Here is a 118,667-nt window from a genome sequence, read left to right as displayed (position 1 = left end):
GGGGGCGCTGGGTGCGGTGGATGCGGTGGGTGCCCTGGGTGCAGTGGATGCGCTGGATGCTGCCGGGCCCCGCCCCGCTGCTCCGCAGCCCGATCACCCCGCCCCGCAGCTCCTGCATCCTGCTGGCTCAGTCGCTTGGGCAGATGTGCATGATTAATGGATTATTTACCTTTTGCTGCCTGATTATTATTTTTCTGCCTTCTAACCTTTTCACTTTTACAAATATATTTTGACTTTGAAATTCTGGGGATTCCACTTATAACCTTTATGTTTATTGGTGAAGTAGCTATTATTAGACTGTTTTTCCTGTTCTTTCTAATTCTGGGGTTTAATTATATTTTTCCTTCTGCCTTTTCATACAGGTGCAGTAATTAAATGGCATTAAATCTGTTTCATGATCATTAAGTAGGCTCGTTATTGTCCTTTTTGTATATAAAGTTGTAAATAAGTCAACTTTCTAGTGAATCTGCTTGGTATAATAACTTTGTCATCTCACTGAGACGGTGATGCTGTGGTTGTGCACAAATATCATGAGTCAGGTATGGTCTCTGTCCCTTCCCAGCCACCAGCACAGAGAGGTCAGGGTGACAGGAGGATCACTGTGTTTGAGAGTGCAGCCCAAGGCTTGCAGATGGGATGAGCCAAGGGGAGCAGAGGAGACAAAGAGGGGAGAGATTTTATTTGGCTGTTTGGACCACCATTCTCCATGCCCTGGTGCCATATGTGTGTGCCTCCAGCCCTGAAGGTAGTCCCAAAAGCTGAGTGGGCACTGAGGGAACCTTATTTTTCCCCTGCATTTTCTTTCTCTTGCTCTGTTGTGGCTGTTCTCCTCTATTCTCTTTTTTAAAAACATCCTGAATTGTGCTGAACCTTAAATAATAAATGTAACTACTTAAAGCACTGACAACTGCTCAGGTACAAGTTAATTTTTAAACTCAGGCTTGTAAGCTCAGGGCACTTGGATGAGACCCCTGACATTTTCTGTGGGCATGGAGTTTTTTCAGAGTTACTAAACTACTGTTGATGGGAGAATGTAGTGTGACCTTTTTCTAAAACACTGTCTAAGGGGTGAAACACTGTATTGTTGCAGTGTGCATAATTTCAGAAAGGCTGAATTAATCAGCTTTGTGTGTTGGCTGTGCGGGAATGGAACTTGCATTATTACAAGACCACACACTTTAAAATATGGTTGTGGAGACAGCAAATGGAATAGCAATGCCCAAAAGGTGACTAGGGTAAGGAGCAGGGAGCAAGAAGAGGGACTTCTTGCCAGCTTAACTCCACAGTGTTAGAGCTCTTTTCCAGCTAAGGCTGGAAATTTATTTTCCATGATTATATGAGAGGAAAAATGTACTCATCTTTTGGGGCATGTATTCAGGTTTTAAAATTTTCTGGTATGAATCGACAGAGAGTGACAAGCATGACCTGAATAAACATTGTCTCTGCATGGTACTTGGTTCCTTATGCTGTGAAAGATAAAGCTGCCAATCTTTTTTATTGTGTGGATTTGTTTGGGGACTTTCACTGGTGCTATCAGCACATGCTGCTTCTAAGGCCAGGTTGGGTCATTTGATGGAGGAAGAGCTCAAGTGCAAGAGTAGTTGTCTGGGGCATCACCAAGTCAGCTGAATGCTGTGAGTCCATCTTTCTCTTTTTTTATAATATTGTTATTTTTCCGCTGTAGGGTGTGTGGCAATAAAGTTGGTACCCATCTTTGATGCATCTCTTTGCCCCTGCACTTCAGGAAGAGCAGTGTGGGTACTGTAGATGTCTCCTTCTGGCTGCCCAGCCTCCCACCTGCTGCTGGGCCTGGCTCAAAAAAAGCCTCCATCAGAAAAGGATGAGTAAAGGACAGCCTTGGAACCAGCTGGTTTTGCTGCACAGCTTGGCATGTTTGCCTCTGACTTTTGTGCCCACCACAGTGCTGGAGCTGCTTCTCTCCCTCCACAACACCCAGCATCTGCTGGGAGCAAAGTTATGCTGGAGAAGACTGGTTATAATGGCCGGGGCTGGTTATACTGGTGAGAACTCCCACTTGTGCTGGTGCTGCCTGCTCTCTTTACATTGTGGTTATATCACCTACTGGAAAGTACAATCAGTGAGAGCACAGTTCTAGAACCACCACTATCACTTCACAGGTAAGGCATGACAGTATTCAAGGAGAAATGAGGTCATTTTCTACCTTGGGTACAGTTTTCTCCCCCTTAAATGTTACAAAGAGCAGGAAAAATCTTTGTATGTCAGAGCATTCCCAGTGCTCTGAAGCAGGAGGACAGTTGTGTAAAACTATAGCAGGCAGTGATGCATAAAATAAGCATATCAAAGCTGCTAGGTTTTTCATGATTTTCATTGCTGAGACTACCTGAACAAGGCATTTTATGAGTTTTCTGGGATGGATCTGACCTGATGCTGCAGGTAGCACACAACACTTAGGTGCTGGGTTATGCAGCACTCGAATACCTGGACAAGACATGAAGAATAAATATGGACAGGGCTCATCCTTTCCTCCACGTCCCCCAGCCTACCCCCACCAGATTGTGTGATGCAAGTCCACAGGCAGCAGGGCTGTCCCCTTGGCTTCCACAGACCTCTGCAGAGCTGGACAGAATGTGACAGGACTCTTTTTGGCATTAAAACAGCAAGTCAATGTATGAAAGTGTATGAAAACATTTAACACAAAAAGATATTGCTACCAAGTTAACAGACCATGAATTGTTTTAGAGCACAGCTTTGCTTTTATTTAATGCAACATTGTTTAATAAAGTCAGGAATCTCTGTTTAGTTTTCCCTCATTTTTATCTTCTAGCATTTGACTAAAGCCTAATATCAAAGTGTGTGAAGTTGATACAAGACTGGAGGGAAGAGTCATTGAGCCCAGGCAGAGGGAGTGCCCCAGGCAGGGCCCAGCCTGCACTGCCCCAGGAGCCACACAGCTCTGCAGCAGGGAGGACATGGAACAACAAGGTGTAGCCAAGCAAGGGAAGGTGGCCAGGGACCCACAGAAGCCTGGGGACAGAGCAGCCTGGCAGCCCCTGAGAGCTGGAGGAGTGTGGTCCATTCCAAGGCAGAGAAGGGGCTGGGTAGAAGGAGCTCTGCAGCTTAGGAAGTCATTGATGTTTGTTCTGCTTTGACAGAAGTCAAAACCTGACTTGACAAGACAAAAGGTGGGGAATTTGTTTGCAAACCTCTAAAACTTTCTCCTTGCTCAACTCCTGAGCTTTTTCCATTTGAAAATGGTTCTGGTTCATGATTTCATGAGGCCTGGCTTTTGCAGTCAGAGCCCACTTGGTGCTTTTAAGGGCATTTGCTTTGAAGAAAGGCCCTGTCAGGTCTTCTCTTTGGCTGCCTTCAAATCTTGCCATGGCATGGCTTCAATCAAGAAAATCTTCCCCTTTTCCTGTCCACAGGGAGGAAAGTTATCAGCAGAAGTGATTATTTGTATGAAACACTGCACACTCTTGTGATTTGATATCAGGCAGATGGGAAAAGCAAAAGTGTAGGGTATTGAGGCATTGATAATTAACAGCAGCTTAACAAGAGACTCCTCCCTCCTCTGGGATTGAGATTTCTTTGGTTTGTAGTTTTTAGTTTTGACCATCTGTGCTGGTTTTGGATGGGATAGAGCTGATTTTCTTCACAGTGGCTGGTTTGGGGCTGTGTTTTGGGTTTGTGTTGAACACAGGGTTGGCAATATAGAGATGTTTTTGTTATTGGTGAGCAGGGCTTACATAGGGCTGTGTGGGGCTTGGCTGCTGGTTGGGGTTAAACCATGACACCAGCACAGCTGTAAGGCCATTCACATTACAGAACCAGCAACTGTGAGGAGAAGTACTCCTGACACACTGACTGGAGTATCTGGAGGGGATGTACTGAGTGGCTGCTACCCAGAACAAGAGATTTCAGGAAGGTTTTGAAGCAGGAACACTAAAACTTCTGCTTGACAAATCAGCATGTCACAAAAGGCCACAGAGATGCTTTGAAATGAGATATGACAAGTTAAAACCTAAAGATGGATCAAAAAAGGACAGGAATGAAAACCTTCTTTTGCTTTGCAAATACAAATCCCCAGTGAATGACATCTTTTAAAAAAGCAGATACAAATCCATGCTGTACTCCTCCCTCCCCATCTTCAACTGCTTGTGATTCAAGTAGAAAAACCCCTACTTCTGTCACACTCTGGGAGCTTTCTGGCATGACACTGCAGAGTAACCTTGTATGTTAGAGGGACTAAAAGGATTGAAACATCTTTGCATGCCGTCTGTGACTTTCAAACAGATATAAAGAACTTGCGTTTTATTTGAATATACTTCTCCAGGTTAGAGAGGCACAAAGTACATAATCTTGAAGCTGTCACCAGTAACTTGCTAATTTTCAGAAATCCCCTGCTTATTTAGTCTTTCTGTAATATTTGCAAAAAACAACAGAAAAACCAAAACAAACAAAAAAGAAAACAAACAAAAAACCAACCAACCAACCAACCAAAAAACCCAAAAAACCAAACCACAAAACAAACTAAACTATTTATTCAAGACAAATGTACCCTTTTGTCACCTTGGTTTTTTAAGATTTTCTAAGCCTTTTGATGTTGACATTCTTGTAGTGAGCTTTCTCACACACTTGCTGTAAATAACTCATTGTTTTGCACTCCTTTACGGAGGAGGAGTTGATAGACTGTTGGTTTGACCAGTGTCATTGGAGAGGTGTCACTGTCACCCTCCAATCCGCTGTCACTTTTGTAAAACTATAAATACTGGAGTCAGAAATAAAACTTCCCTTTTTTCCTTCACCTTGAGAACAGTGTTGTGTTTGTGTTCTTTCGTGTCCTATAGCGACACCCTTTAGCCTTTTACCTTTCTTTAACAAAGAGTATTTTGGGTGTTTAAACAATACATGCCTCTGGCAAAGACATGCCAAGACACTTGGACCCCTGCCAATCTGGTTTCAAGCTTGCCAGCACTGGTTTAAAACAAGACAAGTAACCTGACACAATATGACCCTGCATCAAGTTGGGCTTGGACAACACCATCTCCAAAGAACCCAACCAGCCTAGATTTTTCTAGAATTTAACTTGCACTGGGAGGGTCAGGCCCCAGTCAATGCAAATAACATGTTGACAAGGTGGTCATGGGACAATATCTTCAGGGGATTATTGGCAATTATAGGCATTGGTAATGATGCTCATGACTGCTATTGGATTTTGAGACACTGCAATCAGCCTTGTTATCTACTGAAAACCTGCCATGTGTTCAGCCATCAGCCCTCTTCTGGCAGCCCTGGCCTCTGACCCCATGCTGTCCTGTACCTACAGTTGTTGCAGTGAACTGGACCTTTGGGACTCATTTCTGCCTAAATTCAGCTATACTCTATTGATTACTTGTCTTGGAAGGGGTTGCCATCTGGATGATTAGCATGAACCATTTTCTAACCACTGTGTAGAGGCAAAACTAGCTGAAATCCCACAGGGCTGGAGTCACAACTGGGTTTGGGGCTTAATGCTTTCTGAGTTACCTTTCTATGGATGGATGGATGGATGGATGGATGGATGGATGGATGGGGCATTGCAAACCAGGGCTCTCCAGAGTGTATTTCCTGCTGGCTGAGCTAATAAAATCATGCTTGTTGTGTTAGTTGTTCATTCCTTCCAGCATCATGCTACACTCAATATTTGTATCCCTAACACCCTCTGTAAGAGCACCCTGAGCACCCACCAACGTTCCCACAGCCTTCACTTCAGCCAAAGGAACAAACTTTACCTGATAGGGCTGTAGAAACCTTGCCAAGGGATCACAGACCTGAACTTCAAAACAAGAGCCCTTCCCTGAAACTCTGACTGTTGGATTTTAGCCCCTCTGGATCCCCAGTTAAGCTGTGCACACAACCTGCCCTCAGCATCCAGGGGATGCCTGCAGCCTTGCCAGTGCCTGCACTGCCTGGCAGAGTGGGGCTGGAGAGCAGCTGAACTAGGTCACACCTGCATGCCCCTGAACACTCCTTTTCTGCACTTCTCCTTTGCATTCCTCTCTCAGTCCCCTTAGAGATCATACCAGCTTCCTTGGCTTACCACAGACTCTTTACCAGCCCTCACCACCCATCCTTTCCTGGGGCTTCCTTGTCCTACAGTGCCACTGTGGTGGCGCTGGGCAGCAGCTGGTCCTTTGGGCCTGAAGCCAGGGCCATTAGTCCTGAGCAGGGAGGAGGAAGATGAGGAACACCAATACCTCTGCCTTCTGCAGAGTATGTAAGCACCAGCCTCACTTCCATGTGTCAGGGATCTGGCCCCTCCGTCAGTGACCCTGATGAATCCTCTATTCATCAATAGATAATCTCCCTTCACGTGGACACTCACATTCCAGGGTTTATGTATCTATGAATCCGTGACAAATGTAATTAAAAGATTTTATTTTATTAAAAATTGACATATTTATACATTTGTACATTCCACATACTGCTGTGTATGTTCACCAATATAACCACTAAGTCCAAAAGCCTTAATGGTACAAACTTCCATCTGAACAAATTTACTGCAGGGGAACTTCAATTTAGAAATCAATCATACATTACAGAATGTTATTAACTTTTCTTCTTTTTCCTTACAAAGTAGCAGCACATTTAACTACCAGTGTTCACAAGGCATAAGCCCCAAAGTGTTGTACAGCAAGAGAAAAATTAATTAGCTAATACAGGCAATAGGAAGAGAGCTCACAATGAAAATGTATTAGCTGCTGCCTGTTATGAACAGCAGGATGTTAATAAAACACTTAGAGCCATGCTGAATAGAGACTGCAGCAAACCAGGAAGAGTTATAAAATAAAAAATTACTTCTTGATAGAACTGTATAAAACAAAATATTTTTAATGTCATTCAGGATGGGAGTCCTGTGAAGAACTGATGTCGTTATAAAGACTCAGCAGTCAGGATAATGCTTGTGTGTTTAAACAAGTAATAAAGTTCTCAGAAAACATACTCACACTCAATCCCTACCACCACCTTTCCACAGCTCACATCAGTAGGGCTTCATGTGGCTGAGTAATGAAGTGACATTTTACTGAAGACAGATCTGCTCAGGAGTCCCCCAGACCTCTCAAGATTTGTACCCATGTCAGTTAAGTGCTACAAGAGTGACATTAATCAGGTAACAAAGGCTGGAAAGTTTCTGGAGACTGGGAGCAAGGGGAGCAAAGAGAGAAATTCTCACTGCAACATGGACTCCTGTGCAACCTGAGCCACCTCGGGATGGGCTGCCTGAACAAGTCAGCTCATAGGTATCTCTGGTGTGCCCTGTGTAACAAACCCCAAAGGCTCCTTTTCCCCTGCCTTTGACAATATTACAAGAATACTGATCTCAATGTGACAACTTATCCACTAACACAAAAAAAATGAAGATGTAACTGAAGTCTCTCATGAATATACAGGCATGAATATAATTTTGAGCAGAATGCCAGATTCTGAGCAATTTTTTTTATTAGGATTTTTCCTCTTATTGACTGAAAGAGAGAAAAACTGCATATGATGACATACACACATCATAGGTAATTTTTACATGAGGAAGTGTGGAGATATGAAAGTGTAGAGGAAAGTTTAACAAGTGCTTTCTGTATGTACCATCGTCTGCAGCAGTGAATGCCCGAAAAAAAGGTCAGAGCTGCAATATTTCAGTAACTGGAGGTTCCATGTTAGACCAACATGTCTTGATATCTGCAGAGGCATCAGTGTGAGAGACTAATCTCATTTATTATGTCCTGAATCACAGACACAATGTCACATTAAAAAAAATCTGCACTACTGTTTTGGTTTTGACACGAAGTTGGAGGAGACTCATTGGAAAAAGTGAGGGAGATGAATTTCAAATAATTTAGCAACAGCTAAATTAAGGATAAATATTCTGGCAGAATCTCCACTCTCCAAGGGCAGGTCTTAGACTCCACATTCCCTAGTTGGAGATAAAAAGATCACATCAAGCCTTGTTTCTAAACTAGAAGAATGGTCAGAGAAATATTCCTCTTTCCTGCCTCTCCTCCTCCACATATGCATTCAGCAACTAATACCCAAATCTGGTTCCTTCCCTACTCACTCCCTCTGTGCTGCTGCAGCCATAACTTACCAGAGTAGCAATGCTGGCCCAGCATTTCAGGTACGTAAACCAAGAATCACCAAACCAACAGTGCCAAAACAAAAGAAGGATCGAACTCAGGTTCCTCAGGATGAAGCTCTCTTACCCAAGGGGTGTTCAGCTGTCCCACTTAATGAAATTTGAATGCAGAACTTTCATAAATTTCCTGGTGACAAAGCCCAGAGCACCACCCAGCACTCTGATGTGGGCTGACATCTCTTCTAGTTGGGAATATTCCCAGTTGCTCACGTGCTGGACACACACAGGAAGAGCACTGCCCACCTGCCCTGCTGAGCTCTTGCTCTACCTCAGCCTCCCACTGGCTTTCTTTGCTTTTTCCTTTAGTTATTGTGGGATTTCCACATTAATGCATTCAAATAAGTTCTAGTATAAAATTTAACAAAGCAACAGGGAACAATGTATCAATTTTTCCAGTCCACATTTTTGGGGGACCGGGTTTCAAAGAACTAGATGCCTCCAATTTAAGTATCAATCCCATTTTTGATTGCAGAAATGCTGGCTTCCATTATTCTGATTTCTGTATTTGTTCTGTATGTACAATTATTGGTTTTGCTGCATTTTAGCCAAAGTACATATCTGCAAAAAGATACTGACTATTAATAAAGGGTTATTTAATCTTGTATAGACATACTTTTTCTTGCAATAGCAACTGAGAACTTTCCTGAGGTCTGGAATGATATGATTTTTATTCCATTGCAGCAGTAGTTCATTACTAAGTGGGTAAAATTACTCTAAATCATGGAGAAGGGTCTGTTTTAGTACCTCCTTAATAAACAGAAAAAAAGAGCATACTCAGGATGCTGGAAGCAAAAGAAAGTATTTCTTTAGAAATGCATGCTAGTGTTCACAAAAGGGTCTTTGTAAAAATCACTTCCACTCTTATCAGCAAGTATTTTGAGGACAGGGGACTACAAACTTTTGTATAGCATTAGTGCCAGTTGTATACACAATGTTCAAAAGCCATGACTACAAGATAGAGACTCTGCTTGTACCAGTGCCACAGCAGAATCACTCATGCCAGAATTGAGTCAGAAATGCCCACACTTGACTTCTTTTGAAGTGCCTCTCACTAAATGTGACTTGCATGTCTTAGTACAAAGCACTACAAAATTCCTTACTCGGGCTTTCAAAAATAAATAAAATTCAGCACAACGGTTATACTTTCCTAATTTCAAAATTAGGAGAAGATTCAAAGGTTTTTTGCTTTAAAGCAAAGTACTCCACACCTCGAGTACAGCTCTGGGACCCACAATACAAGAAAGATGTTGAACTGTTGGAAGGAGTCAAGAGTAAGGCCTCAGTGATGATCACAGGGCTGGAGCATCTCTCCTATGAACACAGGCTGAGAGCTGGGGCTGTTCAGCCTGGAGAGAAGCTCTTGGAAGACCTTACAGCACCTTCCAGAACCTGAAGGGAGACACCAAGGGAGCTGAGGAGGGACTTTGTACAGATGCATGTAGTGATAGGGCAAAGGGGAATGGCCTTAAGCTGAAGGAGGGCAAATTTAGATCAGATATCAGGAAGAAATTCTTTACTGTGAGGGTGGCGGGGCTCAGGCACAGGCTGCTCAGGGAAGTTGTGGACAACCCATCCTTGGAAGTGTGCAAGGCCAGGCTGGATGAGGCTTTGAAGAACCTGGTCTAGTGGAAGGCATCCCTGCCTATGGAATAGACCTTTAAGGTCCCTTTCACCCCAAACTAGTGCCTGTTTCTGTGAGAAGAGATGGATATCTTCTTCCCCTGGGTGAGGTCTGGCTGCCCCTTCTTGGAGGCTGCACTGCACACAGAAAGCAGCTTCCTGAGCCAGCCTTTCTGTACAAGGAGGCTGCGTCAGGACAACACTGAGGCCCATGGTGTGACTCTGGGCATCCTGTGTGGGGCCAGGACCTAGACTCCATGATCCCATTGCATCCCTTCCAACTCAGCTTATTCTGTGATTCTAGAAAGAACCAAGCAGATGCTCCATTTTGCTGAAAGCCTCCACTGCTTTGGAATTCTGAAACAGGGAGCAGCCATTCCAACTCAGCTGCATGGGGGTCAGTAAGCCTGGTATTTATTAGAGCTTTACAGAATTCAAAGAAATGCTTTCAGTTTGCAGTACTTAAGTTTATTTAAAGTTGTCATTTTTTAACCTCTCTTGGGGGAAGCTACATCTCTTTAATCAAATTCTTTAAAATGGTTAAATAGCAATGTGAATACATATGAGGGCAGTTAAGTAAGGGGTTTGTGTTATTTGAAAAATTTTAGTTCACAGAATATTTAGTAGAATATAAAAAACCCAGTACCCCTGTAGTGCACTTTTGTAGATTTTTTACAATTTTATACCTTCTCTCTGTGGTTTTGATTGCACAAAGTCATCCATAAGCACTAAAACCTATTTTTGTGGAGTTCCAACCTGCCTAAGTTATGTTATAGCAAACACTTAGCACATCATCTGTACATTTATGTATCAGCTACATCTTAATCCTCCAAAGAAATGCTAGAATGATAAGATCAATTTATTCAACTGTATGTACAGCATATTTGCATATCAATAAATAAATCAGTATTAAAGTCAGGGCCTCTTTCCCCATATAAAAGTGACTACAGTCTGACCAGACAAACTTACTTTCTTTTTTCTTCCAAGCTCACCTGTGTGATTGAGGTTATTGGTTTCCACTCAGTACATTATAGTAACTGCAGGAGCAGAAACCTAACAGAACAGTGCTTACATTTAAATTCCATATAGAAGATGGATGGGAAGGAGGTACTAAAAAGTGCACCAAAAGCCAACATTTTGTAGAGCAAAAAAATTGAAGTTGAGAATGTGATCCTGTGGAAGATAATCCAGCCCAAAAGAAGACATGCTGCAGCAAGCACTAAAATCGATGCACATCTCCATCTTCATAGTAAGCTGCACGATGCCAATCTTGTCCCATCACTCTTCAAGAATTCCAACTCCAACAAATGCCATCTTCCCCTCCACAAATTTATCAACACCACAGTCTGTGTAAAGTGACAATTCTTAAAATGACTGTTTGCCTTCACTCAGTAACATTCATCCTCATTGTGAAGAAAAGGCTCCTTTTCTTTTAAGTGTTTACTCCTATTCACAGAAGAGCCCATATTTGCACCTCTCCATGTGTGGTAGTGAATTTTCTTTTCTATCTACATTCATTAGAAATCAAAAAGATAAGTAGCAGTATTTTATATTTACTGGAAGTCTTCCCATTAACCCAAAAACTAGCTGTCCACCTTGATTTATACTTAAAGTAGCTGCACTTTTTTCTTTCCAGCCCACTTTCAATGGGGTATAAGTCATGGGAACTGTAGGAATATTTCAAGTCTGATTGCTGGAGCTGGGAGAATGAGGAGTCACATTGGAATTGAGATGTCTGTTTGCAGCACAGTGCGTGTGGGCCATGCTCCCATTGGGGTATCTTACAAACACAGGCTCACAGAAAGGATTTTGGCACACCTGACAAACCTTTTTGTCTGAAAGAAGAATCGGGGCTCCTTTTTGTTTAACCTAAAAGAGAAGGGGGGAAAAATTCCAAATGTGAATGTAGCAAGAAAGGAAGGGAAATGATGGAGCATAATTGCAACTATACCAAATGGATAAAACAAAAACAATTTGAAGAATCTGCTATAAACTCTACACAACATTGTCCTAGCTAGAAGAAAGCTTCACAACTGAATTTACCATTAACAAAATCTATGAACAAGCTTCAATTAATACTAAGTGCTGGATAATTTTTTTAAACAAACTTTGACAGATGACACTGTAAAAAATTGAATTGGAAATTCTGACAATCCCTCCTAGTGAAAGAAATGTTAACTGACACTTGTTAAAGTTTCTGCAAGAACTTTGTTAATCTGCAAATCCCAGACTCACTTCATATTCATCCCAGAAGCTCACCAAGGTTATTCCTATTTCAAGGGCCCTAGTTACCTTTTTGTTTTACAGAGAAAACATACAATTAATTTTGAATCTAGTAGTCACGGCAAAAAAAAACCTGATAAATGCCAAAGACATGAAGACAGTTTTTGTATTAATTCTTCAAACTGATTTTGATTACTGTATATCAAAGGACTCAACTGTAAAGCTTCAAATGCATTTATTTAAAAACACCCCAGTAACCTACCTTCTCATGCTTGTAGATTAAGTTTTCAGCTTGTGCTAACCCAAGTGCCACCTGAGTCATTCTTTTTGTGTGAATGCTTTGTCTCACTGCTCCAGCCAGGAATGGAGAGAGGAGCTGCACTGACCAGCTGTCAGGCACCACCTGCAAAACCAGACCTGCATCGAATTCCGCAGCGTGGTTATTCAGGAGATCCACGGCGGCCATGACAAGCGCGCAGTCCGAGGTGCCCGGGGTTAAATACACGGACAGCAGCAGGTGGAACAGCCTCCGCCTGTACTGCGAGTCTCTGCTCTCAGAGTTCCACATGCAGTACTCTTCAGCAGCATGGAAGTCCTTTAACTCATGGACAAGGATATGCAAAGCCTTCTCGTGTTCTTCTAGTTTCCCATATAAAATTGCACTTTCCATATGAAGGTCTGTGCCCTGGATTTTGTCTGTTAAATGAGAAACAAGGCAATATTTGCTCAGTGGAGGAGACAACTGCTCCCTCTCCCAGCCAGTGCAACTGTAGAGAAGGCAGATGTTTGTAAGCACAGGAATGCTCAGATGTATGGAAACATCTCTAACAAAAGAACACCACAAAATATGGGACAAAGAAATTAATATATGATCAACCACAGTCATTGACACCTTTTCAATTCTAGCAGACACTACTGTAAGATGAAGCTGCAATATTTTTAACCTCTGCTTCTCCCACTATTATAGGAGGTCACAGAATAAACTCCATAAAAGACAATAAAAATCCAATAGTACTTCCCATTAAGAAAAGGACACTACAAACCCTTAATCCAGTTTAAAGTTGAAGTGTCAGCAATAGGCAGTAAGAATGGTTAGTTCATCTGGCATTTCAAAATAAAGTAGAAAATAATCTAATTATTGTAAAAGTGATAAAGATTTTTATTTAACATGAACCCCAGAGTGAGTTTCAGGGTTATGGGTAACAAGCCCTTGGCAATTAGATTCCTTAAAGTTTCACTTCCATTCACTAGAAGCAGACCTCTTAAAAAATAAATTTGCAGGTCTTTCATTTGCAAAAGGTTGTCATGTCAAGTCATGCAAAAGTTCCATGATCATTTATAAGAAGGTGACTATTAAGAAAATTGTATGCAGATATTTGTTCTGGCCAATTGGCATTTTGTCTCTGGTGCAGTGGCAAACATACCATTGGAGCTAGGAGACCAAGGACAACACCACACACATGCTTTCTAAATTAACCTGTGTTTGTTAGAAATACAGCCTATCAAACAAAAACACAGAGAAACTTTAGATCTTTTAATTTTCTAACCTTGAAAGGACTATTATTTTGTGTCCAGCTGGGAATCACAGACAGCATTTATAACAGATAACATGCAACCTACCTAAAATAAAGCGAATTCTATAAAGATCAGATTTCTGCAGCAGACTGCGAAGTTTCAACAGCAGCTCAGTTGTTTCTGTACAATTATCTGTGGTCACAGATTTTAGCTGAAGTATTGCCTCCAAGTACAAGACAGCTAGATGAGTATGGTACTTCTCTTTCTACAGATGAATAGAACAATGTTAGCTCAGTTTACAAATCTCTTGGCCCCAGCAATAACAGTGATGAATTACATACATACTTAATTACATACAAACGTGTTTTAACTTATTTAATTTGAATTAATCACAAAGGTTTTTGTCCATACAGACAGGTAACTTAATTCAGAGCAGCCTCACAAACTACACTGTAAATACAGGATTCCTCATATTCAGATATGTTCTTTGACCTTTTCTATTTATGCAATAAAATCTAACAAAGCCACCAGAGACAGAAAAGCACTCTGAAGGCACAGTGCTTTTTCTGTTATCCACAATCCAATATTCATCCAAATAAGATGATGATTTGATGGTTTTAAACATTCTCACTAAATCATTCATTCACAAATAATCTAGTAATTTTTAAAGACCAAACTGATTTATAATCCAGCATTTACTAGCAGGTAGATTTAATTGTAAAGTATTTTCACAAATATTTTACAAGGCACTATGTTTAACTCAAAAAGTTTGTTTGGAAATATCCATGACATCAGAGACAAGTACATTCATCAGTCATGGTGTAACAAACCTGCAACACCAATAAGGGAAAACCACTGATCTGATGCGCATTTAAAGAACGTGAATTAATGCACTGACCATCAGCTCTGCAGAGTTCACCTCCTTGCTTTATTTCCGGGTTAAAGAACCTCTCCTGTGCTTAAAATGTTTCATAGCCAAATACAACATTTGGCTGCTTTTGTATTGAGCTAAAGCTCCCAAAAGTGTAATACACTGTCACTTAGGACTTGTGAATGCATCTTTTGAGCACTCAAAATCAAGAGTGGTTTGGAATTCTAGTAAGGCGTGCATGGTTTATTTTGATGCTCAAAGCTCTCTAGAACAACAGAATAAAACATTCTCACTTGTAAAAACTGAATCAGCAATTTTAATATATTGCTGCCACAGTGCAGTAGGATCAACCTGTTGCTGATCATTTTCTATGATCTTACCAGAAGAAGATTTGAGCCCCATCAAGTGAGTGAAATAGGAAAGTATGCAATAACCAGACGTAACCCCTTAAGTCTGAGGGGACATAAGCAATTGTTTTGCTATCACAAGCACTGCAAAATTCAAAATAATGAAGGTATCCACTCCTCATCTTTTACTTTAATCTTAAAAACACTCCTACACTACTCTGAGTACACTTGAAAGACTTCATATTACACCTATTTCTTCCGGACATTGCCTATTTTCAGCCTTGTTGACCATAATCTGCAATCTGAATCCTATGCCTACTTTTACCATTCTCACAGAACTCACCTGTATTTTTCTTTCCAGTACTAGATGTTCTAGATATTTGACACGTGCTTTAGGATATTTGTTAAGGCAACTAATGATATCATCTGGATTAATGTTGTTTTTCTCCTGTTCTTCCAAAGGCCTTTTAGTGAAAATCTGTACACCAACCTAGAAAGAGTTTATTGCATTTAGGAACTCAATGGCAACTATTTTATTAAATAAATATTTAAAAGAAAAAAGGAATAGCACTATTGTTAATACATTATTCAGGAAGATAAACACAAAACCTTGCTCAGCACCACAGGATTACACTACCCTGTGTTTATCTTGACCTCACTCACTCCTATCTGCATATCTCAATTTGTAGTGTATACACAGTCCAGCCTATAAACCTTGGCTTGGGCACAACTTCCACAAAAACTACTGAATGGATTTGCACAACAGAACAAGAGACTTCAGCCTTTGCAGCAGGATAGCTCAAATTAGAGACCAGAATGTTCTAAGCCTTTTCACATGTGATGATATAGACAGAGCAAGAGACTTCAGTAATTACCAAACCAAAAGCTTAGAAATGTGCCACTGCACAAAATAGCTATGCTTAAATTAATATAAATCAGGGAGTGACAAGTTCCAACAGCACAGACTGTCTGATACAGCACCAAACATCACACTTTTTTTTTATTTTGGCAGATGAAGTTAATACTTCTAGCAATGAAATCTTGTCTTGAATGGAGGCTATTTATTCCATGTCCTGGTGTACTCAGATGCCATCCATCCTCTTTAAAATAAGAGGCAGCAGCAACAGCTAATCTGCCAGATGATTTATTTATTTTAAGATTCAAAAATTATCTTACTTAATATGAAGAAAATCAAAGACATGCTGTATTTTTCATGCCCTAAACTTTATTTTCAGAATAAAAAGAGGCAATTATCACTAGCACTTGCTAATAGAGGGACTTGGATGAATTGAGAAACTTGCACGTTTTCTTCTGATGATCACTGTTTCACTGGCATTAAACATTCTGCACAAGGTCCAATCAGCTATCAAGAAAAACCAACATTAAGGAAAACCCAAACACCACTGCAGGAAAATACTGATATTCTGTTAAAAGTGTATCAGTCACAAACCTCTTCATTTTTTTGTAAAATCCATTCAGAGTACTTCCACACTAGCTCTTGGTCTGAGCAGAATGTAAGGAAGTCTACTATGTAGTCATAGAGATCTGAACGTGTAGAATCTTGAATGTCTCCATCAACTATTTTCACCCATAACTGCAACAAAAACACACAGATTAAAGTGCTTAAAACATGCACCAGCTCTTCCGCTCAAAATTTATGTCAGCTATTAAAAGACTTAGTCCAAGACTTGTGGAATTAGAAAGAGTTGACAAGAACACCAATTGCAAGGAACATTGCTGGTCACTCACTTTCGCCATCACGCCCTTCTCTTGCATCTGGCACATTCACCCAACTCAGACCTCATATCATGTGGGCTCTCATTCTGAGAGTGACTAAAGGAGGTACACTAATCACAAAGAAAGCTTTTATCAAAAGTCCTTTTCTCCAACACATGGTATATTTCTCATGTGTTCTGCGTGTGCAAGATGAAAAGCAAATGATACAAACAATTTAGAAGAAAAACTGGTGTTCTGCTTTTCTTTTGTTTTGACTGAAGAACTACAAGTACCAGGTGATATTATTTTTATATACATTATAATTGGAATTAAATGTACTACACCTAGCAGACCAGTTTACCAATAAACCTTGTTTTTTGCAGCACCAAAATTCTTCCAAGATTTCTTGCACATGACAGATGTGTTTTTGTTGCCCTTACCCGTTTTCTTTTCAGGCCATTCTTATTATTTATATAACTGACCTGAATGCATTTGATTGGGTTACAGTGTTTAATGTGCTCAAAAAGCTGCACAATAAGGCAAACTTAATATACTGGATATTATCTGAGACACATCAAGTACATTCTAATTTCTCTAGATGGAGTTTTTCAGATAGGAAGAACAGAATTATTTAATCTGCAGTGTACAGGCCACAGATAGAAGGTCCTCAAAGGGATTACTAACCCATCTGAAATCCACAGATCTTGCAGAATGTGTTCACTCTTCCTCACCAGGTAAGCAAATAAACCCTCAGTTGCTGTCAGTGTCTGCCATGAGAATACAATGCTGTTTTGCTGCATGTATACAAATCAATCAGCACAGGGCATGCTGCTTGAGTCCCATAAATATATTTAAAAGTGATTGCTTGATTATTTTAGCACTTTTGTCCATCTTTTATGAGTATAAACATATGCTCTGGTATGTACAGTTTTGCTTTAACAAGACCATACAAGCATCTAAGTAGCTGTTAACTTCAGTAAGCTCTTCAGACTTTTCACATCTAGCATATTAATTTATTCAAGGAAGTCTTAGCATAAGTTTCAAGTTTCTTATAAACACACACCACAACTTTTCAAACAGATAAATTACGACCTTGGATTTTTATCTCAGAGATAAAACAGTATTTTGGAACGGTTTTCAGGTGACACTAAAAGCTTTATTCTAACCTGAAGTGCTGCAGCATCCTGACCATTGTAGTGATACAGGAGACCAAGTGCAAAATACCTGTAAAGAAAGAGAAGATAATATTAAAATTGCTAGAACATTATGGACTGATTAGCACAGAGTACCACAAATAATGGCTTACAATGACATGTACATGGCCTTGTCTACACTTCAACCAGTCTCTCTAGGCTGTTTATATGAATCAAAAGAGAGAAGTTCTGCCCTAAAACTGTCTCCATCACTCCTGTCCCCAAGACAGTTTGTAGTTACCAGATCCAACTTATATCAAGTATGTGCCCAATTAGAGATGCTTCCCATGCCGTTCTGTCAATTTTATGTACAGACATTACACACACCTCCAAGAACTATTCCTCCAATAGTTCATCAGCTGTCATTAAATCATATTTTATTATGTGTTTATTTAAAACTCTGTTTTACTGTCAGAAACAGTTTTCTTTACTGTGGTATGGAGTCAGGTCAGGCAAAGAAGAGCTTTGTACAATGCAAATTCATTCAATGAATAAATGAATGCATGAATTCATTCAATTGATACTTGCAAAGGTATGCCTTGCAAACAACACTTACCAAAAGGTTTTAACAAAACACCTGAAATAAATGAAATCACCCCAAATATAACCACAATTAAAGACTCTTCCTCACCACTATAGTTGCTACTACTGCACCAGACAGTTTAAAGCTAAAGAAATGAAAACCAAAATAGACATACTACATAAGGCTGGAGTTTGCATTATACACATTTACTATCTAACGTTTCCTGCTTAATGATTAATTCTCTGGCTGCTGGCATTTCTGGTTTGAAGTCATTTGCAGTCATCTTAAGGAACCTCTTTCTGGTCAATCAGTGAAACATAGAAAGTTTGCAATTCAGAAGTAAGAGCTCTTTCCCTGAACAAGCAACTACAATTTTAAAGCCACTAACTGGTTAAAAGCTTTTACCTGAGGTAGTGCATGCTTTAGGGCATCTTTTCATTCTGTCTGTGTACAACTACTGCAGCCATTCCACTCTTCCATTATCTCAAGGGCAAACATTTAACTTTTTTCTCCCAAACTTGTACCAGTTCTTTATTTTTGTGTTGGATACAGAAACTTTCACGTAGAATTCTGCATTTACCAGGGTAAGACAATGCATTTCCTTTACCTTAGACTGTCAAGTAATAGCTTTTCACCAACATTTTTAAATGCTAACAATGTTAATTCACACTGAGTTGTCTTTTGGACAAGTGTAAGCACAGGAACTACAAGTGCTTAAGCATATTGTTCATATTGTTCAATAAGCCAAGAGCATCTAAGGCAATTTTCCCTCTGGTCTAGAAGGTGCAATTATAAAAAAAATCCACTTACTTTTTGTGTTTTTCCAGCCAGGCAGCACTATCTGTTAAAAGACAGAAGTTCTCTGAAACTAGGAGATCCAGCAGGCTCTCATGATTTGCCTCTGCATACAGTTTGAGTAAAGCAGTGTCAATATCCTCCTTGTAGCCATTTGCAACCTCAGTGCTGCGGACTTCATTCAAGTAACTCATGAGGAATCGTTTGCATTTTGTCATCTTCTCCTGGTCCCCTTGGGTCAGCTGGTTCAGGTCGGCGTACTCGTGCAGAGGGGGATGAGACCGGATAAATGAAGAGGAAGTAGGCAACAGGAAGGGGTACAGAGAGATCAGCTCCCGGACATCAAGCTGGCCGCTTCTGCAATTACAGTGTCAAACTAGATGAAGCAAAAAGAAAGAAAAAGTATACATAGGCACAAAAAAAAAGTGTGCTCACATATGCTTAGTCAGGACACTAGCATGTAGGCAGTTTCTGGAATAGTGTGGGTTTGCTTTCTGGAGGGCCCCCCTTTGGAGGTTTTCTCCCAAATTTGCCCTAAACCAGGACAAAAATGCCCTAGGTTGACGTTATGAGGCTTGCATCCCCAGTTGTCTGTTCTGTTTATGCTATATATTATGTTCTGTGCCTTCAAGACTGGCTCTGAAAAGCAAAGTTTTGTTTTGCTATCAGCCTGCTCACTCCCCCACTGTCAGCGGGACACAGACAGCACAGTACATAGTGCTGCTTTTGCTTTTTGCTCTTGCTTTTGCTCCTGATTTAGCTTGTTAGTTAGTTTAGCTAGGCAGTCCGAATTTTCTTCTTCCTCCTCCAGACACTGAAAGCCCTGAGAATTCAGAGACTGGCCAGCCTTTTGCTTTTAAGCTTCCACAGCTGTTCTCTGGCACATACAAAATCAGCTGAACAGCCCTACAGAAGTCCTAGGACTACCCTAGACTTCATCCATACATTATGGGAGCTAGTCTTCTGTTGGCAAAAAAAAAAAAGCAAAAGTGAACCCTTTCAGGTAAGCCACAAAGACTTTGTCAGTGTAATTCTGGAGACAACAGCAGCTTCCTGTACAAAACTAAAGCTTTCAGAACATGTGTATGCATGATGAAAACATTTTCCCCAATCCTGAAAAGCACCAGATTCCCCACTTGGCTCTCTTCTTACAGAGGTTCTGTAAGCAAACCACAGATACTGATTATGCATCCATTTAACCAGTAAGTCTGTTGAACATAGAGAGGCCTTGGGTGGACATCTATGGGGGCTCCTCTGGAGTGGCTTTTCCACTTCAGGTGTGAAGGACACCCTATACTTCAATTCAGCAGCACGTTGTAACATAGATATGTCACACAAAACATTTTTCTTTCAGCCTAGATTGAAATTCCTCAAGCTTTTAAAGAATGCATGTTATGACAGAAGAATTTTTTTTCCCACACATGGCAAACAATCCCTAATTTTCACTGCTAGAGTGAACTCTCTTTCCAGGCCTTGCTTTAGAAGAACAGCAAGCAAATATCCTGATGTTTTAAAATAAAATATCCTGATATTATGAAATATCAGGATATTTTATAATATTTTATTTCACTGTCAAAGATTTTATTCAGAATTCACGTTTAAAAATTAGCATTACTGAAGTGCAGGAAATATTGTTGCTGGAAAAAAAAATCAAAATTAACTTGACAGTTCTCTAAAAGAAGTCCTGTTTAGTTATTTTGCTGCAAATAGAACTTTTTAAAAATAATTCTTATCTACCTGGTGATCAGCCAACTCAAAGACTTTCTCTTCACAACTTTGATTGGAATGAATTCCAAAAAGAAACAAATGATAACACAGAATTAGAAAAGCAGCAGATTTCTACAGGTAATAAAGTGTGAAAGGTCATCATAAATAGGCTCTTCCCTTCACTACAGGCATGCCCTGCATTGTTCACTTCTTGCCAGAGACACAATTCCAAAACCATCCAGGAAATATGAACTAGTAGGAGCCATCACCATGACAATCTCCATTTAGAACTTTGCTTTCAAGTTAATACAGTCCCTTGGCTACATAAATCCATACCAGAAGAAGGAAATTCTGGGAGAAAGCAGCAACAGCAAATTTAACAGCAGCATCCTCTCTTCTAGAACCTAGTGACTGCAAAGCACAGGAGTAGCAACACAGACAATAGAGAAGAACCACAACAGACAAAACTGGGGAGCTTTCCCTTGAAGAGAGGTTTGAACAGCAGGTTTTCCCAATTCCTATAGAGAACTCCTACTGCCTAAAGCCCACCTCCACACTAGAAAGACCCACCTTTAACAGAGGGTAAAGCATTCAGGTCTACTTCACAGATTTTTTCAGCTGAAATTTCTTTTAATCCTTCTTTTGGGATTTGGCTTTGAAATTCTTAGATCTACATTATGATAAGAGGCAGAATAACCCAGAAGTAGCAAGTTCTGTCAGTGGCATGACCTGATGGTTCCAAGAATACTTGAGTTTTCAGTAGGAACTTACCACAGTAACAAAACTGCAGTTTTAGCTACTGCAATTACTCTGAAATTTCAAGTCCTGAGATTAAATATATTATATGAGATTCATTACACTAGAAAATGAATCCTATTTGAAGAAAGAGATTTTTTTCCTCTCCAATCTAAATGAATCTTTCCCGATTTGTTTGAGAACAAAAGTCAACTCATAATTTGAATAACACCCACAGGCTGCTCAAAATTTGTGCAGAAAAAAAGGCGTCTTAAGAAATCTGGATAAAATCAAATACAAACATCGATTCCCTTTCTAGCTATGCTGTCAAATATTTGGAGATGGCCCTAAGCTTGAGTTGGAGACTATGACCATTGAAACAAATGATGTTAAAAAATGTTATATTTAATATGCCACTTTTAATAAGTTTCAAAAACATTTTCCAACTTCTACAGTACCTTCTGAGTCCTTTAATCTTACCACCCAAGTTTTCCTAGACAAGGAAGTAGTCATCTACCTTACCTCCGACTTCACAGATTCTGGCCTCAATGATGATCTGTTTCCAAAAGGAGAATCCACTTTAAACTTTAACTAGCCCAGAGCCTGGGCTGTGAATCACCTGTGGTTCTCTCAGCAGGTCTGACTCAAGTTTAGCTGTACAGTTTTGTTCTCCCCACAAGAGTGGCAAGCAGCAATCAAGCAGCCTCCTTAAAAGCACTACATTATCCACAAGCTTCTTCAGAAAAATACCAAATACTAAGCAATGACCCCACCTGCACAAATGGCTAACATTCAGCTCAAGGTTTATGGCCTCTGGGATTTGTGGATGTCTTGTGGATCTTTCCATCACATCTGGACAAAACTCTTTTAGAGCAATTAGAAAGGACCTCATCTCTTTCAAAAGACACATCTGAGCTTTCAGCTTCTAGCATTTCAGGCTGAGCAAAACATAGATCACACAGTAGAAAACAAACTCTTGAGACATCAGTGTTGTGAGGCACTTGCCTTTGAGCAATTCTGCATTAATTCTCTTTGGGCTTCATATATATAAACAATGCAATAGGAAGAATCTACAAGTTTTCAGGAAACTTGACCTAAATTCAGACCTTTATATCTACAGGTATCAGAGACGCCAAAGAAACCTACAGTGTTAACTGCTTTGCCTAAATCCCACTGGCTGTATTGGAAGCTTATATTCTTGAATCACATTTAAGATGCAAAACTCATATCATTCCTATTTTTTATTTTTCCAGGTACAAGTACCAGCAATTTTTTTAACCTTTTCAGTGTAGGAGAGACTTATACCTAAATTCTCTCTATAGGTTTTCCAAGGTGAGAAATACTGTGCAAAGAGTGAACATTTTTATTTGTTAGAAAGAGTAAAGTTTAGAAAAATTCCAGTATCCAGTGGGTCAGAGGGCAAGCAGTATCTAACCAGTAAACACTGAAGAGAACTGGTTTCCCTATGACAGCTACCAAACATGGTAGCTGTAAGGCATGGAAAATTCAGCAAATGACCTCCTATAAAGCACTGTTTGGTATAACCCTAATGACAGTAACACAAAATAGCATAACTATAAATCACAACTGCAAAACACAATCACAATTCTGTTATTGCTTTATAGCAGAATTTGTCAGACCAAAGAAGCCCTACTGTTACTTTTCACTCAGTTTTAAGGCTAATGAATCCAGCTGAAGAAAATTATCCTCCTTATGTTGAACTATTTGAGTTTCAATAAAGTTACCACATTCTTCCTTTTTGTCAACCTTCTTCAGTATTCAGAAGCATCAGCATTAACTAAGAAGAACGTGGCAAATTATTACTATTAGAAGTTCCAGTCTTTAAGAACTATGAATTTATGCATAAGATAGAACTGTTTCTTGACAAGGTTATCCAAGAAGGGCAATAATGCAAGAAAATGAAGATCTTTAATCCAATATAATTCCCCCTGCTAAACTGTAACTGTCAAATGTTTTCCAAGTAGTGAGACAATCTCACTTCATATTTAGCCAGAAGCAGGCCCACATATCACACCAAGATCTCTGAGGTACTGCTGCTACCCTGTTTCACTGCTTAACACCCTCTTTCCTCAGGTAGGTACCAAGTTTCCCTTTGACATTGAGACTGAAGTGATTTCTAAGACAAGGTTGAAACATTTGCAGAGTAACACACTGGGATGGGAGGAAGTGCTTGCATAGACTGCCACTATCTTTCCCATTTTGCTTGTGAGCATCAGTAAGTTTCAAATGAACAAGATTGATTGAGACTGTATCAGGGCATATGCAGCTGTTACTCTAACTCAGTGTACCCACCAGAGCTGAAAATCAAGGAAGCTGATTACCATAGCAAATGTTTTCAGAATCACCAAAATACTCTGCTTAGCTTATGTATGGCTGGACAGAAGAAAAGCACAGAAACTTTTACTGGCCTTCTTCCCTGAGCAGACATCAGCAATTCATTCATCAGCAAAACTGTTCTTCTCCTTTGGAGTTGCAGCTTTCAGAGGAAGGGAACACCCTGGGATGCTGCCTGAGCTGCACAATTTGTGGCTGGACAGCACATTTTCTCATGAAGCATGTTTGTTTCTACAGAGGAGCTCTCTCAATTCTATTCATTAAAGCTTATTTGTCAGATGGACTGATAGTTGGATGGAAGATGCATAAGCAATCCTGGCTCCTTCCACAAGGTGGTAGAACCCCCTGAAAGGATACATTTCTCTCTTTTCATTGCTCTTAAAATATTCTTAACTATGCACCACTTGTACTTCTGCTTCAGATACACAACCCAGAGGTCAGACATACAAATGTCTGAAAGATAAGGGTGGAGAAAGACTGCAGGTTTCTCACTAATGACAACAGTTACTAGGTGATAGAGGAAGTGGTTGTGGCCAGAACAAATTGTCTCTGAATGCTGTTCAGCCTTTCCTGTCATTCCCTCATCTTCACTCAGTGTACACTGTTCATCCAAGCCCAGTGTCTCTCATCATACTGGTGAGCAGGAAGTAAACTGGCAAAGTCCCTCACCAACAGCAACATTCCTCAAAGCATTTCCATAAATCCAAGGACAACTTTTTTCCTACACTGTAAATATGCTTACGGTATATTGAAAATTGTCTAACCTTAATCCTATTCCATAGACTCTAAACTGATTTAAAGTGAATTTCAGCAGATAACAAGGAGAGTTATTTTATGTGGTCAGCATGCATTCCACTAACTACAGACAGCGCTGCATCACAGAATGAGGCATGGCTAGCAGAAATGAAATTATCAGGTAGAATAAAGATAACAAGCAGCATTTTCTGAATGAAAGTGGAATATCAAGGTCAATTTATAAACAAGTGACTGCTGAAATGGCTAAATTGGCAAGGTTACTACAGACTTCAAGAACAAATCTGTCTTCTGGAAAAGGTCTAGCAGAACGAGTGCTAAAAAATTCACTACCAACATCCTCATAAAAAATAGTGCAATTGTGTCAATAATATTTAAATTGTAAGTAATGTTTAAGTTATACCTTTTGTTAAAAGTATTAAAAAAAAAAACAAAGCAATGTTCATGCTGTAAATCACAGCACAGACTCAGTGATAAAGCCTTGACCTTCATGGGCATAAAGTAAAAAAACTCCATACATACAAATATATATTCAAATATACTCCATACTCAAATTCGTAGTGCTACTGTGTGTTAGCATCCCAAAATAAATCAGTTGCATTAACTCTTCAGCTAAAAAGTTTTTTCAGTGTTACTCTGTTCCTAACCCCAACAAAACCATTTTATTACAGTGAACTCACGTCTACATCAAAAAACATTCAAGGAACTAAGTTTTTCAAACCAAGAACACTAACTCCTTATTTAAAGAAGGTAAATGAATAAATTTCTTGTCACACAATTACCTGAAGAGTTCTTTTGCTTCAAGGAACTGAAGCTGTGCAAACTGTATAAAACCTGCTTGCTGCAGGATTCTTTTGTACATTACCTATAAAAAAGAAGGAGGGGGAAAAAAAAGGTTTATTATATTTGTATTTATGTAGTGCTAGTTACTACTGCAATAGCTACCTGCCAAAAAACACCAAACAAATCATCTTCAGCCACATCTGACAAGTCACAAGCAAAATAAACCTTGATCCTCTACATTTTAAATTATGAACCTGAATATATAGAATCTGCTGCCCAGACTCATTTCTTACACAAATGTGTGTGAACACAACACTGCTCATGAGTACTTATTGAAAGCAAAGTCAAACAGCAAGTTTAAGTTTTCTTGTTCAAACAATGACTTATCTGACATCACATCGACTTGCTGCAAGTTTTTTGAGCTATTTGCAAACATAAAAGCCAATGGTTATCTTTGAAGTTCCCCACAATTCAGTAAGTGCAAAAAATAAAGATGGTCCCACTTGACCACACACTTCCTTCCTGTCTCATCTCTCTGCTGCAAAACAAAAAAACTACTTTAAATGATAGGTGGTTATTAAATCTGAATGGTCAACCAACTACCAATTATAAGGTTAAATGAAATCCTTGTGCTCAGAATATTTCCAACAGCAAAAGAGAAGTACTAAAAGCAAGGAACTTAAACTGTGCTGTGCAGAGCATTCCCATTCGTGACAACACTGGTACTTTGGCAAATACACCCAGCTACCTTCTCATGTCCTCAATTTTTCCCTTCAATTTGCTCATGAATACACAGCTTTCTAGTGTTTCACACTGTACATGAAGGCTGGTACTTATATCAGACTTAAAAAAATATTTTCAATAAAAATACCCAGAGAAACTACAATACAATGGGAATATATTCCAGGAAGGAATTGCTGAAGAGCACCAGGCCTCAAGTACAGTGGACTGATACTCTGACTGATGATTTTTCACCCTGATTAAAGGTTATGGATTTACCAACAAAAAAGCTTGGTTTCAGTCCACTTAGTTTGTGCATGCTTTACTTATGGTTTGTCTAATGGAAATATTTAATCTCTGTTGTTAGCAAGTCTCTAAAATGCTTTGTCAGGTTGTGGACCTTTTCTTGCCTCCCCAGTGCATAGGAGAAAAGGGGAAACAGAGTAATGTTATCAGGCACAGTTTTTCAGATAAATGTAACAATATAAAATTAAACAAACAATATTTCATGGCATCTTTATACTAACTAATGCTTTACATTCAATGTAATGATTAAAAATAGAGTTAACTAAAGCTAAAAGAGAATTCAATTAGCTACAAAGTAAAACTTCTTTAGGGGACTGACTCACAAAACACCCAGAATATTTTGGATTTCTGACAGTGTTATTACACCACTACACAGTAACCTGTGAATCAATGAATACCTACCTGGTCACCTTCCTAATGACACCACTGAAGGATTAAATTCTGCAAATATTTGCATCTCATGGCAGCAGAAAAACGTTAAAATCCATCCTGACTTTCCAGGGAAAGACTTCTCACCCCACTGACTAGTATCAAAAGTAGATAGGCTGCCGTTTTTCCCCCCACAAAGCCTGTTTTCAATTTTTGCAATAGAGCGATCACTAAAATTTACATATTTAGTTGATTATGATTTTGTAATAAAGTTTGAATTAATTTCACTGAAAGCACTGCTTGAATTGCAGAGCAATTCTGTACAGCATCTGTACAGCATCTTTTTGACAAAAAGTGGAAGAGTTCATTGATAGTGTAACTATAGGCTGAAGAAACCAGTTTTAAATTTGAACTGATAAAGTGGTATTCACTTTCATTTAAATGTTGACATAGCTTCAATTCTCCCTTAAAGACATGCAACAAAAAATTACAGAATATCTACCAATAGACACTTTCTGAACTTTTTTAAGATGCAATGATGAGATAGGCAGCATCCAGGTAGATTTTTAGCTGACAATATAAACACTAGATATTAAAATGTTCTAGGGTAAAGAATATGAAGGAAAACAGAGCAGATTATGGAAAATCCAATATTCCCTTTCTCACAGATTTTTAAAAATGGCCTAGACCCTACATGTCAAACACAAACAGTTAAATTCTGTTTATGACAGAAAAAAACCTTCAGTTCTTACAGATAATTTTGTCAGATCTGGAACAGGCTTCTTTTAAAAAGGTACTAAGCTACACCCAGTCAAAATTCAACACATTGTTTAGTCCTTTATAATTTCTGAAGAACCACCATAGGACTTGCAATTCTTTAGGCAAATTCTGCACTGTTGATTAAATTCACATAAAAAACAGGCTACAAAAACATTACAAGTTTTGTATTAATTCATATCTGAAAAAGCAACAGGAAAAAGAAAGATGACTGCTGAAGCCATGATTGCTGTAGTGAAGTCTTAATTCTCTCAACTGCTAAAAAAATCCTTTCTAAAATGGTCAGAATTACCAACTACATTGTCCAAAGGAATTTTTCTAGAAAGTCATTTTATCTTTTGGTCAGATTTGGGTGCAGCTAATATGTTTTTTAAACTAAAAAGAATTAGGAAGGGCAAAAAAAAAAAAAAAAAGAGAGAGATACCTATGCAAGATGTGTGTCAATCTAACCAAGGTCTTCACTACCATCAACCATGATTTCTGCAAACGTCAGCTGTCCTGAAAAATTAATAAGTAGTATTCAGTTATTTCATGGTAGCATGGTAGAAAGGCCTTTGTATTCTATCAAAAATTATATCCAGCAGAGATATACATCTCCTCGGAGCACTTTTGCTTAGCATTTTTTATCTAGCAGGAATTCCTGATGCTCAAAAACAAAGAAATTTTCATCTGTTATGGCAGAGCTAAATTCGCAGTCTGCGGGAACCACAAGTCAAATAACAGGTTAGAGCTTCTAAGAAGACCTGCTACTTTTCAATAACTAAATATTGACTGTACAAATCATTCTGAGAGTACAGGACTTCACTGCTGCTATTCCACCACCATTCTGCATTACCAGCATATATAGATATATGTTTATGCTGTTATACAGAGGGAGAGCATACCCATGTATGCATGCAGTGACAAAGTACTGAACTGCAGGGAAAAATCCCAATGGCCTCAAGATCTGCCTTACAGTGCCCTGGGTTCAAGTGACACATAAGATGGCAACAGCCATTGAAAACTGCATTATGTGACAAAGAGAACACCGTACTTCACAAACCACACAATAATAATCACTATCATGTATGGATAGATTGTAGTGGCTGAATCAAGTGCCTTAATGCCAACCCTATTCACTCCATCCTACTGCTCGTACAAAATGGCAAAATGAGGCCTCTGAAGGGTCAGCTGCTCAGGATTCAGTAATGCTTGCAAACAGATACCAGAAGATACCTATTAGAAAATACAAATTTTCTAATAGATATGATAGCTATCCGAGGATAGCTCTCAAAAAGCAGTTAGAAATGAGTGCTGTGTGGTCAGTTAAAGTATGTCAAAGAAATATTGCAAAAACGTATTTAAGGTGTGTAATTTGATTGAGGTCCATCAGATTTACATTACACAAGACTACAGCAAAGAAAGACTGATGTGCCTGTAACAAACCTGTAATGAAAATATCAGGTATAGAGTCCCCTTGGAAAGCAAACTCAACATGTTACATTTCCAGCTATAGACAAGCTCTGAAAAACTGAAGTAATGTCTCAACAACTAGGCCAAGCTGAGTCACTTTAGTAGGAGTCAGTGGGAAACTCCATGAATTCAAGAATTTGATAATTGGTTAATATCAATTTACCAATACAATCCAGAAATAGAACAGCTATTTTGCTGGCAAGAACTATGTTTTCTGGTTTTCAGCGGCAGCATTGAGTTAAAATAAGTGAATACCCTTAAAAGCCCACTAAGTTAGAAAGAACTTAAAATATTCTAGGAAACTAATTTCAGGAAGACCAACCCTGCACCCTTAAGATATATGTGAAAAGAAAGTAACATATTTTAAAAGCTGAAAAATTCTTAATGCAAGAAAACTGAGGAGGAATAAGATTCTACATTTTAGATAATGAACTGTAGTTCATCCAGTGGCAAAACACAGAAAGGCATTCCCACACTAAACATACATGAACTGTAAAGAAATAACTAGAAAATTATAGGTCATCGCACATCGAAGACTGATTAGATTATGTATCCTACCCTCACCGTGAGATTTTTGTTTGCTTCTTTAAACAGATTGGAAGGGAAAAGTAGGAAGTGAAGATGCAAAGCAAAACATGCTGGAAACTGAATTCTGTAGCTGCCTAAATACTTTTAAGCTTCAAGTACTTTCAGGTAGTTAGACCTTCACGAAAGGATGGGAACACTTCTCTCAACGAGCTTTTTAGTTCCAGTAGTCTCCCAACTACTCATTTAAGAGAGGAGTTAAGGATCAAAATGAAAGCTGATACAAGTTTCATTTAATGATTGCCTTTTGGGCCTTGACTGAAACTGAAATGAAAAGGAATTAGAAGCTTCTTGAAATTTAAAAAACAAAAAAGATCCTGACAGCCAGAATAGTTTTGAACCATTGCAATCCTGTATCTTCCAGAGTCATGTATACCTTTCTAAACAAACCAAAAGTAACACAACTGTTTTAAAGGCAACAAAATGCTCCAAAGTATATTAAAAAAAGAAAAACCACAGATTTTATACAGTTTACAGATCAAACTTTGCTTTTACAATAAGAAAGAAACTGAGTCAAACATTCATTCAGCTACACCATGAGTAGAGATGTCATGCTGCTTTTTACAAGTCTCTAAATAGGACAAAATACAGTAGAATATGTATGGCAATATAAATCAGGGGTAGAAGGGAATGAGTACAAATCTTTAATCAACACTGTAATCAAAGAGTTTAAGACACAAAAACCTTTAAATCTGAGTTACACAGCAGTACAAGCACTACTTGTAAGAGCTTGGAAGTAAGATGTATTTGCTTAAGATTTCCCATCACCTAACTTTGAAGTTAAGTGCTACTGTGGAGTTTAGTATATGGTGAGAATCTTCAATAAAAAAGTAAAATTTCAAAATTCTAATTTGAACTAAAGAATACATTTTTAAACAGCAATAGCAAATAATAACTGAATCTAGCATCAAAGAAGCATCCACTGGATTTTCTGCCACTAGATTTCTGGTTATGCTTATTTTTCAATTCTCTCAAGTTACAAAGTTGAAAAAATTCAACAAAATCCCAGAAGAACAACAGCATTCAACCCTGCCAGAGTCACAGCTTCTACAAGTACAAAACAATTTAGCAGAATACTTATTTCCTCAGGCTGAAATCATAAAAGGTGTTACAACTTCTCTACAATGTAAATTCCTCCCACACATTCTCCAATCACTTGACCAATGGAATACATGACCCCACTGTAAAATTTCTGTTATCATGAAAATTAAAGGAAGGACAAACCTGAAATTTCTCTTTTGGAATATTCCTTCGAGCTCCTTTGGCTAGAACAAGGGCTTCTTCCACCCTGTGGCTAGCTAAAAGATCCTGAATCTGTTTTTCCAAGGGTAGTGGCACCAAGATATATACACCCTTGTTAGTAGCAACAATCACCTTTCCTGGACAGAACAAACAGATATATTCAATTTACAGCCTCTACAGGAAAAAGCAATTTCAGAAATAAGCTTTAAAATAAACAGTTTAAGATATAAGAACTTAAACAGGGTTAAAGTCCCCAAAGGGACCTTTGCTGCTACCACATTTACTTGATAGTACAGTTTACCAATGAATTCCACCTCAGAATTAGAGAAGTATTGGTAAATTTATTTAGTTACAGCAGATATTGTTCCACTCAAAGGAAGAGAAATTGGCTAGAGTCATTCAAGATGAACTAAGCTGGTAAGGCCACTGAAATTATTGTCCAGATTACATAGAGTATGAACTTTTAACTAACAGGTATTTCCTCAGGCTTATGTTTGAAAATTTTAAGCCATACATCAAATCTAACAAGAAATATACAGTTCACAGTGCTAGAGTTTGTAGTTTTTCTGGAAAAAGAATTAGTAGCATAGTATATTCCACACTTAAGAGTTCTCAATTGAAGAACAGATCAACAGAAATTTTTGCATTTTTTCAGTTACCAATTCTATGTGAAATACCCAATTTTAAACCTCTTATACAGATATTTTAAAAGATATTTTTCTTTTGCATTCCTTTCTAATATGTAAGAATTTTGTCAGGATAGTCAATGGACAAATACCTGTAGATCACAATTACTGAGTTGTAGCATGAAATTAACATTGCTCCTTTGAAAGAAATAATCAAGTTAGAAGAAAAAGCTCTAACTCCATAGACTCCTACCCAACAATTAACTTGACAATTACAGCACATTTAATGAGCATACATTTTGTTAGAAGTGCAGAATTTTGAATTACTGAAGTCTGAAAGGAATCTAATGAGCATAGCACTTGCAACAAAAGTTTCAACAGTCAACACACTTGTTATATACTTTGTTTTAAAAACAAACCCAAGGGACTTCAGTGGTTGTTCCAGAATTACTGATGCAACAGTGTTCTTTTTAATACCTTCAAAGTCCTGTAGAATGTGACCTTCTTTAAAGGGCAGGGTTTGCTTTTGCTGCTGGTCCAGCATGCTGTGCACCGTAATGAACTCATCATCGAGAGCAACCACGTAAGGAAAGCACAGAGCTGCCCCAATCACGTTCTCTGACCAGTGCACTGGGGCGCGCTGTGAAATCCCATCTACAGTAGCAAACATGCCTAAAAAAGGGAAAAACAAAGCCTGAGGCTCATGCTAGTTGAGGATTGAAGACTGTTCTTCCCAACACAAAGCAGGGTACCAAGGTACAGCAATGGAAAGTCTCAGAGCAGGTGCAGTATCAAGGCAGCATGATGACAACACAACACACCTCCCTGGACCTGACAGAGATGTTGGTTAATTCAGTTCAATTTTTTTTTTATTCTTCTTCAGCACAGGAGGAGACAATGCCAAAAACAGATAAGAGATGAATACTGAAACAAACTAGCAAGAATTATTCAAGTTTAGTACATTTAAGAGCTTTCTTAAAGGAATTATGCCATGTAGTTTGAATTCATACTAGAACAGTAACATTTGTTGAGACTCAGCTTTCAAACAATCTTGCCTTAGTAGGAGCTGCAGACCTGCACCACCTGACCTATCTGGCAATGCAGATGTGTTTGTTCTTGTAGTGTCCAATGACTACAGAGCATTTTAACAATTTAAACAATACAGAGCATTTAAACAATTGTTTACTTACACTTTTTCACTTTTGCTACAGCCAACCTTTTCAGAGAACAAGGGCCCAGCTCCTTGGGGTGAGTCACTTCCTGTGAAGCATCTGCATTTTCAATCATTTGAAAAAATGCAGAGGCTGTGTATAAAGCAGCAGAGTAAAGACTTTCTGTTATTACAGTGATAACTCCTATGCTGTCTTCAGAATAACCAGATTAAAGCTTCAGTTAATTTGCAGGGTGTTTTTTCACAATGAAAAAACCTTTCCTCGTGTCTATTCTATCCTCCATTCTTCTCCTAGCTTAATAAACTTTTAAATTTTAAATTGCTTTAGGACCACATGCCACTGGTTCTATTCATATAGATATTTCCCAATTCTGAGACATTAACTGAAGAGAAATTTCAGTCACAATTTTCAGGCCTAGTTCCATAAATATTTACCAGCACAGTGTAAACTTCTGTTCTAAATACGAGTTCATATCCTTTAAACCAAGAATTCTCAGGCCATTAAAAAGACATGCCCATGAAAATTGATCTTTGGCAGCAGTGAGCCACTTGACAGCTGGCAGAATAAGTCTGAGCTCTAAAGAACAGAAGAGATTAAAAGATTATGTTATTCAATTTACAAAATCTCTTCCAAACAGAGGATAATGAGGCAAGGCGAGCTGGGTACAAGTACCTTCTTGGAATGAAAGAGAAAAAAAAAAAGTAAAACAGAGAAAACAAAACAGAAGAATGTAAACTTTTACAGAACTCCAGTATAGAGACCAAGCTTTTGGATCCCTTACAGTGGCTTTCAAATGATCAGCCCTTTCCCCTTGACTAAGGGTTCTTTTTCACTACAATGATCAGCTTTTCAACCAGAGCACCTTGCAGAAAATTTCTAAGTTGTAATATACAATTCCTAATTTACTCTACAGATCTTGATATTCTTAGGACTCAGCAGTAAAATTTTACGTCAGGCAAAATGTGCTGTCCAGTTTTAAAGGCTTTCAGTTGTTATTCCATTATATGATCCCACTTCAAAACATGGGAGAAAACCTGCTCTAAACATATGCTAACCAGTAGTAAACTTAGGGCTTACTATATTTGAAAGACTAATTCTTAGGCTTTTCTATTTCTGTGATGTTCTAACACAAATTAGAACTTTTTTTTTTAATGAGAAAGCTCTTTTTTAGGTAATTTTAAAAATCCTTGGTGGAAGTGAAAAGGTATGCATTCCAGTCAATGTCTCTCTATATCCCTCTGCCTTCAATAGCTAGAGCTTCTGTGGCAGAACTATGCGTTTTCTGTCTTCATCCAACTCTCACCTAAGGATAACAATAAACATAACTACAACCAGGAACCACAGCCTTTATAGTACAGGAATGCATCTGATGAAACTTGAGATGAGGCCAGCAGCCAATTCCATATTAAAAATTGCATAGGCTACCCACGGATTACAAGAGTTACCTGAAACAAAGCTACACTGTTTTCAGCACCAAGAGATACAGAAATATTTTGTATCATCTGCAAACTGTTGAAGGTGTGCCCTTCCCTACCAGTCATGTTGTTAAAATGATGTTAGTATTGATCTCACATTGGCCCCCTGGGCTACAAGACTAGTGGCTGGCCTCCACCTGCACTCTGCATTACTAACTACAAATCTTTCAGCTGTGCTTTCAATCCACCTCAGCTGTTTCTCCAGCTCATTCTTCATCTGTTTGTCTACAAAGGATGTCACGGGAGAGAGCATCAAAGCCTCGCTAAACTTCACAGGATCACAGCTCCCCTCATTCGCCAAGCCGGCCTCTAATCACAGAAGACAGTCTGGTAAAGCAATTTCCCCTTTTTAAATCCACATGGATTACTTCAAATCACATTCTTGCTCTTTGTATATTTGGAAACAGCTTCCAGGATTTTCTCAGATCGCCTTCCTGAGGGATCAGGGTAGGGCCGGCTGCACTTCCCTGGTTCCTTTCTCTTGATCACCTAAGGCAGGAGTGAAAACATTTGTTTTCTTCCAGTTCTGAGGAACATCCTCTGATGATCATGATCTTTCAAAGATAATAAATTGGCCTCAAAATGACATTGACCATCACCCTCAAGCATTCATGAGAACATCCCATCAGGTCCCACGGATTTGTCTGCTCAGTTTATTTACATGTTCCATAACCTGATCCCTCTCTGCTGAGGGCAGATTTTCCCATTGTTCCTAAGGGCTGATGATTCCTGAAAGAAGGTCATACCAGTAGACTGACATAAAGAAGGCATTAAGCACCTCAGTCTTTTCCATGCCCTTTAGCATCAGGCCCTCCACCTCATTTAACAGTGGGCTTCTACTAGCCTTCCTGTGCTGCTGATATGCCTGTAGAAGCTCCTTTTGTTGCCTTTCATGGTGTTCAGCACAGTCAATGCCAGATGGACATTGACCTCTGCCCTGGGTTTGCACAGAGTTAATTTTCTTCTTAGTAGCTGTTTTGGATTGAGATGTTTTGGTGTTTTGGATTGAGTAGAACAGTGCTGATAACACACTGATGTTCAACAGAGCACACCCCTTCATCATCTCCTTGGTCACTATCAGTGCACTCTGGAAAACTCCTGGCCTCCTTGTCTGCTGCTGTGCTGCCCCTTCAGAAGGTTAACTCCCATCTCAGCTGTTAAAACACAGCTGTGCTGATTTCCCAGAAAATGTGAGAGCTTCCACTACCATAATGTTCTGTAAAGACTTCTTTCTCTGCATATGCCTGAAGCAGAACTTCTTCAGCTCTGTTTGCTGCTTATGAAGTCTCTTATCACACCACCCTGCACTGATTTGTTTGCCAACACAGCCTACTACCATGCCTAACCTAAATCCAACTCACCATGTTCCTCAGTCAAGATGGCAAAACCACTTTTGCCTCACTTGACCTGGTGGATTCCATCTCTTCCTTATTTAAGGATCCATAGTCCTAAAAGACAAAACCCATCACCACAAACTGTACAATCCATTGGTGATTGGTACAATCCAGGTACTCCTCCTCAATCCTTCCTTACCAGCAGGATTGATGAGAAAACCCCCATCTCCAATATCAGTGAGCTTCCCACTATTATTATTTGCTAATTCCTCCTGGTGCTACTGCATTGTACAGGCTCAGATGATTTGTTGGACAGAACTTCCTGCTTTTCATCTGCTACTGTAAGCACTGAGCATATTATATGGATGTAGATCAGCAAGAAGAGAAAGAGAATTCTTCCCATTATCAGAAGTCATGAGTTTCCTGTGTCAGCCACCACAGAACAGCAGAGACCCAGCCTGTCCTTCCCCTCTGTACAGCTGGAGGTTGAAGCCTCAAGCCTGGGTCCTGGAGAAGATTCAATTTCCTTTTTGCCATCTCTGGTGCCATGCACTCTGCTGACCTCCAACTGCATCTCATTTACTCGGCAACAGAAATCCTCAACCAAGCACACATACAGGCAAGGCCAATATTTTTCCCTGGTCCAGTCTCAGCACGAGGCAGGAGGCCCTCTGCTCAGCTCAGGGTGTGAGGAGATGCACCCTCCACTGGGAGCTCAGCCTGAGTCAACACTTCAGACCTTCTGGGGCAGTTGCTCCAGCTGGTGCTGGGAAACATATCCTGTGCCAATATCAAGAAGTGTCTGCTGTAATTTTAAACACTTAAAGCCTCTGTACAGAAGGAAATCTGATTAAAAACATGCAACAAGAGCTTCACAAACTAAAAAACTTAATTTTAGTAAGCAGTTTCATACATATCAGAAAGGATTTCTTATTTTCAACTGTAAATTAACTAATTAGTGAAGAAGCACCAAAAATGAAGTTCCTCCTGCTTTTGAAAGAAAGAGCTAAATACTAACTGCAAGTAAAGACAACAAAGTGCCAAATGGCTAAGGATCTGCTATGAACAATTCTAACAATCAGTTTAAAACCCAGTGTACAGATAAAGAAAAAGGTTACACAGACAAACTCATAGATGTTTTACATTGATTATCATTTTAAGCACTTGTTTTTTGCCAATCTAAATTCCAGTCTTAACTCAAAAGAAAATTAATACAAATAAGTGTCACTTCAAGCACTCTAAAGCCAAATACATTAATGCAGAATATCTCCACCTCTGTAAAAGAGGTTGAAATTAGCACAGATGCTCTACCAACTGCCAAACCAGCATGCCTTGATCAATGAGACATATGAAAGCAAACAAAATTAGAACTGAAGATTTACATCAAACCTTTTCAAGTCCATGCATTCCACAGCACAGGCCCACCTGAGACACCAAGATACACAATGCTTATCTACTATAAAGGTGCCAAATCATCTTCATAACTTCAAAGAGACAAGTGTTAAATACACTAGGAATTGTACCAAGGAGGAACAGCAAGATGGATAATACTTAGTCAAAACATCACTGGGGAGGGAATAGAGAACAGGAAATAGAAAAAAGGTGAATTAACCAAAGAAAAACTATACAGTTGATAGCAAATAAGGTCTCTGAGGCAGTACAAGAAAGACCTTGCCCATATCATGAGGAAAAGAGTGGTTTATAGCATATTTACAGCAGCACAAGTGTACTTGCTTAAGATCTCCCATACCTGACATTCTACTTACACAAGGATGTTGTACTTTATAAGTAACCTCCTCTTCTTGTATCTCTCTTACAGTAGACATGTATCTCTCTTACACCAGAGACACGTATCTCTCTTACACCAGACAACAGCAAAAGTCAGACTAAATAAAATTCTGATTCCTAACTAAATACAATTATGTTTTTGAAATTATATTCTTAAAGACAAAAAAAGAGAAATTACTTGAACAGAATCTAGTTTGACATGTCTAAAAAATTCTTAAAAATTAAAGAAAGAAAGGAATCTTCTCAGAAAATCAGCTAATTGACAAATTTTAACTTCCCTAGCACTACTAAAACAGTTAATGTCCAAAAATGCAGGTCCATATTTAAAAGAACCAAGAGCTTTAATAGGAAGTGGGCAGCCAAATGACTTAGAAAAGCACTGTATCTGAAAAAAACCCCAAGTTCATCTGGGAACATCTTTAACTCACATAAACTCAAATTCTACTGAGAGTCTACTTCTTTAGAGAAAAACTGGTGAGTTGATGTACATCTTGCATTCTGGTCACAAAGCAAAATTTCAATATAAGCAATGATTTTCTTTGGAATTTATATGGTACATTTGATTTTCTTTGGAATTTATATTAAAAAACCAAAACCCAAATTAAGAACCTAAATGGCTGTGAAATTTGTGCCATGCTATTCCTAATGTTTCAGGGAAAATACATAAACAGTGTCTCCTGAAAGGAGAGTCATATGGCAAACAGCATGAAAGCATTCTGCCTGTGGTCTGTCAGCTCTGGGATCTTGCAGCTTTTCCAAAAAAAGCTCAAGATTACTGACTTCACAGCATATTGTCCATTTAGACAGATTACCATAGTCCTTACAGTCATCTCTTAGACAAGAGCATGATTTCACACGATTTAACTTTGGTTTTGCAAACTTAAACTATCATTTTCTGTTAACACAGAGCTGAAAAATACTACTAAAAATATTGAGCAAATGAGAGCATAAAAACTGGGTAGAATCTGATAACACCTACAGTTAGGACAGCATTTACTTTTATAGGAGGTAGGATGCAACTAACTTCCACTAAAATTTCTTACTAATAGTATAGCACAACATACCTTCTTGTGAATCTGTTAAAATCTATAAAATGGACTTCATATGAGCTCCTCTGAATAGCAAGTGAGGAAAAAATTAATTCACCTACACTAACTGAGCAATTTTGTAGCAACGTCCACAAACCCAGTCTCCCTCATTACTACACACTGTCTATCAATCTCTGAAATTTCACTTGATACCCAACAATTTTTTTTGCTAGGGGTTGCAAGGTACAATGAAACGAAGCTTTGATTGAAATAAAACACATAATGAGAATAAAAATAATCACAAAATCTTGTGCATTAACAAAAAAACACTTAGTGTGGTTTTTTACACGTATTATAGAGTTATAATAGTACTAAGAATCAAAAATTTACCATCCCCCTTTCTATCTCAGCATTCCAATAGAGACCTGTGAAGGAAATCATCATTATTATGCATAACACTTAATTTGTAAAGCTTTGCTTCAGAAATTCAGAGAAATAAAGAGAAGTTATAAAAATTGCAAAAAATTAAAATCCTTAGTCTCACCTAGGCCTCCAGGGCCAGCCAACAGAAACTCTTGTCTGCCTATTCTTTTCACAATTGGCCGTTTCTCATCACTGCAATAAGGAAATAGGTCCTGGGAGACGCCAGTATTGTAATTCAAAATTATATACTGTGTAGTAAGGGCAAGGCATAAGTAGTAACCATCTACAGCCACAGCACAGGGTTGTTCTGGAGTAAACACCTCCTTCACTATCTGGACTCTGTCTTCAAACACCATGAACATTTGAATGGTCCGGCGCTTGACCGAAATAATGCAAACTTCAACGCAGAAAGGATCCCCACTCACAGGGTTTTCATTCAGGGTGAATGTCACAGCTCCTTTGATCCTAGCACCAGTGGGGACAGGCTCCAAGTTGATCATGTTCACTAGTGTTATTGTGTTGTCACAGAGCACAAGCAGTCTTGTGAGGGCAGAGGCTGCTTTCAACTCGCTCACAGGCTTCTTCAAACCTAGGTATTTGTGTAGTTGCTTGGTGGCAGCAAAAGTTATTTTTCCAGCTGTGGATACCTTTTCATCCAACAGGAAGTGATAGATAAAGCAGTCATTGGTTCCAATATAGAGGTTCTTCCCACAACACTCAATGCACTCGATGTTGATGTAATTTTTGTCTCCCATTAACATCTCCCGCTCAACAGCAGAAACGAGCTTGAAAGCTTTAACGCTCATTGTGTCTTCTGGGTGATCTAATTAAAGAGAAAAAACCACTACTATTTACCTCTGCACATAGAATCAAATATCAGAGAAAGCAATTTAACATCCACTTATACAAAAACTTAACTACTGCATTTTTAATAGTCTATACTCTATTTCTAACCCAACTACACAAGCCAGAGCAAGCACATTAATAACAACAGAAATTAATCAAGTTGTATGCTTCCACTTCTAACCTATTCTTAAACAGATTCACAACAGCACCCAGCTATTCTGAAGTGATGCTTTGTCCACAAGTAACCAGCATGTTATTGGCTCTCTCAGGCATTGGCACTACAGGAGGTTATTGCCAGTACTTAGTTACTTACAAACCTGTCATAGACAGGTTTCTATCATCTGTACACGAAAACAGACAAGTTTCAGGTCTTAGATTTCCTGAGAGGCTGCAAGGCCTCTCAGGAAATTTAGTGCTACTATTTAACATGTCATGCTGCTTTACACTCCACTGTAGGCCTATTAATACACAGCCCCTTCACAAAATATCACAGGTATATTCCATTTTAACCCATATTTTACATTCCTTAGTCTCCAGCAATAGAAATACATACTTTCCAAGCCAGTTCAATAATAACTTACACAAGGTATCATACAACTCTTAATAAAAGTTGTTGGTTTGGGCCTGCAGCTTGTTGATTTTGTTAATACATGCAGAGTGCATGACCCATAAAGCCTTCATTAAGCTCAAGACTCAATATCACAGAAATTCAGAGGGTTTCTGTTCTCCACTACCATAATAATTCCAAAAGCTTGTCTTTAAGTGCTAAACAGCACTTCTAATATTTATTCTACAAACTATACCTACCCCTCTCCAATCAAGCATTGTCAAGGGACAGATGCAATTTATGAAGCAGATAATACTGTTTTAAAAACAATCCATGTGTCATTCCATCCTTTTCACTAAAATCCTTTCTTTAGGATTTTTTCCTTCTGGGAAGCTGAAGCCCCAGAAACAAGATGTAAACAATAGATTGTCTGCTGCTGTAGAATGCAGCAGGTGGGTCTGTGATTGGTCTCCTGTGGAAGTTTTAGTTCAGTGACCAGTCACAGCAGAGCTGGCTTGCAGAGTCTCTCAAGGCCAGCTTGTGCGTTATCATACTTTACTTTTCTTAGCTTAGCTTTAGCAGCTTCTGGAAACTCTCCCTTTCTTTTTCTTTTTAGTACAGTTTAAATAGATGTATATATCATAGAATAATAAATCAAGCCTTCTGATCATGAGTCAAAGATCTCGTCTCTTCCTTCATCCCAAACACCCTTGTGACCACCGTCACATCCATGCAATTTTATTATACTCCAGACTTGTGTTATTGTTGTAAGAAACCAGCAGACAACTGTGTTCAACACTCCAAAGAAGAGCAAATGAGAAACTGCTGGCTTTGTTTAATCACTTTTTAATTTGTCATGACTGGTCTGTAATGCTCACTGAGCCAACGAAGGCACAACACTAAACATCTCAAACGCACACAATTACTTCTGCTCCATATGTACAGTGGTGGTGCAAAACATCAAATGAAATCTCTGTGGACCAACAGAGAAACCAACATCAACAAACTAGTCCTGTAAACAAAATTGAAACTAAACAGAGACAAAACAAATTTAGTTTCCAATTACTACATCTAACAAAACCCTTTGTTTTTGCAAGAGAACACTAAAAACTATGGTCAAAAATTTCTGCAACTGAGTTAGAAAAGATAAGGTACACAACTTGCAAGTAATCATGAAATAAAATTATATAAAACTAAGATTATGGCTAAAAGCAAACCATACTCCCAAGATACAGTAGTAAGCGTTAGTGCCAAATCCTTCAGAGTTCATTTTTTGGGTTTTTATAAGAAGTTAAAAAGATTTTAGTTTGGGCTTCCATGACATTTTCAAGTTCTATCTTCAGCTGGTGTGCAAATTAGTGTTATGATCTTCAACAAAAAAACCAACCAAACAAACAACCAAACAAACCCAGGAAGCACTAGAGAAATAGCTGAGGGTAAAATGATAATGCAAGTCTGGCAACACAGCCACCCTATTCTCCAACATGATTAAAAGAAACACAGCATTTTAAGTTAGAGAGGACTGCCCAGAGGTTGACTGCCAAAACAACCCCAACAGTTCTTAAGAGCCTGTTTGTTGCCTGAAGTGATAAACTACCGTCTGCAGAGGTCAGGCAGCTTTCACACCTGAAGCTGCCAAGGGCTCAGCTAATGTTCCTGTAGCCCAAAGTAAAAATGTGAATATGTGCCACTGAGAAAAATGCAGAATTCTACTCCTGACCTAGATGTGTTAAAAAGTCCAAAAGAATTTCCTAAATCAAAGTTGATGCAAATTAAAAGTATGAAAGAAATCTTAACAGATATATGACTCTTGAACAGAAAGAACAAAAAATCCATAGTGCTACATAAGTCTGGTAACAAAGAAATGAAAACATCTGTTCTAGAATAAAAAAAGATGTGAGAAAAACCTTTTAGGAACAAACAGTGCCAACATGCATGACCTGGACATAACCTCTTTTTTAGCATTTCTTTTGTTCTCATTAATGAAACCTTAGGGGCCAGTGAGCACTGCAAAGGAACAGGTTCCACAGAACATGCTGTTCTTTTGAAGTGCAAGAGGCCACCCCATAGTTACAGATAGTATTTCTTATACTACATTTAGATGTAAGAAGCCCGGAAACAAGATAATGGGGATGTTTTCCTGTCAGAGAAAAATAAAGCAACAGTCAAGAAAACTATCAGTCTAGTAGGCACTGATTTTTAAGCGCAATAATAACCCCGCACGCACTCATTTCCTGCAAGAAGTGGGAAGCAGCTCTCCCCCGCTCCAGTTAAGCAATAACCTTGCATTACATTGTGCTCTCCCCGCCTCGGAGAGCAACACCCTGCCTCCCTCACCTCCGCTCCGCTCCCTCACCTGCGCGCACTCCTGCACCGTGCGCGGGCTCCGATTAACCTGTGGCTACAACTCCAGCAACCTCCAGACCACATTCCAAGCAATCAGATAATTATTGTTTTCATTTATTTTCTGAGGCTTCTCAGCTTCTTGGGAGAAAAAATCCTGGCAAAGGGATTTTTCAGAAAATATCATAGTAACAATGTTCTCGTAGCTACACTCCCTAAAGGGAAGAAAATAATCAAATAGGAAGGAGCATGTCTCAAAATGTAAGAATTTCATCCCAAATGCCTTGGTGCCAGTGACAGGACTCCCATGGTTTCAGAGGGCTGTGGATCAATACTAATGTGTGGGAAATGAAATGACTCAAACCGCTGTCTGCAAGTAGATGACAGAGGAGAAGAGGTGAAACAAATCTTCCCCTGTGAGGAGGGTATCTAGCAGAGTTGAGACCTCCCTGAGGAAACAGAGATAAACAAACTATAAAAATCCTCAGAGAGAAAATAAAAACAAGGAAAAAAAATGGAAAAAACCCCCTCAAAATTCCCTAGAGACTACTAAAATTAAACCAAAGCTGGTGACTACATGACTGAAGAAGAGAAACCAACAACAAAAGTCAAATACACTTCAGAGTTAATCAAATATAGTTATAGGAAATGTAATATCCAGATCACAAAGAGACACCTTACATGTCCTAGACTCAATGATCAAGGAACATCCCATAACTGTCCCAAAAGATCAACTTAGAAATCTCTTACACTAAGTACACAAACAATTCCCAAATACAGAGCCAAGGACTCTTTTCAATCCCTTTCTTTGAGACTCTGTGAATCTAAGATTATTTTATATATAAATAAATATATATATATATATGAATAAAACTCTCAATTATTAAATGTTAGCAAGATAAATTACTTATCGGTAGAATTGCCTTGTTAAAGTTTAGGGCTTGACATGCCTCAGTGACCTAGGAGGAGGTTAACACAGCTTGGCGAGAAGGGTGTGCTCCTGATAGTGGACACAAAGAATGCAGACTTTGTGGGCCACAAATACATCTGGCAGAATTCCCAAGATAAGGAAGAAACTAACAAAGCCTGCTTATCAACTCTGCTGGAATCAGCTCCGACTGGGTAAAAGGTAATTCCGGCAGGGGGAGAGCTACAATCACTGACTCACGGCCCAAGAAAGCCACCGGCTCAAGAGAAGAGGAAGACTGTGCAGGTTAATCAGCATGAGAAGCGAGGGAATAATTGACCAATAGAAGATTAATTAATAAAAGAGCTATGGAATTTGTAGCCAATGAACATTAATGCCTTTGTTTGCTAAAATATGTAAATGGTAAGTTTTGATGGTCATCATGCTGGCTTTGTGGGTTTGCTGCCCAGCACATCTTTCTGCACAGAACTGTAAATAATTTAAATTTCTCAATTCTCTGTGTGGATTGACCTCTTGCTCACTGAGTGAAAGAAGCTATTTTGGGACAACACATTCACCTAATGAACAAAGTAAAGAGCAAGGATCAGAACAGATGCAAAGCATTTTTTTTTCTAATTGTAAAATCTTAAAAAGAAAAATAATAGAAAATGGTACCTGGTATCATTTATTTAAAATTACCCTATTGCATTAACAAAAAAATACAAAAACTAACTCTACTATGAAATGCAATAGGATCACTCAACAAATCTATGAAGACAATATAGCGCATTAAAATTCTATTATTTTTACAGCAATTGGAAAACAAGCATTATATTTTTATCAGACTGTTTGCATTTCATCTCTTTCAGAACTTTATTGTGAGAGGACATGCTTTGGTTAGTCAAAGAGGAACTATAATTTTGGATACAAATGCCTACAAAGTAAATAGTAACTTAAGAAAATCACAGAGTAAAATTCTTGATCAGCACAATGAATTCAGTTAGCAAGGATATGTTTCTGTGAGGCAGAACTTACAAGTTCTTTAGGAAGAGGGAGATGATCCATGTAATTTACAAGAAAGTAATTTCATTCATTGAAATAAGCACCAAAATCCAGGCTGAACATTCACCCTAAAAGTTATATTCATTTACAAGATTACTTGAGTTCAGTTGATTTTGTGACATAATTGGCTGAAGTGAGAAATGAATGAGAAAATGAAAATAGAATAGTCTATAGCTGTGTGCCTGCTGGGCACAGAACTATGAAGTTGGGCTTTGGGCAGCCCTGGCACCCAGCCTGTGCTTCCCCTTGGATGCAGCTTCCCCGAAGAGAAAAAGCACAAGGGAACAAATTGTATATACTGCCAGAAGACACTTTTGAGGAAGCCATATGATATAATGTTACTATTTACTTGTACACTTAAATAATTTTTAAATATTGAAAATTTGAATTTATGCCTTTTGAAGTGCTGCATATATGAAGGCTCTAAAGCGACATACATAAACATGGTATCTTCAACTCCTTCCACGTGGATGTACTTTTATTGTGTTACATTGTTGTCTGTGCCTTGCAATTCTGTAAAATGCATCAAGTACTTCAAATTACCTTGTAATTTTATGTTGTAAAAACGACATGGTTATTTACACATGTAACCATTTGTAATTCTCTATTCTGCTTTTAAACATGCAAGCGGGTGACAAACTCCAATGGGCAGGCAGCTATTGTACTTCGGAATTGCCAAGCAGCTTTTGTTGTTGCCTATCAAGCAGCATTAACCAGTGGGTGTCACAACTATGGGCAGGACAGAGATCGTGTTTAACTCCATAGCAAAGATCCGGCGTTCATATTCTGGTATGCTGACAGAATGACAATAAAACAGATGTTCTCCCCGTTGGTTCCATGCTATCAGCTGGGTGGTGACCTCACCTTATCAGCAACACCTAACTCCCTCAAGGGCAGAGAGGCCTTGCAGAGAAACCCAGACAAATTGGAGCTGTGCAATCACCAGCTGTATGATGTTTAACAAGGGCGAGTGCTGGATTCTGCACCTGGGATGGGAGAACCCTGGATCTATGGAGAGCAAGTTGAACATGAGCCAGCAGTGCCAGCCAGGAGGGCCAACCCTGTCTGGGGGCCATCAGGGGTGCCAAAGCCAGCTGGGCAAGGGAGGGGATTGTCCTGCTCTGCTCTGAGCTGGGGCAGCCTCACCTCGAGGGCTGGGGCAGTTTTGGGTGTCACAGTATAAAAAAAGACATAAAGCTATTGGAAAGCATCCAAAGTAGGGCCACGAAGGTGAAGGGCCTTGAGGGGAAGCCGTGTGAGGAGCAGCTGAGGACACTTTGTTCAGCCTGGAGGAGACTGAGAAAAGACATTATCATGGTTCTACAGGCTCCTCATGAGGGGCAGGCACTGATCTCTTCTCTCTGGTGACCAGTGACAGGCCCCAAGGGAATGGCCTAAAGCCATACCAGGGGAAGCTTAAGTTGGATATCAGAAAAAGGTTCCTCACCAAAGGGTGGTCAGGCACTGAACACATTCCCCAGGGAAGTGGTCACAGCACTAAGCCTGACAGAGTTCAAGCATTTGGAAAACACTCTAAGACACGGGGCGTAATACTTGGGGCTGTCCTGCGTAGGGGCCGGAGCTGCACTTCGGTGATTCTTGTGGGCCTCTTCCAACTCAGGATATTCTGTGACCTGTATGTTTCCCCTGACCCGGCTGCCCCGCGGAGCGGTGCCGACCCGGCAGGGTGCACCCCCGGCTCCCGCTGGCCCTCCCCGCCACGCTCCGGCGCCGCTCCGGCCCCGCTCCGGCCGTGACGCCACCGCGGCGCGCGGCTGCTCCGGAGACGCGTTTCCCTCCGCGCGCGGGATTGTGGGAGTCCGGGAAGGGGCCGCGGGGGAAGAAGATGGCGGCGCAGGGAAGGGCCCGGGCGGGCGGCGGCGGTGGCGAGGAGGAGTGCGGGTCTGGGCGTTCGGAGTCGGAGCTGCTGTTGCTGCATCCGGAGCTGCTCTCGGAGGAATTCCTGCGGCTCACCCTGGAGCAGGTGCGTCCGGGGAGCCGGGCCGGGCGGAGCTGCGGCCCCTGAGGCGGGGGGAAGAGAGTCACGGCGCTCAGGGAAGAGCAGGCACCAAGTCGGTGCTCTGGACACCCTGAACTCGCAGAGAGGAGCCTCTGGCGCGGGAGATGTCTCCGTGTTTGCAAAGGGGCTGTGCTTGAACACCGAGGGTGCTAAAAAGCAATTTGCCCAAATCGAGACAGTGTTTGCATACAGTAAAAGTGGCTGTGGAAGGATGAGGTTTACACTGTTAAAGTTGCCACGTCCATACCCAGTGTGTCCTGCTCTAGGTGACCCTGCCTGGGCAGGTTGGTTGGACCAGATCATCTCCGGAGCGCCTTTCCAACCCTAACAGTCTGTGAGATAAAGAAATGCAGCCTGTGTAATCCATCAAGCTAATGCTTTAATGCGTAAATATTGATACTTGATAGTTGGAAAATAATTGAGTTTGAAAGTGGGTTATAAACAGTTTAGGACCATAAAAAGGTTTATTTGATGTTGTTTGGAATACTAGTTACTACCTCGGCTGAAAATTTCAGGTGCATGAAACAACAGTAATTAAAGTTTCAGGGTGTTGTATAAGCTGAAAGAATTTTCATATACTTTTGTCCATGCAGCCTATACAGGCAGGTTTCAGGCCAACATCAGAAGTCATGGAATGTGGCCAGAATCAGTAGTGGCAGAGGCTTGACCTGCTCTTGATGACCTCAATTTGTAGGATGTTAGTGGAGTCTTTTTCACACCCCATAAATTTAGCATGAGGTACCAAGAAATGTTCACAACCCAATACACAATTAGAAAGAAAACTGGTGTTCTAACTGGTGGTTCCTAGAATCACAGTTAGGGTTGGAAGGGACCTCTGGAGATCATCTTGTCCAAACCCTCTGCCAAGGAAGGGTCACCTAGAGCAGGTGACACAGGAACACATCCAGGTGGGTTTTGAATGTCTCCAGAGAGGGAGAGTACATGACCTCCCTGGGGAGCTTGTTCCAGTGCTCTGCCATCTTTAATCTAAGGAACTTCTTCCTCATGTTGGGATGAAACTTATCTCCATTATTCTTGGGGATTTGGGGAAAATAACACAGTTCTACATCCAAAAGTTCAACTTGCATTACATTCTAGTTGTCTGTTTTCTAGTCATGTGAAAAAGAGCTCTGGTATTGTAGTTGGATTCAGGGAAGCATGTTTAAGAGTGCATGAAAACATCAGCCATCAACAGTATGTCTATCATAACTTTTCCCTTTTTTGGCTGCTGTTTTCCTTGGGAAACCTTGCAGTATTTTGGGTAGAGAGAGGCTACAGGGTTGACCTGTGTGGGCAAAGGTGAATGACTGCCCAGTGTTGGTCACAGCTGGGTCCATGTCTCTCACACTGTTGAAGAAAGCAGCCCATCACACCCCTGAATTTGAAGCAGAGGAGCTCATGGCACCTGTGCTCAAATGCACTTAAGGAGCAACAGACACTGGGGGCAGGAAACTCTAAAGGACACACAGGAAGGGGCACATGAGGAGACATGTGAAAGAAATACACTGGCAGGTGGTGGAAAAAGAAACCACTGTGCACTGACCAAAACATCCTGTGTTTCCCATTGCCTCACTGAAGGGACAGGATGAGTGTAATCCACACAGAAAATGAAGGAAGCTGACAGTAGGAAGGGAGGAGACCAGGCTGTTCTTGGCACTGAGCAGTTCATGGCCCCTCCAAACTGATCATCCTAGCCACCCCTTTACTTCTGGAACCTTGGCCCAATACAATACAGTGGATTTTGAATTAAGAAATTATGCCACTCAGATGGCTGAATGTTGAATTTGTCATAAAAATAACAATTCTTTTTCTGTTCCCCACAGAAAAATATATTAGGTGAGAATGATGTAAAGATGGACAAAGATGGGCTCACTGATCTCTATATTCAGCATGCCATTCCCCTGCCTCAGCGTGACTTGCCAAAAAGTAGATGGGGGAGAATGATGGAAAAGAAAAGACAACAAAATGACTTGAAAAGTGAGAAGAAAAGGTAATTCAGCTTTATTGGGCTGGACTTGGACAATTTAGGACAATGCATTTTGTTTAATCTTTGCCTGATTAGGGAAGCTTGTACAGCTTTTGGATATTGTTACAGTTTACAGAGAATGCTGTGTTGGCTTGCCTGTGTCAGAAGTGTTAGATTCTACTACTGCAAAAATAGAAAAAAGGAGAAGATAATTTTTTTTCTTTTGTTATTTAAATGTTATTAATGCTATCTAGCTTATAGTGCTTCTTTTCACAGAATTGTCTCTTATACTTCCCCTTTAAGTCCTGAAAGGCTGCAATAAGGTCTTCCTGGAGCCTTCTCCAGGATGAGCAGCCTCTACTCTCTCAAACCTTTCCTTATGATCATTTTACAACCCTCCTCTGGAGCTGCTCCATGTCCTTCTTGCAGAAGCTCCAGATTCCTGGTGAGGTCTCACCTGAGCAGAGTAGGGGGTGCAGAATCACTTCCTTTGACCTGCTGGCCACGCTGCTTTGGACATGTTTGGCTTTCTGGGCTGTGAGCACACATTGCTGACTCGTGTCCAGCCTCTCATCCACCAGTATCCCCAAGTCCTTCTCAGGAGGGCTACTCTCAATCTCTTCACCCCCAGTCTGTATTGATCCAGAGAACTGGTATCATTCCTTCATCGCCCAGAGTGTGTTTATAATGAGTTATTGGTGCATTTCAAGGTACTTTATAATGAGGAGAAAGGAAATATTTTTTGTTTCACTGTATAATTGCTAATTAATAATTGTGTTTGCAGTGTTTAAGGAAAGTGCTGAAAGCATATTTAACCATGCTTTCTTCTGGACAGGGGGGGCCCACTCTGTCTAGAGTGAGGAGTGCATGCTGCAGCAATTTTGTGTGTCTGTTTCAAAAATAACATTTCCTTTCTGAAATAAATATTGTCTCATTTTAAAAATCTTTCTGTTTGTATTTGCTCAGAAACAAAATCTTCTTCAAAAGTTTGTTTTACTGAATCTTTTCTCTCAACCTTCCACCTGCCCAAGACTTTGACATGTGATATGCATGAGTGGTATTCTGATATGTTCAGCAGTAAATCTTGAGGAAAGGTGGATGGAAATTCCTGTAGTTTTTCTGTATTACAGCTTGTTAATGTCTTGAGTCTCTTTTAGCTTTGCTGAGGTTTCTAACTGTGAAGAGCTAAACAAATTCTGTCAAGTGATTTGGGGTTTTTTAGATGTTTTTTTCAGATTTTAGGTGTCTTTTAAAATTGTAGCAGTGGCTAAAACACTGAGCTGCCTTTTGTCCGGTTTATTTTCCATGTGCATAAGAGGTTAGAGTACCTCAGTTTGTTTACATCTGTGGACTTGAGGATGAAAGTGTGAGGTTAAGTGTTTGGGCAGGAAACTGTTAGTGTGCTGAAATAGATGCAAAAAAGTTTTTTTATCCAAACTGAAAATTGAAGTTTTTAAACATATGTCTTGATGGTGGTTTGGGTTTTTTATTTGTTAAATCTGCACTTTCCAAACACTTTCTCTTTGTCATTTTTGAGCATCGCATTTTTAAAACTCTGAATTCATATAGTGTGAGTTATGTTGACTTTGTACTTTATTTTTTTCTCAGTCAACATATTTTCTGATAATAGTGTTTTGATATGACCTTGATAATATTCCTTTTAATGAATCCGTGATTACTGAACTGGCCTGCTCTGACTACACATAGGTTCAAAGGCACAAACTATTAAAATAATTTCATTAAATCCACTTAAGGTTCCTATTCAAAGAAGACTTATTTTAAAAAGGTGTGGTTTTTTCCCTTAGTGTTTTTGTTTCTTAGCTAACAATCTTTTGGATTTACCTTAACATTATGATTTTGAATAAGAGTGGAAACAGGGAATTTTAGAAGTATCAGAATATGAGATGCTGTTCCTGCAGGTAAAGCAGCACACTGTTCCTTAAGTACTCATCTTTTGAAATACTTCACATCTATTATCTCTGTAGTTACTCTAGAGTAACTGCAGTGGTAGAAGCATGGTGACTTTGGTTGTACAGCTATAATTGTCTGCTTAGACAGTTCCTCACACAACCCTTCTTGCTGAGAAGCACTGCTCCTCACACAGCCCCTTTCACCTTTAATTTTTGGAAGTGATTTTTATTGCTTTTTATTTTTATTTCAGTATCTGTAAGTGTATATAAGTATATTTATTTAAGTTTGGAGTATCTCAGAGTTTAATATTAATATTTTGGGATGTATGTTTTCTTCAGGGAGGATAAAATTAATTTTCACTACTCATGTCATGGATATGCTATTTTTTGATCATCTAACCTACCTTTCTGTGAATTTTATGATTTGTATTTTCAGTGTTCAGACAGTGGAAGGTTTAAGGAAACGGCCATTGATTGTATTTGATGGCAATTCGACAAGTACAAGCATAAAGGTGAAAAAGACGGAGAACGGAGCTGCCGATCGCCTGAAGCCTCCTCCAGCTGGCAGCACTACCAACACAGTTAGGAGATTATCAGTTCCTTCCAATGCCTCCACATACCTTTCTGCCTCCAGTTTGTCAGAGGACGCTAAGCTGGGAATAAGGAATAAGGAGGCTCAGCAGAACAGTGTTTCAAAGACTGACAGCAATGTGTTGACTGGTCTGAAGGTTTACCCTTTGTCTCCAATAGCAGGAACTACTGTTGTGAAGTTAAAGAGGTCTGTTCCAAAAGAGGAATCTGATTTGCCGGTATGTTTGTGCGGTATCTCATTTTGCAGCTTTTTTTAAATTGAGATTTAAAGAATCTAAAGTTAGAACCTTGCAAGAGTTTTCAGGATGATTTTGTTTTGGAGTCATAGTAGAGTGTTGGCATCTTACTGCAGGGGTTCCATACTGTTGTCTCCTTATCACAAAAGTTTCATACCCTCTTGGTGTTTCTCATGGGCAGCTCCTCAGAGCACTGACTCTTTCTTCTTCACAAAGTAGCCAACTGGCTCCATGTCCCTTCTCAACCAACCAACCCACTCTTTTATAGCACTCTTCTTCTCATTGGTTATGGCTGTGGCCTGTTAAAGTCAGGCCTGTCCTAATCTTTGATAATTGGCCAAGCTGCAACTCCGTCCCTTACTCTCTACACTATCTTTGTTTTCTTATATTCTATCCCCCTCCAGTAGAGTATTTAGAAACAGTGAGTATTAGTAAAGTGTAGCTAGTTTGGGAAGTATCAGAATGAAGGAAGTTTGTACTTGTCAGTAGGAAGCTTCTGTGTAGGTAATGGTGCTGAGTGTAGCTGCCAGATGGGACAAAGAGCAGTGGTTAGTTTTGGCAATGGTGTGATTACAGGGCTTGTCAATGAGCAAGGAGCACTGGGCTATCTCTTAAAAACATGCCACAATACAGACATAGGTCTTAACACTTGTGTTGTATTCCTTCATGATACAAATGAAGGAGTTTTCACATTTCCACTGGAATGCGGAAATATCTGGAATAAATCTGGGCTTCAAAGGAAGAAATAGAAATATCTATTGAACTGCAGGGGGAGCTTTAGATATACAGTGTGCAGCTATGTTGATTAGAATTTTCCTAAGACATGATACTGAACTTTGTTTTCTCAATATTGCATCATGAGATGCAATAAAACATTCATATTGATAATAATATATGAAAATATTAATGTATTTTTTAAAAATCCTTTAATGAAAGAATGCAGGTAATATTCTGCTGCATGGATTGGTACATTTCATCAGACTTCTGTTAAACATGAGTACCAAAACAACATGGCTGTTGTGAAAGACAGCTTTAGCAGCTTTTAAAAGAATCATGGCTAAGGCTCTGAATGGAATTTATGCTTGAGAGGTGTGTTTCCTACTACCAGTATTACTAACTTCTTTCAGTATTTAGAACTCTTCCAAATATTGGTCAGATGTAAACCTACAGAGCTTTTGAAGCTTGTTTAGTATACACCTGACAGCTTCTTTGCATTTAATTTAAATGTGCTGTTGAATAGAAAGTGATGCTGTCAGGAAGAATCAGTCTACTTGGCAGATAGCTGTAAAGCCTGATCTATTTTTAGTGTAATGACAGTAAAGGCAACTGTGTCTCCAAGCAAGTGACTGTTCCTTGATGTTCAAGAAAAATTTAATGAATAGCACAGAACTGTCCCTATTATCTTTGGGTCTAATTCCCTTAAACCTTTCAATGGTTGCAGTCCACAGGATTCCTGTAAATAAACTAACACTGAAAGTATTTTAAAGAGAAGAGCGATTGATCTCCAGATTGTGCTTCCTGAACCAGTGTGTTGCAGTATGCTCTTGAAAACTCATATACCTGTATTTTCTCTGCTTATATGAACCTTTAAAGCTCTAATTTCTCAGATTTTTTTTTATTATTACCTTAGACGATGAAAGGGAATTATTTTACCACTTCATCTGCCATTTCTTTGCTTTGGGCTTTCCTGATTTTTACAGGTTTCTTTGGGCAGGGGGCCTTGAAAGATGAGTTCATCTGAGGCTTTGGCAATTATTTCTCTTCTTTTTATCCAGGTCATTACAAAGGAAGACCAGATTTTCTTTTTCTTCTTTTTAATGTTTTTTACTATTTGATGAAAGTAAATTGGTTTCCTAGTTGTGTATTTGGGGAATTTTCCCTATACAAATCCATTTCAAAAAGTATTTTAAGAAGACAACCTGAAATAACTTCAGAAGTATGTTTTGAGACTCCAGTATGTACCTGCTTCTAAGCTGCATAACTGAAAGAATTTTTTGAATATTTAAGAATATTTAATTGTAGGTTGCTGAAAACCAAAACACATGTATGATTTGCAGGTACTTAAATTCATTGGCTCTATTTTTATCTTCACCAGAGAAATTCTGTGATATTTAGCTTTCTCCACAAGATGGCAATAGAAAGCTGTTGTGGTAGCCTGTAGCTGAACACTGTAATAGTACCAGATTGAAATATGCCAGATTAATGACTGACTCCTGTTTGGACAGTATCTCTAAGAGTAATTATATATTTTCTTGTATTCCAGAATGACCTAAAGCCTTCAGAAGCAAAGAAGAAAATCCAGCATGTTACATGGCCATGAAGTAGCTAATGGTGCTCGAAACATGAATATTACTTCCATATTTTCAAATAGATAGGTCATATTTAAACAGTTGAAATAAAATTATTTTAAAATTTACAGACTTACAGAGATTCAGATTGCTGTGAAGTTTTAACAAGTTTAACAACTCCCTGTTGTAAAGCTGGAGTCGCTATCACCAGTCACCTTAAAAGTATCCACTCTTGTACACCAAGTAGTTAATTACTTCTTTAAAAGGTGGTGATATTACACTATACTAAGCCCTCCACTCTTAGTTTTCAGGATTATTATAGTTCATCTCCTCCATGTCACTGTGATTCACACATTGTTTCACTAAGATTCAGTTTTATTCCACATCTGATTAAATATTAAAATAGCTGTTGAAATTTAGAGTGATCCCTAGAGCCTTCTTGGCTTTAAAAAGGTAATTAATTTAGGTGATAAAACTGACCATTCTGCTGATAAGATAGTCTACAGACATTTTTTTTCCTTTTTGTTGCACAGGAGTGTAGAATTTGCAGTGCAAGTTAGATTGGTAATAAGAGATGAACTATTTTAACAGCATTACTTCAAATTGAAGTTTCTCTTGATATATGAAACAAGGAATGCACAGATGGAAATACATGACTAGACTGATATGAAACTTCGAGAGGAAGTAGTGAATGGATTAGTGCCACGTTCTCTTAAGTACACTGGCATAGTTTTTACATGCTAAATGTAAAAATGTGCTAGTGTAGGAAATTTGATTGTTTTCCTGGTTACAATCATGCTTATTGATAAAATATTGGGGAAAACCAATGGAATGCAGGCCAGTGCTTTCTCAGCCTACAGACAGTTGAAGAGAGATGTGGATAGGAAGACAGAAGTACCTTGAGAGCATTAACACATGTAATTGCACTTTAAAAAAAACCCCACAAACCTGTTTTCCCTTCCTGTGATAATTTAAGATGGATTTTGGTTTTCTGTGAAATTTGGTGTTTCATCTGGATTATTGGTAGTGCCTCACAGGGCAAAAATCCAATTAAGTTGGTGGAAACATTTTTATTAAAACTCAGTGGCTCAGGGTGAAGCCAATTTAGATCAGTTTTAGATATGGATAGTAAATAAGAATAATAAGAATGCTCCCAGATTTGGTAAAGCAAAAAAAGAATCAACTTCTGAATCCACTTAGTTAACCCAGTAAAAGAAGTTTGGTAGTGGTCTGAAAGCTTGTTTACATTTTTAACATTGTTTTATATTGAAACCAAAAACTGTAGCTTAGTTCTCTGCTTTACAGAAGTTCTTCATTCACTCTTACAATGTAAAAGGCACCTCTTGAATGCTGTACAATGGTAAGAATGTGTGTTTTGAAATGGTGTGCTCTCTCCCTTTTACTAAACACTTGTGCAGTTTTTGTACTTGAGTACAGCAAACTTTAACGTAATGTACATTTTTTTATGTAAAGACTTGTCTTTTAAGTAGCCTTATCCTATTTAAATAAATTAAATTAAAAGCAAACAAAATAGTGCTGCCTTGTTTTTGTGATGTAATTAAGCTTATTAATTTTATACAGTTATACTTCAGTGGACTTGATGTAATCAGCATTTTAAGGGTAAAAGGGTCAGTAGCTGCTTTGCAGCTGTAGCAGCAGTTAGTATCACATGAAGTGCTGGTTTTTGCACATGTGTAACAGTCTGATGGGAATTTTGTTTTGTGGCTGTTTTCCTGTCAGTGGTCTAGGATGTATTTTGTGTGGTCCCAGTTGCTAGGAGCATGTGTGTGTTGGTATGTGTTAAGGAGGGATATGCAGAACTGCGCTGGAATAATAGCATCATGCTGCTCTTGCATGGTAGCAGTCCTGTTTCCAGGCTGGGATGCTTTCCAGCCTTGCATGTTTCACCTACCTTTCCCCAAAGCTGGGGCCATTTTGCTACCTGTTGTAGCAGTTGGGAGGCAAGGTGCAAGCTGTGCTGCTCCTACTGCCTGAGAATCATCAGGGTTGGGAAAAACTTCCCAAGGTCATCAAGTCCAACCTTCAACTGAATTCCACGTGCACACTAACTGTATCACAAAGCACCATGTCTGTGTTTTTTGAACACTTCCAGGGATGGTGGGTGACTCCACCATTCCCTGGGAGTCTGTTCCACTGCTTTACCACATCCAGTCAAGAAAATTTTCCTAATATGTGGCCTGAACTTCCCTTGTCAAAATTGGAGGCTTTCTCCTTATCACAAGCTGCCTGAGAGAAGAGGCCAAGCCCCACCTTGGTATGATCTCCTTTCAGGCAGTTGTAGAGAGCAGTAAGGTCTCACCTCAGCCTTCTTTTCTCCAGGCTAAGCAACTCCCAGCTTCAGCACCTTCCATTGCCCTTCAGCTCCATTGCCCTTCTCTGGACACACTCCAGCACCTCTGTCCTGCTTGTAATGAGGGGCCTAAAACTGAGCACATGACTCAAGATGTGGGTTTTCATCAGTGCCAAGTACAGGGGCACTACCCCTTTAGCTCAAAGGAATCTTTCTTCTCTCTGCAAAGCACTAGAGCAGAGCTGCAGTGTGCTGGGGATTGGCAGACCCCTGAGGAGAGAGTGAGGAGTTTGCTCTCCTTTCAGAGGTGTGGATAAAGAGGGATTTTTGTGGCTATTGCTACAGCTTTCATCATAGAATGAAATCACCAAGGAATAGAATTTAATCATTCACTGAGTTCTGATTAGCACAGTGTGCACTTCAAAAATGTCAGCCAGCCAAGTTCTTCAAATGGTGTGCAATAAACTAAATCTGATCTGATACATCTATTTAGATGGTTGAATTAATGAGGGGAATGACCTGTGAGCACTTTGCACTTGGTACTAAGAGACAAACTCAAGGAGCAAACTTCCCCTACCCAGTAGCACACAGAGTAAGTATATTCCTAAATATTGATTTCACATCTGAAGATTCCTGTTGGAGGTGTGACATATTTCTTTGCTCCTTTTTCTGAACACAAATGAATTCCATCTGGAAGGTGTACTGGGACTGTGCATCACATAACATGGCCATATTTCTTGCAGTTTGCTTTGGGAAAGGGTTTATCTTCCTTTGTATTATTTCCTTTTGATGTTACTGTCTTGCTAGCACACTGTTGCTGACAGTTGCTGCTGTGGCAAACATAGCAGAAATTATGCTACAACAAAAAGTATTATGTATCCCAATAGAGAACAAAATTAAAGCATGCCCTACTATAGAAGTTAAACTTCTGACTTTTGCAAAGATAGATGGATGTCTTTTGAGTTGTCTTGACCTCCTTGCTTGCTGAGAAGAAAAATATCCTGGGCTTGAGTTTAGAGCCTATGAACACATTTTTATCAGCTGCAGTCAGTACAGTGTGTGTTTTCACACACTTGTTCATTTTTGCTGGTAGTTTTCCCACTGACTTCAATTAGTAAAAGACTATGTTGTACAGCAGGGCCCTTCTGAGAACTGTCTAAACTTCACACTCCCAAAAATTGGGTGCAAAAAGGGTTGTGTTTGTATGCATTGTGTTTCTTCAGAATGTGAAATCATTTTTGTAAATATTATGTAAATACAATTAAGCCACAATCACAGTTTTGTTTTAAACAGTTTTATTTTAAACAGTTTTATTTTGAAAAATACAATGTGCAGTGTAATGTCAACTAACTGTAATACTGACACTGTCAATCAGAACTTGTACTTCACATAATGATCGCCTAGACATGCAATAAAATATGTACCTGTCATGAAGCACTCCCACTTCCACTGTTTCATCATTATCTTTTTATGGCATGTCACAAATCCATGTACATTGAAACATGCTCTACTTTTGCAGTCTTTCTACAGACTTGACAGCACACTCTTGTCACATAGCTCAAGAACACCAGCCTTATTGGAATTGAATGGCCTTTGCCATTGATTTCAGCGGGCAGAAGGCTTCTGGATATCCACCTATTAATGTATTGTGTGTGGCCATTGTTATCCTTGAACTGTATCACTTGCTTGTAACAGGAATATTTTTAGGAAAAAATCTTAAAAATGGTACGTTATGTCAAAAACAGCCAACTAGTTTTACATCATGGGTTTTGCATTCGTTTTTGTTATTGGTAGAAATCTTAAACACCAACACTGCTATTAGAGATTCTCAAGATGTTTTCCCTCCAGATTTGGAGAGTATAAAGGAAAAGGTTAAGAAATGTTAATAGTACAGTGAGACACAGAGTGGCAAAGCTAGCTCTGAACATCCACGTGTTTCAGACTATATATTGCAAGCACAGCTTTCCTCCCTTCTTCCTCACCCCTTAGTTTGAGCTTTAAATATCCTTTCCACATTCAGGGCAAAGGATGTCATCCCTTTCTGTGAGGAAGCCACGACCCACCAATGAAAGGGAGCACTTCTTACAGTTAAAGCAATCATTATGCCACTGCCGTTCTTCAAAAGAGATGTACTTGGTTCCTCCGAGTCCTGTTTGAAAAGCAAAATCATTCTGTTACAAGAAAACAATGGCAGGTCAGCCATCAGGTCATGCAGACTGACATGGAGATCTGACACACAGCAGTGAAAAGATGCCATTGTGGCAATTCTGTTTGTCGCTGTGCTAATTTTGCCATCCTTATTCTGTAGTGACTAACATTTTCGTTCTCAAATACTTCTGTTTCTTTCAGCAAAGTTAATGAGCAAGGCTGTTATCCCTAGTGATAATGGCAGAAATTAACTTCCAAGGAATGGCCCTGCAACATGCAGCAGAAGAAAAGCAAAGCACCTGACTCTGAACAGAATTCTGGTAGTTTTTTACAGAATGTTTTATGGCACCTGAGTATGTTAATTTATGTCTTGTAGAGGTGCATTTTAGATAATTAAAAAAGAAGTCTGTCATGTGTCATGACTTGATTCATAGCTCTGAAGGAAATATGAGGTTAGTAAAAAAGCATTCCAGAATTTGAGGCTATGGCAGTTATCATCAGGTGTATTGAAGCTGTACAAAAGAAAAAAAAATGGGAAAAATGTCTCAGTAGTAATTGTCTTTTGCTTAACCTCAAAAATGGCTAGTTGGAGTTCCATGAAAAGATTTAGTTGGGAATCTCTCGTACCAGGTCAGACTTTTTGTTTAGTTTTGCCTTTAGTAGCAACTCAACACACACAACAGCCACAAAATGTAAAAGCACCAGCCACGAGAGACTTACCACTGATTGGGTTTGTGCATCCAGCACACTTTTTGGCGTAGAGGTTGCAGAAGCAGCTCAAGCAGTATGCAAACTCATCCCTGGAGGTGAAGCGCTGTCCAGACAGCTGCTTCTTGCACGCAGTACACACGAAACACTCCTTATGCCATGGTTGCTCCCGGTAGGTAACGCCTCCTGTGGTGATAGCCTGTTTTAGGAAAAAAACAAAGACAAGAAAGTGTTTTCTTAAGAGTGGCAAGTTTGTCTTTTGATTTGGTAAAGAGGAAGGTTGATGAGATTTTTGCAGGTGGGAGGAGGGGAAGGAGCCTTAGCAACAGCAAGATTACAATTTTGCTTGGAGTTGACCTTGAGAAAATCATGCAAGTGCTTTATTGTAATTCCTCATTTATAAAAAGAAACCCCATGCTAAAAGTACTTTATTCTGCATATATTGTAAAATCTCACTCTCAACTGGACTCTGTTTTTCAAGCTACTCTTTGTATGTTGCTTTTTGTATGCGTTTACCAGAGTTTGTCTCATCACTGTTCCTTCACCTGTCCCTTTCTTCATGGTGGAGGAATTACCTGATGTGTTTCAAATTCCTTCCTTTGGGAAAGACTGGTTTATTTCATATTTTAGATGAAGTATTTACTTTCTGCTTCTCCTGACTTTGTCACGGAGTTTTCTTTTACAAGTAAGTGGAACTGTAATGACATAATCTCTTAAAACCAGTTAATTCTTAATCTTTTCACACATACAAAAATGAGATATTCTGCCTACTTGGATATAAAATGGGATGGACTTCAATCCCTTAGGTTTCACATAAGCAAAATAAGAGCACTACCTTCTTGCACTGGACACATTGCATGGCAAACTGCATTTCATAGCAGGGTACACAAAAGTTTTGATTGTCCTTAGGGATGAAGCTCTTTGTCCCAATAGGCTGCTGGCAGCGGCAGCAGATAAAGCAGGTCTCATGCCAGCTGTTGCCCTTGTATTCCATCTTCCGAGTGCCTGTAATGAGAGCAGAGCACCAAGTGAACTTCTGGAAACCAGAGCAGTTTGTAGCTCTGGTTTGCCTGGCAGCTGTCTGTCAGTCCAGAAGCATTGCAGCTGTGAGCTAGAGGCTATTTAATGTTTCTACCAGCCTTGCATGACATTTGGTACCACTTTAGGTTTTCGGAGATCTCTTCTCCTGCAAAGAAGAGAAACATCTATTGCAAATAGCTACAGCCTAGAACAGCTTTTTGTGGTCTTATTAGGCAAATAATGAATTCCACTGCACAGGAAGATTCAAGAGAATTGGACAGACACCAATATAAGTTGCTGTTAGTGCTGAGTGGAGGTCAGGCCATTCCTCATTAAAGACTGACTTCATTCATTCCACATCTGTTTTGTGTCTTTCTCATATAGCAGCAAGGTGCCTGGTTAATTACAGACTCATAGAATGATTTGGGCTGAAATACACCTTAAAGATCATCTACTTTTAAACTCCCTGCCATGGACAGGGACACCTTTCACTAGACCAGGTTCTCAGGGCCTTATCCAACCTGGCTTTGAACACTGTCAACGATGGGGCATGCAATTCCTGTCAAGCACCTTGCCTCCCTTTCCCAATGAAATACAGGCTCTGTCTGAGACAAAGGATTATTTCATATCTGCTCAGGAGCCTTTTTCTTGTTCTCATTGAGATTGTATTATAAGTTTGCAATTGTTTCCAGCTCAACAGAAACTATCCTAAATGTTTTTCTGTCTCTTGAACCTTACAATAAGAAAAAAGCTTTCTCTCTGTTTTCAGTTGAATTGAAAATATGGTTGAAATGTGGAATTTAAACAATCCTTTTATTGAAAAGCAGAAAAGTGGTATGGTAGTTAGGAAATAAATGCACTTCTCTTGAACAAAGTTTTAGGGTTCAGATAGTGTTCTTTGCAGATTCAGTGCACTGTATGGCAGGTGGACTCTGAGCTATTCCAGGAAATTGGAGATGCCCTATTAGATAGATAAATTTATTCGCACACAGTGTGATTTCTATGTACCAGTTTGAGTCAGAATATTTGATACTGGCCAGAAGGGTAAACAACCAAATGCAGTTCCTGCAGTTCTGCATCACTCCTGGAGTCTGTAACAGCAAACATGAAGTCAAATACTTGGAAGACTGACAAGCTGATCGAGTTGGCTAACGATAAAGAACCACACTAATGCCTTTGATGCCAATTCTCTCTGCCTCTATTACTGCAGGCTGAAGTTTAACCATTTTCCCTTTCTCAAGCATTAATTCATCTTTGTTTACTAGTTACATATTTTTCTTCTTTTATGATCTCATTAAATTCTTCTGAGAGGCATACTTCAGGACTTATTTGGTGGATATTTTTGGTTTTTAAATTGACTTGCATCAGTAGTAAGTGAACTTTCTGCTACTTACATTCTTGAATATTTCTGTTCCTTTTTATTAACAGACACCTTCTAAAAATTATGCCCTCTCTATGCTGGTAACTTCCTATATCATGTCAAGGAGCAGATAAATCAGTCCTTGAAAGAATAATAATTTGGAGAAAGAAGATGTGGATTTTTTTTAATAGTCTAGAATTTTATTTTTACATTTGCAGCTGTGCTCTCTTCGGGATGGTGTTGTCATTGGAACTCAAAGAGGGGAGAGCACTGTTTTGTTAGCTACTAGACTGAAGTCAGTGTGAGTTGGGCTTGCAGAAGGACTGAAAGAACAAGCTTGTAATCATTTAAATGGACACCTCATGGTAAAGTTTCCATAGCTTGGACAGGAGCACTCTGTGCTGGGTTCAGAACTGGCTGGATGGCCAGGTCCAGAGAGTGATGGTGAACGGTGCTGCATCCAGCTGGTGGACAGTCACCAGTGGTGTCCCTCAGGGCTCTGTGCTGGGGCCAGTTCTGTTCAATATTTTTATTTATGACATGGATTATTGATGAGGGGATTGAGTCTTTTATTAGTAAATTTGCAGACAACACTAAGCTGGGATCATGTGTTGATCTGTTGGAAGGTAGGAGGGCTCTGCAGAGAGACTTGGAATGCTGGATGGATGGGCAGAGCCAAATAAGATGAAGTTTAATAAATCCAAGTCCCAAGTCCTGCATTGTGGCCACAATAACCCCCTGCAGCGTTACAGGCTGGGAAGGATGTGGCTGGACAGTGCCCAGGCAGAAAGGGACCTGGGGGTGCTGGTTGACAGCTGCTGAACATGAGCCAGCAGTGAGCCCTGGTGGCCAAGAAGGCCAAGGGCTCCTGGCCTAGAATAGTGTGACCAGCAGGAGCAGGGAGGTCATTCTCCCCCTGTACTGGGCACTGGTGAGGCCACAACCTGAGTGCTGTGTCCAGTTCTGGCCCCTCAGTTTGGGAAGGACATTGAGACACTTGGGTGTGTCCAGAGGAGGCAACAAGGCTGGTGAGGGGCTTGGAACACAAACCCTGTGAGGAACAACTGAGGGAGCTGGGGGTGTTTAGCCTGGAGAAAAGGAGACTCAGGGGTGACCTTACCACTCTCTACAGCTCCCTGAAAGGTGGCTGTAGTCAGGTGGGGGTTGGTCTCTTTCTCCAGGCAGCAGCTGACAGAACCAGAGTACACAGCCTTAAGCTTCGCCAAGGGAAATACAGGTTGGATATTAGGAAAAGTTTTTTACAGAAAGAGTGATAAAGTACTGGAATGGTCTGCCCAGGAAGGTGGTACAGTCATCATCCCAGGATGTGTTTAAAAGAAGACTGGATGTGGCACTCAGTGCCATGGTGTTAGGGCATGGGTTGGACTTGATTATCTTTAAGGTCTCTTCCAACCTAGTCATTCTGTGATTCTGTGATCTACATTTTGCTTTTAGTGGCTCAAAGCAAAGGGCAAGTTTAGCACTAACAGTCTCCACGAAAGATATCCAATCACATGCTGGTTCTTTCAAAATAAATTATGCTTTCACTGGTGACCATACTCCTCTGCTGTAGCTCCTGTGCTACGGCAGTGTGCTGTGTAAGCAGAAAAAGCATGGTGAGTGTACTGCTCTCCCAGTGTGGTGACATCTCAGCTATCTTGGGTAAGCATCTAGAGACCAGTGGGTAATTGCAAAGCTTACAAAAATTAATTTCTTCTCTTCTGGGTTATAAGAGAAGCAGTGATTCCGTGTCACTGAATCCAGCTTCCATTACTACGTATACATATACATATACATATACATATACATATACATATACATATACATATACATATACATATACATATACAATGTATAACTGGCACAATAGACAAAAAGTGATCCACCCAGTAAATCACTGATAATGGCAATGAATCTGATGAGCAGTACTAAAAGTATATACACATAACATTATAGAATCATAGATTTATAGAACAGTTTTGGTTGAAAGGATCATCTAGTCCAAGGCCCTGGCAGTAAGCCCAAGGCCCTTGCAGTAAGCAGGGCCATCTTCAACTCGATCAGGTTGCTCAGAACCCCATCCAAACTGACCTTGAATTTTTCCAGGCATGGAGCATCCACCACCTCTCTGGGCAACCTGTTTCAGTGTTTTACCTTATCCCCTCATTGTCGAAAACTTATTCCTTTTCCTTATCTAAATCAAGTTTTTTTAATTAAAAAAAAAGTTACACTTTGTTCTATTGCAACAGGCCCTGCTGAAAAGTTTGTCCCCATCTTTGTTACAGGTTTGTTACAGGTCCCCTTTCAGTACTGAAAGGCTGCCCCAGAGCCTTCTCCAGGCTGAACAATCCCAGCTCCCTCAGCTTGTCTTTATAAGCAAAGTGTTTCAGCTCTCTTTGTGGCCCTCTTTTGGACCTCCTCCAACTGTTCCATGTTCTTCTTATGCTGGGGCTCCCAGAGCTGGATGCAGCACTCCAGGTGGGATCTCTCAACAGCAAAGTTAAGGGGCAGAACCACCTCCCTTGCCCTGCTGCCCACAGTGCTTTAGGTGCAGCCCAGGATACAACTAGTATTCTGGGATGTGAATGGACTTCCTGTGTCATGGAGTTCCAGCTTTAAAACTGCACTGGCTATTCCCAAGCATGTCAATTTTTATTTCTGTGTCAGCAAAATGGGTGCACATGGAATAATAGATGTTTAAACTCTGAATAGATAGGGTAGTCTGCTTTTAAATATTGTCGATCTATTTTATCATCAAGCCTTCATTTTTACACCTGAGGAGCAAAGTGTTGTGGTTTCCTCTTTTTATCTGAGATGACCAATGTCAGAACCAGCTGACAAAGTAACTAGTAATCACTATGGAGTGTGTATGAGGATTCTTCAAACTGCCTTTTAATATTTTATTTCTGCACTGCTAGCACTTCAACATTAAGGCCTTCAAATCATCAAAGAATGCTATAGTATTGTTGTAAGAAGAACAGGTTTTAGCAATCTAATACTATAACCTCAAGTTTCATGTTAAAAAAAATAGCTCTTTCCTCTTCCTTCATATCTTTGTGCTCAAGAAAGACTTCAGAGGCACTTTGATCAATTTTCCATCTGTCTGAGAGAAGCTAAATTTTGAGTAATTAGACCAAATTTTCACATGAATAAAAGTTCTTCCATGAGCCATTATGGACATTACATGTTCTAGTCATGGAAGTGGACTAAAATGCACCATCACCAGTTTTTTACATAGTTCAGCATGACCTAGTAGAGATAGTCAAGGAGAAATATTTCTCACAAATATTGCTGAGTTTGGGCTTGATATTTAGTCCAAAAAGTGAACATCCTAACCTGGCATAATTGTCTTCTTGCACTCATTACATTTGGAAGAGTATTCATTGGAGTAGCAGTCAGTACAAAGTAGATGTTCCTCTTTTGCAGCAAAAGGTTTGTCCACCAAGGAATTCTTGCACTGGAAGCAGTGGAAGCAGGTTTCATGCCAGTGGCGGTCCTTATAAGACAGATCCTGTAGAAATCCAAAACCACAGAGTAAGTGGAATGAATAGTTTGCACAACTGGAAGCTCAGAGAATGCAAACACATCCAAATCTGAACTCCAGCCAGGAGCTGGGGCTGCTTTGAGGAAAACAAAATGTTCTGACAAAGGTGAACTTATTTTGCTGTGATAACAAAGAGCAGCTCATGACAACTATCAACCCTTTTTCAGTTCAAGGTACCCTTTTTGTTTGTGACAGAGGAGCAGCTAATTTCACTTAGGTATTTCCTTTGAGAATAAAGCCCAGCCTTTGAGTTAACTTGTTAACCTGACAAGTATGATAGACTTCCCCTATTTGCCTTATCTATTGCTGATTTCTAGTTCATTTCATGGATATTTACTCCTGAACAGAAATATTTTTTCCCAATTGCATTCTGGTTTTTTTTTTTGACAAGTTTACACCAAGAGTGGAATGAGTCTGATCTGTTTTGGGTTTTTTCCACTACAAAAAATTTTTACTGACTCTTGTGTTTTGGTTTACCTATATTTCAGATGTGGATTGTACTGAAAGGTACAAGACCACATTGTACCTGCATCCCGTGATCCAGAGTACTGGCCAAGGGATTAGTGTGGGCATGTTAGTATTTAAAATACTCTTCACAGTGGTTCCTTTGGTTACTTAAAAGAAACAGTCCTTCTCAAAATTGTGACCTAAAACAGTGGATTGTGCTTTTTAAAATTTAAGTTAAAGTGGCCTGTACATGTAACACTTGAACAGTGTCTTTGGACTTCAAACAAAATAGAGTTTGGATGATTACAAGAAGCGGTGTCTACCCCAAAATATGGAGGCTCTGGTTTGGGTTGGGAGTGTGAAAGGCTAGAATTGTCATGAATAGAGAGTATAAAAGTTCAGCTGAAATAAGTTCTCAGGTTCTAGCTCAAGATCTACTCTGTATTTATTGCAGGCACTAAACTAATCAGGGTAATTGAAGGAAAAGAGCGAGTGGTAGAATAATGAATTCCAATTTTGCAGTTGTGTGAAGCATCACAAAGGGTACGTACCTGATCTGGCATAAGCTGTACTATGTCAGTCAGTACAGTCACAGGTAACTCCAAATGTGCAATCTTAGGCCAGAGCAAGATACCACTGATTTCAGTTAACCTAAAATAACAGTTTGCCTTTGGGAGCCTTGTTCTCATAAACAGCTAGCTGGAAACACTGAAACAGTTTCATCTAGCTCAGCTGATATGTGGTAGCTTGTTAAACTTTAGTAATTTGTGTCAAAATTTGACTATGAAATTAAACCTTTCTGTTTGGACATCTGTGCCACTCAACTAATTTTTTTGAATCATGGTGAGTAACAGTTTTCATCTCTGAGATTGCACTCTGTGGTAGAATATCTTAGACTTCCACTTTACATCTTTCAGACAGTTGTTTATTCAGCTCATCTATTCATTTCAGCTAAATCCTTTTGAAACAACACAAATTTCTGACTGTAATATTTTAATATTTTCTAATAGCAAATGAAAACCAATCTTCTTTGGAAGTTACTTACATTTTTTTCTTCTCTTTGAGGGAAGTTTAATAGCCTAAATCTGGTCTCATATTATATTTTCAACAGAAAAAATACAATATGCAGTGTTTTCCAAAATAACTGAAATTTGTCTTTTAGAAAGTAGAACATCAGATCTGATTTTCTTGCTCTTGTAACGTGATGTATTCAATTATTTTTCCTCATTACCTGTCATTTCCTGGTTTTGCAATTTTCAGCAAGCTATTTTTTAATATCCAAAATTCATGTGGTGATGTATGCATATTTTATTAATTAAATGATACCCTGAAGATGGCACATGCCTTTTAGAAGAAGAGTAATGAAGACAAAGATTAGGTGTCAAAGATGAAAGATTTGATCCCTGAGTCAGTTATGATGGCAAGATTTTATAGGCAGTAGCTGGGTAGGTGACAGTAGCAGATATTTCATCATGATGAAGTCATGAAGCAAAACTAAACAAAAAGTACCCCAGATAAAAAGTGGATTGAATAATCTTTAGCTTCTCTGGATTACTATACATTGAATGTAGAGAGAGTCTAAATGTCTGACTTTGACAGTAGAATATTAGACTGATGAAATGGATATTGCTTTCTTTCTCTGAATCTGTCACATCTGAAAGCAAGCTAGTCCAAGGTACTGGTGAAACCATTTATGCATCATGAGTGTTCTTAGGTCACTAAAAAGGAGGTTTGGTCTATTGCAGCATGTTGTGTATTTTACTGGAGGCTTTGACTTGTTCATAAGCTATGGATGTATTGATCTGGAGCAAAATCTACACTGGAAAAGCATGTGCAAAAACTGACTGAAAGCATTCTGAATGTCAGGCTGCTCCTCTGTTAAGCTGAAAGAACATCAGATTTAGTCTAGGCATATGAATTCTAGTTTATGCTAGCTGATTGTAACCCAAATAAATCTGTTCCAGCAGAAGGTACAAGTGATACACAACTAATTCCTGTTGTGTTTTCCCTTATTTTCATTATGACACCCACCAAGAAAACTTTGACAAGATAACTGTTAACATTGGCAAGATCAAGTTTTACAGCTTCTCCACAGCTCTCTATAGTTTTGCTCCAGCATGGTTCATTTGGCCTCTAGGGTGGGACTACATGTGACTTAGAAAAGTGTGTTTAAAAAAAAAAAACCCAGAAAACGCCCTTAGACTAGGGTTAGCAGTTAACTGGGTTAAGCTTGGGCTCCTCATACCCTGCATTTTTATTGTCTTCTCCTCAGGCTTTTTAAGTCCAAGCAAACTGAAGCCATTATGCAGTACCATTTCTCTTGAACAACAGGGTTTGAAGTTCTGTGGGTTTCAATAGGGACCCAGTAGGAAGAAGGCGATTAGAGAGTTTATTACCAGAACAGTAACTGTATATGTTGTTCATGGCTTTTTTTACCACAATGGTCTTTTCAGAAGGTTTAATGTAGGAAATGGGCTACGCCAACTAAATGCTGTGCAGATTTTAGCTACACATACCCTGTAGCAAAACCCTTAAGTACGTTAGACTGGCACATACCTATAAAAGTATGTGGAGAAAAGGTAAAAACAAGTGATATTGTGCTGTACTCAGCCCCTTATATGTGTGAGAAATATTAAGGTAATCATCTCTTTTACCATTTCACTTCACAAAACTAGCCTGAGATTCAATAATGAGCTGAAAAAGTGTTGCATGTTGGGACAGGGTTTAAATATTAAAAATGAGAAAAATAATTATTTTTTCTCTTTCCTGATCCTCATTACTGGAGGTTTTATTTCTTGTTTAGTTTATGTGTGAGAATAACCCTTTTGATGTATTTTTGGCCTGCGTGCTGACACAGTAGCTGTATCTCACAATCCACTCATAATTTAATTTGCACATTTCACAGAGAGAGTTTTCACCCCCTTCTGCTTGGCAAAGCCAACTTGTGGACTGCATTAAACACAGGATTACTGAAGGTATTTCCAGTATTTGCAAGGTTTCCATATCATAGGATCTGCAAGGAAAGTATTAAAAAAGCCAAAGTCAACCAAAAGTAACCCTTCAGCAGTTAAGCAAATGTGTGCAAGATGTATGGATTTCCAGAAATAAGCATGAAACTGTAGGTGTGGTGAGCATTCACCAGGGACTTAGCCATTAAAATGACAATTTTTTTCTAGAAAAGTAAATTTCTCCTGTAACTTGTTGGCATATGGATAATGTGTAATAGGTATGAGAGAAATAACGTTGTATTTTCATACTGCCTGCTGGTGCCTCCTACCAGTCAGTATATGAAGCTTTTAATTTGTCTGTGAAAGTTTTGTAAGCATCAGCTAGAAGTGTTTACAGTTAATGAAATGGCTTATGCCCAAAGGTGTCATTCAGACATATGTTGTCATTCTGAGATCTTCTGGTGGCAAGACTTGTTCTTTTAAAACAAGGAACAAATTAGTTATTACTCAGTTAAGTTCACAGTTACCCATAAACTACCTGAAAAATTAGAAAGATAGTGAAGAAATTTCTCCCCTGACTTGAATTCACGGTAAGTTTCTCTACAGCATTGCTGCCTTGTGGGCTCTCTGTGCTATAGCTAATACACAGTGTGAAAATTCAGCATCAATTTCATCCTCTCAGAGTCCAGCGCTGTCAGAATTTGAGTATTACAAGTGTCCTCTTCTCAGCACCTGTGTTTTCACTTTGTTGTAACCCTGTCAGTTATAGGAGGTTTGATGTAATTGGGAGGGTGGGAAAGAAGGAAATTAAGAGTATCTGGTTCTTGTTGGTGAGGAAGGAACAGGGAAGTTTATAAATATGATTGTTTAGTGAAAGATTTTGAGAATATAGAAAAAGTAGACGAGATTGAAATGAAGGCAATTTTTGAGATTTCTTAGCTAATGAACAACGGGAAAACAATAGTGTAGCTGAGCAAGTAATCTCTTTCTTGATGAAACAATACTTTCTTTAAGTAAGCAAGTCTAAAAGTCAGAAGAAGACCTTGACTGCTTGGCAGGAGAGGTCTAAAGAGTAGTTTTTAGAGTTTAAAATGTAACACAATATAGTAATGTAGTGATTCTTATAAGCTGTATGTAAATGCTATAAGATTTGTATCTTGTATTAGATTAGTTAGTGAGAATCAGAATATTCAACACAGAAAATGATTTAATCTATTGTAACGAGAACTTCGCTCTCTTACTCTTCTCTTGTTTTTACTTGCTCACTCTTCTATGCTCTAAGCTTCTCTTACTCTTGCTTTCTTTTTTTTGCTCTTCTTCGCTTTCTTTCAGCTTTGCTCTGAGCTGCAGCTGGCAGCTCCCAGGAAAGCTCTGCACTCACGCCTTTGCAATAAATTGCATGTCTACGACAGCTTCAGAGATCTCTGTCTCCGTCCATCCCGACCGTGCAAGAGACCCCGACCCACTCCTACAGTTGTCTGTGTAGCTTTTCTTAGTGAAGAGAAATAATGGTGGCCAAGAAGGCACTTGTGAAGGAAAATCTGATGTGAGAACTTTGTGGGACTTTCCATGTTGTAATGTGGATGTAAGTGTGGACACTGCTGCCAGATGCAGAGGCCTGGATGTGACCTTTTCTCATGACACTGTCACTCCATTAAATTTTTTATTCCAAATGTTACAGTTTTGGGTTATGTCAAGCATACAAACAAATTGGAGTCAATTCCGTCTATACAATAAATACACTGGTTTCATTCCCAAATGTAGTACAATTTCTCTTCTTTGTTCAGATGAAAAAGTATGTGTAAAAAGATTTATGTAAAAATGCATATATATAGGTGTGTGTATATGTATTTCTTTTTTACTTATATACCTGCATATTCATACAGTTTAATGAGGAGAAGCCTGATTTTTTTTGTGACTGTTTGATGGCTGAATTATGCTCAGTCACAGTGTACACACTTCATCTGAAACTTATCTTGTGGCTGAGGCGCATGTAAGGGCTCTCTCAAATGTGTTCTCTAGTGTCTATTACTGTCATTGAAAAACTACTTCAGTTTTCTTCTCAATGAGAACATTCATAGGATCTCTTTTTCTACCCAAACACAGGTTTTTTTCAGAAAACTTGCAGGAATTTAAGTTTCAACTTTTATCCATTTATCAGAATTTACTAAAATTGATCAACAGCTTCAAAAACTACAGCATGAACAGGCACAAACAGCAGTCACAGAAACAACAAAAGGACATGTTTGTTTCTGGCACGCTTTTTAGATCTTTAAGAAATCTTTATTTACTATCTCTTAGTTGTGTTTTCCACATATAGTTCTGGTTTTTACATAGATAAAATATTCTTAGATTGCAGACAGTGGGGTTTTTTTCTTTTTTTTTTTTTTTTCAATCTGTTATTAGAGTGTGCTTCACTTGAAAGTAAAGAAAAGCAGTATATCGGATAACACCCACACTCCCTAAATACATAAATCTGGGTTGAAAAGTTCAGCCTGATTAATTCCTGAATACTTTGACCAAGATTTGTTGAAGCTGGTCCAAGTTTTTAAATTCTTGACTATCAACACATGGAAATATCTTCTCAGGGGATTAGAAAGAGACCTTAAAACAAAAGCACATTCTGGAACACGGCAGGAATATTTTGCTTTTTCAGGTCAGGCCAGGCCAGCTGTATCTCATCTCTAACCTGAATATTTATGAGCTGTAGGAAAGCTGGCAATTTTATACCTTCTTACAGATTATTGCCAGTTCCCTGTCTTGGTGGTGAAAAATTTTTTACCTTTTTAAGGCTTCTGAAAAGGACTTTCCTACTGATTTGCCAATAGGGTGTTGTAGATCAATTTGGAAGGTATGAGGCATTTATTTTTTCCAGTGTGAGTAAGCATATATTTTTTTATCTCTGAAATAGTGATTGGGTGGTAGTATCACTAATGGGAATTAGTTCATTTTTGTAGAGGAATGGATCAGCAATGGGAAATCAAAAATCAGATATCCTTGGGTTGTGAAGAATCCTATGGGCATGCAATACAAATTGCAGTTCTATTGCAATCTTGCTCTGTCAGTGAAAATCTTGCCCAACTTCGAACAGGCCAATTTTATGCAAGGAGGATGCATATCAGATGAAGTCTGTTGGTAGCTGTGTAACAGACACTTCACTGGATGGCTCCTCTGTCCTCATTCAGGCAGGCTGAAACTGGCATGAACTCCAGTTGTTTAAATTTATTTAAAAGAAATACAGGTGGTCACAACTATTCTGTTCCAGGCAGGTGTTTCCATGTCTTGTAGCAGTGCATAACTCAAGAAGGCAAGGCCTCTGCTCTGTCCATCCCATAGACTCCACTATCATCATTCTGTATTTAAAAGGTTAATTTTTCTATCTCTATCTGATTTGTTATTTGAGTCAGCATTAGCTGGATTTCTGTGAGCTCCAAGTTAGCACCTTTGCTTGAGTGTGTGTCTCTTGATGACCTCAGAAGTGTGGTCACTGCAAAGCCAGCAGTGGATTAGCTCCCTCTGACCCAAAAGCAGGCCCAACCAGCTTCAGTCACCCTTTCAGATCCCAGCTAGCCCTGAGGAAAGGCTCACCCAATGAATCAAAGAGAATTTCTTACATCAGAGCATCGGATCATTCTGCGCTTTACAGGAGTGCATTTCTATTACCATGCTGGGTAAAGAGGGGTTTGCCAAGTGAAACAATAGAAAACAGATACTGGGGTCCAGAAAACATGCTCTGCCATCAAAAGAAACCCCTGTGTAGTTGTTAGGCTGGATCCTTCCAGATCTCAGAGCTCTGTATCCAGGCTGCTCTCTCAAGATTTCTGTAACAAGACACAAATCCAACATACCTTGCAGTCAGCGCCAATAGGTTTTTTGCACTCCTCACAGGTGTTGGAATAAAGATTTTCATAACATTTCACACAGAAGGGGCTGTCCTCCTTCAGGATGTACTTCTTACCAAATAGAGACTCTTTGCAGTAGTGGCAATCAAAGCGTTCAGTCATGTTGGTGTCTGGAGCCCAGCTATCCTGCACACAAAGACAGGAACAAGCACATGTCAGACAGAGCTACGCTTGACCCAATCCCCCAAGAGATGTTTATTAATTGTTTTTCACATTGTACCTCAATTTTAATCCGACTTTCAGTCAAATAATTGAACACAATAGGAAAAATCTGGGCTATAAATTTTGCAGTGCAGCCCATCTAAATTAGCCATCTGTTGATCCATCTTTGGCCAGACCTAGTGCTAGAGATGAGAGGAAAGATTAAACCCTGAGTGTGAAGAATTCTTGTGGGATTTGTAAATGGAATTTGACCTATAGGTCTGCAACCAGAAGGTGTTTCTCTAGGGGATGGAGGGAGTCAAGTCCATTAAGAGGATGAGCCAGCTAATCTTCCTTCAGAAGCAACATCTCCTGGATAAGGCAAGAGAAAGGTTTACATTGCTAGTAAACTTGAGTCATGCACAGACTATCAGGCACCACAGTTATGTGCTTCTGCACCTTCCTTCTCTGCATTCTCAGTGGGCCAATGTCTGGCAATCATTTCTCCACAGGCAGACACCAGCCCTCCATCTCTGCTAGTGCATGGACTGTGGGGGCGGAAGGTGTAGGATTGGTGACTGTGTATCTGATTCTCCTCTGATGCACCTGAAGAAGTTGTCCAATAGCTGTAGTGTATTGGGACACAAATGGGACCTGGATCCTGGGTTTTCTGGCTCAGACAAATGTAAAAAAAATTACTAGGAAAGGGAAAAATCAAGTAGAAGAAACTGTATATAATGTTTCAGCTTGTCTGAATTAGGGGCAATTGATGTTTGCTCCTCAAGTCTTGTTACAGCTCTATCATTTTCTGGATGGACACGCAAGCAAAGATGACACAAATGTCTTTGATGAATATTTATTATTGCCTGGGACAATTTATTTTGGGTTTCATGACAGTCATCACCTTCTTTCTTAACCTGAGGCTTGCAGCATGTGTTGCACCTGAAATCTGGAGGGTACATCTGGAGGAGGGCATAGCTGCCTGCTTAGGAAAGGCAATTTCCCAAGTAGAAAGTACATGCCACCTGGACTGCATGATCTTAACTGCCTGCCAGGCTGCACCTCCTCTTTAAGGCACATCTGATCTATAAATCCTTAAATGTTTTGAGTACTAATAGCTTAAGTGGCTACCTCTGTCTTTCATGTGCAAGTGACATTTACAGCACCTGCAGTCCTTTTGCCAGCTTCAGCTCTCAGTTTTAAACAAAATGTTACTTGCTTAGTGCTCTTGGCACAGGTTGCTGATTTCTGGAGTTTGTCCTCTCCCTCTGGCAGTGGGAGCCACCCATAGGGCATTCTGAAATCCTGAGTTCTTCTCCAGGATTTCAGTATTTATTATTATCTTTCATTCTGTCTCGCTGGGATATGATTAAGGTTTTAGAGCTGTCTGAATGGACTAATTTTATTTTTAAATGGCCAATACACTGCTGAATTTTGTGGTGACTAGCCCAGACTGAGGGGTGAGTGCTTTTACTTATGTGAAGTAGGTAAGTGATGTCTCCAGTGCTGGAAAGTCTTACGAATCCTAAGTAACTACTAAAGAAGAGAGACAAACTAGCAAGCCCCAAAATATGCCTGGAAGGAAGCACAAATCCTGGCAGCTGGTCTTCTGTGCTTCTGACAACCCAGGACTAGCAGGGCAACTGCTTTGGCCTTCAAAATGGTCTAGGAACTAAGTAACTTTCTTATCCCAGAGGGGAACTGGGAGTATGTAGGGTGCTCTTTGTCCTTAAGGAGCAGAGAGGATCATAGGACTGATAAGAAGACAGAAAGTAAGAAGATGTGCTGGAGAGAGAAGTGCAATGACCACCCAAAGCTCCCCTGTAGCCCATTTCCAGCAGCAGCAGCTAGCAATGGAAGTATAAGGCAGGAGAACAGGGACAATACATAGGGACATTTCCGTAACAATTGCTTCCAGCAAGTTAGTCTTCTCTTGAAATACACCTGCAGTCTTTACCAGAACATTTAATAGATGATAATGGATTTTCCTCCCTGTTTTGAGCCTGTTTACACCCCTAACCTACATAATAGGTTTGGACTTTCCCAGGAAAGAACTAGTCAGGACCTAATTTCCTTCTGAAGTAATCTCAGCAAAATGCAGTCAGGCCAATGTACACTGAGATATATGTGCAGATGTATGACTAAGACTGAGAGGATTGCTAGCTTTTGTTCAAATAGCCTGTATTTAGGACAGAAATATGTACTTTTTACCTATATTAGGTATTTTTTTCCAAATGATAGGATTTTGTTGCCCATTCAGTGTGCATTATTGCTAAGTTAAAATGTGAGCAGAAACCACTTATGAATTTGCATTTGTCACCCTTCTTCAGAATTATTTCTTTCTAACCCTGATTTAAAAGTAGATGTGTGATACTGAAGAGTGAAAAATTTCTCTGCAGTCCTGATGTGTAAAAGCAAAAACTATAGAGTGTGATTCCTTTACAGGTTTATACCATTTCATCCAAAGTTACTAAATGTTAAATATTTGTGACTTGTGCTTTGTGACTGGAAGAAGGACTGTTCCCTTAGAAGTGGACGTTCCTGTCTCTTGGTCACAGGACTTTCCCTCTTGAGTGCTGTATTGTCTTCTGGGTGCATTTCACTGGAGCAGAGGTAAGCATAATATAATAGATGTATTTAATAATTCATATAATAATGTAATAATTCAACAATTCAAAATAATTCAGCAATTATTTAATACTTGCTTCCATGATTTCAGAAAATACCTGGGCACAGCCCTGCAATCCTGAAAGAGATCTAGTTTTGTTAAATGTGTTTTAAGATTGTCCCAGGGGATTGTCCCCCTCACCCTGAGCAGGGAGAGGCAGTCCTCATTTCTACATCTCAAACAGATTTAGGGATGAACTCTGCTCTGTGAAGACAATGCAGGGACAGCTCTGGATGAGATTTGAGGAGCAGCTGTAGAGATCTGGGAAACTGAAAGACAAGATCTGCATTTTGGCTTTAGTTTTGTGAATCTTTTATTGGATCTGGGAGCAATTTTGGATCCAATATATTTTAAAGTTAGGAATTCAGGTTCATGTGGTTTCATTCAGTAAGCTGGAATTAAGGTTGAAGCATCCCAAAATTCCAGGCTGTTTAAATCCAGGTCTTGGACTGAATCTCATGATCTACTCTGTGCTATTTTGAGCATATTGTACAGAGTTTTTTCTGCTCCAGAGAGAATTAAGTGTGAGGTAATAATGGGTCCTATCTAGTAAATACTATAAGGAATTTCAAACAAATAATTTCGCTGTTGTCTTACAATCAAGGAACCTAAAATCACACTGAGCAATATTTTTGCCTGTCACTTTGTACACATGGTCCTTTACATTGCCAGTCCATTAATTCCTGTTATATAAAATCCCCTCATGTTTAGCTTAGTGCAGGGCATATGCACAGTTTTGGACTTTAAGGGGAAAAAAAACAAAACAGGAAACTTGGATGGCTGTAGATGAACACAAATTGCAATTCAACCTCCTTGCCATTGATCTATTTCTTTCTCTTGTGTTTGATACTTGTTGACCATAAAGAGCTGTGGGACAGAGGCTCATCATTATTACAGCACTTTGTGGTTAAAGATCTTTAGATTTTATTACTGTAGTCATTCTATACTTATGCTTTTTCAGATTCCTCTCAACATAATCATGATGAAGAAATTGATTTTTTCTGCCATTCAGTCTCCCTCCTACAGCATCAGACATAGCAAGTACATCTCCAAAAGGAAAAGAGCTTTCAGTTGTCTGCCCAAAAGAGAAGCTACAGCTTATGCCAAATGTTAGTACTACCCACACTGTGTCTCACAGGAAGAAAGAATTGGCAGGAAAATTAACAAAAAGTTAGTAGACTGACTCAAAATCTATGCTTCTTTCCTCTTCTTTCCCCGTTGGCTCAGTCTCATTTTACTGGCAGTAATTCCTAAAGTTGTCATATTACTGCATAAATATTAGGGCTCATCATGTCATTAAGAAATAATCCAGTGTTCCCCCATCCCATGACACTACTGACTACTGAAAAAGCAGACCTTGCCTGCTTCTTCAGCTGTGTCTGCAAGCCTAATAAATGCTGTTCTGTCCATCTCTTGTTTCAACTTTTCATAGGGGGTGATGAGCACTGAGAGGTGCAGATGCACAGCACAAGAGAGAGAAAGAGGCCAAGGGGAACAATCTAAACCATGTAGGAGTTGTTTAGTTTATTCAGTGAAGTTCTGACCTCTTGTTGTAACAGCATCTGGAGACACAGAATGAAGCCCCTGTAGATGCCAAAGGAGGACTTGCTGTTGACTGAATTAGCTGAGTAGCGTTGGGGCTTTCTCTCCCCATGCCCCTGGATCAGTATGTTGTGTTAGCCATCTGCATAGGAAACAGAAGGTCTTCCTTCAAGATGTACAGGAATTTCTCCCACCTGTCTATTTTTCCAGAAGAACAGTACACATGGAGAATTTTCTATTTGTTTATTTCTCTTCCCCTGAGGAAGGAAGATTTGTGTCTGGCAACTCCAGTGACATGAGCCATGCAGGTTTGGAGCATTTGGAAACAATTTATGTTAATGCTCCAAAGGCTAAAATGAAAAGATTTATTTACAACCATGAACTGACAGTTCAAACTACGCTGGTCTTTCTGGCAAGAAGTGATTCTTTTCCTTGCAATTTAGCCACATTCATTATCTGTCATCTTGTTTCAGCAACAGGAAAACACTTGGAAGATCTAAGCATCTTTCCAAACCAAACCATAGGGCCATGCGAGGGGAAAAGAGGGCAATCAAATTTTATTTATTTTTAATTTACTTTAGAAAAATCAGGAATGACCATTTTCTCTTCATCAAAAACCAGGAAAATTGGTTTAATATTTGAAAACAATAGTAATAATAACATAAAATAATAAAAAAATTGACCCCAAGTAAAATATCCCAGTCATGCCTTTAGATGCTAAATTTTAAAAGCTACTTAAAGAAAAAAAATCATTTTTAATAAAGTTACCTTGCAATATCCTTCAAAATTACATTTTTTCCAAGGTTTTCCAAGGGTTTTTCCAAGGACTCACCTTCCCTGGAAATGGCTGACTTATTTTGTGTATGGTATAACATTCTGATCTGTTTTTTAGAGGTTTTTTTAATCTCTGTAGTGCAATTTTCTGACCAGACTGCATTAACCTATGTAGATAACCAAAGCATACCTGGTTCCTGTCTGGATTGCACAGTGAGCTTGTCATGAACTGGAAAGTGGATAGTGTGCTGGGTAAGATTGTATCCTTAGCAGAACATAAATAATTTTAAAAAAATGAAATAGAAAATGTTTCTTGTGTGGCAAGGCTCCTCATGCATCTGGCTAAAGTAATCCCAGTTACAGCAGCGGAGAAGGAACTCTCCACTTGTGGTTCCTGTGTGGTTTATTGTGTTTGGCAGTCAATAAAGATCTGCTCCAGTCTAGAGCCACTCCAGCAGTGGTAGAGCAAGAGCCAGTAGTAATATCTACAAATGCCACAGAAGAACTGAGCACTGACACTTTGAAATGGTACCCCACAGATTTTGCTCTATGGTCTATCATTTCAGTATCTCAGGCTGATACTGAAATGACTGGAGGGTCTATGCTCTTACCCATATTCCTGCACACAATTCAGTTACAAAAGAAGAGTGTTGAAATAACCTGGAACATGATGACTTAAATCTGCCACAGCAAGGAGGAGCACAGTTCAAGTGGAAAGGCTTGCTTTTATTTTGTATTTTAAAGCCTTTTGAAATTGCTGTCCTCCTTCTTTCTCTTGCAAAATAAGCAAATGCTTGTTCAGAGGAAAGGTCAAGTACTTGATCCTGCTTAGGCATAAAAAATTGTATTTCTAATAACAGCATTTAAGCAGATAACAGAACATTATAGTGGAGAAAAACAGTATAAGATTAATAAACTTTTTTATTATTTCTGGCACTATCCTGCAGAAGTAGTGTATAAGCTAAATGTCTGCAGACACTAAACTCCAACAAAGGTTTGTTTTTCCAGAAAAGGATTGCTTTCTTTTATTGTCAGGAACACTGACTGCTAATCGCAGAGAAATTAGACTTTAAGATAAAAATGCCCAGAAATGCCATGTGCTACCATGCAGTCATGTTTCCAAATTTTTCTGTATTTTTTAAATCCTCCTTACTACTACCCAGGGCACAAAACCAGAATAATGTCCCAAATAGCCTGTGTTTCCCTCTTTAAAGAAAGGATAGAAGAAAAGTTGGGATGATTCTGTGGAAGAAGAATGCTTTGTTTTTTGTCCTGTCCTCTAGCAGCACGGCTGTGGTTGTTTACTGAGGTAAGACCACAAAGCCCCTTGTGTCTAAGATAATTGGCAAGCCTGGTTTGGGGGATTGGTTAATGCACCTCTTACAGCTGCTGGATAAAACTGCTGTGGCAGGGAATGCCTCAGGGCTGTGAGGTACCCACACTTCCCTGCCCAGCTGCCATGCCCACGGCCTTACAAAATGTGACAAAGGAGGCTACATAAACCTTGGGGCATCCCTTCAGCTGGGCACATCTTAGAAAACCAGATGGATTGCACCTGTGTGAAACCAGTTAGGCCCAGCTTGGGGGGGTTGTGGCTGAAGACTGGACCCAGAGAGAACATCTACTGAGGTTGAGCCAAAGTACCTGTGGTGTGTGAAAGGTACAGAAGAAAGCGCAAAGACATAGAGAGCCTGATGGCATGGACATAGGCAATCTTCTTGTGGGCAAGATTATTTCCAGCTGAAGAAGGAAGATGTTGAATCCACCATGGAGAGCTGCACAGCATAGTACGGAAAGGTGGAATTCATCAAAGGCAAGATCCTGGTCTCTGAAGACACTTCTGCTCTAAATCCCATGGGTGCTTCAGAGCAATGACAAAACACAGCTATGTAAATGATTGCAGGTATTTCATGGCTTTATGCAATTTGCTGCTTTTATTATGCAAAATGAAGTGAAGAAACAGTGGTGGGTTTTGACCCCTTACATTTATGCTTGCTGGGGGTCAAGAACAAACACCATCAGAGTGATGCCTTAGAACTTTCTCTGTGGTGGTGGATATATTTGAAACTTTAAATTCAGGAATTTTCTGTGAAAGGGAATGGTGAATATGCTTATGTCAGTGTTATGCTCACCTGCATTCCTCTTATGGCATATCATAATATGTACAGTTACCATTCAGCATCCTAGTTGATATAATTCAGCATAATATGGAAGGGTATGTGAAAAGGAACAAAATTAACTTTATCACCATGAGTATGAGTTACTGGCATGAGTATTTTGATATTTATCCTTCGGAAAAGGCTCTACTGGTTTATAATCAAATTCTATCTATATATAGCTAATTAATATTGTTGAAATGTTAATGCTTCAGTGGCTGTCAATGTATCCAAGATTTATTTTCATGAAACCTGTCATTACCCTGCCATTTCATACTCTCACTTGTGGTGAATCTGTATCACAAATAAGTGTGCATATGTAAATTAAATATTAAAACTACACCATTAGAATTAATCAGTCTAAAAATGCAAATTATGAGATTCCCCCAGTCTCTGAAGCAGTACCCAAGTGAGGGAAGATGATTGCCTACAACACTACACCATTCAGAGTTTGTCCAGAGATGCTCAGGACAGATTTATCCATCAGAGAAACATGGATGAGACCTAGACTTGAATGTTCCTGGTCCCTGGGGACCCTGAAAGACTGTGAGCATGCTGGCCAGCAGCAACAGGAATTGCTTGTTGGTGATGATGTTAACACTTATCTGACCTTCCCTTAACTCTGAATATCCTGGCCCCGGTGAGATGAGGCAAGGCAAGGAGGTACATACCCAAGTAACACATTGCTTGAGCTCAGAGCTCAATGCCCTGGAGAACTGAACCAGGGGTCTCTTGTGAATATAGGTCTTTGCAGCCCTCCTTATCCTTTTCTTTTGGAATGAAAGATTGAATTTGCAGTGCAGTGCAGCAGAAACTGTCATTAACCCTTACAATTATAGGAGCTCTACTTTGTCACCAATGTTTTGAGGTTGTTTTCTATTTTTGGCTTCTGACATTCAAAGCATGATGGAATCCTGGCAGACTGTGTTGTGTGTGATCAAAGGAGCTATCTGATCTCTTTTCTAATGCAAGGTGTGCCATCAGGGAGAGCTGATGCCTGTATGGACAGGAAAGATGTGATTTCAGGGAAAGTGCTATCCCTGGACTTCTCTAAGGAGTGGGAAACAGATCATTATTTGCTCCTGAGTTCTTCAGTTGGGAATCACCATTACATGCTCTGTGTGGTAGGAACTTCACATGGACAAACAGTATCTGACACAATGTAGCCACTGCTGGGAGATAACAGTGATTTCACAAAAACTAGTAGTATTTCCCTGTAAATCCAAACCACCTGGAAGTGACTATTTGATGCTTGCATATGTAGCACTACCACTTTCTGTGGGAGCCCATTTGGCAGAATGGTGAGAACCAAAATTAACTATATTTTATCCCAGTACTTTTGCTGTCCTGGGCTTTTTCAAAAGACCACAAGAACTGGTTCACCCCCTAGCCTCAGTTGTACTAGTTAGATGGAGATGTCAGGTGGGAACCCAAGGTAACTTTTAGGAATTTGATTGCTCAACAACATCATTTTATGTCTTTTCAGCTGCCCCATTCACCTCAACCACATGTTAGTTCACAAGCCAGAGGTCATTTTACCCTATGGCTAGGGTAAAAGAGAGTTTTATTGGTTCTCTGATCACATTTTGATAGTAATGTTAGGCTGTGTCAGGAACTGAGTTTTCAATACAGCAACTCATATACTTTAAAAAAAAATTCTGCATATGTCACCAAGAATTGGCCAGCTTTTATTGAAAAAGAGCAACCTTTAGAATCCATCCTTTCCCAGTTATGTTTACAGGTGCACAAAACAGACCTACATTTTTGTAAAATAAACAAACACATGGGTTTTTTTGGTGAGTTGGTTTTTTATTTTTTTGCCTTCCATAGCCAAATGCCTGAAGCAATAATGTTCAAAGTTTACCATCTGGCTGATAAAAGGCACAGAAGATTTTGTTGAGAAAGCTGGGAGTCCAATAAATTTATGAACTGATGAAAATAGGGTTCACAGCAGAAACCCCAGAGACAACCATAACTGAAGCATTCTTTCACATTTAATGGATTTGTGTATCTAATAACATAGATGGGACCAACAGAGGGATGTTGGTCCCTTTTAGAACAATTCCTATTCAAGACAACATATAAATACACCTAACCATCAATAAATATTACAGCTACTGACCCTGACAATCTCAATGTCAATTAGCAATCTTAGTTAATATACCTCTAGATTGGAGTCAGGGGAGTGGCAATTACAGACTGACTTGCTGGTATCTATATTTTTATAACATTTGCTGTACTCAGCAGAGCTGTGTGTCTCCATACAGAGCTTAGCTGTAATATGCAGGTATTTGGTCAACTAAATAAAAGCCATATCCCTTGGGGGAAGTAAAAAGTTTGGAACAGCCATCAATGCAGACAAAGTTAGTATTTCCTTTATTACATACACAGAGAAATCCACGTTAGCATACAGTAAGGACTGGGTTATTGTGGCTGCACACACATGCACACAGAGAGAAGCACAAAAAGAAGGAATGCAGAGCTAATACTTGGGATTTGTATTCTAATTTATTCTCTCCACATAAAAAAGAAGAAATACAATGCTGATGGCTCCCGTTTTTCCCATACACGATCTATCCACGCCGTTTGCCGGCAAAGAGGAGAGGCTACCTTTGTTTCATGTGCATCTGTTCTTGCTACAGTACCAAAATGCTCCTTTGTTGAGCCCGGCAGCAGGAGTGCACGGAGGTGTAAGGAATCTAAGACCCCATCTTCTACTTTTTATCACCTTCCCGGTGGATTACACAGGCAGCACAATACAGTCATTAAAAATAGTTACACATGAAAAGACCCGGTGCCTCATCAGCTCGCTGATGTGTCACTTTGCTGACGGACATGCAGCAGTAATTGCTGCGATAAGAAATTTGTCTTTTTGTCCTCCCCACACCCCTGCCCGTGCACTTGGGAGAAAGGGGGACCGGCAATCTCTCTCCTCGCATCCTTCCTCAATAACCCACAGGGATATTAAACAACCCTCTCCTCCTCTCTGCCCTCTTTGTTTAAAGCGACACCTCCAAAGATGTGTTCTGTGGGTAGTGGGGGGGAAGGGGAAAAAAGGGATATTTACTTACAGAGCAGTAGCGGGCAGTTAATGCCACCTCCTGGACCGGGGACAGGGGGTCACATCCATTAACAAAAGTGCCAAGAGCACCCTGGCCTGCCTGCAGCCGGGAGCTGTGCAGCCAGCTGGGGCTTCCCACTGCCTGCAAAGAGCGGCTCCGCCGAGTGCAGCTCTGCAGTCAGCGAGTGTGGAAAGAGGCTGCTGCCTTCCCCAGCCTAGTGAAACCCCTCGCTATCATTTTACCATATAAGGAGACAAAAGCATCGGAGACTCTCATGCTTTGAGGCGCTCTGCAGCTGGCATTCGACACTTTCTCTATTCCAAGGGTGTCAATACTTCCCCCTCCTAAACATCTTGTCTTTCTTGGCCTCCTTCCTAAAATAAGGCTCCCTCTCCCCTCCTCCAGCCTTTGTTTCTCTAAACCCCTGATGCTTATTAATAACATGGCTTTGCTAAATCCAAGAGCTCGCTCTTTGCAGAAAGAGAGGTTTTACAGCAACTCAAGCCCCAACATTTGTAAGGCTCTTCACCTGGCTGAGATAATAAAGTCCTCGGTTAAAATTGGTATGAGGCTTTATTTGCGTTGGTCATTTTGCCTGCTGAGTGTCTTGCCAAAGAAGACTGAAACAACCTGTCTCTCTCCTTCTTTGTGGAGAGGTGCACATTTTTACAAAGACCACGTGTCCAAGCATTTCTTTATGACCATTTAGACCCCAGTCTAATTTCTCTCCACCCTTCTGTCTTGACAAGCTTCCCCATAATCAGGAGGAAAACGAACAAAAGCTGGGGAAATCAGTGAAACAAAACCAACCATCTTTTTCTAAGAGAAAGCCAAAGGAACAGATTGTCTCAGCACAAGCTCACTACCCAGTCGAGAGCCTTGCCAGTGTGCACATGGTAAGAAGAGGGGAAACTATTAATCCTACTATATCAGGAACTATTTTTTCTGCTACAAAATCCAATTTCATTTATCAACAACTCTAGCAGAGACACATTCTGCCAATCAAAACAATAAGGGTCCTGGGAAGAATTTGGATCAGAAGCACATGGGAAAGCTGCTCTCTGCAGCTTGAGGGGTAGGCTGGGGAGGCATTTCAGGGCAATTCTTCAGTAATGACTGGTGCTTGCCAAAGAGAGGTGTTTTAATATGAATGCTTTCAACCTTAAGAGAAACTGGAAGGATAAATATGTGAAGCCCATTGTCCCAAGAGAGTCTTGCTGTTTTGCATCCAGAAGATGCCAGGCAGTCCAGCTTTGGGTACTGGGTTCTGGCACGTGCCTGAGCAGTGGTGTAGATGCTCACATGGGTTAGATCACAGTTTCTCCTGCAAGACAAACTTGTGCCAGAACCCTGCCCTGTACTTGCTCTCCTCTTATGCACCCAGATGTAGTCAGATTTGGAATGGGGGTGAAATGTTTTAGTTGGTCTCAGTGTTACTGCAAATCTAGAAAAGCAATGGTTTTAAAATGGTGGGGAAGGGCCATTCCTGGTTCTTCTATCAGAAGGCAGCTCTCCTTTGCAGATGTGAGTTATTTTGATGGCCAGCAATGATCTGTTTGTCAGTTGATCCAGCCTTTGCTGTTGAGTTTTCAAAACAGGCATCATGCCCTGGAGGGCTGACAGCAGGCATACAGGATTAAGAATGCCATGGCAATTAAATCTGATTTAAATCAAAGCTGCTGCACTCCCCAGCCACATGGGGAGTCCCTGACTCTTCCCTTGAATTTGCAGTGGCACTGTAAAATGAATTAAACCAGGGAGTGAAAAATTTTCATTGAACCCATGAGCTAGCTTGGAGCTGCACCTATATCTTGGGAGAGCTCCTGGTTGGCTTTCCAGCCCTATCCGTGACTTCCTGGATGCCCTTGGACAGGAGATTTCATCTCTCTATTTGTTAGCTCCACTGCCTGTAAATATAAAGCTCAGGACAGCCAAACTCATGTGTAAGTTGCTAGGAAATTTACAAAGGACTAGCGAGAGCATAAATAAAATAGGAGTAATAGTTTCTCTCTTTTAGGTTAAACTATTGCACAGTGGCAACAATAATAATTTGTTTCCATCTTAGTTACTGTTCTTAGTTCTGATTTAGTAGTGTACATAAAAAAGGAAAAAGGCCTTCCAGGTAATTAGAATTGGACTATTTGGTTCCAAACTTTTCTAAACAAACTAAACATTTGGAATGTGTTGATTTTTTTCAATTTCCATGATATTCTCAGTTCCCCATCTGTCCATTGACAGCTACTGCAGCAAGTCTGACAGATTTCTTTGATGATCCCTGTGGTCATACAAGACAAGTGTTTCTCACAATTATAAGTTTAAATATATACTGGCTACAGCTGAAATGATTTAGTTTATCTGTTGTAGGTCTGGATTGACTTAAGGAAGATAAGGGAATTTTTGCATATTTTAATATAACGCCTGTTAATCCTTGAAGACAGAAGAGCCTCTGGTGATTTAAAACCCATTGACTTATGGGTTCCCTATGGGACTGGACCCTCAACAGCCACATGAAGACTGTGTGGGGCTGTGAAAGGGATGAGGAAGGTGACTGCCAGTACCTTCCCTTATCCCAGGATGAGGTGCATGCACTCCATAAAACACTACTACGGAAAGTGCAGGGAATTCAGACCCCTTGCACCCCTTCAGGACCACTCACTCCACAATTATCTGGCAAATAAATATTCATCAGGGATTGGCAGCCCTCCCCAGCCTCTTTCCCGCCAGACTCAATTCCAACAGGTGTGGGTGGGTGGGAGAGGCACAAATTTCATTAATTTTCAGAGAGATGGGGAGGAAAGGGCAGAGGCCCTTTCATTAACATATTTATTATGTAACCCACTTCTTCTTTTTCAATAGATATATTTTATATTTTATTTTTACTTCATTGGTTCTCTGAAGAACCCATCAGAGATCAGGCATCTTCAAGGCTTCAGAGGAGTCATGGCCATGAAAACAGGGGCAGTGCTTCCAATAGGGGGCCTAAATCAAGAGTGGAAATGCAAGTTCTGTACAGTGATTTAGAGGCTTATGTGGTTTATATTTTCCTCATGTGCATAGCATTTACATAGCATATATTGCTTGTTCTTCAGTGGTCTGTGTGTTTAACAGGTTAATTCTATGTGTAGAATGCTGTACCTCCATATGGGTAAAAAAAGTGGAAATAGTACCATTCTCATAGCAGGATTTCTCAATGATTTTACTAAGCCCTCATAAGTCTCACTTCAGCTACTGGGCTGATGCTGGAATAACTAAAATTTCAGCACTTATCTCCTTTTCTGGCTGAAAAGAATGAACAAAGAAAAGTAGTGGAAAGAGACAGCTGAAAGTGGAATATTTTTATTTCCCCCAGTTTGAGACATGAGAAATACAATGTCTCTGAGAGAGCAGGGGAGGGGAAAATATACACTTTTAGGTTTGAAAATGGCCAAGCTACTGGCTGATTCCTTACTCCACCAATTTATCCTGGAAACTGTTAAGTTCCTTTATCAGAATTCAACTAATCCCCTTTTTGATGCTTGAATCTGTATAACACAAGCTTCAATTGAATATGAGAGGGTGCATTTAGGAGAGCTGCTATTTTTGGCACTAGGACTTAGGAAGGAGTGTAGACTAGTGCAGAGGTTGCATTTTAGTTCATTAAACCTAAAATAACAGCTAGGCAATATTAAATCTTCCTGAAATTTCATACTCATAAAATGCTCACAGATATGTATTTTCCCTAAGATTATGAGGAATTTGCAAAGGATAAAAAGATATTTTCAGCATGTATTTTCTTTCTCAATTCAGTTTCCAAGTCACAAGATTTTGTGCAATATTCTGTTCTTCCTTTCTTCCCCTAGGAGACTCAAACCTCAAGTAGAAAGACACATCAGGTAAGAAGTATCAGAGTTTCACAGATTCTAATGAGGGAATTACAGACATCTTTGGACAACCCATTAAAACCACCCCAGCCAAGGCAGATAGAGAAAGTGTGTCTGCTTTGGGATGGTATAAGACTTCTATTATTGATGTTTAGCCTGAATTGATGAGGAAACTTTAATGATTTAGAAACTCCAATCTAACCTGTAAAAAAAAAATACTTCCACATTTACTTTCTTAATATGTTATAGTTTTCACATGCAGTGTTAAACAATTTTCTTCAGTAACTTAGAGAAAGGTGCCATGGTTCAATAGCATCAAAGAACTTCTGTTTTTCATAGGAAAAGTTATCTTTAGAAGGATGATATGATGCTATGAGACTCAAATACAAGTCTGTCTCTGTGATCGCAGGGTCTGACATAGAGATGAAAGCATTTTTGACCATTATGGTCAGTTTGGACAAAGATTTCATTAATTTTTTAAAGTTAGTCAGGACTTTTGAGCCAATTAGCCCCAGTTTCATTCAGGAAAATCTATCTTCTGAAAGAGATGTCCCAAAGTGAATATGGCAGTGAGGCACCTGTGCTCTGTCACTTTCTGTGTAATTGCTCCCATACCCTTCTCTCTGTGGACAATTGAGATATAGGAGAGGGCTTGCAATGGATGACCCAAGCAGAAAGACAGCTGTGTCCCTTTTTCTGCTGCTTTCCTCTCTCCCAGCTGAGTACAAACAGCTTTTATCACTGATGTGCAGAGGAACACAATTTGATCACAGAGGAGTAGTGCAGTGGTGCTTGAAGAAGCAGACAGAATACCAGAGGAAGCTTCAAGAATCAACCCAGGGCTTAAAGGAATGGTATCCACTAAGGAAAATCCCTCTTGTTGACAGATGAGTTTCCAAAAGCTTGGAAAGCTGAGGCACCACATTACAGCACTGACAGGTCATTCAGTGGACAAGCAGCATTGTCAGAAAATCTATCCCAGGACCTCATGGACTAAAAAAAGCCATACAGGCCACTGCAGGATAAGGGCAGCTGTCTGTACCATGTGGGGCAGCCACCCTGAACAGCCCTCACCAGGCTGTGAACTGTGTGAAGAAATAATGAAGATTTGCCACAAAGAGAGTGGAAAACAACAATTCTTATGGAATACAGTCTTTCCCCTACTCTCCCTAGCATTTTTTATCATTCTTTCCCCTCACTAAGGAATGGATGGTGCCTTTACTTCTAAGGAAACTACAGTGAAACATTCTGGTCTTTGCCATCTTCACACTTTGGCTTCTAAGTGTTCACTAACAGCTCCATGGTTTGTTCATTTGTAACCAAGGGTAGAGACCTTGGTGGCATGTCTGCAAAAGTGCTTTGGGATAGAGAGATCACCTCAACAACAGGTGAGGAGTCTTCATATGACTCTAAATGATAATAGTGCAGGGACCTATGCAGAGGAGCTCTTGCTTCTTTCCTTTCCCCTGGATTCAACTTGACTGCCATGTGGGATCTGAATATGACTGATGGGAAGAGCCTTTTTGGTTTCCTACCCCTGCAGATGGAATCTGGGATGTCAGATTACTCCAGAGGTTGTAGCAATTGCTGGTCTTCTGAGCTGGCAAATACTACCCCTTAATTCAGGATTTATTAATTTTCATATAATCATGATTTATCTTTCCCTGTTCTAGATGCATGAAACAAACACACTGTGATTGTTCCAAGAAATTAATGACTCTGTGTTTCTGAGAGCACCAGAGACCTGCTATTCTGTAAAAAATAGCTCCCATTACCTGTGGTGTTCCCAGCAGCACACTACCTGTATTTTAGGGAAAATCCCCTTTAAATCCCCTTTCAAAGTCTTTCTCCCTCCCACTGCTCCACTGCTCATAGCTTCTTCTCCAAAACCTTACTTCTGGGGGTATCATTTGCTTCTGCTCCCCTTAGCACTTTTTCTGCCTGCACTCCTGATCACCCTGCACTGTTATCACCCTCTGGAAATAACCAACAGCAACATTTGAGACTACCATTTCCCTTTATCAGACAGCCAGAGGCCTCAGGAACTTCTGAGCAAAGACAGGTTTGAAAAACTGAGCTGCTGGCAGACACCTTAAGAACTTGCCTAACTAATTTCCAAGGCAGAAGTGACAATGTCATCCCTGGCAGATCTCTGTCTAATTTGCCCTTAAAGAAAGATTAACAGTAGGAATCTACAACCTCCAAAGTGGGAGAAGGAAGGAAGGAAGGAAGGAAGGAAGGAAGGAAGGAAGGAAGGAACTGAAGGTTTCAGTCTAATATTCGTGCCTGTAAAGGATGAATAGTGTCAGGAGAACTCGTCATTTGTAGTTATTCAGATCACACCATAGCAATATGAGAATCACTGAAAGAAGGGTTCCTCCAATTTGTTATGCTGCTCTTGGGAAATATCTTGGGAAGAAAGTGAAAAAAGAATGTAATGATATCTCTTTATAATACTCTACCAGCCTCCAGCAACTTTTGGCTTGGGGATTTCTTAACCTGGAGGCAATATTCATACTGCATATCACTTTCATGAACTTACAGTTCCCTCCTGATTGCCTGAAAGGAAATTCACAGTTTCCAGCAGGCTAAGATCAAAGTTGATGAGTAGGTAGCTCTACTCTGTGTAGCTGAAGAACAATCTTCCTTGTGTTAATTTTAAACGTATTTCCTACTAGTTTCATTAGAGGCCTCCTAGGTCTTACCTTTGGAGATATAATGAGAAACTTTATTTGTATGCTACAGGCTGTTCATGTCTTTGTCAATCTTTATCATATTTCCCCTCAGCCATGTCTCCTAGGCCAGGGAGTCCCAGTCTGCCTGTTCAGTCTGTATGAAAGTTACTTGTGTTTTATCACTCCTCCTCAAACTTTTTCAATATGACAATTTAGTTGTTCAGGTCATGTGGCCAAAACTTCAACGTTCTGTTTGCATTTTGGCTGAGTGTGTTCTGTTTGTTTTGGGTTTTTTTGTAAACCTACATAACCTCTAAATTTCACACCCAGCTAAACATCTCAGAACCATTACTTTATAGCTGAAGTTCCATTTCTTCCCCCATCTTCACTGTTTTATGCTCATGTACATACAGTATGAGATGCTGTTCTAGTGCCCACTCATCCTTTTGCCTAAGATCCTTTTCTCTCATCTGGTTTCTCAGTCTTAGAAGAACTCCTACTAATAATGTCTTATTAATCTCTTTACTGTAAAACCTATCTTTCAATTCGTTTTATGCCATACATGCAAATATCTTCCCTCTTATCCTATTACTGCTTAGGTGTTTTTAAGGTTTTGTGTTGAGGGCCCTTATTAAATACATGGAAAAGGACAAACAGGCAGATGCTCTCAACCTGTATCTCCATGCTGTTTATCATCTTACAGGAACCTGATGGATTTGAAGAACATGATTTCTCCTTACCAAGGTATATTGAATTTCTCCCAATGTATCATATTTACCCATCTTCTCTAACTTAGTAGTGATTTCTATTAAATTTGTTAGTCTTACCAGGCTCTATTTCTCCAATTTTCTCTTGGAAGAATTAGAAAAGGCTGATGCTGCATTGGATACATTCAGGTGCTCAGTTCTACATCTTTTTTAAATAAGAGGCCATGGACTGTTATTATTATTTCAGCTAATTAATCCTTCAGTCCCTTTAAATCTGTTGGCTGAACACCATCTGGTTCTAAAATTTTCTTCCAATTAATTTTGCTTATTTGCTCCATATCTCTTCTGCAGACACTTCAGCTTGAAATAGATCCTCTGGAAATATCCATAAGGAAGCATTCTGCTGCAGGAAGCTCCCCAGGTTCATCACAATGAACACAGGAGCAAAAAATGAGTTCATTTTGCCTCTTCTGGTACAGCCATCTCTTGCTCAAGGACTGGTTATCTCTTGGCCCTATCATTCCTCAAACCCTTCAACTTGCCTAATATTCAAAAGAAGCATACAGTTGCAAATCACTTCCCAAATTACTTCAGACTCATAATATTTTGATGTAAGTAGAAACAGTCACCCTCTCCATTCTGACCATGACTGGGGATGTCCTGTTTTGTAGAAAGATGCTTCTGTATGGCAACAATTGTTTTTCTTCTCAACTACTGTTTGTATATACTACAGATAAACTGAGAGGGTCTGAGATGTAGGCTCAGACATATATTATGATTGAGTACATGAGCTTAGATTGTGCACTTTGAAGTAGAGCCCTTGCTGTTGATCTTCTTAGGCCTGTGCTTACTTTGAACCCTATAAGTGCTCAGGCCCTTTAAATAATAGGATTAAAGTAAACCTTTGGTTGCTGATGTGAATTTCGTGTCTACCACTTCACACAGAGCTGAAAAAATATACCATCCATTGTCAGCCTGATAGCAATATGGATTGTATTTGTCCCTGCCAAGTTTATATTCCCATGGCTGTCTAGTGGAGTTGCTGTCTTAATGTGATTGAAATTCAGATGTTGTGAGTAAAACGAAAGAAAAACTTGTACCAATGGCTTGTCTTGAAGATGAAGTGTCTCTTGAATCATTAGAGAAGAGTCAGAACTCACATTATGAAGCAGTCGTTATCCCTAATACTTATCCTTTTGCTTATCCCTAATGTCTAACCATTAGGTCCAGTGAGTCTTGGCTGGGTTGCTACAATGTAAATGCCTGGCATGACTGAGCACTATCCATCTGTCTGTCCCTGAAGAAACTGTCTGTAGGGGGATAGAATATAAGTAAATAAAGGTAGTATAGAAAGCAATTTTACCCTCCATAGAGTTGCAGCAGGGTTAATTATTAAAGATTAGGAGCAGGCCTGACTTTAACAGGCTGCAGCTGTAGCCAATGAGAAGAGTGTTATAAAAGAGTGGCTTGGTTGGCTGAGGGAACTGGAGTCAGTTGGTTACTGCAAGAAGAAGGAAGAGTCAGTGCTTGGAGTAGCTGCCTATGAGAAACATCAAGGAGGTATGAAACTCTTGCACTAAGGAGACAACAATATGAAACCTTTGCTATATAATAACACCTGTCCACAATGATGCTGACTCTTCCTTATATCTGGGAGAATTTCCAGGAACCCAGGCTCCTCATTTGCAAGGAATAGTTTCTAATACTTGGATATCCAGCAAAAAATGTGGGGTAGGGGTTGGCTTGTCTGGCAGCAAATGCAGCACTGGCAGGCAGTGGGAACTTCACTTGCAGGATAGGGCAGAGGAAGACCTGTGAGGAAGGCAGACTGCTCTGCCTGAGTGCCTACAGCATTTCCACAGCCATGCCCCCACTGCTTCTCCTGCCAGCTTTCTCTGTGAGCAGGCCCTGGACCCAGAACTGTTTGCTTTTTCCTTTAGTAAGCCACAGATCCACCCTACATTTGCACTAATAAACACAGGGCAAAAAGGCAGGAAGGAAGCATGGCTGCCCTCAGCTCTGGTTCTTAGAAGACTCTCACTTCTTTTTTCTGAATTAGGAAAAAGTGCTATTTCTCTCCCCTAAAGGATGTTGAGAGAAGAAATACTTGCCAGTGAAATGCAGGCCATGCGAGCGCATGACACACAACGTGTTCAACCTCTGCTCACACAAATTCCTGACTGGGGCTTATGTGCTGGAGCTGAAAAGTACAACAGAGTTTGCTCTGAGAACTTCCTCTCTACTATTGTTCTGTACCAAAAGTGCCATGCTGCATCTCTCTCTGTATTGTAATTACTGTTCTAAGCCCTGAGTGTCCTGCTGCCTTCTATACCCAGCACTGGAGGCAGGGCGATGTGTTGGAAACCATGTATAGGGAATTAGGATACCAAGCATTTAAAAATGGGATAAATAACAGAACAATGGGCTTCTGTGTGATGGCATCTATGGCTTGCAGGTATTTCTGTTTTCATATGGTAATCTCTAGGCATGTTGGGCTTTGCTTCCACAGACTACCAAAAAGGAGCACTAGTCAATGCTGTCAATGCTTCCCTCCTACAGAAAGCATGCAAATTTCTAGGAAGACCTTGGTGAAAATCCGTTCAACTTGACAGGGAATATGCTGATCTGAAAGCCCATTAGCTTTGTTTATGGAGTGTGTGAGACATCTTCTGTCCCCACTTATGTGCCCATTTTATTCCCATGACAAAGCACTTATTTTCCTTTTTAAAGGAGAGTTTTACTCCAATTTGTTGTGATTTGGGAGTTCCACAGACACTGCAGGAAAAAGAAAGAATATTATAAAAGAGAACCTGCATAAATGGCTTCATAAAAAATATTATTGAGGATATGAAGTGAAATTGAGGGAAAATATTTGTTCTTCTAGCTCTTTCAGTGTCACTAATTCTTGGTAAGCATGTTTTAACAGTAGCCAGTAAATCAACCTGCAGCAGAAGCTTTTTGAGTTTTCTGAAGTTGATGGAACCCTTTGAAATATCTGTGGTAGTCCTCCTTCTATGTTTGTCAGAGAGAGTTGAGCAAAACCAGGCAAAATTTCTCCAGCTGCTTTTGAAAAAGCTAGGACTGTGCAATATGACCTATGCTTCTCAAAGCTGATCAGGGCTAGATGTTGAACATTGTTGAAACAGCCTGAGATTTATTAGCATGAAACTGTACTCACTGTGATATAAAGCCAAAGATAAAATATTGCAGTCAGTAATAATTCATCTCACTGAAAAACAACTGTGTCAGAGTGTCTGCGGTTTGGTTAGACAACATACAAAGAAGGAAAAATGATAAGAAAAAATATGCAAATGCAATTTTGTAGTACAAATCTACACAAGTTTGGTACTATTAAAATTAGGATGAAAAGAAAGAGATCTGGGTTTTGTTAAAATAGTGTGTGGATGCATCTGAGAGAACTCCCATTGATATCTGTGGGGCTAGGATTTCACTCCCAAGTCAGTATTCACATCCACTTCCTTCTCTGGTTTTTGTCTTTGTAAAATAGCCTTTTACATTTTCTGTATTAAAGGAGTGTTTGAATGAGGCTGCCCCCTCACAGCCTCTTGCCAGCTGCAGTCAAAGGTCTGCCTTGTTCTGATGGCTTGCTGTTTGCAAGGAAAAAGTAAAGTTATTCATCCATTAATCATATTTTTAAATGCTAGGTAAGAACAAAGTGTTATTGTTGGAGATTGCCTTTAGAATGGCTTCACTTTGGAAACAGGCTTTGGGTCTTTTTGTTTAATTTCACTTTTAAATTCAAATCCCGTGAAAAATCACAGCATTAGTATGTATGTTCCTGCATTTTGTTCTAGCTAAAGACTTTTGGCCAACAGAGTTTTTTAAAAAGCTAGTGTTTTGCTGTACATGATTGGAATGCTGCTTCTGTTGCTTGTTTTTAAAAGGGAACGCTGTCGATACACCAGTGCTGCAATATTTTAACACTAAGTGCCCAACCAGGACAATTTTCTCATTTTTATTGTTTTAGCCTGAGGCTAGGAAGATAGGCAAAGAATTTGAGGACATGAGAAAATTTCTAGCATGTGAGAAGTGAGACTTCTCTATTAAAAAATACTAGTTTTGTACATGATTTCTTTACTGCACAATTTACTGTGGAAGCACATCTGTTTAGCTTAATAGCAAGTTCTTGTAATAACCAGATGAGTGAAGGCAGCTGCCATGTCCCACTGGTGTCCCTCTGAGACACTACAATCTCTGGTGGGACACGCTGCCTGTGGGCTCCAGGTAACAGGAAACTCATCTCCCCAGTGCTGGGGAGCAGAAGATGGAGCTCTGTGCAGATCTGACCAGACCATGGTGCAGTGGCCAGATGGTTATGGCTGGAGAACAGGGAAACATGTGAAGTGCTGGCTGCAGTGTCTGGAGCCTTCCGAGGCACCCACATGGGGAGAGTAAGCTCCAAGATAAGTGCATGTGCAGATAATTTGGTATTTTACATTACTTTATTCTTCCACTTAAGCTACGTGCTGCTCTTGACATGAAAGTCGGAGCAGACTTGTCCCTAAGCCTGTTGTCTCAGCACTATCTACACTGTCACAGCCCACACCAGCACAACCCTGGAAAGCTAAGCCAGGCATGACATATTACTTGAGGACATCAACCATGGCAGTGAATGCCTGTCACAGGTGAGGTTGGTGAGGACAACCCCAGAGGCCATGTCTTTACTCATAAATCAAATAGGACACCAGGGTGCTCCCAGGCACTGAGCTTCACTCACCCATGCTGGCCTGCTGACCAGACATGTAGGGCTCTCCCTCCTGGGCATGGCCTAAGAGCAAATCTTATCCCTAGGACGTGTTTGGATGTGTTCACTTGATTTGAGAGGCCATAGGTTATAATGGCCTGGGCACAGCCCCAGGGCTGCATTTCCCCCAGGACAGCCCTGGGACCAGACCAAAGTGCTGCACCAACGGCACCAATGTGAACACCACCTCTCATCTTCAGTCAGTGCATCTCCAGCAGCTTTAGACCAAGTAATCATCTGACCTCCTGCCTTTCAAATACTCACCTAGGATCTGACCTCAATCCCAAGCACTTTGAAGTGGGCTCTCCTTTCCTACAAGCACTGGCTTTGGGTCAGGTCTAAGGAATCCTGCTCCTCAGGGTCCCAGGGACCTGAGATCCTGTCAAAGCCCATGAAACACTCAGCATCTGAAAAAACCTTTCTTTCATTTAACTTCTTGAATAATGGAATAGTAAACAAACTCTAGTGCAATGTGTGATAGCTTTAGCTTTTAGGCTAAAAGTAAATTAGTAATTCTTACCTTTGTGTCATATTTTGTGATCCTTGCATTTAAAAGCTTTTGGTTATAAAAATATTTATAATAAAAATGTATCTGTAAATGCATCCAAACAAATGTATACACATGCACAAATAATCTTATTTTTCCGAAGAGGCATTCTTTCATTGGCTTCATTTGAAAATAAATGCTCTCATGAGATGAGGTTATAAGTAATTTAATATAACAATATCCCAATAATTGGCATTTGGCAGTTATTGCTACTGCTATTTTACAGGCTAGCTTTGATGAATTCCTGCTTTGACACACAGTTATGATTCAGTGCTTTGCTTTCTTTTTCCTTTTCCCTCAGCCGCTGTAATCCATAGCAAGTAATTGTTTAAAACATGAAATCAGCAAGCGTCACCTGCAATTTTCCTATTTTTCTTTCATGGCCACTAGAAAATGGTCTGAAAGGGGAAAAAAAGTAAAATGTTGCTTCTGCCTGGCCACTTTTTTTCCCCCACTATCTATTCACTTTCCAAACATACAACATAAAGAAGAAAATGCTGATAGAGGGGAAAAAGCCTCCAAAAACTAATGAAAAGCTTTCTGCCTGAAGCAATTCAGTTTGCTATACAAACCAGGGAAATGTCTCTAGTTAGATATGGTTGTGTTCCTTGAGAACACGAAAACATGACAGTGTATTATTAGTGAAGAAACTAAAGAGCAGCTGTTAGTTAGCACCTGGTTCCCAACAGCAGGCTGGGATTACAAAGAGAAACTCTCTGTGTGTGCCCTGGCAGCAAGAGAGGAGCAAACATCTTAAAGCCCACTCTTCCCCTGAGAAAGCAGCACTCCCCTCAAGAGGTCAACGCAGAGCCCTGAGTGAGAAGTGATGGCAAATTGCAGGTGGAAAGGAGAAAAGGGCTCGAAAAACAGCAAAAACTGAAACAAGGCGCTATCTTACCTTGCTGCAGCTCAGTGCTGCCTCTGCTCATGAGTCTGTGAACGAGAGGGGACAGGACAGCCTTGCCTCTTTATTGGATTGCCCAAACTGTATGTTTCGTAATTAGACAGTTGGGCATCCGTGCTGTGGGTGAGCTATAAATATAATATCTCCAAAGCAGCAGCCATGAGCAGGAGATAAGGACTGCAGCATTTCTGTGCTCACCAGCCTTTTAAGGCATCACAGCTAGAGCTGCATGAGGGCCCTGATGGAAAGGGCTGTTGTGCTCTTGAATAATGCCAGCCCATCACTTTGCTGCATTTGGGAGTGCCTTCAGGAGGTGCTGCAAGGCGCCCCAAGGAGATGGTGCTATTTCAGGGCTCAGTATTTTGGCTGAGACATGAGCAACTCTAATTTATCAATCAGATTTTTTGTCAGGCCTTTGGGATTGACAGAAACACCTTAAGAAGTGCTGACTTCTCTGTGGATGTTACAAACTCCAACACTCCTTCATCTGTCCATCTGTCCACCCCAGGTGTGCAACCCTGTTGCAGGGTAGTTTGTGTCTTGTGTCCTGCCTTGTTTTTGCCCTGCTCCTCCTTGTGCATGAAGCTGTAATGCCACCTCACTACAAAAGACAACAGCATTAGAGATTAGCCTGAGATCACAAAGTAAGTCTGCGTTAGCAGCAGGACTGTAGCTCAGGGGTGAACTTTCTGCTCAGGGCTTGTCGTACCCTTCCTGCTGCAAGGTAACTGTGGTGCTGGGTGAAGGGGACGCTGGTACATTTGAAAAAAAAAAAAAAGCAAGATGTTTGAGGTGGGGAAAAGCTCTTCTAGTAGCTCCCATAGGGTCAATCTTGCTGGCTGGGGAGGAAAACCTGTCCAAGCAAGGCTCACTGTAGAGGTGGGGTTACAACCTGCCTACCTCCTTGCCCATATTGTATCTATCTCTGCATTTCAATGTACTTCTGCAGAGAAAGGTGTAGCAAAGACATGGTCCTTGGTACAAAGTTGAACTATTTTAAGGGGAGGAAAAGGAAAACTTCTCTGTAAGATGGTGTGGTGAAGAAATAACAAAGAAATAACATCAGGCAGACTCTCTGTGCAGGGAAAGACTCTCTACAGCAACACACTCATCTGAAGAAGTGCTGTGCTGTTGAACGGAGATGGTGGGTAGTTCCTCCCCCTGGCTGAAGCAGCAGTACTTGACGAGGGATTCAACTCCCTTGCTGATTTATTTATTACTTCCACAGTCCTGAAGAACACTTCATTCCCATCATCTCCTGCTTCTCTCTGTTTCCTTCAGAACTCTGATTAAGCAATAGTCCTTAGGAGAGAGCATCCCCTCCCAGCTTGTCTCTGAGCAGTTTGGACAACAAGTGTAGGTCAAGCTGCAGAGGCTGGATACTAACACAAACTGTGTGCCAGGCTTTTTGGCATGACAAACTGATTTATGGCTTGACATGGAGCCCAGTTAAGTTTATGGTTTTAACTCCAAACCAATGAGAACTGGGCATCTGAGGCATTCATCCTACCATTATAAAGCTCGCAACAGCATGTCCTCAGCCTCTGCCAAGCAACATGATTTGAAAGCCAGATTCAAGCCTCTGGCAGAAAATGGCTTTCACACATCTCCTTTTATCCCTGCAGAAATGCCTAACTTCCAAGCACCATGGGTGAGAAGCACGGCCTAGAGACTTGGGTTAGGGAGATAAGAGAAATATACCACAGAATTCCTGGGGAAAGTATTGTTCATCCTATTTGCCTCATATTTCCGTAGCTACAAGGTAAACAACCCTTTCACATTTCCCAGAACAATAAACACTTATGAAAAGCTGTTTAAGCAACAAAAATGGGGTAGTTAAGACATATGTTTTGACAGCTCTGGAAAGCCTCAACCTTTTCATGTTAGCCAATATTTTTGTTGCATGATTCAAAGGTATGGCTGATGTTGTAGAAAAAACCTGGGTAAATGATGGTTGTCCCCTGCCCCAGTCCAGGATGTTCTGGGCACTAATGACATCTCTAATCCCCAGGTGTCAGTCCAACTGCAGAACATTTTTGGATCTGCTATTCACATGCAGTAACCAGGGACCAGCTTGGGGTAAATGTTGCCTTCCAGAACACTTAATCTAAAAACTTGAGAAGGTGGATTACAGATCTGCTAGTGCAAACTTTACTGGTTTTCTCTCTGAGAAGAGCAAATGTTCTCTAAAGCTGATTATCCCACATTGTCCTGCTGGTTAAACTGTCCCAGTTTCATTTTGGGTGCTGCTTTACTCTCGAGGACCCTCACCAGGGAATGGACTCCTTGAAAAAGGATGCTGCCAGAAAGCTAAATCATCAGCAACGTGTCAGGCCTTGATGCTGTGCTCCTGGCAGCAGGTAACAGCTGAGACACTTCCTTGAGACAGGCAGGGGAATGCCCCCGCACTGAGGGGACCAGCGCTTCCAAGGCACAGAAGGGTGGCAGGCTAACAGGAGAGGTATTCCTGTGGATGTTGTCAGAAGCAGAGACATAGGCTTTATGAAAAGGGATGGGGGCTGAGGCTCTCTACCCCACAGCAGTGATGGCTTTGCTTGGCATAGATCCCCTTGTCATTTCCACAGGGCTGTAGCCCCAGAGCCAGCCCTGCTGCTTCCATGACTGAGGCACAGCAGGAAGCAAAGCAAGAATTTCAACCAGTCCCCTACTCCAAGGCAATGGGATGTGTATGTACAATAAGAACTGCTTTATAATCACAGAATCATTTTGATTGGAAAAGATCTTTGAGATCATTGAGTCTAAACGTGCTTTAGAAATGGAAAGGAAATGTTGCAAGCTGTAAAGCACAGCTCCCTTGGAAACCATACCAAGGTGCCATTAGCCAACCATTCCAGTGAGGTTAGAGGTTTTACCACTAATCCCCCACAGTCAGGATTTGCCCTGCCATTCTCTGCAAGTCACAGAAGATGCCAGAAATGTGGGCATCCAAGAAGAACATAAATGTTCAGGATAGGTTTAACAAACCAAAATCTAACCAGCTGTCCTGGGTTGACTATATGACGCTTTTATCCCCAAATCGTCTCATTGGTTTATGCTGAATAATAATAAGTTTTGCACCTTTAAGACTTGTTGCAGAGAGTGAAAGGGGGGAGAGAAGAATCGCACAGTTTTTTTTTCTTCGCTCAGACATTGCACATACTCCCCCGCATTCCTCCTCCAGGACTGTGTTGTCTGCGGACAGACAGACAGCAGGACAGAGAGCTCTCCTTTTGCTTTTGGTTAGTTTTATCTGGCTGAGGCAAAGAAGAGTCCCTGGACTGTGGTTTTTCTTTTCCTTTTCTTTGGACCTCTTGGAACCTGCTCTGGACTGAACACCCAGGGGAGCACCGGCAGCTCACACCTGTGGCCACCGGGCCAGGCCGGGCCTGGCCTGCGAGAATTCCAGCACCAGAAGGACTGATAAGAGACTGAGTGAGCTGGGCTGCAACCGGGGGGGGTTTTCTCAATTGGTCATCTCTTTTAGAGTGGCAAGGGGTTTTATTGTTTTAATATTGTTAGGTTCTATTGTTTAATAAACAGCTTTTTTCCACTTTTCTTCAAAGAGGTATTTTCTCCCGGACTGGTTGTGGGGGGGAGGGGCCGATTGAATTTATCCTCCTACTAGAGCCCCTCTGGGGACTCTCTCTCTCTCTCTCCCAAAATTTTGCTCTAAACCAAGACACCAGCTTGCACTGATAGTGTGTTTACTAAAAGAACTCTACTAACAGATATTCATGGGAATCTGTCCTTGCTGTTCTGACATTTTTGTTCATGGTAGGTAGCACAGTGATTAAAACTGTGTTATGATGTTGTTGAGCCTTTAATCTAATTTGGGGGATTTTGACCTGGGTTCTGTACATATGATACTGATTGCCAGAAACTTAGCAGCAGAGCCAGAGGGGAAGAGGGCACCTGTGGAGATTGTGCTGGTTGTCAATATTATGCCAACCCTTCAAAGTCAGGTTCTCACAGTGAGAAAGATGGGATTAGCATTTGCTGGTATGAGCAGGGGATTTGGCTGTGCTAGCAAGATGTCAGCCTGCTGGCTTCTTCTAGCCCTTTACAGGCACAGGTCACATCAGTGCCTTCCAAATTAAACACCTGCACATAAAACTCCACATTCAGCCCTCCCCACACCTGGGGAATACCTGGAGGATCCCAGCCCCACCTCCCTCCTGGTGGGCAGCTGGCCTCACTGCCACCATTGTGCCCAGACTATGGAGCACAGGTGAGATGTAGGTGCTTTCATATGAAGCAGCAAGGCAGGATGATTTCCAAGGGCCTCCTCTCTGCCTGATTTCCCCTTCTGCTCTGTGTTTTGAGCTGAAGCTCCAAGAAGATGCCATTGCTGCAAAGATATGCTCAGGCTCGAGAGCAAGTTGAAGCACACAGAGACCTGGGCCCTGCATGTTTTCCATGGATGCTCTCACCAGCAGTTCACCCCTCACAGGTTTTGCCATCAAAACTGGCATCTGGTGTAAGCCAGTTATTTGTGTGCTTTCTATGGGGGCTGGAGATGCTTATCTCTTGCTGCTGACTCACTCTGTTGGGTGAGATGTAAGTTGACCTAGCCTATTTTCTTGCCCCTAGCCAGTAGTTTGTGCTTGTAAATATATATATATATCCCAGAACAGTTTTCTGAATTCCCACAGGCTTTGGGTTGGGAACTTTCTGAGACAGAAGCAAATTATATTTAATGACCTTGATGCATTTTTTTCTCTTTTCTTTCTGTGAATTTCCTGCTGTTTCAAATCCCAAGTGCTTGAGGTGTGTGTGTTCTTCCCATACCCAGTCTCCACAGCTTGTACCCCTTGGGCCTGGTGGCTGTCAGAGCTCAGAGCATAGGCAGGAGTTCTTCCCCTAGCAAACAATGTCAGATTTGGGTAAATGATGCAGATGAGCCTGAGTCTGAAAATTCAGACACCCAACTCTCTCCAAAACCTCCAAAACCAAATTTGCATGGAAAACTTAGGAAGATTTTCCATTTCTCCCCCTCTCCATCCTGTGTCCCACTCACACTGAGGGAGATGTACCCAGTCCCCAGGCTACCTTTCTGTGCCTACTTAATGCCCCCGTGTCTTAGGGTTCACTTTGCAGACCTGATGACACAGCACTGACAAATGAAGTGCCCTGAGTGAAGAGAAACTGAGTGGTGACTCTTAAGCCAGAGGGAGTGCTGGATGTATTTTCAGAGTACAAACAAAGTTGGAAAAGCAGAAATCATTTCTTCTTCACTCCTCCACTTATATGCCAAGCAAATATCACAGCTCACAAAGGGCCACTGCTCTTAGCAGCTGTTTCATGGCCCCATCTCTGCCCTTTCCCATTTTGGCTGAAATACTCATTCAGTATGCTTTAGCTGCTGGTTTTGGATCATGCTAAGGCTTCTTCAGTCCAAAACTAAATCTACCCTCATAATCCACCACAGTTAAGTCCTTTGAAAGCTAAGCAAGCTTCTCTTAACAACAATAAAACCTTTTGTGGTTTGTAGTGACAAAAGGATCCAAGTGATACACAGTCCTGATAACACTGAATTTTGGTGCCCTGTTTGCCCACTTACCTGCCTGTTTGAACTAATGCCTTTACCCCACTCTACCTAACTCCACCAGTGAGTATATGTGCAAAAAAGTCTTTCAGGACTCCTTTTAGAAGAGAAGAATTTTCTCCTGAGTAATGCTTATCTCAGAGAAGTACAGTGCTGTGACCCCAGCAGCAGAAGTCAGGAGTTGCCTCTAGTAAAATGAAGAAATCAAGAGCCCAGCTTGCTTCACCTGCCTCCAAATAAGAGGCTGCTTGTATGGATCAGGAATTTTACACTAAGCAGTTTTATTTTGGCATGCACAAACACAGAAGCAGACTTTTGTAATAGAAACTGTAGATTGCCTTAAGCACAGGTGTAATCACCAGCCTGCCCATAATAAATAATAATAATCCCAGGTCTGGCATTAATTCATGGTGTGACCTTGGACATGACACCCATATCCATGTTTTCCAACCTGGCAAGTAAATGCAAGTCCCAGTGTCAGACAGAGATGGTGCAAGTGCCAAGTACTTTGAAAAAAAATCAAATTAAGCTCCCAAGGGCTCAGGTTTCCCACTTGTAGGGGAAACTATGAGAGAAATCATAGTTGCTCAAGAACAAGATCTGAAAAATACACTGAGATGATAAAAAAACCCAGCCCCCAGCAGACTTAGAGTTTTCTACACCTCCACAGCCAGTAAAAGGATCTTTCTCTCAGGAGCCCATTTCCCAGCAAAATCTCCCAAGGCTAGCTGTGATAGCTCTTTCCCCACATCTGACTCAAGTTTCATGCTGAGTGAGGGGTACATGGTCTTGAATAGAGGTGCTTCAGCACCTCACAATCATCCTCTCTGCACCCATTACTACATTGCAATCAATAAGCTGTTCTTAGGCTATATAAAGTAGGACTTCAGATGTAAAATTCTATGATATTTTACTACCTTCAAAGGCACTTCCCAAAACAGCATGCAAATAAAAACTAGCTTAATGCAGCTGGAAATGGTGATAAATCTAAAATCTTGCACAAAACTGTTTAAGCCTTGTATTGTGCCTGCACATTGTGGAGTAGGGCAGTAATCCCCTTTTTTGATAATGCCTTAATGCAAGCCTGGTAGCTCAGGTTAGCCTGCTGAAGGCCATCACGTGTGATTTGAAACAAGCCCAGTGATATTAAAAAGTTGTGTTTACAAGAGCAGCTGTTGTTGTTACAGAATATATTCTTCCCCTGGCCACATAATCAACAGGTAACTCAATCTTTGCTAGAGCTTTGCTGACAGAAGTGCAGCCTAGGGCTACCATGTACTTCTTAGGCTATTTAGCACAATGAGAGGAATTTCATTGTAGAGCCCAGATTAGCCTGGATGCAAGTGCTCAGATTAATGTCCAACTTGCCACCTGCCACTGCCCCTTACCCTGATCCTGTATGTGACTACTGTAAAACTCAAATGCTTCTTTTCTCTTTACATTGGGTCGCCCATTTTCTCCTCCATGACATCAAAACCTCTGAAGATGATTGACTTAATACTTCATCTGTCTCAGAGATGTCTTTTCTGAGAGCTCAGTGATTTCACTAGTGGATTGAAAAAGTTACATAAACTATAACTGCCATTAATTTTATGGTTGAATTTAAGAGAGAACATGACATTTGCCAGGAGGACAGTTCTTTATGGCGCCTGAGTTAGCTACTTCTGACATCATTGGGGCTGCTCAGATTTTTCAAAAACAATTCAAAGACAAATTAACAGCTCTATGGACATGCATTAATTTGAAAGACGTGACAGACACGTTCAGCTATTAAGTTGTTGGAGCGCAGAAATCAAAACCGTATCATGCTGAGCAAAGACATGACATGTCTCTGCTACATAGGTCTTCTCAGCCAAGACTAGCTACATTTTTACACACTGATCAAAATGCAGAAATAGTTCTCTGATATTAATTTTTTGGGGAAAAAAACCTACAGTGTCTTTTTTTATGCTTTGAAAAGATGTATTTATTTTCAGTATGACTGAAGGACAGTGAGATCACAGTCTTTATCATGCAAAATCTGCATTCTGTTTTTGTGCATATCCTGACTATGAATTTGCTGACCTTTTTCTGATGCTGCCTGTAGGCATACCTCAGAAAACCATCATCCAATGTAATGCCAGACCACCTTAGTATTACCATAATTTTTTGTGCATTTCATTCCATGTTCCACCATCTCTTTTCCTCTTACATGTTATGGCTGGCACACCACACGTCTCTCCTGCTTCCTTTCTGCCCCAGACATCTGCAGTATCAGCAGTCTGGTCTTCCAACCTCCCCTTTCCACTCAAGCTGTGAAAACTACAAGGTAATCCTTTGAATTGTTGCCTCCTTGTTACCACTTCTTTCCCCTCAAGGATTAACAGATGTTTCCTCAAAACATCTGCCATTTCTCACCTTCCCCTCACCTCCCCATTTAACCTTATTTCCCTAGAGCGCTTTATGACTCTTTGTTTGCCATTGACAAATGTCCTTGTGGTATTCCTCACCTATCCAGCCCTGTACAAATGTCACGTCTGGCTCTGTTTTGGCAGGGTGTGCCAAACCAGGGCAGGAGCTGGGGCCATCCAGAACCTGTGGCCACCCAAACCAGGGCAGGAGCTGTGGTGTTTCCTTGCTGTGCTGGAGCAGCCCCAGCCTCTGAGGCAGGAGGGCTGCAGAGAGCAGTTGAAATCCATAAATCACGCAGACACGCCAGGTATGCCCAGCCACGGCAGTAAGGGCAGCTGCTGAGCGCAACCCCAGCGCCTCTTGGAAAACTCTTCTGTAAACAAATCTGCCATTGAATTTTTGGGTACAAATAATAAACATTGTGGACAGCACCCTGCAGAGATAGAGAGGAGAGGTTCACAGCTCTCTTTGATCTGTGATCATGCTAAACTTGGCTCCTGCTCAGCAGACAGCAATGCTTCTGTGTTTTAGGAAGAATCTGCTCTTTTGCTAGAGTGTATTGAGAAGGTGTTTTTCTGAGTCTCTGCATGACCCATGGGCATCACTTCTCAATTTAAATTGAACTTGGGCCTGAACAGATTCAATAGTTGCCAAATCCAAAGAAATATTAAAACAAAGACCTCCTGGCATTGAAGAGTCTAGAACTAAGAGAGATTAACAAGTAGAAAGAAAGAGAAGTTGTTTTCTATGCCTTGCATGCTGAAATGCATTTAGAGCATTCAGTTCTGCATATCATTTCAACAAACCCTAAAGTAAGACTGGATCCCTGACCTGAGGACTCTGACTCTGATCCTGCTCTGGTCTTGATCTTTTATGTCAGGAAGACAACTTTGCCTTCTGGAAATCAAATTTTAAGAAAAACAGATATCTACTATTGACAGGTGATGATGATGATGACATTGACGATGACGACAAGGAGAAGCAGGAAGAAGAGTAACAGGAGAAGGAGGAGAAAGTGTGGTAAGGAAAGGCCAGGGGATCCCAGAAATACAGCTTTCAAAGTATGCTTTCTGGTACAGTTGTGTTAGAGGACTGAATTGAGAAGCTTTTCCCATGTGGGACCTTTGCTGTCATGATGGAAAATTACTTGCATCATCTCTCAATGAGACTAGTGCAGTTCTGCTCCTTTTCAAACATGTCAGCAGCTCAAATCACCCACCTTTTTCTTGGTAGCTCTGTAAGTAGGAATGCCAGGATCTCATTGAGGACAACCATTCTGTATAATACTGTTCAGCCAGCATTACTTGTGGAAAAAAAAAAAGTTATTTTCTAAGTCAAAACCATTTTTCACAGAGGTGTGTCACATTTAATGTCAAGCAGCCCAAGGTTATTCCTCCTGTTCATGCGACCATTGCAAAGGTATCTACAGTACTCACAAAAGAAGAAAAAACTTTTGCCATCAGAGACCAGTTTTGAAACTTTGCAAATGAGGGTTTTCACCACTATCCCATATGAAAATTAAACACAGGGACTTCTTGATCCATTGGCTAATGTGAATCCAGGATTTTGGAGACCAGATGAAAAATAAAATTGTGTTAATAGAATATGGAGTATATGTAATATAAATTACTTTTGTTTTAATGTTTTCCAGAAGTCTCCCATCCAGTACATTGACACCTTTGAAGGAAGAGGATGCCATCTTGGGGTGTTGCATGGGCACAGTTCATGCCAAGCATGTTCATGTCATTTTCACCCCAAAATAATTAGATTGCCATTAATTCTTGTCTCAATACAGTCAAGATCTAATTAACTACATGTTTATATCTGCTATGATTTTTAGTTGATTCATATGTACTAGCTGGTGTTTTCACTTTATAAAAAATTAATACAAAGAGGCCTGAATCTCACTCTGCCTTTCAGGAGAAGCTCTCTTTCACAATCAGCATGCATGAAAATAAGCACCAAGATATTTTGTCTGGGCAGAATAACCCACCTATCCAGCAGGCACAAATGCTTCCCAGCTCAGGCAATGTGTGGGAGTGAAATAGCCCAGGGGAGAAAAGAGGTGTGCAAGGACAAGCATACCCCTTAATAAACATCCCTTCAATGAACTACATGCTGTGGACCAGGTCTTGCTTAAAGACAAGTTTCAAGCTGAAAGGTATGTAAGCATGCTGATAGCATTTCAACAGCATAAAACAGATAACAGAATAATCTGTCTGCAGCTCTAAGTTTTATTTTCTTTATGCACAGCTGCCTCTAAATAAGGAGATTGTAATGCTGATCTTTGGATTCCTGAATAAATTCATTCCTTACTTTATCTTCAAGCCTGTCTGGCTGTAGGGGTGATTTAAGTGTAACTGGCAAGCCAGCATCATTCCATTCCCATATAAGCCACAATTCAGCAAAGGGGTGGACTGTTCTCCTATGAAACATACAAAGCCAGAAGTAGCCAGATGCTTCTTCACAAGTTACATGAGACATTGTAAAAGTTGATAATGAGGTTTGTAAAGGAAGTCTTCCTGGGACACAGTCTTTATCTCTGGAAAGCTGGAAAAGTGCCTCAGCAAGGATCTCCATCAAGGTCAGAGTGCTGGAGTTGGCTGAACTTCATGACCTTTAGGATGAAGGTGAGGCTGCTGCAGCCCTGTGTGCATGGGTCCAGCCTGTAGTGAGGCTGAGCATACATTCCTGATAGGCAAACACATACATGAACACAAAATGCACATTGCTGGTTACACGGAGCAGCACAAAAGGAAATACTTCTTAAGCACAGAGGAATAGCTGGATCTCCAATTCTGCTTGCATGTGTAAGACCAGGTTCCACAAGTAATCTTTGATTCCATCTTGGAAATTAGTAATCTTGGATTCCATCTTGGAATGTCCAACTTGAAATACATAAAAGAAGCATGATCTCTAGAGAATTCAAATACTGATTAAATTCAGTCCTCTGAAAGCTTCATATTCCCACTGAACAGAATCTCTCCACTCCCCTGGAAGCACAAGTGCTGTGTTTATCCACAGTATCTTTGCCTCACATACTCCTGGAACTGAAATAACCGTAATTGTCATAATTTAATTAAACTATCAGTTTGAAACATCTGTGTTGTATTGAGACTGCATGGAAAATATGAGTGCAGGTAATTGTGTTGGCTAGGAATAATCAAACAGCTTGCAGAGTAAGAAGAGGCTGACATTAAGTGCTATCCAAGCTGACAAATCTTGAGGCTATGGCATTAGGCTGGTCCTCTTGTGGACTGCTGAAGAACTGAGGCTGTAAATGTTTATTTTAAAATGGGCACCTAAGGGTGTGTTTCAGATTTGTTACTCCTTACTGAGGTTGTGTGTATTCCCTCAATAACCACTAAAGATATCAGCCCAGCCAGTGCTTGATACTGCATGAGCAAAGCCATTTCTCAGGGGGAAAGCACAAAACCTGGCTTTACTCTTGACAACATCTAGATCATGGAGATGCTTAGAGACTAACAACAGCTAGGGAGGCTTTGGACCCTTTAATTTATACTCAGATGGCCTTTTTTTTTTTTACTGGCATTACTTAGAGACTAACAACAGCTAGGGAGGCTTTGGACCCTTTAATTTATACTCAGATGGCCTTTTTTTTTACTGGCATTTTGTTTATTTTCACCTCACTCAAGCTGAAGAGCTATCCTGTGAGAAAGAGGAGAGCTGTAAGGGAGATGGCAGCAGTTGCACAACACTCTCCACCCTCTGAGGGAGGTTTATCAATCCCCTGTATTGAGCTGTGTGGTTTTCACTGAGCTTTCCACTGTGCTTTAGCAGCAGAGAATTCTGTGACAGGGCTGTAACAATAACCTTCTGCTCCATCCTCCAAGGCCACTTCAGCCCTACCAAGTGCTCTCCTCATCCTCAGTGTCCAGGCAGGAGGGTGATACAGCAGATCTGATATTTGAAGTGGCACAGCTGGAGGTGGCTGTTAGTGGGGAGAAAGCAGCACCACTATTTTTGCTTATCCCTTATCAACAGACTTTAAATAAAAGACTGTAATCCTTGTTGATTATATTGACATACATTAAAAAGAGCTTCTACCAAGGGATTGGGAAGTCATGGCAGCTAATTAGTTGAAAAGCTATTAAAAGGCATTTTATCTTAAAAGTAGCAAGGTGTGAAAACTCGTTTTTGTTTTTAAGGCTGATCAGTTGTGTGTTGTCAGTTCTAAGGCAAGATCATAAAGCAGGCTGCTAGAGGCAATCATTAAAGAGTAAAAGTCTTGATTTTCCTACTCTTCTGAGGATTTTATTTTTAGAGTGTGTGTTAAGTGCATCTGTGTGCTTCTAAACTAAAAGATGTGAAAGGAAACAAACATAAGACTTGTTTCACATCAGCAGCTTGGCTCATAGGGCTTTCACAGTGGGAGGCTGCTCTTTGAGCTTTCTCAAAAATGGAAAAGCAAAGCTCAGTTCAGCCTGAACACAACCCAGATTATAAAAGACTGACTTTGGACCAGGCCCAGACTAAAACAAATCACAGGTCTCATTAGCCCAAATCAAACCATTGCCTTTCCTGGGATTTGCTCACCAGCTCCTGGGACAGTCACAAGGGCTGCCATGGGTTTGTAACCCCACTGTGAGTCTGTGGCCTCAAGGGTCACCCATTGCCTCGTGCTGCTGCACCAGTGCTGGTCACCTTCTGTCCCTCATGGCAGCATCTGCCCAGCGTGGCTCTGGGGAGGGGACATCTGAGACAGCCCTGCAACCTCATCCTGCCCCAGTGCTCCCTGTTTGCCCTGGCTCACAGCTGAGTCATGGACCTCATTTCTCTGCAGGAGCTCCTGCTGCTCCATTTCAGCTGCCTGATGGGCCTTGTAGCCAAAGGCCCTGAGGGCTGTCCTCCTTACAAATCAAAACAGGAAGAGAAAAGTAACAGCAGAAATAATCCAGGCATTAGACTATGAGCTGCTACGGGGAATTGAAATCCAACCAAACAACAAAAAACCCCAAAATTCCCTAAATGCCACAGTATCCTAATTATCTCTATTGAACTCTTTTCCTGGATTTCTCCAGCAGAAAGAGTCAGTTTATCTTTTTGCCCTTCCAGGCTGTTGGGTAGCTTTCAGACATGATACAAAGTCCCCTGGAGTCAGTGAAAAGTTTCCAAGGTCTCTGAATCAAGCCCCAGATGCAAGGTGGTAAAAAGTTTGAGTATCCTGTCTTATACTCCAGATGAAAATACACATATTCTACAGGTGCCAAACATCAGAGGTCAGTAAATAATTCTTCCCCTTTCCCTATTTCTCCAGTGCATGAGCAAATGTCTCTGATACAGTAGATGAACCTCTTCTCAGAAAGGAGGACAGGACTGGCTCCCTTCTAGCAGTGAAATTGCTATTGGCATAATTTCACACAAAGCCCTGTTTCAGTGATTTTGATATGAGACACTTTACCTGGTAACACTGCAGGTCACTGAATAGTAACCCCCTGTTTCTGGTCAGGCTGCAGAATTGTGCACAATCTCTGAATAGTCACCAAACTGCCCATATGGCCCAGGCCATCCATGTTTTAAACAGCCAACCTTTAAGTTACATTCTCCAATCAGCAAACAACCTTAGATAGCTCAATTTCAGTGGCAGCCTAAGAGATGAGACACTTATTGATGCCACAAGCAGATAGACCTCTGCAGACCTGAGTGCCTACTGATCTGATCCCTTGTACCAAGGTTTTTAAAGAGTACAGATAAGGATCTGGCCATAAAAGTATTCCACAGGCAGAGAGACAGAGCAGTAGAGGATAAGGTGATGAGAAGCATTTTAAACCCTCTAGTTCATTCAAATTGCTCTGTATTAGACTGTGGCATTCACATTCTCTGAAAAAATTCCTTCGCCCAGGGTTTTTCTCCTGGGAAACTGAAAGGCAGTAAGAGAGGCCTCAGTGAAAAGGAAAATAATTCTCATCTCATTTGCTTCTCCTGTGTTGTGCTCATGTAGAATATTTGGAGATTGTTTACCCAAGGTGATTGCCTGATTGGATTCTGGTGTGGGTTGTTTTGACTCATTGGCCAATCAGTGCCAAGCTCTGTCAGGATTCTGAAAAGAGTCACAAGTTTTCATTATTATCTTTTTAGCATTCAGTAAGTATCTTTTCTGTATTCTTTAGTATAGCACAGTATAGTATTCTTTAATATAACATAGTATAATAAAGTAATAAATTAGCCTTCAGATAAGATGGAGTCAGATGCATCATCTCTCCCCTCGTTGGTGGCCGTGCATTTACAATATTAGACCAACTCTGCTCACAAATAGCTGAGGTGAATGCAAAAAACTTACCTGTGACTTGATAAGCCCTGTTCAGTACAGTTTGTGCCAGGCACAAGGACAAGGTTTGACAAAGCCTCTCATGAGGGTCATATCATAAAGGCATTGAATTTCGTAGCAAAAATACACACTCCCCTCCTCACTTAGCACCATCTTCTAGTGAAAATGAACATCACAGAGATGTAAGAATAACCCCACATCAAGCCACTACTTGCTGTATCATCTTGGTTTTACCAGAAGTGATGCCTCAGGCAAGTTTCAAAATTTAAATTTCTGCTGCTCTTCACATTTTCCCAACGTTATCTTTTTTTTCCTAAACTGTTACAACTCCCTGAGAAATTCAGTTTCTGAGTTATTTCCTCCAGCTTTCCTCCTCCTGACCATGGGACTCATTGAACACTACAGATTCACAGAAAAACAAAGCTGGATCTTCTGCCCCTGGGCAAGATCAGCTGCAGACATACAATTTCTGACACATGTCCTGACAAAATGTTATCTTGTTCTTATTCAACAGCCTTTCTGAACTGTGTTAGCCTTTTCTGCTCATGTCTGACTCAGATCTTTAGCTCAATCCATGAATAAAACATCATGAGTCCTTCTGCAGTCAGTGCAGGCCTCCAGAAGGTGGCCAGAGGCAGCTCAAGTAGGGACACAGGTGCCTAGGGCAGGTTAAGTTAGACACCATGAACACCCTGCTATGTGCATTTCCATAGTGTGCCAGGCTAATTTGGAAAAAAAACTCTTGCAAGGTTTTCCTCTCAACCACTGTGTAGTGGTAAAGGCCAAAGTGGTGAAGAACATCTGGCCAGCTGTGTTGTAGGTACCCCGAGAGAACAACCAGTGGTGGCACCATAGGTGGGGACATACAAAGATAAGAAAGATTTATTTTTTTTCCCATGGAAGCTGGCAGCCATTGTCAAAATTCCTCTTCTTGGTACCAGTTATTTTGAAAGTTCACATACACACACAAGACAATGAGAGTGGTCTAGGGCTCATCCTCAATCATCTTACATCTTCATTTCCCTGCTGTGGGCAGCCCATCCCACATTGATTAATTATTGCTATTATTATTGTTATGATTACTGGTATTATTATAAAAACTGCTATCAGTGGTAATAAATATAACACCTGGTTTAGATTGGCTTCTATTAGCATCTCCCTTTTTAGTGGAGTAAGGTCCTTGCTGAAACTTCTTCCTGCCTACAAAATATTATTCTGAACCCTTTCTTCCATCATGCCCACAACAATTTCCAAATACTTTAGTTCACCAGTCACTCCTTGGAAATGTCAGATGTGTCTTTTGCGAAGAGCTCCTCTTTTTAATGATAGATTGCTATTTCAAACAAATACTTGGTGAGTGTCCAGGTTTTGCCAGTGGGTCCTGGCATCTTTGGAAAAACAAAGGATATTTATGAGCAGTGCTGGTGGGTGGAGGGGTGTACATCAGGCACGTAAAAAGCATACCTTGTGGTTTTAGTGCTGCATGAACTGTAATCACTGAAGGTAGTGAGCTGCATTCCAGTCACTGTGACAAAGATAAAAGGCAAAGATTTGCCTTCATAATTATTTATGGAAGCTGGTCCTCAACTATGCAATGCTGTCATGGATAGATTTCCTTTCAGAAATGCACTGCAACATTAGCTGCCCCTCAACACATCCACTCAGTCATTTTTTCATAGCTGAATGATGAAATGACAGGAGTGCTATGTGCTGTGCAGGTGTGACTGGAGTGTAGGGCACTTGAGTGGCTCCCTGTGCTCCCCAGGTACATCATGTTATACCTCAGAGACTCCATAAAGCAGAAACATGTGTAGCTGCCCAAAAATGAGTGTCTCAGCCATCCTGGCTGAAACTCCAGACAGGTACAAATCTTCTCCCTCCTGCTCTTCCTTCTGGCTTTTCTCTCTTCCCTCTCTCTTCACTCTACATTATACTCCGGTCAGTTTTAACATGTCATCTGCCAGGCATCTTTTAGCTAACTATTATCAGATGGCTCAGATAAATACTGCCTTGTCCTGGTCTTGGCTGCTCATTCTTACCCACAAACTACCTCCCCCTGCTGGGCTGAAATAATTTTTTTTTTAAAAACGTGTCTGCTGTTTTGGTGAGTGAATCACCTTAGGCCCATGGAGCCCAAAGCACCATTCAGCTTACCTGAAAGCTCAGGGACAACCTCACTTTTTAAACATCCTCACTATTTTAGACAGTGAGCACTGCTAAAGAAAACAAGACAAAACATCCCAGATATAAACTATAATGACTACTTCAGGAAGTGTTGCTCCAAGTCAACTTTCAAGTGGAAACCATCCCTGGTGGAACAAGATTCAGAGAGGGAAAAGGGCAAGAGAGTCTATGATCCACAAATAACTTATAGTTTTCCCCTTTTGCCACTCAGTGCTTTTCACCCAGCTGTGGCAGCACAGCACTAAAGAAACTACAGCTCTGCTGCTAAAGTAAACTTAATCCATGCACATGCTGCTCTGAGCTGACATGGGATTGCAGAAGGAGGTTTTAAAGGAGATCTGCTTAAAGCCTGCTAGCGGCTGGCAGGTCATTTGCATGTCAGAGAACACTCCCGATGGAAACAAGCAAGCATAAACACCTACCCTTTACAAGCCTACTTCCATGCTCAAAGAAACCTGATGCTCAGCCATGTGGAGAAATCATTTCTTTCCTCTCCACAGCATAAAGTTCACTGAAATGGAAAACAGCTCTTACAGCTGAGTGCTCCAACTGGAATTATTAAGTATTTTTAATAGCTAGCAAAATGATGCATTCACTTTATCTGTTACCATGCAAATACTCTGTACTGAATACACTAAACCATTTTTGCAAGATTAGTTTGGCTTAGACACATGCTATAATAATTTTAATGAAAATGTTTAGGTCTGAAAAAGGATTTAAATATTATTTCCTATCACTTTAGTGCCTTTGTATAAAGGTGGATGTGATCCTCTATGTTTAAATGGTTTAAAGCACCCAGCTTAAACTGCATTATGCAGGAACTTCCGTGTTGCCATTAATAGCCCACATTTAATTTGAAGTACAGAGAAAAATTAATAATCAAAACCTGAATTTCCAAGCATTATCTAGTTTGAACAAATCTCAATCTCACTTATAGTAAAAAAACATGATTTATTTGCTAAGTTAGGAGGATCTTAAAGAAAAGACACTAAAAGCAGAATTTATAAAGCATACAACTTACCTGAGCTGTCTCGAGGAGTCTCTCTACAACACACACTTGCCTGGGCTCATCCTTTAAAACTGAGTTAATAGGGATTTAGTGGGAAAACAGTGCCACACACTTACCTGACCGGCAGCCATGGCTCTCTGCAAGGATGGCCTCCTTCTGCATCCTTCTCACTGCTGTCCCTGCAGACAGTGGTGGCCTCTTTCCCCACATAAGGCTCACCCAGCACCAAAGCAGTACCAAGTGAGTGGGAGGAAATGTTTTCTGTCTGCAGGCCAAGAAGGCCACTATATTTTTAGCACCTGGATCCTTGCTTCTCCCACTGCCCCTCTGGGATCAGCTCCCTAGCTTGGATTTTGAGCCCGTGATCCAACAGTCCCAGGAAGAGACAAAAAACCTGTTCTCAGCGCTAAGAACTGTGCATGCTTATGGCATGTTTCAGCCAATGGGCATTCCACACCTTTAAATCTTTTTCTGGCCCGGGGTCTTAGGCACGTGCTAAGACTTTAGGAATTGGTTCCAGGGAAATCAGTTTCATAATTTGGAAGCCACTGCCCAGTAGAACTTGGACATTTGTTGTCCTTGAGCTATTGACACCCAGCCTGAGGACTCTCAGGTAAAAGTTTAGGGTGGTCTGAAAGATGAATCTGGGAGGGAACCACTGAGTTGTTCACATTTGGTCAGAGCTCTTCTCCTTTCAGGCCAGAGGCAGGTGGCTCTCCATAGTGAAGTTATAACCCCAGCAGGAGCTCTAGCACCCCTCACCTGTGGGGTGACAGGATTTAACAACCCTCAGGCCTCTGCTGGAGGTTTTAGTGTTTTACTGGGGATTCTTGTCACCCTTCAGTATATTTTATTCTGAAGTAAATTAAACTACTTCTATCTATATGCTTCAATTATTTTAAAATATGATTTTACGTTATCTGAATGGTTGGTTAATACTGTGCAAGACTTCATATCCTGGAAAAAAGTCTGCATTCCTCATCAGCCGTGCAATGACTAACACCTCAGAGCTGCTGAGACCATTCTATAGCCACACAGCAAGGTGATAGGTGTGGCTCTGGCAGCAGGATCCACCTGCATCCCTCTCTTCTGTAACCCTGTTAAGGCATGGCCAGCAGGGGACAAGCATTATGGCTGGGCCATCCCTGCTGAGTCTGCTGATGGCCCAGTCTGCCCTCACAATTCCTTCTCCTATATGATAAACAGCCCTCTGTTTGCAGTTCTCCTCTACTGGAGAAGATGATTCTTGTTCCATCACCTTAAGTCTTCTATTCAGGAATGGTACAGGAGAGCAGAAAACAAACTGTGTGAGTTGGCATGGGTTGCAGTGGCCACAACAGGGATGGAGGAGTGCCTGCTTCAGGAGCAGGAGTCAAGCATGTCTATCCTAAAAATAAACAACTTTGGGGCCCAGGCTTTCAGACACTCATATGTGTCACAGAAATGCCTGTTACTGCTCTTCAGCACTACAGAACTGAAGGTAATAGCTACAGGTACAAGATGGGGAGCCAGAGTATAGAAGACCTGAGATGTATAGCAGGTCACATATGACATTTGTAAATTATGATACAGCAACTTCACCCACACAGACAAATGAAAGAACTAGCGGGAGGTCACCTGTGTCCCATGTCTAACCTGCCAGGCTACAGCTGTCTTATTTTGGGCACACAGATACTGCCTCTTAAGGTGGTAGCTATAACCTAGGCTGCAGAAATCTGTCATACCTAGCTGCCTCAGTTTCCCTGCTTTCTGTACCCAGAATGCAGCCCTGAGCACTCCCAGTGACCACCACATTCCTGAGGGATCAGTCACTTTCCATGACTATCAGATAAAGAAAAAAGGATGGGTTAAATTGTCACTAAAAAAATGCAGCAAAGGGGTGGTTTTGTCATTTGTCAGCTCAGCCTTATGTGTGGAGACAAGCCTGAAGGTTAGAGGGTCTGCCAATGCTAATTTCTAGAGGGGTGTGCTCTAGATCAAGCTGTACTCTACATTACAATCTCCCTTGCCAATGTGTGAAAAGATATCTGGGTTAGGCCAGCCCAGGTATTCAGGCTCAGGTAAACCTCACACCTTCCCCTTGCATAAAATGAAAGAACTACTAGAGAGTGCTGCCTGAAAGTTTGCACATCTTACTTGTTCAAGCTTAGACAGAACCACGGAATGACAGAATCATCAAGGCTGGAAGGGATCTCCAAGATCAGCCAGTCCAACCATCCACCTAACATCACTATAATCACCCCTAAACCATATTGCCAAGTGCCACACCTCCTATTTAACGTATCTTGATATCAAAAAGAAAGGAAAGCTTTGAGAAATTTTTCCTGAAGAAATTACTTTGCCTTTTTCCAGTGGAAAAAGGAGTAAAGCTTTAGGAGTAAAGCCATTCCTATACTCACTGACAGATTCATTTCCCTTCACAAAGCAGCACTCATAGGTGGCAAATCTAGCTGGTCTTTTCAGTGTGTGATGCATGGACAACTCTCCCCATGGCTCCACCACTGTCAGCAAAACCCACTCCATCTCTCCAAAACTCTCCTCTTTCACAGGCTCCCAGATACCCACCTCTGCTACCACAACATGGGACAGAGCTGGCTCAGCGGAGTGAGTATTGTTGTCATTACATTGCAAGGGTTCCATGTTGCTAGAGTTTCATACCTCCTTGGTGTTTCTTGTAGGCAGCTCCCCATGGCACTTTTCCTTGTCCTCACAGTAGCCAACTAACTCCAGTGCCCCTCAGCCAACCAATCCACTCTTTTATAACACTCTTCTTATTGGCTACAGCTGTGGCCTGTTAACATCAGGCCTGCTCCTAATCCTTAATAATTGGCTCAGCTACAACTCCTTAAGGGATAAAATTGCTTGTTATACTACCTTTATTTTCTTATATTGTATCCCCCTACAGAGTACAGCTCTGCCTGGCTCTTCACTGAGACAACTAAGCCACCTCAAAATACTCCTTAAAAATCATAATATAGCCCAGCTTGTTCCCCTGCTTGGTTCAGTGTGTGCTTCCCCCCCAAAAAATGTAGCAGCACAAGTGAAGTGGGAATGTTGCATTGGAAACTACTAAGGAAAGTGGGAAGGTTGGCAGAGGATCTTCTGGAGTCACCATAGAAAGAAAATCTATGGTATCACAGAAAGTTCCTCCACCACTGGAAGCTGTCATGGTCAGAAGGTTTCAGGCTAAGTCTCTGTGTTTCCAGCCATCTACTTCCAAGAGATTGTGAGAAAAGCCAGTACAGGAGGTGGCCCGAGAGCATGATGCATATCTGTGGGTTTTTCCCCAAAAAGATCTTGTCTTGTCTAACACCACAGAGAAACCACAACTTACACTGCAGAGCAGCATTATTTGGTGTGGGAAGGTGGAGAAATCCCTCAAATAAACAGGACAGCTCAACAGAAGCCTTCTGCTACATTTGGGGTGTAAAATGATCTTTACTCTGTGTTTTTTCTCTTTACAAGAGAGCATGTAATCTGCCTGAGAGACTCAAGCAACAAGAAAAGTTCAGACTCGTGATTAAGGGAAATAAAGTATTGGGACCAGTTTGTGCATGGGGAGTAGTACTATTTTGAGCACAGTTTGGGAGAGTGCTTGTTTGGTGCCATGGTTCAGGAATGGTACTCCCCAAATCAGTACCCCTACCAAGACTCTCTCAAACAACTGCTCTCTCTTGGTCCCACTTCCCCTCCTGCTTCCCACTGTGGGGGGATGGAATTGAGAATTGGAGGCACAGAAGTTGAAGACAACAGCCTGAGGTAAGAACAATTTACTGGAAACAGCAATGAGATAAGAAAATAAACAGTAACAGTATTAATAATACATTTATACAGAGAAAACAATTCACATGCAAAAATGCTCACCATGAAGACTTTGACAATAAAGAATACCAAAGAAAAAAATACAGGTTTTCCTATTTCCCTCATCATTTCAACAGAGGCATATAACAGGAGACATTTTTTAAACAAATGCAAACACAGAGTTACTACAGAATGTTATGATCTGATTATTGAGAGATGCCTCTACCTCTATAAATGAACATTAGTTGTCACTTTAAAATTTCTATGTTAGCTAATTAATAAATTCCAGTACTCCTCATTTATTCCTTCAATATCTCATGCTTTCAGGCATCAACAATGGAGAGGGCTGCATCAAGCTGTGAAGCAGCTTTGTGCATTTCAGGGTTTCTGGCATCAGTGGATTGCTATCCTGACAAGTTCATTTTACGGAAGCGCCCCATTTTGGACCCAGATATTATTCTGCTTGCCGCCATGGTCTCTGAACAGCCGGCTATCACTTGTTCTTGTGGTCGAGTCCTTAGAAGCCCTACAAAGGGTCAAAAAGTCAAGACCTTTGGTTGCTAAACCAAAGGCTCTCCCATGAGTGCTTTGGGTGAAGGCTCTCCCAAAGTGCCTGCAGTCCCATTCAGAAGAGCAGGAGAGTGAAATGGTCACTTTTTGCCATGTTCATCCTGGAGACAGGCTCTGCTGTGCTATAGCCCTGTATCTTACAGCAGCCCCCTCAGCAGGAGAGCAGGGACTGTGGCCCCTGAAATGCCTCCTGACTGCTGCTGCAGAGCCTGGGGCTGCTCCTGCAAGCCAACTTTTGCCATCCCTCCCCAGGAGCTGAGCTTCTGAGAACCCTCTCTACTGCCTATCAGGCCCACTTCAGAGGTGATGAATTGCTGTTGATAGCCCTCTTCAAGTGAGCCAAACACACCAGGAGGAGCCCTATGAAGCCTGACTTAGATTAAGGTAGGTAGTGGTTATCCATCATCATGTGTCTGTCATTAGCTATCAATTAAACTAAGTAAAAGATAAACATTGTCTTTAGGATCCATTTCCAGGTATTGAGGGTTTGCCCTCACTGTATATCCATACCCTAGCATCTGCCAAAGGCAAGTTAAGCAGCTCTTAAATTCTTTGGCTATATGTTTCACACAGTATTTGCTCTTAATTTTAGAAATGTCATCCTGCTTTTGGAATGGCTGAAACTTTATGTAATGTTCAATTTTTAGCAACCTGCCTACTGTCAGTCTACACCAATGACAGCAACTAAATCTGGGAGCCTGAGAAGGATTTCCAGGAAAACCCTTGATAAGATGATACAGTGCATTATTGAAGTTGGTGCTGGCCTGTCTTCTTGGCTCTGAAGCCAAATGAATATTTTGGCTGATGTGGGGCTTCCCCCACAGCTGCTGTTCCTCACCCCTTCTGCAGCACATATAATGGCTCCTAGCAGTCCCTAGGCTGTGGCAACCTGTTGGGAGCAGGCTGGACATGTGCACGCCCACATGAGAGCCTTCCAGCCCAGCTGCCTACTACTCTGATCCTCACATCCTCTGATCCATGCAGTCCCCAAACACATGGAAGCAGAGGCTCAGCCAGGATATGTGCGTGGCCGTGCTAGCACCACATGGACTTGCTTATCTGCTTGGATCTCACTCAGCCCTCAGTTAGTGTGCCTCTGCTCATCCATCCCAGGAGCTAGAGGGTGGCTGGGGTGTTTTTGCAGGTGAACCATCACCACATGATCCATCTGCTTGAATCCAGCCACAGAAGTGTATTCCTAGTCAGAACTTAGCCAAGGGCCTAGCTTTCTGCTGCTATGTTAGTGAGCCCTGGTTCCCTTCTGGTAACACAGGCCATTATTCTAAAGTCTAAAAATCAAGTATCTCTTTTTGTGCTATGTTGTTTTCTTCACTGAGGCATCAATATCAAAGTCAGATAGGGAGGAGACGGACCTTGGCCCAAAAAGCAGG

The 118,667-nt window shown here is 40.5% G+C and overlaps 3 protein-coding genes across 6 annotated transcripts; 1 reads left to right on the top strand and 2 right to left on the bottom strand.

Annotated features, from left to right (window-relative positions):
- Window positions 1-6,382: 6,382 nt before the first annotated feature.
- TGFBRAP1 (transforming growth factor beta receptor associated protein 1) lies at window positions 6,383-39,405 on the bottom strand. The gene is made up of 11 exons (XM_005419991.2): window positions 38,704-39,405; window positions 31,840-32,034; window positions 30,719-30,873; window positions 25,285-25,367; window positions 18,968-19,309; window positions 17,608-17,665; window positions 16,176-16,319; window positions 15,069-15,215; window positions 13,613-13,772; window positions 12,255-12,688; window positions 6,383-11,638 (listed from the first exon to the last, which is right to left on the bottom strand). Exons 1-11 carry the CDS (start codon window positions 39,386-39,388, stop codon window positions 11,450-11,452), a joined length of 2,592 nt encoding a protein of 863 aa, XP_005420048.1. The 5' UTR covers window positions 39,389-39,405; the 3' UTR covers window positions 6,383-11,449.
- Window positions 39,406-46,115: 6,710 nt separating this feature from the next.
- On the top strand, window positions 46,116-54,831 carry CUNH2orf49 (chromosome unknown C2orf49 homolog). The gene is made up of 4 exons (XM_005419990.2): window positions 46,116-46,271; window positions 48,131-48,297; window positions 50,620-50,992; window positions 53,274-54,831. Exons 1-4 carry the CDS (start codon window positions 46,134-46,136, stop codon window positions 53,328-53,330), a joined length of 735 nt encoding a protein of 244 aa, XP_005420047.1. The 5' UTR covers window positions 46,116-46,133; the 3' UTR covers window positions 53,331-54,831.
- A 2,056-nt stretch (window positions 54,832-56,887) lies between these two features.
- Window positions 56,888-82,236, bottom strand: FHL2 (four and a half LIM domains 2). 4 transcript variants are annotated; one of them, XM_031056200.1, is made up of 7 exons: window positions 82,039-82,233; window positions 71,633-71,812; window positions 64,182-64,356; window positions 59,301-59,470; window positions 58,635-58,664; window positions 58,478-58,553; window positions 56,888-57,758 (listed from the first exon to the last, which is right to left on the bottom strand). In XM_031056200.1, the coding sequence occupies exons 2-7, from the start codon at window positions 71,786-71,788 to the stop codon at window positions 57,607-57,609; spliced, it is 759 nt and encodes a 252-aa protein (XP_030912060.1). In that variant the 5' UTR covers window positions 71,789-71,812; window positions 82,039-82,233; the 3' UTR covers window positions 56,888-57,606. The 4 variants fall into 4 exon arrangements, with proteins under 4 accessions (XP_030912060.1, XP_030912061.1, XP_030912059.1 ...); XM_031056201.1 differs by having other exon boundaries at window positions 58,478-58,664; window positions 71,743-71,812; window positions 82,039-82,236; XM_031056199.1 differs by having other exon boundaries at window positions 58,478-58,664; window positions 71,633-71,807; window positions 82,039-82,234.
- Window positions 82,237-118,667: the final 36,431 nt, after the last annotated feature.

Source organism: Geospiza fortis, unplaced genomic scaffold, assembly GCF_000277835.1.
Source record: "Geospiza fortis unplaced genomic scaffold, GeoFor_1.0 scaffold192, whole genome shotgun sequence".
NCBI lineage: Eukaryota > Metazoa > Chordata > Aves > Passeriformes > Thraupidae > Geospiza > Geospiza fortis.
The sequence above is the reverse complement of the archived record's forward strand: the minus strand, read 5'-3'. Positions and strand labels throughout refer to the sequence as shown.

What these genes read in the sequence shown, in the direction of transcription:
- CUNH2orf49 (XM_005419990.2), top strand. Translation starts at nt 46,134, where the DNA reads ATGGCGGCGCAGGGAAGGGCCCGGGCGGGCGGCGGCGGTGGCGAGGAG. An exon ending in TTGAAAAGTGAGAAGAAAAG is followed by an intron (nt 48,298 to 50,619) that starts GTAATTCAGCTT and finishes TTGTATTTTCAG; the next exon opens with TGTTCAGACAGTGGAAGGTT. An exon ending in AAGAGGAATCTGATTTGCCG is followed by an intron (nt 50,993 to 53,273) that starts GTATGTTTGTGC and finishes CTTGTATTCCAG; the next exon opens with AATGACCTAAAGCCTTCAGA.
- FHL2 (XM_031056199.1), bottom strand. Translation starts at nt 71,788, where the DNA reads ATGACTGAACGCTTTGATTGCCACTACTGCAAAGAGTCTCTATTTGGT. An exon ending in CAAGAAGACAATTATGCCAG is followed by an intron (nt 59,471 to 64,181) that starts GTTAGGATGTTC and finishes CTCTCATTACAG; the next exon opens with GCACTCGGAAGATGGAATAC. An exon ending in ATGCACAAACCCAATCAGTG is followed by an intron (nt 57,759 to 58,477) that starts GTAAGTCTCTCG and finishes CTTTTCAAACAG; the next exon opens with GACTCGGAGGAACCAAGTAC.
- TGFBRAP1 (XM_005419991.2), bottom strand. Translation starts at nt 39,388, where the DNA reads ATGAGCGTTAAAGCTTTCAAGCTCGTTTCTGCTGTTGAGCGGGAGATG. An exon ending in CATTCTACAGGACTTTGAAG is followed by an intron (nt 30,874 to 31,839) that starts GTATTAAAAAGA and finishes TGTTCTGTCCAG; the next exon opens with GAAAGGTGATTGTTGCTACT. An exon ending in TAATCTACAAGCATGAGAAG is followed by an intron (nt 11,639 to 12,254) that starts GTAGGTTACTGG and finishes CTTCTCTTTTAG; the next exon opens with GTTAAACAAAAAGGAGCCCC.